At 41.5% G+C, this 106,230-nt stretch overlaps 2 protein-coding genes across 2 annotated transcripts; one reads left to right on the top strand and one right to left on the bottom strand.

Moving 5' to 3' along the window:
* The first annotated feature begins 11,319 nt into the window (after window positions 1-11,319).
* Window positions 11,320-87,597, top strand: CATSPERD (catsper channel auxiliary subunit delta). Its single transcript, XM_078151816.1, has 18 exons — window positions 11,320-11,338; window positions 15,582-15,649; window positions 17,796-17,909; window positions 21,007-21,090; window positions 25,940-26,090; window positions 37,131-37,226; window positions 39,009-39,091; window positions 47,234-47,410; window positions 60,347-60,460; window positions 61,352-61,441; window positions 63,806-63,864; window positions 68,054-68,132; window positions 69,532-69,584; window positions 72,267-72,341; window positions 80,863-80,997; window positions 83,292-83,475; window positions 86,570-86,727; window positions 87,309-87,597. Exons 1-18 carry the CDS (start codon window positions 11,320-11,322, stop codon window positions 87,475-87,477), a joined length of 1,908 nt encoding a protein of 635 aa, XP_078007942.1. The 3' UTR covers window positions 87,478-87,597.
* Window positions 87,598-102,802: 15,205 nt separating this feature from the next.
* PRR22 (proline rich 22) lies at window positions 102,803-105,602 on the bottom strand. The gene is made up of 3 exons (XM_020971421.2): window positions 105,372-105,602; window positions 104,726-104,788; window positions 102,803-104,072 (listed from the first exon to the last, which is right to left on the bottom strand). The coding sequence occupies exons 1-3, from the start codon at window positions 105,493-105,495 to the stop codon at window positions 102,883-102,885; spliced, it is 1,377 nt and encodes a 458-aa protein (XP_020827080.1). The 5' UTR covers window positions 105,496-105,602; the 3' UTR covers window positions 102,803-102,882.
* Between the last annotated feature and the right edge of the window lie 628 nt (window positions 105,603-106,230).

The raw sequence follows: 106,230 nt of genomic DNA, 5'->3' as shown, positions 1-106,230 counted from the left end.
AACACTCCTATGTTGTAATGTCCCACAAAAATACTTTGATTCACCTGTAGGCAGGCTGTGTCCAGGTTCTGTCTTTAATGCCACTTGTTTGCCTCTTCACTATAACTTTTACAAGATTTCCACACACAGTTTCTGTTGTGGAGAATCAGAGACAACGTCTAGTTCTCCATCTTGTTGCTCTTGTGCCTGAAGCTATTGATCTTTTTATTCTGTTTTCTTTGTGGCACCAAAATTGCTGCTCCCCCAAATATGGTTTCCAGTGAGCAAAGGATTATAGACATAGAATTGGGAGGGACCTTAGAGACCCTTTAATCTAATCTCCTCTTTTTACAGATGAGGAAAATTCTACCTCAATGCTCTAATAATTCATATAAGAAAGTCTTTTTCTAGTCAGGTGGGAATCTGGAGATAACTTTTTTGTTGGTAAAATCAATAATAGATAACATTTATATAGCATTTACTATGTGCCAGGCACTGGGCTAAGCACTTTACAATTATTATCTCACTCAATCCTCACAACAACCCTGAGAGGCAGGTGTAATTATTATCATCCCTATTTTACAAATGAGGAAACTGAGTCAAACAGAGGTTAAGTAACTTGTCCAGAGTCCCACAATTAGTCAGTATCTCAGGCCAGACTAGAATTCAGGTCTTCCTGACTCCTGGCCCAACACTCTATCCATTGTACCAATCTAACTGTCCAGGCATTGAAATGGCAGCAAAGTTCAGGGTTGGAGGGATAGGACATATTTCTTACCTTGCACAAAATATGTTATTGACTTAGCCAAGGCACATGGTTTCTTCCCGTCCCATACTATTATCATAATGTTCTCTTGGTGAATTTGAAAGAGTTTGACCAAAATGGTAATGTCAGGGCAAGAAGCTACTGTCCTAAAGTTTTCAGGATTTCACTCAATTTAAAAAAAAAATCCTCTTCTAACCAAATGGTTCCATTAAAACAAAGCCAAACACTGAGTGGTGGTAATGACCAATCTTGGCCACAAAAAAAGAGGTGAAGAAACATGCCCTTCTCCTTTTAGTACAGAAGTGGGAACTGTAGGACAAAATGTCACATACATGGTAAGATGTAGTCACCTCATTGGTTGTGTTTACTTAATTCTCTTTGTTACAGGAAAGGGCTCATTGAGTGGAAGTAGCGGGGAATATTGGCATATTACTGTGATGTGAAAACTAAAAACGTGTTTTAAAAACTCCTCATTATATTTTAAAAGACCAAATAGTTCCTAGTTTTTAAAAAATTAAGTAGTATCTCATTCTAGTATTTCAATTAATGCTGAAAATATCTTGATTTATCTCATTTATTGTTTCTTTCAGAAAGGCTTTGCTTTTAACTAAAGATAATTTTCGTAGCAGCATAATTCCACTTAACATTCCCAAGATGTTTCAGGTAATGTTTTTATTTAATGATCTAGGGGAAAAATTCATAGAGTAGTTTTGAGAAAAAATGCTTTGTAAAATAGAAAACCTATGTCCATGTGAATAGTTATTATTATCATCTTTGTTCTTCCCACTTTTTGTTCAGTTGAATTCAGAAAAAAAATGGTCTTAGGTCAAGTTACTATGCTCTTATTGTTCTTTCATGTTCAATGTGGGTCAGACTATTTTGCATGTGGGTAAAATGATTGATTTTTGTAATTGAATAAAATTATTGGATGTAGGTATTTCTAAGTCTTCACCGAAACAAGTGCCTTCCAGTTAATATCTCATTTGGTCTTCATAACAACTCTAGGAGGTAGGTGCTATTTATTATCTTCATATTAGTGTTGAGGAAATTGAGGCAGACAGGTTAAAAAACTTGCTTAGGGTCACACAGTTAGCAAGTATTTGATGCTGGATTTGAACTTGGGTCTTTCTGAATCCAGGTCCAGCACTCTATCCATTGTACTACCTAGCTGCCTACTTTCTTCAAAAGAGTACATGAGTGGTTCCATACTGTCCTCAGGACTAATTCCACACATGGGGAAAGAGAGAAACACTGTTTCAGGAAACTTCAGATACACAAGGGAAGCTGGATTGTCAATGTTTTCCTGATTGCATGAAATAATGAAGAATGAAATGAGCAGAACCAAGAAAATATTGTATATATTTACAGAAGTATTGTCTTAAGAACAACTTTGAGCAACTAAGTCATTTTGACTATTATAAATACCCAAATTAACTACAAAGGACATATGAAGGAAGACATTATCTGCATCCAGAGAAAGAACTGATAAACAGAAGTACGTATATAATAATTTTACATACATATGTGTGTATATATATACATATATATGTGTGTGTGTGTATATATATATATATATTTATATATATATATATATACACACACATGTGCACACACAAATATTTGTGTCTAATGGTAGCTATCTCTAGGGTGGGATGGGGAGGAAGGAAAAAAGGGGGAAAAAGTTAATGATAACTTTATTATATGTTTAAAATGAATAGCAAGTTGCACATAATAGATTTGCAGTTTCATGTGTAATCATCTTTTTTTTTCTACTATGTTATGGAAATGCTTGTTTTATTTCATAAATTAAAATTAAATTTTTTAAAAAAAGACAAATGCAGAAGGAGAGAATGATTCTTAAACAAAGCCTAAGAGAAAACCACAGCTTGAATACAAACTCAAATAGAATTCCTGGAAGAAATGAAACAGTTTAAAAAAGAGTTCTGAAATGTCATTATAAATGAAATGAGAGTACGTGAAGAAAAAAAAATCTGGAAAAGAAATTAGGGCTATGGACAAAGGACTTAGAAAGGGAATTAATAGATTGGTACAAGAGGTACAAAACCTTCCCCAAGCAACAAATGCCTGAAAATCAGAGTGGCCCAAATAGCCAATGATAACATGAGATAACAAGAAATTTTTTTTCCCACTTTTGTTTTTTTAGGCAATTGGGGTTAAGTGACTTGCCCAAGGTCATACAGCTAGTAAGTGTCAAGTGTTTGGTCTGAGGCCAGATTTGAACTCAGGTCCTCCTGACTTCAGGGCCAGTGCTCTATCTACTGTGCCATCTAGCTGCCCCTACAACAAGAAATATTAAAACAAAGTCAAAAGTCTGGAAAAAAAATAGAAGAAAATTTAAAGTATCTCGTGTAGAAAAAACAACAGACCTGGAAAACACATTGAGAAGGAAAAAAATAAGAATTATTGGACAATCTGAATGCCGAGAGAGAGAGAGAGAGAGAGAGAGAGAGAGAGAGAGAGAGAGGAGAGCGTGCGAGTGCCTAGACATCCTATTTCAAGAAATCTTAAAAGAAAACTGCCCAGATTGCTTAGAACCAGGGGTAAAGTAGAAACAGAAAGAATCCACCACTCACCTCCTGAAAGAAACTCTAAAATGAAAAATCCTAGGAATATCATAGCCAAAATTCAGAGCTTCTTGGTCAAAGGAAAAAAAAATACTGCAAGTGTCCAGAAAGAAAGAATTCAAGAATGACAGAGCCACAGTCAACAATGTGATTTAACAGCTGCTCCTCTAAAGCAATGGGGAACTTGGAATATGATGTTCCAGAATAAAGCAAGAAGGATGGTTACTGAGAAAAGGCCATTAGGATCCATAAGGGATCATTTGTAATTTTGAAGAAGTCAATTTCAGTTAAGTGGTGAAGTTGCAAGCCAGACTGCAGAGAGTTAAAGGAGTGAGGGTCAAAGAAGTGGAGGCATCAATTCTGGATAGCCATCTATAAGAGCTTAGCCACAAAAGGGAGAAGAGAATAGGAATACAACTAGCAGGGATGGATGGATCAAATGAGGATTTGGAGTTGTTTCATTTGTTTGTTTTTGAGAATGAGGGAGACAGGGCTATGTTCGTAAGGAGAAAGGAAGCAGCCAGTAGGCAGGGAGGGACTAAAGATGAATGAGAGCAGGGAGGATAGACAGAAGGGGAAGACAGGAGCTCTTCCTGGGCACAGTCTCTGAAAGCCCAGTTTGGAGGATAGAGCAACATCAGCAGCAGGGCATAAGGTGGTAAGAAAGAGTTTTGCCTGGGGAAGGCGGCCTTTTGTCTTCAGTATGTTCTCAAATCTAGGTCATCATTCATAGACTATAGAACATAGAGCTGAGAGGAATATTAGAGATCAGTTAGTCCTTCCTCCTTATTTTAGACTTATTTAGATATTATTTATTCTTATTCAGATGAGGAAACTGAGGTCCAAATAAAGATAAGTGACTTTTCCAAGGTTATGTAGACAAAAATTATTAGATCCAGTATTTGAACTGAAGTTTTCTTTTCAATTATTATTGACTAAAAAACGTCATGAACATATGTGTCTAGAAATACTGCTTTCATAATTATTAATATGACTAATATGCATTATCTTTATTAGGTTCAAACTGCAAAGGTATCAGGAGCTATTTATTCCTCTTCATGTATATTGTTGATAATAAATGGAAATATCTATGCTTATGATTATGAAGATGGTTCCTGGTCAATTCTTCTAAGTATGTTTTTCACTTTCTTACATTTGTTTGAACTACCCAATTATATAACTATAGGAAGGTTAGTTCATTTTGTAAGGATAAATTACTTTGTTCTTCTTGTTAATAATCTTTATTCTGGATGTAAAACCAGAAAACAAATGAATTAAAAACGAAGTATTAAGCTCCTACAGCACAGAACTGGCTAATTACTAGAGATACAGATATAAAAGCCATTTAGTCCTTGCTTTGTAGGAACTCACATTCCAATAAGGAAGACAGTATGTATAGGTGGGTTCAGCTACAAGGGAGATGGAAAGGCCTAATGACTCTATTGAAAGAACAATACATCTTCTTTAGTGTCATTTCCACCAATAAAACCATATCTGTTTCTGACATTAAACCATTTGACTGTGCTAAGAACTTTCATTGGTAAGAACTTTCTTTTTTGGGTATTTAGTAGCTGTGGTTGTTGATAAGGGAGGGACTAGAGCCACCTGCATTTACCAGGACTTGTCATCCACTACCCTGGATAGTCAGATCGGACTTGAATCTGGTGGTTAGGGGAACCCCAGGTAGTGGTAAATCAGTGATCCAGCAAAAGTGAGGGGTAATAGATAGAAAGCACTATCCCTAAATTGGTGTGCTTCAATATACCAATGGGTCTGTTGTGATCTTATGGATTTGGGTACTCCATCAGGGCAGGTTGCAACCTCTCCATTACTTTTCATTTTATCAATATGCTTCAACAATTCTTTCATCCCCTATGCTTTTTTTACATCTCATGAGTACCAGGGCAACAGTTGGGCTATCCATATGTTATCTCTTACTTTCTTTACACAAAGGAAGTCTACTTCCTTTCCTGATCCTACATATACTCAATGAGATCCTTACATCACTTTAAAAATTTTTAAACATTTCTTTAAAGTTTGAAGTCCAATTTCTCCCTCTCTCAGTCCCTCCCCCACCCATTGAGAAGGCAAGCAATATGATACTCATTATATACCCAGAATATATTTCCATATTAGTGTCACAAGTAAAATTCAACATAGGTAGACTGAGGTACATTCTCTTCTAGCAAGATAACATTTTATTAACAGGGGTGCTCCTTGCTAATAGAATGGGTCAATGGCTTGCCTCAGTTTAGCCAAAAATCCTTAGATGAAGACTTAGCACATTTTTATAAAATTAGGACGAAAACCAGAATAGGGTAGGTGATATTGTGGGGTTTCAGACAACATGGTTGGTTGGAAACCGGGGATGAAGGACTAACAACAACCCTTTCCCCGCAGAAGGGGGCTCCTGTGACTAAGAAACATTCATTGTTTGAGTCCCTCAGCAAGGTTAGAGATGGTGGGCCAGACCTCTTTGGACAGCAAACCAGATGTCCCTGAAGGATAGCTCGGGGGCATAAAGACATTCGGCCAGTATCCCTGACGTCCGCTCACATTCCTCAAGGACAGCAGATTTCCTTGAGACAAGAATGGGACAGTGATTAGCAGGAGAACTGGATTTTTAAACAACTCATTATGCGTCATCTGAAAGTCTACACTAATTTCAGAGAGGAAGAATCATGACTTAGGCAATTACATGACAAAAACAATTAATTGTAAATAGGATCAATAAAAATGATACAGATTCAATTTAATCTCATTAGCCATGTTACAAAAAATACAAGAAAAATAAAGTGAAACAATTGCTTATGCCACTTAAATGTAGATTATCATTGGAAGTATACTGTAGCCTACTTGTGCCAACCAGGATCACTCCATTACACTTGGGATCACCTACATCTTTGATTTTTTGGAGGCTGTGATATCCTAAGATTTGTAGGCATATAGCATACATTACTTAGGAGGATATTTATGTTGGAAATATAGATCTTTGCTCCATGAAGCTCCTTGGGATAATGAAAAGCACTGCGTATATTTTTAAAGGCTTACTGCTATCCTCTTCAATTCCATGCCCAACTCATTGTCTATCTGCAGTGCCTGCCTCTGATATGTGAACCTGCTTGGTGGATTGTCCATCCAACTGTACGTTCTTTTCTGAACATAAGGCATTTTTTATTCATTTCTTTGTTCTATGTGGACTATCAGGATGATGTTCATTGAATAATTATGAATCACATTTAGGAGGCCTTGTAATGGTTTGGGGCTTGATGCACTCGGCACAGTGGCATCTTCAAGCAGGAGCATGTGGAAGATCTTTCCATCTAAAGGAAATTCTTCTACTTGGATCTATGTGACATTAGCAGATACCTCTGAAGACCATGCATCTCCTTGTGTTGTGCCTTGATTAACATGATTAATTAAAGGATCATTGGATGAAGTGATTACATTTGTCAGGGAATCTTATATGATTTTAACACATATATGAGAGATTCTTTGGTGGAAGAGCACCATTAAGGATGCATTTTATTCTCTCAAACATAGGGTTTTCCCCCCCTATCAACAAACAATAAAATATGATCTTATATTTTCTGTACTTTGAAGTCAGTTGTGTGACAGTTAAAGCTATAGTCTCCCATAGGTTTATCATCCTGGAGAATCACATTATTCCAAAAACATTTGTGGGTGAAACTTGCAGGACAACCATAAATAGATATAAAAATAGAAAAAGTCATAAATAATTCTAGTGAGAGAAACAAAAAACATTGCATTTGGACCACCCTCACTTCTCAGTCCCTAGTGTGCTATATGAAGAAGTAGAAAGAGCACTTAGGATTACAAAATTAGTAAGAACAATTCAACTAGACCAAGAATATGTGAAATAAATCCATGCTATATTCACCAAGAATTATTTTACAAGATATCTTGGGGGGAGGGAAGAATATCAAAATGTGAGGGAAAAAACCCACAAGAGACCACCTCGGAGTTCTAGTTTAGCTGGTGGTATGAAGTATTTTCTAGGAACCCAACTCTCCATATATACTCCAGCAAAAATCTTAAAAGAACATTAGACCTAATAATGTTCAAGAAATCCAAAGAGAAACAACAGAAAGCATCCTCAATCAGCCCATAAAGAAACAAACAAAAACGATTACTAAAAGCCTGAAGGACCTTATATCAGGGAAGCTGGCAAGCTCAAGTAAACAAACCAGATGTCTAGCCAGTGCTTTGTCCTTGGAAACTTAAGCATTTTGTTTCTGGAAGCCAAGAAAGTCAGGATTGAGAAGATTCAAGAGGGTCAGAAATCTATAGCACACTGATTGGGAAGCCCCATGGAATCCATAGCACCTTGACCTGAGAGGGTCCAAAGGGCCATGAAGAACAGAGTGGTCTAGATCTGGAGGGGTGCCTAAAACTTATGAGTACAGACAAACCAGGGAAGTGGAAGCCAGAGAAAGGAGCCCAGAAAGTCAAGGTGAGTATCAAATAAGGCCCATCCCAGATTGTAGGATGGGGAAGATCCTGGCCTTGGAACAAAGCCCAAATCAGAAACTAGGGTTGAAGATATGAGTAAACAAAAGAAGACACTGAACACTAATGAAATATTGTGGAGTAAAAAAAATGTTCAAGAGCTAAACCCAAAAGAAGACAGTAACTTCATAACTACAAGCAGAGCCTCAGGAAAAAAAAATTATTTGGCCTCAAGGGCTATCAGAGTACCTGGAAGAAATGAAGGAAGAGGTAAATAAATGAAATTATAAGTGAATAAAGAGCTTTGGAGTAAAGAACTGGAAGGAGAATAACTTAGAACAGAAAGGAGAAAAACTTTACCCAGACTCATGAAAATTGAAACAGATTTAGAAAAGAACTCAATGACTCCATGGCATAAAAGAAATATTAGAACAAGATATAAAAATGGGGGGAAATAGAAAAATGTAAAGCACCTACAATCCAAAGCAACTATCTTAGAAAAGTTAAGGAAGATCCTAGCCTTGGAACAAAATTTAAGAGTCATCAGACTTGCTGACAATCATGACCAAACAATAAACATGGACAAAATGTTTTAAGAAGTTATGAATGGAAACTGACTAGATATGTTAGAACCAGAGGGTAAAGTGAAATTAGAAAGAGTCCACCAGTCACTTCCTGAAACACCCAACCAAAAACTCCCAGAGAATGTTGTCAAAATCCAGAGCCTCTGGGTCAAAGAAAACATACTACAGGATGCTAGAAAGAGCTCAAGAACCAAAAACAAAACAAACAAAAAACACTCCCCAAAAACCCACCCAAAAAAATCCATGGCTAGGATTATATAAAATCTGGAAGTAACTACTTTGTCTTGGAACACAATATTCCAAAAGGCAAGAGACAGAGGCATATAGCCAAAGATAACTTACTCTGTAGATCTGTATAAGGTTGCGGGGTGGGGGTGGGGGGATGGATCTTTGATAGAGGATTTTCAAGCAAGCCTGATGAAAATGACCAGAGCTACATGAAAGCATTGAAATTCAGGTATCCAAGGAAACCTAGAAAGGGAAATATATTTGAACAATTTGAAGGGGCTATATATTGATGAAGGACTAACATTCTAACATATTAAGGAGAGAAGAGCCTAGGGTTCTCTTCAGAATCCTAATGATTTCAAGGATCACAGAAGGAGTTAAATAAGACAATCAATGGGTCTAGGAACAGTTTTATTGTATATTAATGGTCTTAAGAGATGCAAGAAGAGGGAGGGGAAAAGAAATACATTAGGGATATTGGCATGCTAAAGAAAAAGATGGAGAAGAGAAGATGGAGAAGAATGGATGAGAGGAAGCAGACATCACATGAATCTTAATCTTATTTCACTGGACACACATTTCAAAATGTATTAAACTCAACAAGGAAACAGGTGGGGACAGGGAATGGGGAGATATGGATTTAAGAGGGAAGGTAGAATTGGGAAAGTAATAGTCATAAGGAAAAAACAATTTTTCGGAGGAAAATTGTAGAACGGGATTAAAAGGAAAAAAGTTGAGAACTAGTGATTGAAGTCTGAATAGGAGAGGAAGGGCAGTGAAATGGAAGCAGATTGCTTCAATTGCAGATCATTAGTGTTGATCACATTCCTTCTATTTCACAACTTTATTAATTGTAAATGACTTTTTTTTAATGAAGTAACTGTGAACATATAAACGAGTCCGCAGGGGGCACTACAGTACAGCTGAAAAGAAAATAGATAAACTTCCCAATGTGCTTATTATGGGACAATGAAATCCATCATTTTTAAATGCTGACATTGAAATCTGAATAAAACTCCATTGAGCTGTAAAGTTTTGTTGAAAATATTTCTGGACAAAAAATCTGATGTTGGAAATTAAAATTTCAACTTTATTCATTGTAAAGGGAGAGGGAACATAGAAAAAAAGTATAAGAGGATAGATGAAGGGAAATAGATAGTTAACAATAATAACTGTAAATGGGATAAATTTACCCATAAAAAGGAGGAGGATGAGAGAATGGCTTAGGAAACAGAATCCAAGTATATGTTGTTTTCAAGAAACTCATTTGAAACATAAAATTTCATATAAACAAAAATGAGGGGCTGTAGCAAATTTATTATGCTTTAGCATACTTTAGTATATGCTTTAGCAGGAATAGCAATAATCTCAGAAAATGCAACAGTAAATAAGAGCTTTGTTGAAGGAGGTAAATTATAGATATAGAATAAAAATCGTGATACCTGGAGCCTCAATGTGCCCTTTTCAGGCCTAGACAGATCTAACAAAAAGATAAATAAGAATGAAGATAAGAACCTAAAGAGAACTTTTAAAAAGTTATACCTGATAACTATCTGGATATTAATGAATAGGAATAGAAAGGTATATACATATTTCTCAGCTGTACATAGTACCTTTACAAAACTTTTCTATGTGTTAAAGCATTAAAAACCTCATAAACAAATGCAGATAAATTAAATATATCATTTCCTGGCCACAATGCAAGAAAAATTATGTTCAATAAAGTCTTTGAAGAAAGAATTTAGAATTAATTGGAGACTAAATAATTTATTCCTAAATTCGTAAAGTCAACAAGTCAAGTCAAATCAACAAACATTTATTAAGCATTTGCTATGTGCCAGGCATTGTGCTAAGAAGACCTGGAAATACAAAGAAAAGCAAAAGAAAAACAAACCTTTATATCAAGGAACTGAGAGATTAATAGGAGAGACAACATGCAAACAACTATGTTTGAACTAGTTTCTATAGACAGGATAAATTGGAAATAATCAACAGAGGGAAGGAACTAGAATTAAGAGAGATTGGGAAAAGCTGCTTATAGAAGGTGGGATTTTATTTTATTTTATTTTTTTTGTTTTTGCTAGGCAATGGGGTTAAGTGACTTGCCCAGGGTCATGCAGCTAGAAGGTGGGATTTTAGCTGAGACCTGAAGGAAAAGTCAGAAAAGCCAAGAAACAGAGATGTGAGAAATCCAGACATGGGGCACATGCTGGAGTTTTGAGATGAAGCATCTTGTGTAAGAAACAGTAAGGAGGCTGGTGTCAATGAATCAAAAGTACATGAAAGGGAAGAAAATGTAAGAATACTGAAAAGGTAGGAGGTTGGCCATGTTATGAAGGGCTCTCAAAACCAAAGGGTGGATTTTGTATTTAATCCTGGAGGTGATAGGGAACCACTGAAGTTTATTAAGTGTCTGTGGGGGTGTGGTGTGTGACATAGTCAGACTTGCCCTTTAGGAAGATCACTTTGGCGGCTGAAAGGAGGACAGACTGGAGTGAGGAGAGACTAGAGGCAGGGAGACCAACCAGAAAGCTATTGCAATAATCCAGGAGTAAGGTGGCAAAGGTCTGGACCAGAGGGGTGATCAGAGGATAAGAAATATTGTGAAGGCAAACTCGACTGGCACTGGCAACAAATTGATTATGATAGGTGAGAGAGTGAGGAGTCAGGGATGACATCCAGGTTATGAACCTGGGGGCCTGGGAGTATGGTGGTGCCCCTCAAAAGTAATTAGAAGTTAGGAAGAGGGGAGAGCTTAGAGGAAATGATGGTGATTTCAGTTTGGGAATTTCAAATTTAAGATGCTAATAAGACATCCAGTTGAAGATATCTAATGGGTTTTTGGAGATGAGAAGCTGGAGGTCATCAAGTTAGGGCTGGATAAACAGAACTGAGAATTATCTGCATAGACTGGATAATTGAATCTATGAGAGCTGATGAGTTTGCTAAGTGAAATAATATAGAGGGAAAATAAAAGGGGGTCCCAACCAAGTTTGGGGGATACCCATAGTTAGTGAGCATAATCTGGATAAAGATCCAGCAAAGGGGACTGAGAAAGAGTGGTTAGACAAGGAGGAGGAGAACCAGAAAAATCTAGGGGGAGGAAAATATCAAGGAGAAGGGGATTGATAATGTCAAAGGCTGCAGAGAGGTCGAGAAGAAATTAGGATGTAAGCTCCTTGAGGGCAGGAGCTGTCTTTCTTTTTGCTTGTATTTGCATCTGTAGCACTTAGTGCAGCACCTGGCATACAGTAAGTTCTTAATAAATACTTGTTGCCTGCTTGCCCATCTCGACCCCTTGCTCAACCATTTCAACTCAGTGCTGTCCTCTTCTCTTGGGCCACTTGTCCCCCTATCCTCTCACTAATCTAGTTCTCTCAAGCCTCAGCCTTGGATTACTCCCACTATCCTCAACTGATTGCTGCTGAATGAAGCTGGAGAAGACCACAAAAGTCTATGGCTACAGCAAGGACATCTTTTTATACCTCACTAATCTGTTCACTCTCCTACTCACTATCACAGCTTTTCCAAAACTGTGCATTCCTCCTTAAATCTTCCATGGCTCCCCACCTCCCTCAACCCTTTCAATTAAAAACCTTGCCTCATATTTCACAGAAAAAAATGAAGGCCATTCATTTTATCTTCTCATCTCACATCAGCCAGAAGCCTTTTGCTGCTGTCTCCTTCATTCCTATCTCAAATGAAGAGGGGGCTCTTCTTGTCAAGGCCAACCCCTCCATATGCACAAGTGATCCCATTCCATCTTGTCTTCCTTTGTTTGTTTTTTGTTTTTGCTAGGCAATAGGGTTAAGTGACTTGCCCAGGGTCACACAGCTACCAAGTGTTATGTGTCTAAGGCCGGATTTGAACTCAGGTCCTCCTGAATCCAGGGCCAGTGCTCTATCCACTGCGCCACCTAGCTGCCCCTCATCTAGTCTTCCTCTGACAGATTGCCTCCTTGACTATCCCCACTCTCTCACCTATCTTCACTCTCAGTCTACTGACCACTTCCCTACTGCATACAAACATGACCATGTCTCCCGCATCCTCAAAAAACCCTCACTTAATCCTTGCTAGGTTTCTTCTTATATTTCTCCTCCCTTTAATGGCTAAAATCTTTGAGAAGTACATCTACAATTGGTGCTTCCACTTCCTTTCTGGTTATTCATTTAGTACTCTGAAGTCTGCCTTCCAACTTCATCATTCACTGAAATTTCTCCAATGTTGCCTATGATCCCTTAATGGCTTAATAGCTGTGTAGAGAGGCTCAAGATTCTAGTTACAGTATAATGGATTGAGAGGTGGGGGAAGCCTTGAGAAGAAGGAAGGAAACCTCTTTCTACGAAACAGAAGGAGCAAGAGAATGGGTAGAAAGACAAGTATTTTGAGGTAGAGAGAAGGGTGTGAGTAATAATAGCTCACATTTATGTTATATTACCTTGATCCTCACAGCCATTCTGTGAGGGAAGGAATGCCAGCATCATCACAACATTAGAGAAGAAGAAACCAAGACCCAAAAAAGGTTAAGGGACCTAGGGAAGATCAAGAAGCTTGTAAGAGGCAGAAGGAGGAGGCTGAATTGGAGTGTGGCATTTACTTGTTCTTTTGTTGTCCCATGTGTATTAATTTTCTCTTTCCTTAGGTGGATTGTAAACTATTTGAGGGGAAAATATCATGTTTTGTATTGTGTTTCTCTAATATGTCCTTCAACAATGCACCAGGGCAGAGAACACACTGGTTGATTGATTGATTAATCCTTGCTCAAAAGAAAGGAAAGGGTGAAATATCTCATTGGAAAAATAGCTGACCTGGAAAATAGATTCAGGAGAGATAATTTAAAAATTATTGGACTACTTGAAGGCCATGATCCAAAAAAAGAGCCTAGATATCATCTTTTAAGAAATTATCAAGGAAAATTGCCCTAATATTCTAGAACCAGAAGGTAAAATAGAAATTGAAAGAATCCACCAATCACCTCCTGAAAGAGATCCCAAAATGGAAACTCCCAGGAATATTATAGCCAAATTCCAGAGTCAAGGAGAAAATATTGCCAGCAGCCAGAAAGAAACAATTCAAGTATCGTGGAGCCACGATCAGGATGACACAAGATTTAGCAGCTTCTAGCTTAAAGGATCAGAGGGCTTGGTATATGGAGGGCAAAGGAGCTAGGATTACAACCAAGAATCACCTACCCAGCAAAACTGAGTATAATCCATGACAGAGAAAAATGGATATTCAATGAGACAGAGGAATTTCAGGCATTCTTGAAAAAAGACCAAAGCTAAATAGAAAATTTTACTTTCAAATACAAGATTCAAGAGAAGCATAAAGAGATAAACAGGAAAGAGAAATCATAAGGGACTTACTAAAGTTAAACTGTTTACATTCCTATATGGAAAGATGATATTTGTAATTCATTAGGGTAATTAGAAGGAGTATATATAGACAGAGGGCACAGATGTGGGTTGAATATGAAGGGATGATATCTCAAAAATAAAATTAAGGGGTGAGAGAGAAATGTGCTGGGGGAAAGAGAAAGGGAGAGGTAGAATGGGGGTAAATTATCTCACATAAAAGAGGCAAGACAAAGCTTTTACGGTAGAGGGGAAGGGGGAGAGGAAGAGGTAAGAAGGAATGAGTGAACCTCACTGTCATCAGAATTAGCTCAAAGAAGGAATAACATACACACACAGTTTGGGTATAGAAATCTATCTTGCCTTACAGGAAAGTAGGGGGAAAGGGGATAAGAGAAGGAGGATTCTAGAAGGAAGGGCAGATTTGGGGAGGGGATAGTCAGAAGCCAAACACTTTTGAGGAGGGACAGGGTAAAAGGAGAGAGAGAACAGAATAAATGAGGAAATAGGATGGAGGAAAATAGTCTTTCACAACATGACTATTCTGGAAGTGTTTTTCATAACCACACATGTATAACCTATATCAAATTGCTTGCCTTCTCAATGAGGTAGGGGGAGTGGGAAGGGAGGAAGGGAGAGAATTTGGAACTCAAAGTTTTAAAAATGAATGATAAAATTGTTTTTACATGTAACTGGGGAAAAATAAAATACTAAATAAAAACAAAAAAGCAAAAAGGAAAGGAAAGGGAGATAGCTGCTAGGAGCTTGTTCCTTTTCTGTCTGACTTACCTGTCATAAGCACCTTTAAGGTCCAGGTCAAATGCCGCTTTTCGCCTGAGAAAATTTCACTGAAATCTTTTGGTCAGCAGTAACCCCCTAAACTGTGCATAGCCTTGCCTTGGGTCTTTCATGCACTTATCTTAGGCAATGATCATGTATAATTTTTTATCATACGTATTTGTATATGTCACATGCTTCTGTTCTACTGTGAGCACCTTGAGGGTAGGGATTGAATTTTATTTAATCTCATGTGATACCTCCTTGTTAAAGTTGCTTTCTGTTGATTTTTGGGCATATCCAATGCATGACAGAACCCTGTGTGTGATTAACCACTCCTCCCCTCAGCTAAATGGCTGATCTCCAACAAACAAGTGGGTTAACACCCATAAATTAGAGCTTCTAGGTGAAATGCAGAATGATATCTATTTGTGATACTCTATTAAATTATACTATGTTGTTGTTATTTATATTATAGTATTATACTATATACTTTATTATATTATTCTATGCCATATTATAATTATGCTATATTATATTATTATTATACTATATTTATTAAGTTAAACTATACTATATATAAATTATACTATACTATATTATATACTAGCATACCTCCCAAGGATTACAAAGGGTGATAACATCCAAATCTAAGTCAATGGAGCCTGGCAGAAACTGCTTTAATTATAGTTGTGCATATATCTGTTTTGACTTGGCTTCTTGGTTAGAGGTCATTGGTATGACAATGATCAATATAAGAAATATGTTGGTGTTCTGTTTGTAGCTTTAAAAATTTCAGGGCCTTATCCTCATGCTTTATGTCATATTTCCCTTTCAGTTACAGAGGTCTTCATTACAAATATTTATGCAGAATACTGTTGCTATAGCAGTGATTACTCTTGCTCAGTAAGTATAGTGCCTTAATTCTTCATTAATATGAAACTAACCAACTAAATTACCTAGCCGCACACCATTCATTACTTTATTAATCAGGAAACAATTACAAAATATCTCTTTGTTCGAAATGCCAGGATAGAACAAGGATAGAGAGAACACAGGCTCTGTTGTTAAGAATCTTACAGTGGAATAGGAGGGGAAACGTTTGAAGAGATCCCTGTGGGACTCAGGAGAATTCACTAAGAGTGAAGGAAACATCTAGACAAAGAGCCAGAGGAAGTTTGAAGAGAGAGAGACCACAAAACACTATGGGGAATTTGAGGAAAACAAGAGCTCAACTGGGGAGCAGGGTAGAGGTTTCCTCATCATTAAATGGTTTGATGGGATAACCACTGCTTAGTGATATTCTAGATGAGATTCCTATTCAGGCACAGGTTGGACTAGGTGACCTACGAGGTTCCTTCCAACTTGGAGATTCTGTGATGCTGTGGCTACCATTGGAGATGGGAAAGGGACTGACGGAGACTTCCTGAAGGACTTGGACCTTGAAGAAGGGCAGGGACTTTCACTGTCTTGCCTGCCTCCTCTCCCTTCCTATTTCTTCCAGCAGGCCCCTGCTGTTCACTCACCTCCATGGCCATCCCCTTGTTTAGAACCTTGAATGTCACCTGAACTGTGACCCTAACCTGCTTGCAGTCTTTCCTCTCTCTAGTCTTTCCTTTGCACAGCTGACAAGATAGCCTCCCACAGGTTGGACGTCTTGCTCAAAAATCTTCAGTGTCTCCCAGTAGGGTGGCCCCTCTCCAGGCTGCCATCTAAAGCTCTTCACAATCTAGATTCAACTTGACCTTTTGAGGCAGGAGTTAACATTACTCTCCTGCACGCACTCTGTGTTCCAGTCAAGGTGGTCAGTTTGCTAATGTAGTTCCCTAGCCAGGATCTGTGGATAGCTTGAGGGGCCTGGAGTCAGGAAGACCTAAGTTTAAATCCAGCCTCAGACTGGACAACTTTATGTGACCCTGGGCAAGTCACTTAACTTTTTTCTGCCTCAGTTTCCTTAATTGTAAAATGAGAATTAATAACAGGGTTGTTGTAAGGATCAAATGAAATGATATTGATAAAGTGCTTAGCTCGATGGCTGGCACGTAATAGATACTTATAAATGCTTGTATCCACTTCCTTTCCCTCCCTTTTCTATCTATCTCCCACTTCCCTACCTCGTGAGTCTTCCTTCCTCGCTGCTTAGAATCTTTCTCTTACTTCAAGACTCAGGTGCTGGTATCTCTCAAACCCTTTTGTGAAACCTTCATCCCCCAGCTTTTAGTGTTCCTTCCCTCAAATTATCTTGTACACACTTTTCTATGTACAGGTTTTATACTTCAGTAGAAAGCAAGCCCCTTGTGGACAAGACTATCTAGTACTATTCCTGGCACAAAGTAGGTGCTTAATAAATTTTAGGACAAAGATGGAGAAGCCATTCCAGGTATAAGGGATGGAATGAGTATTAGGAGAGGACAAGAAAAGAATGGGGAACTGAGGGTAGTCCAAAGTATAGGAGATAAGCCTGGAAAGTCAGGCATTCAGTAAACTTTTATTAAGCATCAATTTATTAAGCACTAAGCTAAATGCTGAGGGTACAAAGAAAGTTAAAAGACAGTCTCTACCCTCGAGGAGTTCCCAGTCTAATGGGGGAGACAACATGCAAATAACTATGTATAAGTGGAGGCCAGTATCATTGGACCAGAGAGTAGGCAGTGATGGAGAAGGGAGAGATATAAGGTGTAAGAAGACTGGGAAGGTGGGGGGAGGGGCAGGTTATAAAGGGCTTTGAACAAACAGGATTTTCTATTTGATCTTGGAGGTGACAGGGCACTCATGGGGATGAATAGGGAAAGGGACATGGTCAGGCCTATGCTTCGAGACTGATCATGGAAGGCTTCGAATAACAAAATCACAAGTTTATAAATTAGCCAGTAGACAATGGGGAACCCAGGAAACTGAGCAAAAGGATCAGTGACATTAGGAGATTACTTGGGAAGCAGCATGAAGGATGGCTAGAGAGAAGAGATACATAGAGAAATAAAGCAACAGAATGACCCAATATTAATATCATACAATCATATCTTATTTTCCTCCAAATAACTTGTCTTTTCAGTCTATAAGTAATCTTATTTTGGTATATGCCATTGGAGGTCCTGTATCTGACGCTGTCATATATATCTCAAACAGTCTGGGATTTGATTTCGAAGAATTAAGCTTGCCTCAACTGGTATGTTAAATCTGGTGAGAATTCAACTTAGTTTAAAATCCACAAACATTGATTACTTGTTTATTATGTGAAAGGGGCACTGTATTAGGAATTGGGTGTTAAAAAAAAAACAAAACCAAAACAGTCTCTTACCTTAAGGAGCTCACAGCTTAATTGGGAGGAATAGGATATATGCATTATTAAATAATTTTTTTGTTTTCAGTGAACAAAAATCTGTTATTTCTTCCTGGTATCTCTCCTACTCATCGTAGGGAAGGGGGCAAAAAACTTCTGTAACAAATATGCCTGGTGAAGCAAACAAATTCTTGAATTCGTTGTGTCCAAACAGCATATTGCACATCCTTTCACAAAAACAGAGCACGTGTCCCACTGGAAGGGGCCAGACAGAGTAGGTCCAGCTTCATGGGCCATCCTCTAATCTAATATCTGTTACTCTCAGAGGCAGCCAGGTGGCAGAGTAGTTAGAGTGCAAGAGTCTGGAGTCAGGAAGACCCAAGTTTAAATTTGGCCTTTGAGGCATACAAGCAAGTTGGGAGAGAGAGGTGGCCAAAAGTTATGAATGAAGAAGAGCTCCAAGTTCGGCCATTTGGGAGGGTTATCCAAATGTATGAATTGTTAATAAGTTCATAATAGCTCATCAACCCTCCAGGTGACCTCTAGCCACCAAGCTGGAAAGGAGACTGCCTAGCTGGTTAAATTCCCATTAGCTCTATTCCAGCAAGATACAGCTCTAGGGGTCAATTATAGATTTTGTATAAAGAAAAAGTCAAAATCAACATAAAACACAATTTAAGGAAATGTAGGAAAATAAATCATATTAAAAATGCCTAATGATTAAGCATTAAGGATGGGAAAGGTTTAAGTTGGAGAGAATTTCCTCAGATCTTAATGGGTAGTCATCCAACAAGTTTGGTCTGAATTCTTTGATTCCATAAAACAAAAATTTGCTTTGAGGCCAACCTGCCACCCTTAGTCCAAAGTCCTATGACACACTCCACAGAGTATCTGTGGGGCTCAAGCCATCTTTGTCTTTCATGTTTCTTCTCCACTCCATCTCTCTTAGCGTCTTATGGAACATGAGTCTTTAAAAAAACATCTCCTTCCATGCTGCCCTGCTGTTTAACATCCTCAATCATTCTCAGTCTTACCAAGGCAGTGAATGGCTGCTACCAAATGTTTAGCTGGGGCTCAAACTCTTAGCCTTCCCCTTCCCTTGTGAGACAGTTGGTTCTAGGCCTAGTTACCTGCATGTATATGTTAAATGACTGGAGAAGTTAACCATTAATGTGTAAACAAAAGACACCCCTCCCACTCTGGGAGACCAAATGACTCAATTTAAACTACTCCCCACTGGCTCTATGGTTAAGGGAGTTGGATTCATAGCCCACCTCTGACTCTTTATTTGTGAGCTTTAGACAACTCACTTAGCTTCCCTGAAATTCAGTTTCTTCATCTTTGAAAAGTGAGGGTTGGACTAGATGGCTTCCCTTTCAACATTGCTCTGTTTGTCTTTTTCTCCTTATGAACTTCTGCCTTCTTCTGTTTGTTTTTAATTATTTATTGAAGCTCTATCTTCCTTTTTCTTTTTTTCTAGTATTACTATCAGTACACATCCATTCCCAAGTCTCTGCCCCAAACAAGAAAAACCGAAGTTCTCCATTGCAACCAGTAAGAATAATCACACACACACACACACACACAAAAACCCGAATTCACACGTTGTGTCTAAAAATGTAGGCACGATTCTGTACTGTTAGTCCATCATCTCTGCAGTGGTCCAGAATCAAAATTGACCATTGCAATGACCACAGTTTCCAAATCTTTCATAGGTGTCTTTCTTTACAATGTAGCTAGTAGATAAATTGTGCTTCTAGCTTGGGTCTCTTTATGCTCCATCAGTTCATATATGTCCTATGAGTCTCTGAATCCATCCCTTTTGTCATTTCTTATTCTCAGATTCTCAAATGGATCTATGATCTTAGAGATTCAGAAATCCCCTTCAGTGATGTAGATCACAACCCATCTATGGCTGCCCATCCTGTGGGACAGTGTCTTCCTGAAACCAACATAAGGAAAGCTTTCCTTAATTTCTCTGTACGTTGTAAGAATACTGAATTGATCTCCCTGGCTATCCACGTGTTATCCCTTGCTCTGGGCTGTACATGATAATTACTTTATCCACCAAAGTTGTTTTCCTTTACAATATTGTGATCATTGTATAAATTGTTCTCCTGGTCAGGTCACTTCGTACAGTATAGTTCATATAAGTTTATGTAAGTTTTCTCAGGTTCTCTAAATCAGTCCCTTTTGTCATTTCTTTTCTTTTCTTTTTTTTGTTTTTGCTAGGCAATGGGGTTAAGTGACTTGCCCAGGGTCACACAGCTAGTAAGTGTTATGTGTCTGCGGCCAGATTTGAACTCAGGTACTCCTGAATTCAGGGCCAGTGCTCTAACCACTGCGCCACCTAGCTGCCCCACCTTTTGTCATGTCTTACAGCACAATAATATTCCTTGTTCTTTTATATTTGCTTCAGTCTCCTTTAAGACTTGAATAGAAGCTGAATATCGATGTCCCTTTTCTTGATCAACTTAGTCCACTGATACTATACCTAAACTGATATTTCTAATTAAAAAACTTTTTATGCCTATCTAATATTTTTGAGCTATCTTTCTCTTCCAGGACCATATATGTACAGAAGGGTTTTGGGGTCTGGGTTTTTTTTTTATTCTCTCAAATGACAGTGTCATAGTCTTTTTCTCACCTCTCTTATCCCCTTTTTCAGTTTTAGTAAGATAGCTGAAGGCCTTCCCAATCAGTACCAAAATTCTTCACTACCTTACAAATAGTTTTATGTATTCCTTTGCCCTTCAGCAGTTCTGTTGCTGGAGACATTCTATTCTTTCCTTCTATCAATCTCACTTGTTTTAGTTGCTGTATTTTGTGCTTTTATACAAAATGGAGCCTAGAGATGAGATTTTACTTCGTTTTAGCAGATTGGGAAATCTAGAGTTAAATTATAAGTGTTAGTGCATATAATTCATGCTTACGCCCTTATGCAAATACTCTTCAGTCATTTATTCTTTAATTTTTCATTTAGAAACTTCTTGATGGAACCTTTGAAGGTATCTTCTTCTTTCATTCCATGTCCAAGTTTGGAGTGCTCTTGAAGAATGGTGATACGGTGAGTCTCTCTTGATCGGAAAGATTCATTTGAATTGGACTCATTATGTTGCACCTGTACATTTGTTTCATGTTAACTTTTGAAGGATGGAACTTGTTTTGGCCAGATTTAGTATGCCAATATAACCTGTGGCCATGCGCTCCCAGCCTCTGGAATCACATGGGCTGGCCCCAATCTTAGCCCTAAAAGATCACTATTTCTTTAGCTCATTATGTCCCCACCCAGAATTTACTCTTGGAAAATCTCCAAATACAGCTTGGATCTAGTCCTTCAAGGATGTGAGTAAAAAGGGGCCCAGATCCCATGGATGTACTCAAGGTAATAATGTAGATGCAGAGTATAGAATAGCCTTTATTTTGCCTCAAAGACAATGCTCATAGGAGGCCATGAACAATTGTGGAAAACAGGACTTGCTACATGAAAGGGGCTGGAACACAATACAATCATTCTTAGTTCTTGAGTAAGTAGTTCCCATGGTTGACATTTCTTGGACCTGGGAACAGTCTCTCAGGTCTTAAGAGTTGTTGAGCCTTGTGCTTGTTCAGCGAGGTACATAATCAGCGTTAGTGTGGCAGGACCAGGAGTGCAGTATCTGGTTCAGTTCACTTAGTGGTTACACAAGAATTTCCTTATCTTGGGCCTAATTTCCAGGTAGCAGTCAAATAAGGGGAGTAGACTAGAAAAAGTCTCTGGAAAGTAACGATTTTTACATTTGTATTCCCTGTACTTAACCCAGCACCAGACACAAAATAGGCACTTAAATACTTGTTGTTGATTGACTGATTTCAACCTGGAAGACCTGACTCCTCTAAAAGTATTCAGTGTAATTCTTTACTCTTCAGTAAATCCTACTTTCTATTAGGATCCTAAAGTCATTTAGTAAACATCTATTAAATGCCTTCTATGTGCCAGGAGCTGTGCTAAGTACTGGGTATACAAAAAAGGGTAAAAGGTAGTCCCTCCTCCCCAGGAGCTCATAGTCTAATGGGGCAGACAACTTGCAAACAACTCTACAGACAAACTATGTTCAGGGTAAATTGAGTATGATCAACAGAAGGAAGGCACCAGCATTAAGGGAGAACAGGAAGGACTTCCTAGAGAAGATGGAATTTTAACTGGGGCTTAAGGGAAGCTAAGAATGCCAAGAAGGAAGATGAGGATGGAGAGCATTTCATGCTTGGGGGACAGCCAACCAGTGGAAAACATCTGGAGTCAGGAGATGGAGAATCTTGTGTGAGGAACAGCAAAGAGGATGGTGTCACTGAAGAGTGATGGTGGGGAGTGAGGGGGTACCAAGAGGGGTGAAGGCCTAAGAAGACTGGGAAGGTAGAATGGGGCCAGGTTATGAAGGGCTTTGAATAATAAACAGAGGATTTTATTTAATCTGGAGGGTGATAGAGAGACACTAGGGGGTAACGTGGTCTGACCTGTACTTCAGGAAAACCAGTCTAATGGCTGAGTGGATGATGGACTGGAGTGGGGAGATACTTGTGGCAGGCAGACCCACCAGGAGCTATCGCACTATTCCAGGCCTGAGATGATGAGGGCCTGCACCAGGATGGTACCTGCATCAGAGGAGAGAAAGGGTTATATTGGAGGGAGATTTCAAAGGTGAAGTCAACAGGCCTTGGCAACAGATTGGATATGGGTGGTGAGAGAGAGTGAAGAGTCAAGAATGACACCTAGGCTCCAACCTCGGGTGTAATTCTTTATGGATTCCAAAGACATTTGTTGTACAGGTAAAGGTTATAGAAACCTGATTGTACCAAGTGTGGTCTACAATTCACAAAGTAGTACTATGCCTTTGTGTATTTTACTTGGCCATTTATCTGGATCAGGAGTAGGAAGATTTGGTTTTTTTTTAAGAGGATATCAGCTATGTTTATACTGTCGTTATGGGATTCTAGAAGGAGGCCAGAGAGATGCTGTTACCACCATATTTCCCTAGCTCTACTGGTCTAGAATTTCAATGATGAGCTTGTTGAGAAGTGGTCAAGGGAAAGTGGGAAAAACTGGCCCACATTTCCTAAATTCACATGTGACCACTTGACATGGTATGGAGCAGGCCAAAAGGTGGTATGAGGCCCCCTCACTGGTATTCCAAGATGTGGCAAGAGCTGACCAATCACAGGCAATGAATCCAGGAATAGCGCCTAGGCCACTAGTAAGAAGACATAGAGACGATGGCTTTCCAGATGTTGAACAAATACAGAGCCATGACAAAGACTACATTGTATCATGGGAAAGAAATTTCCTTCTATGAGGGAAGTCTATTTGAGAAAACAAATGAAAATTAGAGGATTTCTTGGTTAGCACAGAGGATCAGAATTGAGATAGCCCTGCTTCCTCTAGCACAGTGTGAATGCTCAAGAAGTGATTCATTCATTCATTTATTCATATATTCAAGCAATCTAGTCCAGTTATCCCAAAAGTCAGTGCCAACGGTACGGTAGCCATGCATTGGCCGAGGGTCTGTCCTATTTGTCTACCCACTTGTCTCTAAATTCCCCCATCTGAGTACTACAAGTAGTCCTTTAATCATTACATCAAAAGAATCCTTGTTTCTAGAAGGGCAGAGTAGGAAGATACCAAAGCTACCACCCAGTCCAATGCTATCAGCTGACAGATGAGGAAACAGATGGAAAGTGACTCGCTCAAAGTCATAGTCAGTTGGTGGCAAAGGCAGGACTTGAATCCAGATTTTCTGGCCCCCATTTTAGTGCTGTTTTTATACTGCTGGGTCAGAGGAGGTACATTTCTTTCACACCTCTTATCGTGATGACCAAAGCAGCTCAACAGGGGTGGGTGTTCACCTCCCACTGACATTACCTACCCAGAGCTCAGCTATAGCAATGAAATTATATTTCTTTTTAGCTAAGTTTTGGATCAACTTTGGAGTACTGGTTGGTGAAATACAAATGACAGGAACTTTGAGAGAAAGTGACCATGACATCTTAAGAGTTCTCAGGACCAAGGAGGAGAATGCTGGGCAAATTTCAAGCAGTTCAGAGAAAAGATTGGCCTGGAACCATGGCCAGAGACTGCAAAAGAGAAATGACTCAAGGAGAATAGGAGACTTTCAAAAATGAAATTCTAAGTATTCACAGTGAGGAAGAAAATGGGAAGACATCTAAAGGGAACCAGTGGCTGTATAATGAGATTGTATTTTAAAAGAATGGGCCAAAAATGGAAGGAGATGAATAGAACTAAGGACAAATACAAACACAGTCAGTCAACAGTCATGTATTTAAGACTTTATTATGTACCAGGCATTGTGTTAAGTACCCACAACACAAAGAAACAGTTTCTATCCTCAAAGAACATATGCTCTTTTCTCCCTCCCTCCCTTCCTTCCTTCCTTCTGAATTCCAAATTCTCTCCCTCTCTCCAGACCCTCCCCTAGCAATATGATACCCATTATATATATGGAGTCATCTAAAACACACTTCCATATTAGCCATGTTGCAAAAAGAAAAGAAAAAGTCAAAAAGTGTGCTTCAATCTGCACTCAAAGTTCATCAAGGAACATATATTCTTTTTGGGGATACAATGTGTACATTATTAGGTACATACAAGATATGTGCAGAGTAGATGGAAGGTAATCTGAGAGGGGAAGTAGAAAGTAGAATTTAAGCACGGCCTGGCTCCATCACGTAAAAGAACCTTTCTGAACTTCATTTATCTTCTGCATAAAATGTGGAGGGGAGGAAGCAGTGTGTCACAGTTCAGAGTCATCCTTGGAGCCAGGATGATCTGGCTTCAAATCCTTCCTCTCACGTGTGCTGGTTGTGTGACCTTGGCTAGGTGTGTCAATGAAACGCTCATGAGGTGCTCTAGCCCACAGGTGTCAGACACATGGGCCCACTGCAGGCTGCCCACAATACTCCCAGTGAAATTGGGGAATAGCTATGAGAGCTAATAACTAACATTTATACGGCACTTACCATGTGCCAGGCACTGGGCTAGGGACTTTACAAATGGTATCTCATTTGATCCTCACAGCAACTCTGGGAGGGAGGTGCTATTATTATGACTATTTTACAGTTGAGGAAATTGAAGCAAACAGAGGTCGAGTAACTTGCCCATGGTCACATAGCTAGTAGGTGTCTGAGGCTGGATTTGAACTCAGGCCTTTCTGACTCTAGGCCCAACACTTTATCCACCTTGCCACCTAACTTCCCCCAAAATAAGTAAATGAGAATACAATAAAATAGATAACATTGCACTTTAAAACTAAGTCAATAAGCAGTGGGACTTACCGTCCTCATGCATGGATTAGTGGCCCCTGTTTGACACCACTGCTCTAGGACCAGACATTGTGGAGAAGGTGCTGACCTACCTATATTGGTGAAGAAGTTTCCTTAGGGGGAGCTCCCTCTCACTAATATGTAGCAGGCATCTTCCCTGATTTGCCATAGGTCTCTGCACCATCTCTAAGTAGTTACAATATCCACGTAACAGGGTTATTGGGGTAGGGCAGCCCTTCGTGTAGCAATGACTAGGGGGAGGGGATGAAGGAACTCAGGAAAGCATACTTAGAGAGCTCTTCTCAGTCACTCCATGTCCTCTCCGACTTCTAGTTCACAACGACAAAGATCTACAGGAAATTTTTGGCCTTAGACAATATCGCTCCCTCTCCTTTTATTTCTGCTGGTTAGTCACCTCAGGCTGCCTTAGAAAACTGGGGAATTCCTGGGGAGAGCCTGTGCCTGGGTCAAGTGCTTTCCTGCCAGTAAATGGGTGGGGATGAGCCTACCACATTCTTCCAGGTTGTGTTGACTCTCATTAATGTCACCCAAATTTGATGATTTTCCAAAAACAACCAAGATTCTGTTTTTTTTTCTTTTAGGCAAGGTTTGCTTATATAGAACCCGCAAAAAATGAAACCTGGGGATTGCCTTTTCACATGTCAAGACGTCTTCACATGCTAAATCTTCCAGGTTTAAAAGGGTTTTTGATTTTCTGGCATGAGCATCGCCTGCTGTTCTCGCATAACAGTGGTGAGTACCATAATAATAATCTTTTAAAATTATAGGTTCTTGGTAGTTGCCATGATGACTTTTTTTCTAGAAAGAAAAGAACCCAATGAAATTCAAGAAGAGTCTCTGGTGACATCTCCTAAGCACATTTTTTTTTCTTGACTGACTCAATGGATTGATTTGGTAGGTGATGACACAAGCAAAGAGAACCAGTATCTTCCTAAACCCAAGGATCTGGAATGGCTAAACAATTTCCTTTATGTTGGAAATATTTCAGTTGCTAATGAACAAATGACTTTAGTATGTCAGAGAAATGCAATTCAAATGAACAAGCATTTAATCAGTGCTTCCAATGTGCAAGACTGTTCTGGGCCGTGGAGAAATAAAACAAAAGTAAAACTCTCTGGCAGTGGCACCTTGCCTGGTTGTGTGACCCTATTAATTATTGAGCCCCTGGAGCTGTCACTCTGGACTGCCATTTGTTATGTGCCCCACTGAAAGCTCTAGAATCACAGAATCTGAGAGTCGAGAAGGGCGTGGGCAGCTATCTTGTCCAATCGTGTTTGCATGAAAGTAACACCCACTCTGACGTTATCAGACAGGTGGCCAACCACTCTGTGCTTGAAGAGCTGCCGGGAGGTTGAACCTGCAGTGGTCAGCTAGCAAGACTTCCCATTCCACTTTTGGAGAGCTCTAACTCTTAGGAGGGTCTCCTCATATCCACCTGGAATCTACCTCTTTGATTAGACAGTGAGCTCCTCAAGATCTCACAGGGAATACCTGTTGCCTATCTTTGTGTCCCCAGTGCCTGGCACAGAGTAGGCATTTAATTATTACTGCTGACTGACTGACTTCTGCTGAAGGGGATGTAGAAAAATTGAGACACTAATGCACTGTTGTGAACCAGTCCAACCATTCTGGAGAACAATTTGGAACTACACCCAAAGGACTAGAAAACAATACCACTGCTAGGTCTGTATCCCAAAGAAATCAAAGGAAAGGGAAGGACCTATACATGCAAAAATATTAATAGCAGCTTTTTTTGTGGTGGCAAAGAATTGGAAATTGAGGGGATGGCCATCAATTGAGGAATGGCTGAACGAGTTGTGGTATGTAATTGTGATGTAATAGCATTGAACTATAACAAATAACAAGGGGGATGATTTCAGAAAAACCTGGAAAGATTTCTATGAACTGATGCAAAATGAAGTGAACAGAACGAGGAGAACAATGTACGTAGTAACAGCAGTACTGTAAGAATGAACAACTGTTAAAGCTATTCTGATCAATAGAATGGTCCCCCATGATAAAAAATGCTACCTACCTCCTGAGACAGAACTGATGAACTCTGAAAGCAGATTCAAGCATATTTTTCAAACTTTATGTTTCTTGCTTTTTATTTTTATTTTTTTTTTGCAATATGGCTAATATGGAAATATGTTTTGCATGACTTCACATGTGTAATTGATATCAACATGCTTGCCTTCTCGAGAGATTGGGGAGGGCCAGGAGGAAGAGAATTTGGAATTCAAAAAAAAATGTAAATGAATGTTAAAAATAAAGAAAAAAAATTTAAAAAGGAAAAAAACCATTTTAACTCAAGTTCAAAGCTCATTGGCATGGGACTCTTTCTTTATTAGTGGAGATCAGTGCCCACTTACATGAGGTGTGGGACAGCGTTGTTGGGAGCAGAAGAGATGAGGGAAGTCTGGCTTTTCTCTGGGTATCTTGAGTCTCTTTGGGGCAATTCTGGATTCCATCTTCAAGAGAGATGATGGATGATGCCAATCCCACCTCATGTTGCTGAAGGGAGAAAAGACTCTGGGAAGAAACCAATGTAACAGGAGTTGGCAGACCCCATCATGTCCCTAACCCCAACTTGTGACACTGGAGACCTCAGGGAATTTCCCCCGTGTGTGAGATCAGAGACATTCTTGGTTAAGCTGACTTATATTGCTCCCAGTGAGAGTGCTCCTCCACTCTGTATTGTCTGGTATGTGTTTTCCTATGTATACTTTCTCTGATTTCTGTTTTGCTGTCAACTTGGATAAATAGGCTTCTTTGCTGTTTGTTAAGGGTGTGTTCATTGTGGATCTGGTATTTGGTGAGGAAGGGAGTCAGGGCTTATATAGAGAGTTTGGGGCCCTCCTTTCTCCATTAATGACCAGTGATCAGAAGTTTAGCTGGAACCTGAAAACTACATCTCCTAGACTAGTAATATTTAAGGGAGGTGATAGATATAATTCTAGTTTGGTATCCCCTCTCTGTGAGGAGACTAGAGTGGTTAGCCTCTGCCTTCTACTTCCTGATTCTTCTCCTGGCAGCAATTAAAGTCTACCTTGAAGAATATTTATAGCAGCTGTCTTTGTGGTGGCAAAGAATTGGAAACTCAGAGGATGCCCATCAACTGAAGAATGGCTAAACAAATTGTGGCAAATGAATGTAATGGAATACTATTGTGCTATAAGAAATGATGAACAGGGTGATTTCAGAAAAATCTGGAAAGACTTTAAATGAACTGATGCAAAAAGTGAATGAGTAGAACCAGGAGAACATTATATGCAGTAACAGCAATATTGTACAACGATCACTTATGATCAGCTTAGCTCTTCTCTGCAGTACAGTGATCCAAGACAATTCCAAAGGATCACAGCAAACACACATAGTCCAGCACCACAAATTTCCACATAGGCCATACCCCCAAATTCATACCCCATTGTGGTTCTTAAGTCTGTTACCTCTCTGGCAGGATGTAGGTGGCATGATTCATCTTCAGACCTTTGGATTTATGGCTTTCTAAAGGAGGGAAACAACATGTAGGAAAACATATACATTCAAGATACATGAGAGTAGGTGGAAGGTGACCTTACAGGGGAAGAAGGCAATAGCAATTGGGAGCACAAAGTGCACCAGCAAAGGCTTCCTCTAGAAGGGGACGTCTGAGTTGAGTTTTAAAGGAAGTCTGAGGAGGTGAGGAGTGCATTTGGAGCATGGAGGCAGCCAGTACAAAGGAACGGACACTGGAAGTGGAAGGTTTTTTGTGAGAAACCATGAGGATGATTGTAGAGTGTGTGGAGAAAAAAGTAGGAATTTAGGAAGGGGCCGAAGTCTGGCCAGCTCTCAGTGCCAGACAGTGTTGTATTTGATCCCAGGGGGAAGGGAACAGAGTGAGCGTTTATAGAGGGCCTCCTGTCAAGTGCTTTGGTCAGATATTATCTCATTTGATCCTCGTAACAACCTGGGAGGTGGGGGCTGTTATTATCCCCATTATACAGTTGAGGAAACTGAAGCAAACAGAGATTAAGTGACTTGCCTATGACCGTAGAGCTTGGAAGTTTCTGAGGTCCGATTTGAACTCAGGTTTTCCTGATGTCAGGCCCAGTGTTGTATTGACTTCTTTTTGCATGGTATGTTTTCCCTTCAAGTACCAGAGAATTACTGGGGTACTTGTCTTCTTAGTTAGACTTTGACTTTTATAAATCCCTCAGTAGGAGCATATCAAAATCAGGACTACAGAACCACCTCATGTCTATGACAACCTTTTAAAATGACTTCCCAGTTTTTTGGCTTATGGCCAGGATTCCTTAGCAAATTATTGGCCTTGCAGAAATGCCAAAACCCAATGAACCCTCTATGCACAGGTAGTCTGCAGCATATGGAGGTATTTCCTCTTAATGGAATGTCTTTCTTCTCAGCACGAGCTCCCCACAATATGAAGGCAAGCCCCACCATCCAAATTCTGATTTGGCCAAGATATTATTACATCTGCATATTGCTCCTAATCTTTTTTTTCTCCCTCATGAGAATTGGCTTGGTGTACTTGAACTGTGAGGACGTTATTGAGTGCCTTACTTTGCATGGCCTTTGGCAGAGAAATCTCCTCGAATAGGTGGGGAAAGCCATCTATGTCTGTTCACAGCTCCTTGTAACTGCTCTCCATGCTTGGTGGCAGTGAAACTACTCCCTAGAGTAGAGTCTGCGAGCTTGGTAGGGCTTGTGACATGGGGCCTCCACCTAAGGTGGCAACTTTGCATTTCTAATTTCAGAAAGCTACGTCCATGTAAATACTTGCGTGTGTGTGTGTGTGTGTGTGTGTGTGTGTGAATAAATGGTACAGTGTTTTCCTTCTACAACGAGTCCCATTAAGTTTGCCTAACTTTCCACTAAGATGCCACTTACAGCTGTCACCCAAACCAATAGGTACATTACACGTGAACATCTCAATAGAGCTGCATCTTTGTTCCTTTGGAATTTATTTCAGAGGTCAAACTGGGCTTATCTGAATTGATCTACTTCATGGGGCTGGCCAGCAAATGGTCACCAAAGAGGAAGATGATTAGGACAGGCAATAGGTGAATAACTAGTAGAAGCAGGCTACCACCATGGAGCTTTGGAGCAAAGCCCAGCAAGAGAAGCGCACACTGTCCAGAATACACACACACACAGAGAGGCGGTGTTCAAGAAATGAGACCTCTGACAGTGGCAAAATCAATTGGCTATGGATTCAAGAGGGAGATCACCGACAATCAAGAGTTGGACTACAGAGAGGAGAGGACCTTGGGAATCTCTCTGAAAATTCTTGTGCATCAGGGACTTGCCCTAGAACAAGCTGTGTAGGATTTACTGGCCATTAACGAGAAGCACATTGGTTGGGGCTCACAGACTATAATTTTAGGAGTGGATATTTGCACTTATTCTCCTAGAACCAAAGTCAGCAGCTCCTCTTTGAGTTGCTGGGATTGATGAATGAATAGAAGGTGATAAAATGGAGGCAGAGTATAGACAATCCCTTACTTTTTTTTTTGCTAATGAATGAAAAAGGAGGTATAGTACCATAGAGAATAGAATCTGTAAACTATAGGCCAGTGAACTTGGCTTTGATTCCTGACAAAATCCTAGAACATATGATTAAAGAAATGATTACCAATCACCCCCCAAAAAAGAAGGAGCGCTAACCAAAAGTGGGAAGGACTGCACCGGAAGGTATTAGTCTTCCACTTATTTAAGGTCTTCCACTAGAGGCTGGACAGCCATTTGATGAGCATGTTGTGGAGGGACTTTTGGGAGAGCAGGGTTTGGATAAAACAGCCACAACATCTCTTCCAGCTCTGGAATCCAGTTCTTCTTTGGTAATAGGCTGAGGAGATAGTAAGGTCAAGTGAATTCTCTTAAAGATGGAGATGTGGGTATGTTTTCAGGTTGCACATTGTTTCTAGTTTAAGGTTCCTAAAATAAACTGCTAATCTTTTCCATTTATTCTGCTCAGATTTTAATACTTCATGGATTTTGTGTATGTTTTGTATATACTTAATTTTTTCCCTTGAATTTCTTTTTTTAAGTTTTTTTTATTTTAAGCTTAAATACACAAAATTAAAAAAAAATTGAAACTTAAATACAAAATAAGAAAAGGAAAAAAAAGCATTGCCACGTGCACTGCAGAACATAAGAGAAGATTCAAAATATACAGCAATAAATTTCTATTTCAAGAAAGCCCATATCATTCCCCAGTTAATAAATGGTCAAAGGATATGAACAGGTAGTTTTCAGAGGAAGAAACCAAAGCTATCTATAGTCATATGAAAATGTGTTCTAAAGGGATGAGAGAGGATGATACTCAGAGAAGAAAGGGAGAGATAGAATGGGGTAAATTATCTCACAAAAAAAAAACCCAGAAAAGTCTCTCACAGTGGAGGGGAAACAGGGGAAGGTGAGAGGGAATGAGGGAATCTTATTCTCATAGGATCTGGCTTAAGGAGGGAATAACATACACATTCAATTGGGTATGGAAATCTGTCTTACCCTACAGGAAAATAGGGGGAGAAGGGGACAAGAGAGCAGGGGGGTGATAGAGAGGAGGGCAGATTGGGAAAGGGGTAATGAGAAGTAAATACTTCTGAGGAGGGACAGGGTGAAAAGAAAGAATAGAATAGATAGGAGGGCAGGATAGGATTAAGGGAAATAGAGTTAGTTTTTCACAACATGTCTACTAAGGAAGTGTTTTGCATAACTGCACATGTACAACCTATATTGAGTTGCTTGCCTTTTCAATGAGGGTGGGTGGGGAGGGAGGAAGGGAGAAAATTTGGAACTCAAAGTTTTAAAAACACATGTTTTAAAAAAATGTTTTCACATGCAGCTGGGAAATAAGAAATGCAGGAAATGGGGGTACAGAAGTCTATCCTGCTCTACAGGGAAATAGAAGGGGAAGGGGATAAGAGAAGGGAGGGGGGAGAGATAGAAGAGAAGGCAGACTAGGGGAAGGGGTATTCAGAATGCATGCCATCTTGGGGTGGGGGGAGGGGTGAGAAATTTGTAACTCAAAAACTTGTGGAAGTGAATATTGAAAACTAAAAATAAATAAATTTATATTTAAAAAAACAGAGAAAGAAAAAAAGAAAATGTGTTCTAAATCACTGTTGATTAGAGAAATGCAAATCAAAACAACTCTGAAGTACTACATCACACCTATCAGATTGGTTAACATGACAAAACAGGACAATGATAAATGTTGGAGAAGATGTGGGAAAATTGGGAGAATAACGCATTGTTGGTGGAATTGGGAAGGGATCCAACCATTCTGGAGGACAATTTGGAACTTTGCCCAAAGGGTTATAAAATTGTGTATACCCTTTAACCCAGCAATACTACTTCTGGGTCTGTATCCCAAAGAGATCATAAAAATGGGAAAAGGACCGACATGTCCAAAAATATTTATAACAGCTCTTTTTGTAGTGGCAAAGAATTGGAAATTGAGGGGATGTCCATCAATTGGGGAATGGCTGAACAAGTTGTGGTATGTGAATGTAATGGAATACTATTGTGCTATGAGAAATGATAATGGAACACTATTGTGCTATGAGAAATGATGAGCAGGCAGACTTCAGAAAAATCTGGAAAGACTTATATTAACTGATGCTGAGTGAAATGAGCAGAACCAGGGGGACACCGTTACACAGTAACAGCTACGTTGTGTGATGATTGACTGAGAGACTTAGCTCTTCTCAGCAATGCAAAGATCTAAGACAACTCCAAAAGACTCATGATAGAAAACGCTTTCCCCATCCAGAAAAAGAACCATGGAGTCTGAATGCAGATGGAAGCATACTATTTGCTTTCCTTTTCCTTGTTGTTTTGTTTTATTGCTTCATTCTTATGGTTCCTCCCATTAGTTCTAATTCTTCTACATCATGACTAATGGGAAAATATGCTTAATATGAATGTATAAGTAGAGCCTATATCAGATTGCATTCTGTTTTGGAAGGGGGGGAGAGGAGAGAGAGGGGGAGAAAATTTAAAACTCAAAATCTTAGGGAAGTAAATTTTGAAAACTAAAAATAAATTAATTATTAAAAAAAAGAAAGCCTATATAATAAATACTATGCATTGTGTTCAGAGCTGCCCATCTTTTCTTTGCTTCCTTGTAAGTTTTCTTTTGTCCTTTGCTGTGCATTTTTTACATTGTTCTTTTTCCTCCTTTCTCTTATAATTAGGCACAGATATATTTATATGTACACACATATATACATATACATAAATACACACATATGCACATACCTACATGTATACACATATACACACAAAAATATGTAGACATATATATATATATATACACATCCATACATACACTTACATACTCAGATATTTAAGATATCTATAATCAGATTTATGTTTGTGTGTATCTCTTATTTCCTATCTCTCCTGATTCTTCTACTTTACTTCTACCCTGCTACCTTGCCCTCTTTTTACTTAACCTACCCCGCCCCCCCATCCCTCTCTTGTCCTCCCATTCTTATTGAACACCCTCTGTAGCATCCCTTATCCTATTTCCTCATCCTCCCCTCTAAAAATTCCTCCTTTCTCCTCTCTCCCCTCCCTATCCCCTTAGCCTTTTATCTCTTTCTGAATTTAGAAGACTTTTATACCCATATATATTTTTCCCCTCCCTGGGAAGTCTGGGAAAGAAAGCATGCACTCAAAATGAGTGGAAAATGACATGATAAGACAAGGATGACGAGGACTGTCTTGTATCTAGTACCCTTGAGGTTGGGACTTCCTGGTTGCATATGGGCACGGGAAGAGTGAAAGCTACAGAGACCCAATTGATACTGAGTGGTTTCTTTCATGAAGCAAATTGGCTGTGGCCTGAGGCTTGAGTTCTAAAACAGCAGGACTGCCAAGATCACTCTGGACTGAGAATGGCCAGCTATTGACAGTCTGTTTGGCTGGTAAGGAGGTTAAAAAAACCCCAAAAAACAACGGTGCGTTCTTCCCTGTTATAACACAGAGATACAATCCCTGCATTTATTCCCTTTTAAAAGTCAAGGGTGTGGGCCCAGGAGCTTCCCTTTGCTACCTTAAAGATCTTGGAGGTCAAGAGGAAAGAGGTTTAATAAACAATTGGAGGCAGATGGCTCCATGTAAAGTGCTTTACTTTTTCTTCCCCCCTTCTATTTTGCTATGTTCAATAAACTTTGGGATTATAATAGGCTGAATATGTCAAGTCCTGTGAAAATAGCAGGTCATGACTAGAAAGGGAAGAGCCCAAATAATGGGGAGAATGTGAGACATGTTAAAGTTGTGCATTAGATTTCATAGATTTAATTTTTTTAATTTTATAAAATATGTTTATTTTGTTAAATATTTCCCAACTACATAAAAAACTAACATTCATTTAAAAAAGTTTTTAGTTCCAAATTCTCTCCCTCCCTTCTGCCCCTCCCCCACCCCTTTCCTTCTCAGGCAAGCAATATGATGTTTATTGTACATGTGAAGTCATGCAAAATATACTTCCATATTAGCCATGTTGCAAACGAAAACACAGACAAAAAAAAACACAAGAAAAATAAAATGAAAAAAGTATCTTTCAGTGAATGTTGAAAACTAAAAATAAATTAATTTAAAAAAAAAAGTATGCTTCAATCTGCCCTCTGAGTTCACCAGTTCCCCTCTGTAGGTGGATAGTATTTTTCATCAGGGGTTCCTTGGAATTGTCTTGGATCATTGTCTTGACTAAATGGCTTTCTGTCACAGTTGATCATCCTTACAATATTGCAGTTACTATGTACATTGCTCTCCTGGTTCTGCTCATTTCACTTTGCATCAGTTCACAGAGGTTTTTTCTGAAACCACCCCACTCATCATTTCTTATAATACAATAATACTGGATCACAATTACATACCACGGCTTGTTGAGCCATTCCCCAATTGCTGAGCATCCCCTACATTTCCATTTCTTCACCACCACAAAAAGAGCTGCTATAAATATTTTTGTAGATAAAAGTTCTTTTTCCCTTTTCTTTGATCTCTTTGGGATATAGACCTAGCAATGGTATTGCTGGGTCAAAGGGTACACACAGTTTTATAGCCCCATGAGTATAGTTACAAGTTGTTCTCTATGGTTGGATTGGTTCACAACTCAATCAACAATGCATTAGTGTCCCAATTTTCCATATCCCCTCCAACATTTGTGATTTTCCTTTTCTGTCACATTAGCCAATCTGGTAGGTATGAAGTGGTATCTTAGAATTGTTTTAATTTGCATTTCTCTAATCAGTAATGATTTAGAGCATTTTTTTCATGTGACTATTGATAGTTTTGATTTCTTCTTCTGAAAACTGTTTATTCATATCTTTCAACCATTTAGCATTTGGGGAATGGCTTGTAATTTTATAAATTTGGCTCATTTCCCTATATATTTGAGAAATGAAGCTTTTATCAGAGAAACTTACTGTAAAAATTTTCCCCCAGTTTCCTTCTAATTTTGGCTACATTAGTTTTGTTTGTGCAAAATCAAAATTATTTATTATACTTTGTATGATCCTCTCTATCTCTTCTTTGGTCATAAACTCTTATCTATAGAGTTAACATTCTCCCCTAACTTACTTATGATATCATCTTTTATGTCCAAATCACTTATCCACTTTGATTTTATTTTGGTAAACAGTGTAAGATGTTGGTCTATGCCTAGTTTCTCCAAACTGCTTTGTGGTTTTCCCAGAAGTTTTTGTCAGATGGTGAGTTTTTATCTTAAAAGCCTGGGCCTTTGGGTTTATCAAAAGCTAGATAACTATGGTCATTTGCTACTGTATATTATGTACCTAATCTGTTCCACTGATTGGCCATTCTATTTCTTAGCCAGTACCAGTTTTGATTATTACTGCTTTATAATACAGTTTGTGATCTGGTATGACTGGGCCACCTTCCTTCACATTTTTTTCCCTTGCAAATTCTCTTGATATTCTTGGCCTTTTGTTCTCCCAGATGAATTTTATTATATTTTCTAGTTCTGTAAAACTCACAGATCTCTCTTTTTGACCTGAGTTGTCTTGGGCTGAAACAACATCTCACCCTGACCTTTTGTTGGCTCCGCCACTCCAGAATTCTATTTAAGGCTTTATTTTAAAGTTGTTTGTAGGTTGTTTAAAATTGTTTGAATATTAGGAGAGCTCAGCTCATGATTTCATATATTTTCTATTTTGAGAACTATGTAATTTCCCCCCTCCCCAGCTTAAATTCAAGCCCAGCCAGTATTGATTTGAATTGCTCCGTGCAACAATTTATGACTTTGAGCTGGGGTCATATAGGGAGTGACTTCTGGTGGCGAGAGAGGAAACTTCAACACTTTGAGAGCAAAGGAGAACTGAGGTGTGCACTAGGCTGGTGGCTCAAGGAGAGGACCAAACTTGTGCACAACTCACTGAATAATTAATACAGTGACAGGCTATCATCCAGTAAGTTTAAAAATGGCAGCCTACTGGCTGATTTACTGCAGTGCCCCAGGCATCACATGGCCTTATACCATGCAGACTGTGACCCCAAATTTTTTTTTTCAAAGAAAGCAATCTAATTTACTTAAAACACCACCACCACCACCACCACCACTATTTTCTCTGAATTGCATCATGAATGTATATAGCTCTTTGGAGTTTGTAACTCAGAGCTACCAAAATCAGAGTTTAAAAACTCTGTCTCTTGCTATAGCTTGTCTCTTAAGAAGCACGCTGGCCCTAATATTTGTTTTGTATATATGTGTTTTTCTCTCCCTTTTCCCACTTCCCCCAGGTCAGCTTGTGGAAGATATTCCTATTAAAGAGAAAAAAGCCGTTACGCATGAATCCTTTGGTCTATCTGGAAAAAGCATCTACGCCATTGCTGGCTGTATGTACCTTCCTTCACCCCGTTCTCCACCCCTCTATGGGAATTATAGTCTCTGGAATATAGGCGGTATCTTATCTCTCTGAGTGAGGCACATCTAATTCCTCTCACAGCTTTAATTGTCCTTAAATAACTAGTTACAAGACAACCTGGGAGAGAGTTTTTAGCCACAGGAAAGACGTGGCCTACTTTCCTAAACACCTTTCACTGATGATTTACTCTTGCTCTGGCCTGGAGAAGGTGCCCAGCCGTTGGGCCAGGCTGATTTAGTTTTTGTGTGTTTCTTGTGAGGGCACCACTATCATCCCAGTGACCCAGGTTCGCCATCTTGGAGTAGCCCTCGGCTCTTGGCTCTTCCCTTTCTCTCATCTGTCCCATCCATTCTATTGTCAGATATTGCTCATTCTTCCTCCTCCCTTTCCCTCCTTTACTTCTCTCTGCTCACACAGCTGCCACCCTGGTTCATCACCTCTCCCCTGGTCATTTCCAATCGCCTTTCATGTCCCCCCTGCCTCCAGCCTCTCCTCTTTGTAAACTGTCCACTTGGCTGCCGAGTGGATATCCTTAAAGAATCAGTCTGATCACGTCCCTCCGCTGCCCAAGAAACTCCAGTAGCTCCCTTTACTCCCTTCTGTCTTCTGGAAATTAGAGCCCTTCATGATGCATATCACTCTCCTTTAAGCATTCTGCTTGTCGGTCAAATCAGCCTGACTGTAATTTCCGTTACATGACATACCATCTTCCACAGCCACAGCTTTGCTTCAATTCTCTCTATGGCTAGGATGCACCTTTTCCACACAGAACCCTCAAGTTTATCGTGACAGCTCCCCTCCCCACTCATGGTTGATTATTAGCATTCTATCTGCTGCTGATCTCCAGAAATGACTTTGTAGGTTCTAGGATCATAGAATCATAGACTGAAAGTTTGAGGGGTCTCAAGAGGCCATCTAGTTCTTTAAAATAGTCAAATCTAGTATGTGTTTTATATTTACTTTGCTGTTAACAGTCCTTTTGTCAAGAAGGCATCTTTGCAAAAGGGTCCAAGTCAGCAAAGACCCTGAGAGCTGTATTTCTTTCTAGTGTAGTAAGAGAGGAAGTGAACAGGCCTGGAGGGTGAGGTTTTCTCCCCACAGTGGGAGTCTTTGAGGATCTCTCTAGGAGGGAGGTGACTGGGCTTCCCAGACACGTGGAGCAGCCCGAAGGATATTACCCATTCCTCTTCCTGGTAGAATGGAAAAGCAGAAGCTAAAGTACAAAGGTATAAAACTATGAGATGGGGTGGGGTGTTGTTTGTTGGTTTTACTTTTTTTTTTTTTTGGCTGGGCAGTAGGGTTAAGTGACTTGTGAGGGAAGGCAAGTCATTTTTCCTTTCTGGGTCTGTCTCCTCATCTATAAGATGAGGAAACTGAATTAAATTATCTTCAAAGTGTATTTTAGCATAAATCCTTTGGTTTATGAGTGCTAACCCAAAAAAGTGTCTTTCACATGCCCTTCAAAACTACCTTGTACTACTCCTTCTGCATAAACTTGTGAAAGGGTCCTTGAAAGGGCCAAGATCTAATCACAGAAAAGAAAGCCCTAAAACAAGGTCTTAGTTTACCAACTGCACAGTCAAGTGTTTCCAGACAGTTATTATCAAGAATTTAACAATGTAAGAAACCAGTAGCAAGTAGGAAATCTATCAGAAAAGTCTAGATATGATTATTACCTTTTCATTAGTCCAGGTTAATTTTTATTTTAAGTATTCAAAATTTAAAAATTAACACCTGTATAATTTTTTCCTAGATGAAAATGAATTGGCAGTTTTAACTACAGATTTTCATTTTTATTATGGCACTCTGGGATTGCTATCAACTTCTTTAATTAAAGTAAGTATTATTTGTCCCTAGAGAAAGGAGAATAAGAGACAGCTCTTAGTCTGTTTAAGGACCATTTGCTGATCTGTGGGCATATACAATACTCATTGCCTGTGTGGCCATGGATAAGTCATTTCTTCCTTTGTATTAACTTGTACTTTTTGTTGTTTAGTTATTTCATTCGTGTCTAGCTCTTTTTGACCCCATTTGGGTTTTTCCTAGCAAAGATACTGGAGTGGTTTGCCATTTCCTTCTCCAGCTCATTTCACAGATGAGGAAACTGAAGCAAACAGGGTTAAGTGATTTGCCCAGGATCACACAGCTAGTAAGTATCTGAGGCCAGATTTGAACTCAGGAAGATGAGTCTTCCTGACTTCAGGCCTGGTACTCTCACCACTGTACCACCCAGCTGCCCATCTTTTCAGCTTCCTTTTAAGGCATCTAGGTGGCACCACAGTGCGCAGAGCACTGGTAAAGAAGGTCTTTGTTCAGATCTGTTCATTCAAATTTGTTCAAAATGGGGATTATAATAGTGCCTACCTCACAGAGTTCTTGTGAGGAACAAATGAGATCTTCTTTATAAGATGATCTCACTGTTCCTGGCACCTAGTAGGCATTGTATAAATGTTTATTCCCTTCCCCGTTGTGTTATCTTCACCTATTGGAGTATAAGCTAGTTGAGGGCAGGCACTGTTTTCTTTTTATGGTTAGTGCATAATTCCCAGGTTAGCACAATGCCTGAGGACACATATTGACTAAGTAAGTGCAAGGTTATTATCATTAATTCTGTGGCTCTCTGGAGGCTTGGTCAGCTTATCTTGCGGAGCCGCCTTCTGGAGTCACCTAGTCTTGGGGTCATGCTTCCCACCTCACTCTTGCTTACTTCACATATCCAATCAGTTGCTAAGTGTTATAATTTCTTTTTCCACACCACCTCATGTATACATCCCCTCATCTTTTCTCACAGAAACATCATCCTTTCTCAAACCTGCATCACCTCTTGCTTGGATGTGCAGTAACCTGCTAATTGGTCTACCTGCCTCAAGTCCCTCTAGACCTCAGTCCATCCCCCACATAGCCACCAGTGCACATTTCAGTGAATTCCAGTGTTGCCTTGTTACCTCTAAAATAAAATATAAATTCCTTTGTGTACTTTCTCTTCCTAATCTGGCCCCTTCTTACCTTTCTAGGCTTCTTACTCATGATTCTCCTTCATGGACTATATGATCCAGCTGCACTGGCCTATGTGCTGTTACACACACACACACACACACACACACACACACACAGATATGATGCTCCTGTATGTTCTACATATGTGTGTGTTGTCTCTCTTTTTATGGGAGAAATAGCTGCTCTTTGAGTTCATGTGGTAGGTAACTGATACCAAAATGTATTTACCACAATGCAGAAATTTTAAAAAGGTAAAAGTTTAGGTTTTATTATTATGCTCAAGTATAGGTTCAGGCCTCAGAGAAAACAAATCACCCGAACAATCATTAGGATTCTAACCAGGCGTCTTATAGGCCAAATTATGTCAGAGTGACAGAGGAATAATTCTTTTATATATGGCAATCATTGTACATGCCTCTTAGGTCATAAAAGTTAGAGAAAAGATACATCCAAAAATCCCATGCTTCCTTCAGTGTCATAAAAGTTGAGTTGCCATCTCATATATCCCCTAAGGAAACAAACTTCACAAACTCCAGGGGTAAACTAATTCAGTTATAGATTAAACTACATTTAAAAGGTTCACAAACACAACAATTAAAGGGAAAGATTTGCATGTCCACAAGATAACCAAGAGGATTCAGAGTCTGGGAAATATGTGACTTTCAACAGTTAACTAGGAGAGCTCACAAATAACCAAATACTTTGGCTTCTGTCTCAGGAATGTCAGTGTTCCCTTATTTCATGAGTCCGATTTTAGTCAGGTAGGGTTAATGTTAACAGAAGATAGGCTTTCAGTTAACCAAAAGTTGGAGGACAAATAAAAGGAAATCAAAAATAAAAGATTCCCATTATGCTCTCATGAAGATGTAAGTTCCTCAAAAGTAAGAACTATTCACTTGTGTTTTTATGTTCCTCATCCTACAAGGCAAAGAGTAACTACTTAATAAGTACTGATTGATTGATTGTTTACTGGTAATGAGCATTAAAAAAAGACAATTGTGAAGATAATTACAACTTTGGTGCCAGGTTTTGGTATCAAAGATGAAGAGGTAGAGAAATTCCACAAAGACCTTGACAAGATATTCTAAATCACGTCTACTTCCTGTATGTGTTTAGAATAATAATAATGATATGATAGCACTTATGTAGTGCTTTAAAGTTTGCAAAGCACTTTATAAATGGTATCTTATCTGATCCTCACAACAACCCTGGGAGGTAGGTACTATCATGCCACCTAGTTGCTGTATACATATATGCACATGTACCTGGCCGGTTCCAGTTGAACAACACAACTCCCTTTCTTCCTTCTTTCCTTCCCTTCCCCCTTTCCTTTTTTTTTTAAAAAAAATAATTTATTTACTTTTAGTTTTCAACACTCACTTCCATAAGATTTTGAGTTTTTTTAATTTTCTCCCCCTGCCACTCCTCTCCTCTCCCCAAGACAGTATGCAATCTGATATAGGCTATACTTTATTCATATTAAGCATATTTTCCCATTAGTCATATGTGGGATAGTGACCCCAACCCAAATTAAACTCAGCGACTTCTCAAGGTGGAAAGCAAAGGTTACCTTTATTACAATCTCACGAGATGGAGACCATCATAACAAGGGCCACCTTATAAAAGCAGTTCTCCGCCCACCACGCAAAGTCTCCACCCACTATGCAAACAAGTCTCCACCCACCACTATCCCTTACCCCCTTAACTGGGGGTGGGCTTACATTCTAACTAGGAGGTGGGGCTTACATTCTAGGTGTGAAATTCAAAGACAAGGAAAAAGGCCAGATGCCAAGGGCAAACCGCTCAGGTTGGGGGTGAGGCAGGGCTTATTCTTTCTGTTAAGTGCTTAAAAACAGGGTCTGAGTGGGGGAGGATTTTGAAAGTCGTAATCAAGAATTATTTGACCATTTGAGGAGCCTTCACTTCTGAGAGTTCATTTCTCACACTACCTTCTGAACTCATTACCTTAATTACACTGAGAAGTCTTCACTGGGACATCCCATTCAGTCATAATGTAAAGAAAAATTAGAACCAACAGAAGGAACCATGAGAAAAAAAGAAACAAAACAAAAAAACAAAAGAAAAGGAGAGCAAATAGTATGCTTCCATCTGCATTCAGACTCCATGGTTCTTTTTCTGGATGTGAATGGCATTTTCCATCATGAGTCTTTTGGAGTTGTCTTAGATCTTCCATTGCTGAGAAGAGCTAAGTCTATCAAAGTCAGTCATAGCAAAATGTGACTGTTACTAGTGTCCAATGTTTATGAGGGAGAAAAAAATTAAAAAGCAGCAGAAACCAAGCTTGATAATAATGCCCAAATGAGCTACATTATTCCAAGAATATTCACAGTTGAATTTAGTAGGAAGACAACAAAAAGATGAAAAATAGAGCACAGTTGTTGATTGTGTGTATATGTGTGTTATAGAAATTATTTAAATTAAAGTTAAATTATTGCATTTGGATTTGCCATCTCAGTTCCAGTTGTATTACATAAAGAAATTAAAATGATACCTTTTGTGGGCCAGGCCTACATCACGGTTCAAGCTTAGGAGCAGAATGCAATGAAAATCTTGTGTACCACATAACATCCAATAAAAATGAGTTAATAGTCAAAGAAGGATTTAATAAGGATACAGGACAAATTCAGGTGGATGCTATTCCTCTTAAGTTCTACATTTGTCACAACAGTGGCAGAGTTTAGTCAGAAAGCTGTATGAGGGTTCCATAGAAGCTAAGGATCACCAGCTCCTTACAGATTGGACCTTTTACCCCCAGGGTAACCAGGAAACTCTATCAACAGCTAAATCCCCAGCACTCTAGTCTAGACCAAAGAAATCCAAAGGACAATTCCTTGCCCTTTTAAGGAAAAGAAAATTGCCCTTTCTGCATGAAACAAATAACTTCCTGATTTATGTCCCTGTTTAAGCCCTCCCTTATAACAAAAACATTGTAAGAAAAACTTATCAACAAAATGACCCTATCTCAAAGGGTATGCAGCATATCATCTTTGCAGCCACCCACCTCTCTACTGAGAGAAGGGAAATATGTTTTATTATCTGCTTTCCAGAACCGAGATTGGTCATTGTAATTCAGCTGTCTTTTTTGTTTTTGTAAAAAACAAAACAAAGCAAAAAACCTTTCCTGTTTTGATGTACATTATTGTAATGGCATGTGTTTCCATTCATACAAGTCCTACCATGTTTCTTTGAATTCCTCATAGTCATTTTTTCCTATTGTGAAATAATATTCCATTACATTCATAGAGTACCATTTGTTCAATCATTCCCTAATCTGTTTCCAGTTGTGTTTTTTTGTTTGGTTTTGTTTAGTTTTGGTTTTTTGCTGCCACAAAGAAAATTATCAACAGTTTAGTGAATTTTCTTACTCTCCTGCATATGTTAAAATTATTTGTGCAAGATTTCTTTGTACATCAAACCACAGAGATACCAGTTACCTTCTGATTATTAATAGTAAGTGAGATATGAAATAGGAAAGTGTATACTCACCATAAATGTTTACCATTGCCATGGAAGATGTTCTGTGCAAGGTCCAAATAGAAGGGATATTTCCTATGAATGGCTAAGTCCTCCACATACTTTCTGTTTGGAAGTCTATCAGCTGCCCTGCTCCAGCTCTCTGAATATCATGTCTCTCCCAGGCTAAGCTAATCACCTGAAAGCTCATCCAATGGAAGGTTGATTCAGCTTTGTTATTCAACACCTTCTCAGCACGTTCAATTCGTCTCCCCTCTAATTGGAGGGCTGGAGGGCAAAGCAAAAAACTCCCAAAGCCTTCCTTTACAGAGGGCCCAGAACTTTCCAGCTTAATACATTTCCCATCAGCCCCTTTGCCTGGTTTCGACACCATATGAGAGGGTACCCTCTTGTGGCTTCTCCTCTTCCTAACTTTTCAGCTTCATCTTATGTATTTTTCCCTCATTCGATTATAAGCTTCTTAAGGGCAATAACTATCTTTTCTTTTTCTTATTTGTATCCCCAGCACTTAGCACAGCGCCAGGCACACAGTAGGTGCTTAATAAGTGTTTATTGACTATTGTTTATGGATGATATTTTGTTGATTGCACTAAGCCCTCAAAATTTCTTTAATAAGATCTATGATTACTCATCTTCATCATCATTAGACGTTACATGTATCATCTTCCCATATAAGAATGTAAAAAATTTAACCATATTATTGAGTCACTTTTGAGTTCTCTTTCATTGTTACCTTTTTATGCATACTTGGAATGAATGCTTTTATGAATTTATGAATGCTTGGAAGTCCTCTTATTAAATATCCATTTTTTCCTTGAAGGATTATCTCATTTTTTTCTGGGTGGGTTATTCTTGGTTGTAATCCTAGTTCCTTCGCCCTCCAGAATATAATTTTTCAAGCCCTCTTCTTCTCTAATGTGGAGGCTGCTAAATCTTGTGTGATACTGACTTTGGCTCCACAATATTATAATTATTTCTTTCTGGATGTTTGCAGTATTTCCTCCTTGACCTGGAAGGTCTAGAATTTGGCTATAATATTCCTGTGAGTTTTCATTTTGAGATCTTTTTCAGGAGATGATCAGTGGATTCTTTCAATTTCTATTTTGCCCTGTGGTGCTGAGATATTAGGGCAATTTTCCTTGATGATTTCTTGACATATGATGACTAGGCCCTTTTCTTTTTGAATCATCATGATTTTAGGCAGTGCAATAATTCTCAAATTATCTCTCTTCAATCTAATTTGCAGGTCAATTGTTTTTCCTATAAGATTTTAAAGATTTTCTTCTATTTTTCATTGTTTTGACTTTGCTTTATTTTTTCTTGATGTCTCAAGGTCCACTTGCCCTAATTTTTCTAATTTTTAAGGAATTATTTTCTTCAGTGAGCTTTTGTACCTTTTTTCCATTTGAAAAATTAGGCTTTTTAATTTTCTTCAGTGAATTTTTGTACCTCCTTTTCCATTTGGCCCAGTCTCCTTTTAAAGGAGTTCTTTTCTTCAGTGAATTTTTGTGTCTCTTTTACCATTAGGACAATTCTGGTTTTTTTAAGGTGTTATTTTGTTCAATATTTTTGTGCCTCTTTTGCAAGCTGTTAATTCTCTTTTCATAATTTTCTTGTATCACTCTCATTTCTTTTCCCATTTTTTTCCTCTACCACTCATCTCTTTCTTTAACTCTTCCAGGAATCCTTATTGGGCTTGTGTCCAGTTAGCATTTTTTCTTTTTTTCTTTTTTAGGCAATTGGGGTTAAGTGACTTGCCCAGGGTCACACAGCTAGTAAGTGTCAAGTGTTTGGTCTGAGGCTGGATTTGAACTCAGGTCCTCCTGACTTCAGGGCCGGTGTTCTATCCACTTCACCACCTAGCTGCCACCCAGTTAGCATTTTTTAAGACTTTGGTTGTAACTGTTTTCACATTATTGTATTCTTCTGAGTTTGTGTCTTTGTCTTCCCTGCCACCGTGGTAGCTTTTTATGGCTGAACCTTCCCACCCTCCTACCTTCCCTACTGCTGTAGAGGGCAATATCATCTTCCCCGTCCCTCAGGCGCAGGACCTAGGAGTCATCCTGGATTCTTCACTATCTTTCATCCCCTCATCCAACCTGTCGCCAAGGCCTGTCAATTTCACCTTTGTTTCAACATCTCTCATATACGTCCTCTTCTCTCTTCTGACGCTGCCACCACTCTCGAACCCTCACCGCCTCCCCTCTGGATGATTACATAGTCCACTGGTGGGTCTGCCTGCCTAGAGTCTCTCCCCACTCCAGTCCATCCTCTATTCGGCCACTAAAGTGACTTTTCCTAAAACATAGGTCTGATCATGTCACCCCTCTACTCAATAAACTCCAGTGGCTTCCTGTTGCCTCCTGGAGCAAATACAAAATGCTCTGTTTGACATTCAAACCTACCTTTCTAATCTTCTTACATCTTACTGCTTGATGCATACTCTTTGATCCAGTGACACTAGCCTTCTGGCTATTATTCCATGAACAACACTCCATCTCTCAGTTCTGGGCATTCTTTCTGGCTGTCCCCTCATGCCTGAAATGCTCTCCCTTCTCTGTTCAGACTGCTGATCTCCCTGGTTTCCCTTAAGTTCTAACTAAAATCCTATTTTCCATAGGAAACCTTTCCTTACCCCTGTTTTAATGATTTCCTATTTATTTTGTAAATAGCTTGCACTGTATATGTTTGTTTGCATGTTGTCTCTCCCATTAGACTGTAAGCTCCTTGAGGTCAGGGATGGTCTTTTGTCCCTTTTTGTATCCCCAGCACTTAGCGCAGTGCCTGGTACATAGTAAGTGCTTAATAAATGTTTATTAAATTGAACTGAATTAATAAGAGTTATAATGACAATGATAAAATTCTCATATGGAACATAATAATAACAGTAAAAGAGGATGAGAGAGGTAAAAACTTTTGCTTCTTTCTTCTTTCTCCCTATATTCTAGCCTTTAGGGTTTTAAACTTTCCAAAAACTAAGAAGGGCAAAGATTTCACCTGGTCCTCCAGACCATTCCCTTTGCCTAAGCTACTATTATGTTGTAAATTAGTCACCATGGGAAGTTGTGGCTTAGTTTTCAGGTTATGCTTTATCCTCTTAGAACTTATTCCTAAAGCATCCTCTTTAGCAGTGAATGAAACACTTAATTTTTGGATTTTGGCTTTAAAAGCTTTAGCTGAGGGGCAGCTAGGTGGTGGAGTGGATAGAACACCGGCCCTGAAGTCAGGAGGACCTGAGTTCAAATCCAAACTCAGACCAACCACTAGACACTTACTAGCTGTGTGACCCTGGGCAAGTCACTTAACCCCAATTGCCTAAAAATTTAAAAAAAAAGCTTTAGCTGAGAACTATATTAAGCTAAAAAAGAGTCAATTTATTAACATTTCTAAGTCCCTTCATATCATTTAATCCTCATCTGCAAAGTAACTCCTTAATTTTCAATGTGAAATAGAATTCATTTAATCTTCCAACTGTTTTCCCCTTAGATTACAGAAGAAACTCCCGTGACAAATGGCTCAGCAATAATGTTCGAAAGTATTGGAAATGTTGTGATAGTAACTGCAGTAAAGGATGAAGATGATCCAGCCTATAATTTTGTAGTATGTTGTGTGAATATGCAGTATGTGCTCATGGAACTTGAGATTGGTTTAAAAAGTTGCAAGGTATGGAATAACGTAGTTTGTGTTTGTTGTTTTTAAAATGTGTCCTTAGGTTTCTTATTCCTGCTTATCAGCAATGATTTTGTTTATCCCTTAATGAAGTGTGAGTTCAAATTGGCTGTTGGGAAATGTGAGTTTGTCCCTAATATGATGAATGATGACTAAGGTTTTATGGAATGTAACTTGTTACATTCCATAAAACCTCATATGGCCCCTTAATAGAGGGGCCAGTTTGAATCTATTTTTAAAAGTATTTTTTTTCCAATTACACATAAAGACAATTTTAACATTCATTTTTAATAAAATTTTGAGTTCCAAATTTTTTCCGTCCCTCCCTAAGATGGTAAGCAATTTGATATGTAGGTTATATATGTGCAATCATGTAAAACCTATTTCCCTATTAGTCATGTTGCAAAAGAAGAAATAGTTTGCAAAACAATTACAGTTTGCAAAAGGAAAAAAAAAACATGAAAAAAAATTAAGTGAAAATAGTATGCTTCAGTCTGCATCCAGACTCCATCAGTTCTTCCTCTGGAAGTGGATGGTATTTTCCTTCATTAGTCTTTTGGAATTGTCTTGGATCATTGTATTGCTGAGAAGAACTAAGTCAATCATAATTGATCATTGTGCAGTGTTGCTATTACTGTGTACAATGTTCTCCTGGTTTTGCTCATTTCACTTTGCATCAATTCATGTAAGTCTTTTCAGGTTTTTATGAAAGCTGCCTGCTCATTATTTCTTGTAGCGCAATAGTATTCCATTACATTCATATACCACAACTTGTTCAGCCATTCCCCAATTGATGGGCATCCCCTAAATTTCCAATTCTTTGCCACTGCCTAAAGAGCTGCTACAAATATTTTCGTGTCCGTTTCCCTTTTTATAATCTCTTGGGATACAGACCTAATAGTGGTATTAGGGCCAGTAGAATATAGAAGGTTCAAGGACACTGACACATTAGAACTTGTTATAATTCTGTTTGCCATATGCATAATTTCAGCATGATAGATGTGTCTAGAACACCATCCAGGGAAATTTACATATTCAATCACTTTCCTAGCCATATTGGGTCTTGATTACTTTTCTGATATTAATGAGGTCCAAGATTTGTTCAGACCTTTGATATCTCCCCTTCCTTCAGATACCCTCCCAATGGTGTGACCTCCAGCATGGGTCTAATCCCATTGCTTTTCCTGTGTGCCTTTGTTCTCTTTGGTATTGTTCTCCCTACTGTATAAAAATGTCTAGGACTGAGACATTTGGGTCCAGATGTGGTGTCTCCATTGTCCTTGATAGGAGAAAAAAAAAGTTTATTCTAAAACTCCTTTGTGTCGCTTTTGCATTTTTCTTCTGTTTGTTTCATCCTTTAATGTCCTTGGAATGACTTGGTTAAGATGGGTCTCTCACCAATATTTATTTCTTTTTAAACTTTGGAAAATTTTTTGGCATTTTTTTTTGTTATTCTGAACTTGACAAATACTAATAAACATGAATATGCACAAAGAATAGAAAGAGAATTGTATATGAAACCACAAATCTCTATTACATAGAACTTATTTTTAAAGTACATAATGAATTCAATAGTTTAGTTTCAAAGCTGTCCTGCTTGTCTGTTTCCCTCTGAAACTTTTTCTATTCTCGTCTGTCCATTAAAAATGAGTTGCAATGCTTTCATTTCTTTTCTTAAATTTTTTAAAAATTTTATTAATTTATTTTGATTTATCAACAATCACTTCTATATGCTTTTGAGTTTAAAATTTTTCTCCCCCTTCCTCCCCATCACCCTCCCCAAGACGGTGCACAATTTCATATAGGCTATACATTTACATTCCTATTAAACATATTTTCACATTAGTGAAGTTGTAAGTAAAAATTAAAACCAATAGGAGGAACCATTAGAAAGAGGAAACAAAACTCAACAGAAGAGAAAAAAAAATGATAGCGATTCCGCTTCCATAGTTCTTCATTTGGATGTGGATAGCATTTTCTATCACGAGGCCTCTGGCGATGTCTTAGATCCTTGTATTGCTGAGAAGGGTTAAGTTTATCAATATTAGTCATCACACAATGTGGCTGTTATTGTGTACAATGTTCTCTTGGTTCTGCTCACTTCACTCAGCATCAGACCATATAAGTCTTTCCAGCTTTTTCTGAAGTCAGCCTGTTCAGCATTTCTTATAGCACAATAGTATTCCATTACACTTACATACCACAACTTGCTCAGCCATTCCCCAGCTGATGGGCATCCTCTCAATTTCCAATTCTTTGCCACCACAAAAAGAGCTGCTATGAATATTTTTGTACATGTGGGTCCTTTTCCCACTTGTATGATCTCTTTGGGATATAGCCCTAGAAGTGCTATTGCTGGGTCAAAGGGTATGCACATTTTGATAGCCCTTTGAGCATAGTACTCATTTCTTTTTTTTTTATGCACAACTATCACCAAGCCTTCTTTTTTTTCTCCCAATTGCCCAACAAATTAAAAAAAAAAACCTCTCCCTTATAACAAACAAGCATATTTAAGCAAAAATAGGTCTCATTGGATTAAAAAAAAATCTCTCTCATTTCACACCTCTAGTCCATAACTTCTTTGTCAAGATGTGGCATCTATATTTCATCATTGGTTCTCTGGAGTTGTCATGGATCATTGTATTAATCAGTATTCTTAAGTTTTTCAAAGTTGTTTTTCTTTAAAATATTGTTGTAATTATATAAATTGTATAAATTCTCTTGGTTCTGTTCACTTCATTTCTGCATCAGTTCCTACAAGTCTTTCCAGATGTCTCTGAATCCATCCCTGTTGTCACATCCTTCAGCACAACAAATAATACTCCATTACAGTTATGTGACATAATTTATTAAGTCATTCCCCCTTCTAGTTCCTAGTTCTTTTGCTGCAACAAAAAGAGCTACTCTGAATATTTTTATACATATGTGTCCTTTCCTTCTAAAGTTCTGTTATATCTTTGGAATATATGCCTAGCAGTGGCACCAGTTTCAGCAAAGACTCTGAGAAGGGTTGTGAAGGAAGCATCATGACCAAGATTGGCAATCAATCAATCAACAGGCATACATTAAATGTAACTTTAGTGTCATTCTTGATTCCCCTCTCTCCCTCCTCCCACATGTTCAATCAGTTGCTAAGTCTCATTGATTCTCTCTCCATCCCGTTTCTTGTATCTTGTCTCATACCTTCCATTCAAGTGTCTACCACCCTAAACCAGGCCATCTTTACCTCTCACCTGAACTACTGAAACTCTTAATGTAATCACTCTTCAGATGCTAAAGTGGCATTGCTAAAGCCCAAATCTGATCATATTACTAGTCTGCTCAAAAAAGATCCAGGGGTTCTCTATTGCCACTAGCGAACTTCTTTTGACATCGAAAGTCCCTCATGACTGAGATCCAGTGTCTCTTCCCAGACTTACTCACCTTCCAACACTCTCCATTCTAGCCAACCTGGCCTGCTTTCTGGGCTTCATTCTATCTTTCATCTCTGTACATTTACAGACAGCCCACCATGCCTGGAATGGCCTATTTGCTCATCTCTGACTGTTAGGACTCCTTGGTTTCTGCAAAGCCCAGATCGAGTGTCACCTCTTACACTCAGGTACTTCCTCATTCCCAGAGCTGCTAGGACTTCATCTGCAAATAACCTTGGATTTACTTTTAGATATATATCTTATACTTCCTGTTCCATTTTTGTCTCTGTTTTCCTGGTGCCAAGCGCAGTGTCTCAGTGCTTAATAAATGCTTACTGATTTTAGCACAACAGATTTCAAAGAATTCAGAAGAAAAGCTAAAATTCTTTGGGCGGGAGTCAGCCCAAAAAAGTTGGGGAATTCTTGATCATCAAATCTGGGAGACAAAAATAAATGATTTCAATGAGTAGAAAATAGAAAATGGTTTGAAATTGAGAAGAACAGAGAACTCACCAGCCAATACAGATTTTCAAAAAGTATTTATGGGGATTGTGGTAAAATGATGTGGTAGGATGCAAAAGAGCCCAAATCCCCTGCAAATGCTCCAGTGGGATCTAGAAATGCCCCACTCTGGATAGATATTAAAGAGAATTACCTCTAGACTCCCTTGCACAACTTAGGAATCCACAGGGGGACCCCTGGAGTCCTGCAGAGACCCTGGGATAGATAAGCTAGGGTAGGTTGAGGGCAGAGAGCAGAGGGCAGAGTGCAGGCAGACTGTGGAAGTTTCAGTCAGGTCCAGAATTCCCTGCCTAACCCTAGAAGCTCCCAACCCCAATCCCAGTCTTCCCTGAAGTTCTAGGATGCAGGAATTCAATCAGAGAGAGCAGCCTAAAGGTGTTCTATGAGTCATGCTGCTACTGTCCAGTTGCCAGAAAAAGGTCTTAGGCAAAATCCAGCCTGAGCAGTTCCCTGAGCCTGTGGTAGGAACCCAACATGGATGAGAGAAGCCTCTGACTCCAGCAAGAGAGGGGAGTGGAAACTCAGGGAAAGCCTATGGCTGGGGGAAGTCCATGAGCCTTACAGCAAGAGAGCATTCCCAGGAAGAATCCAATATTAGAGCAGCCCCACCCTGACGCCAGTCCCTTGAAGGAGAGGCCTAGTCTAAACCACTATTCTTGGGATGGGGCAGGTCCAGCCCACACCATTTTGTGAGCTTGGCACAAGCTTGGGGCCCAACCTAGATGCTGAGGTGGATGAGATGAGCAAAACAAGGAAACCTCTGAATACCAAGAGGTAAACCCCAAGGAGGATAGTGACTGCACAAGTCCAGGTAAACTTCAGAGAAAAACATGTTCTGGCCACAAGGACTTCAGGAGTACCTGGAAGAAATGAAATAAGAGATATAGGATAGAAAATCTAGGAAAGAAAGAATGGAAAGGAAAATTGACACTTGAGAAGATCTAAGAATTGAATACCATGAAGATGAGAATGAGCAAGGCAGAAAACAGCCACTCAATAAGACAACAAGAAATATTAAAACATAACCAAAAAATTGAAAAAAAAAACAGAAGAAAATTTAAGAACTATATCAAAAACAACTGACCTATAAGACATGTCAAGGAGAGGTATCTAACAGCCATGAACAACAACAGCAAAATGTCTGGAAACCACACAGGTTGTAAGTTAAAACTGTCCAGAACTCTCAGAATGAGAGAGCACGAGGATCATCTTCTCCTCATTGCTAGCCTTCGATTGATCTAAGTACATCAGACTCCCCCCTTTGTCTTCCTATTCCCCTCCCCCTTCCACTACCCTATTTTGTAATGTAGCCCCACAAAAAATCACTGATTCGTCTGTGGGCAGGATGTCATTAGGTTCCATCTATAATATCCTCTACCTGCCTCTGCTGTTACCTCCAACTGACCTCTATCTTGACCCTTGCTCTTTGTGCACATTCATAAGTCTCTGACTGGTCTCTCCGCTACCATTCTGATGCTGTTGCTGGCCTTGGCTGCTACATTGATTTATCCCTCCCGCATTTCTTTTGTCTGGAGTGTTGAAAAAGCAAATGGTCTCTTCAGTTCTGGTTTTCTTTCTAAGAATGTTTCAAATGCATCTTTATTAGTGAACATCCTTTTTTTTTTAATTTATGGTTAAGCTCAGATTTGCAAGGTAAGTCACTCCTAGTTGCAACCTGAACTCCAATGTGTTCTTCAGAACACATTATTCCATTTCCTCCTAGCATTTTGTGATAGGTACCGAATAGTCTTCTATTATTTAAATTCCTTTTCCTTTGTATCGAAAGTCTTTCTCTTGATTGTTTGCAGAATTTGTTGTTTCTGAATCGAATTATTAAATTTAACCACTATATGTATAAGAGTTTTCAGCCTTGGTGTTTTTTTTTCCTTCTGGAGGTGATCTATGAATTCTTTCAATTGGAATTCCATTTTCTATGTTCAGAAGTTTTGGGCTGTTGTCTTCTATTATTTCCAGCAATATGGTGTTACAGATTTTTACCCTGTCATGTCCTTCTGAAAGACCTATGATCCTTAGGTTGTCTGTCTTCAAAATCAGTATTTTTGCTTGTGTAGAGAGCATGTCTTCTTTTAATATTATTGTTTTTAGCTTCTCTTCTTCTACATTGTCCTTTTGTGTTTTTGCATTCCCAATCAATTGTTCTCTTTTGTTTCTTTGGTGAGACTTGCCATTGCCGATTCAAGTTTTTCTATTCTACTGATTATTTTTGCTACGCAGGCCATAAGTTCTGCTCTCATAATTCTCATTTCTTTTTTAAATCACTCAGAAATAGTGTGTTGTGTTTTCATGTTCTCCTCAGGGTTCTCTATCTATCAAGTGGTGGATCCTTTTCTTTTGGTTTGCATTATTTATTCATAGATGCTTTAACTGGTTTATTAGATCTGGAAACCATATTTCCTTCTGCTGTCAATGTTTTCTTTGTTGATTTATCTGCTTATGTGCAAAGCCTTTGAATTGTATTCTTCCTGAGATCTCTGGTAATTGCAATCTTTTTTCTTCATTTTCCACTATTGCTCACTTTCTGATTCTCTCCCCTCTAATGATGGTTTTCCTGGGGGCTGGATCTCAACGTCCTCACACATTGAATTGCCATTTATGTTTTACCCACCTGGGTATCTGCCCCAAGTGACTTTTGCAGGGACAACATTGGCCTGTATCCTGTGCTTCTTTCCTCAGGTTTAAATGGAGTGCCACACAGCAACTGTTGAGGTTTAGAGGTGCTGGGACCCCAAAATAGTAACATGCAGGTCCTGCCAGAATGAATTCAACCCAAGCCTTCTTTCAGCCAAAGACAAGGTTTATTAAAGATCCGCCATATTGGCCAGACTCTTAAGGAATCTGAACATTTGTATTACTAATGCAAGCGAGCCAGATTGAATCTGAGCCATTGGCCAGACTTTAAGAATCTGAGTACTTGGCTAGACTCTTAAAGAATCCGAGCCTCTTAATGGCAGCCAAAGTGGATCTTATATACAGAAAGACTGGGGAAGGGATCTAAGAGTGGCCAAGTAGTCTGAGGTGACTGGGAGGTAGCAGAGAAGGCCCAGCAATGCCAGGGACTGGGACCACGTGGCCAAGGGAGACTGGGGTCTAGATAGGAACAAGGAGTGGAGGTCTGGGGGGGTGGGGCAGGTGCAAGACCATGAAAGGGCAGTTAATTAACTGGGAAGGCTCGATGCCTCAGGCAAACACAGGAGACTTGACCAAGTCGGGGAATTCAAGGAGTTCAAGGAGGAGGTTTCCAGAGCTGGTGCCCTGTCATTCCTCTCACACAAATGGGACCCAAATTATTTTGGGATAAGGAGCAAAGGTCTCGACTTGGGCGCATACTCCATCAGTTCCCTGGAACCTCCAGGATCAAATACAAAAATCTTCTGTTTGGCATTCAAAATCCTTTATAATTTAGTCTCCCTTCCATACCTTTCCAAACTTATTAAACCTTACACCATACACACACACACACACACACACACACACACACACACACACTTTGAGCCTGTGACACTGCCTCCTTGCTCTTCCTCAAACAAGAAAGACACTCTGCACTCCATCTCTTGGTTCCAGGTATTTTTACTGTCTATGTCCATGCCTGAATGCTTTCCCTCCTCATCTCCACCTCCTGGCTTCTTTGGCAGATAAAATCTCACCTTCCAAAGGAAACCACTCCTGATCTCTCTTCATTTGAGTGCCTACCCTCTGGATTATCTCCAGTTCAACCTGTATTTATCTTGTTGGGACGTGGTTATTTGTATGTGATCTGCCTTATTAAACAGTGAGCTCCTGTCAAGGACTCCAGAGCTGGGACTTTCTTTAACCTTTCTTTGTATGCCACTAGCAGTTACCACAGTACCTAGCACATAGTAGATACTTAATAAATGTTTATTTACTGACTGATTGACTGAATATAAGGAGGAATTTTTTTTTTAAATGTGAGTTGTTGGAACAGCGGAATACACTTGAAAGGTAATGAGTTTTCCATCACTGTAAGTGTTCAGGCATGGGCCAGATGGCCATCTTTAAGAGAGAAAGAGAAGATTACTACCTATGGAGAGAAGATGGACTAAATGATCTTTAAAGTTCCCTCTAGCTCTAAAATTTTACCATTCTACTATTTGTTATCTTGTATTACCTATTTCTGTTAGTGGAGAGGGGAGAGTAACCCCAATCCAATTAGAGTTTGTAATGTAATGGCGTACTCAGGTGACTTTAGGTATCTGCTTTATACTTTAAGAAAAGAGAAAATGTAAATATAGATTTACATTTTTAAGGGGAACTACATGGTGCAGTAGATAGAGTGTTGGTCCTGCAATTAGAAAGACTCCTCTTCCTGAGTTCAAATGTGGGTGGCCTCACTAGTTGTGTGACCCTGGGCAAGTCACTTAACCCTGTTTGCCTCAGTTTCCTCATCTGCAAAATGAGCTGGAGAAGGAAATCTCTGCCAAGAAAACCCCAAATAGAGTCATGAGGAATTGGCAGGACTGAAACTACTCAAGAACAACAAATGTAAATTTGCATAAATTAAAAATGCAAATGGACTCCCCTCTATTTCACCCCAGAATCTGTGGTATATTAGGACTTCTTGTATACTTCTTCACTAGAGACTCACCAATCAATCAACAAGCATTCACGGGTTCTAGGTACAGGGAAGATACAGAGAACAAAGGAAAACCATTGCTGCCTGTAAGGAGCTTACGGTCTAATGGAGTGGGGGAGAGATAACATGTACATATACAATATATAAAAATAGATACACAATATATACAAAATTTCTTTAGGGGAGGGGGGAGGAGCACCAACAGCTTTGGGTGAATGGGAAAGAAAGGCTTCAAGTAGGGGGTGGCACCTGAGCTAAACCTTGAAGAAAATATGGCATCTAAGAGACTGAGGTCAGGAGGCATGGGGGATAGCCAGTTTAAAGGCACAAAGTTGATGGAGATGAGTGAAGTATTGTGTATGAGGAACTGTAAGGTAGCCAGTAGAGTGGAACAGTAAGTAGGATGAAGTAGAAGGTGGGGAGGGGGCTACAGATAATGCATAATAATCTGGAAAGGTAGGTTGGGGCCAGGTTGTGGATGGCTTGAAATGCTCAGTGCTAGAGTTTATATTTGATCCTAGAGGTTATAAGGAATTTACTGAGTAGAGGAATGACATGATCAGACATATACTTTAAGAAACTCCACTGGACAAAGACTTGCAGTGAGGATAGCAGTGGCAGGGAGACTTGAGATGAGGAGATCAACTAAGAAGGTGACTATAAGAGTTCAGGAGCCGATGAGAGACTGAATAAAGGAATGGTCATGTCATAGAGAAAAAAAAGATCGATGTGAATATCACCTTTGCAATATCTCTCATATAGGCTCCCTTTGCTCCTCTGATACTGCTTCCCTCAAGGGCAGGCCTGGATTATATTGCAATAGCTGCTGATGGTTCTGCCTGCCCCAAGTCTCCCTCTGGTGCTAATCCATCCTCCATTCAAACACTAAAGTGATTGTCTTAAAGCATAGGTCTGACCACGGTCAACTTCTTACTCAATAAACTCTAGTAGTTCCCTGTTGCCTCCAGGACTAAATATAAAATGACTCTGCTTGGCATTCAAAGCCCTTTGTAACCAAGTCTCTTCCTACCATACTCCTCAACTCAAGCTCCAATCCACTGATACTAGCTCCTGGCTGTTCCACAAACATGACCCTCGGGGGCAGCTAGGCAGCACAGTGGATAGATCACCCTGGATTCAGAAGGACCTGAGTTCAAATCTGGCCTCAGACACTTGCTAGCTGTGTGACCCTGGGCAAGTCACTTAACCCCATTGCCTAGCCAAAAAAAAAAAAAGACACTCCATAACACTTCTCAACTCAAAGCATTGTCTCTGACTATCCCCCATAACTGTAATACTCTCCCTACTGTGCTCTGACTACTGACTTTCTTGGCTTCCTGTTAGTCCCAAATAAAACCCCACCTTCTGCAGAAAGCTTCCTCTCACTCCTTTTAATTCCAATGCCTTCTCTCCTATTTATCCTGCTTCATGCATATTTGTTTGCATATTGTCTCCCCATTAGATTGTGAGCTCCTTGAGGGCAGGAACTGTCTTCTGCCTCTTTTTGCATCCTCAGCACTTAGCACAGTGCCTGGCACATAGTAGGCACTTAATAAATGTCTACTAATTAATTGATTGATACCCTCAACAGAAATAGAGAAGTTAAGAGTGATGAGTTTTAGGACAAAAGATGATGAATTTTCTTTTGGGCATGTTGAGTTTGAGATGCCTATGGGGCATCCAGTTTGAAAAATGCAGTAAGCATTTGATGATGGGGCCCTGACCTTGAGGCTAGGGCCAAATATATAGATCTGAAAGTAGTCTATGTAAAAATAATTATTACATCCTTGAGAGCTGGTGAGGTCATCAAGAGAGAGAATATAAAGAAAGAATAGAAGAGGGCTCAGAACAGACAGGGTCAATCAACATTTAGAAGGTGGAAAATACATGATGATGAAGCAAAGGAAACTGAGAAGGAGCAGTCAGACAGGCAGAAGAACCAGTGAAGAGTGTCGAGGAGGAGGAAGGAGGGATGACAGCTGAGAAACAACCATAAGATGTGGTGATTAGTCAGGCAGTCCATAAGCATTCATTTATGAAGTTCATGTCATGTCCTCATACTCTGATAAGTAGGAGGGATACATAGAAAAGTAAAAACAAGGCATTCTGGGTGGAGAGAAAAACATGTCAACAGCTGGTATATGCAAGATATGTAGCGAGAACAGGTAGATAGTAGTGTGAAAGAGGAGAAATTACCAGCAAGCAGTGGGAGGAGAGAGGACCTAGAAAGGCCTCCTACAGAAGGTCGGCTTTGAGCTGAGTCTTGAAAAAAGCCGGAGAAATCAAGAGGTAGAAGTGAGAAAGGCAGGGCACTCCAGGCATGAAGACAATCAGTTCAAAGACATGGAGATAGCAATGTAGTGTTGTTTTCGAGAAAATGCAAGTAGGCCAGTGTGTAGAATAACAGAGTGCACAGAGGTAAACGAAACATAAGGAAATTGGAACTGTAGCAAGGGGCCATGCTATGAAGGGCTTTATATGCTAAACAGAAGAATTTCTATCTGATCCTGGAAGTTATAGGAAGCCGCTGGAACTCATTGCGCTTTACATTGTAAACCTGTGCTTCACTAAAGTCACTTTGGCAGACAAGCAGAGGAGGGATCGGGGTAAGGAGAAGCATTAGGAGGCTGTGCAATAGCCCAGGCAAGAGATGAGAAGGGCCGGAATGAGGCTTATCCTAGAAAGGTAAGGCCGGAAGCCAGACTGCCCAGAGCTGAAAAGTGAGACGAAAGGAAACAGACGAGAGAGCAAACGGGTCTGGGTTGGGTTTCTTTTTTCCCTGAGCGTTTGATTATGAAAGGGAGGAAAGACACAGGATGATAGCTTGGGGCGTGGGGAGAAAGGGCAGGTGAGGTACAGTATGGTAAGGCTTTTTTTTTTTTAAGATGAGGGACACCTGAGCGGATTTGTAAGCCCAAGAATGTACGGGGGGGGGGGGACACTAAAGATTAAAGAGAAATGGGTGATGATTGTGGGAGCAATCTTCCAGAAAAGATGTCGTAGAGTAGATCAAAGTACATGTAAAGCGGTTGGCCTTAGCAAGAAGGGTCATCTCTTCATCAGAAACTAGAGTCAAGGAGAGAAATGGAGGACTGATGTCATAGGGCTTTGAGAGATGTAGAGAATGGCAACGGAGAAAGGTCACAGCAAAGGGTCTCAATTTGGTGGCCAGTTCCACATCCTGTAATGACTATCTCTGTTTTGTATAGTCACATCTTGTACTAAAAACTTTTAGGAACCAGTGGAATCCAGAAAACTGCTATATGTTGGGCTCTTTGCTAAAGCCCAGATCCTTCCAGTTGGAGAGGCTATATGGTCATGAGAGGAAGGAAGAGACCCTTTCTTCTTGCTTGCCTATCTAATCTTTCATCTTAAGATAGATGGATAAAGAAAGCACTTCTTAGGCCCTTACACTGGGGACACAGATACGAAAACAAAAAAAAGAGTTTCTGCTTTCAAGGAGTTTCTATTCTAATGGATGAAGTCAACACATCAAAGGAAAGAGTAAAGGGAGGGAGAAGAATGGAGGAGGGTAGGACTAGACTTCTGGGGTACAGGTAGAAAATTCCAAGCAGTGAGTAGTAGAGCTAAGATAAACTGAGAGTCTCATGAAATGGTGGTCCAAGCCAGGGTTCACCAGCCAGAAGAGAGGGCCATAGTGTGGTGGCATGTCCAGGTTGAGAAGAAAGAAGGGAGGAGGTAGAAAAGTCCAGAGATGGGGGAGTGGAGCTGAATACTTTGATTTTTTTTTAATTCAACAAACATTGAAGTTATCAGTAATTATACTCAAGTCCCTGTGCTTACCCTTGAGAGTTCAAAGGTGAAATAGGTCATTGTTCCAGGCTTCAAGGAACTCACAACCTAGTAAGAAGGCTCTGACATGCGTTAATAAGTATAATATGGCAGCTAAGTAGTGCGGCAGATAGAATATGACACTTGGAATCAGGAATACCTGAGTTCAAATCCTGCCTCAGATACTTGCTAGCTGTGTGACACTGGTCCAATTTGTTTTACCTCTTTAGTCTTTAGTCTCACTTTGCTCATCTGCAAAATGGGGTGAGAATCAAATGAAATTCCATGAATAACAGGGAAACATTTTGTAATCTTCAAAGAGCTATTGAAATGGTACCTATACTTATTAGCTATGATTATTACATAGTAGGGAGAATGTGGTGAGGGAGTAAAAGAGACAGATCCAGATAAAGTGGATCCCATTTGTGGTGGGAAAACCACTTTTTCACCTGAAGGATCATGTGCAAACTTCATAGGTGGGGGAAGGTGGCATGTGAACTGAGCTTTGGAAGATGAAAAGGATTTCATTCATTATTCTTTTTCACTTACCAAATCTCTCCTTGTCGGTCTTATGATTACATTTCTAAATAGGCAGAAGTTTTGCGTGGAGATTTTGATAAAAAAATGCACATCCTAGACATGGGTGAAACCTTGGAATTATCTGCTAAGCTGGTGCCTCAGCCATCTCAATTACCAATTCCAATAGTAAGTATATTGTCTTCTTTGTAGAATGAATGTTTCTAACACCAGCACCTCCCTTTCTTAGCCCAGCATCCTCAAATGGATTTGTGTGCTGCCTCTCTCTAGCAGCCCTGGAGCTCCCTGGCATTCTTATTGAAGGATTACCAGGCCTAGAACTCCAAACCACTAAATTAGTTTCTTCATCCCTTGAAGAAGTTACTGCCTGGTTAGGGGCATACGCTAGTCCCTGTTGCCCCCAGGTGATCAGGCCTAGAACTTATCAGACAGGTTGGCTCTGGGCAGGCCTCAGCACATTAGGACGCCTTGTTTTACTTCCCCAAAAGATAAATATAAAATGCCCTTCTGGATTCCAGCTTGTTTTTACTTCTTATATCAGAAAAGCTCCTAGCCTCTTGTTCCTCAACCATTCCCCTTAAACTTCCCCTGTCCCATCTCCATTTCTCCACTGGCCTGCTTTGACAGAATCACCGGCTGCCTTCAACCTCTACCCAGCCTCAGCTCCCATGCCCCTTCACCAGGCCTCAGCTCAGGCCTTGCTCCTACAGAGCCATTCCCAATACCTGCTGGCCAGGCCTGACTCACTGCCAACCTGGCAGGAAAGTCGAACTAGATCACTACCAGTGCTTCATCTTCTCGGAAAACATACCATGCCCTCAGAGGTCCCAGGGGTCTCCAAGTCCTTGTGGCTTTTGCCTAATTCATCTCTAATGAGATGCATAAATAGCCTTAGGGACCTGATAGGCCCTAGTAGGTAAGTAGGAGAGATCAGACAAAGAGAGTTATGAACCGACATACACTCTGATGAAGGAAGATCCTTCTTACCTAAGTGATGTTCTTTACGTCCATTTGTTTTGCATAGTATGTTGTTTTTTGTTTTCTGTTCTTTTTCCAAAGGTCACCGTCAGTAATCCCCATTCTCTTGGATTCCAAGTAAAAATGTATGAAGATGGCTACACCTTTGATGGAAACACAAAATTTACAATAGTAAGCTGATGTCCCATAATGGTATTATAAACCCAGCTATAATTAGAAAATGGGCAACTAGATAGCACAGTTGGTGGAGTGCTGGGCCTAGAGTTAGGAAGACCCTGAGTTCAAATCTGACCTCAGACACTTACTATCTGAGTGACCCTGGGCAAGTCACTTAACTCTATTTGTTGCAGTTTCCTCATCTGAAAACTGAGCTGGAGAAGGAATTGGCAAACCATTCTAGTATCCCTGCCAAGAACACCCCAAATGGGGTCATAGAGAGTTAGACACAACAACAACAACAACAAATAATTAGTAGTCACTCGTATAAAATTTGAGTTTAATAGAATTGTCCCTCTGGGATTCGGAATTTTTATCAGCAGGCACTCCTTTCACTAACACCCATTAGAGCCCCTCAGTGTGTTTAGGAGATGTTCTTCGCATATTGTTCTATATGGCTAAAAGTCCGTTCCCCCGAAGGCCAACCTTTCTGCAGTTAGCCAGGCTTGTCCCTAAACAATAGGTCTGTCAGCAACGCAGTTGGGGAGGTCCTTCCAGGCGTCTGCTCAGCCCCAGTGCTGCCTATGAGAAGGCAAGACATCAGAGCATGACTGCAGTAACAGCAACAGCTCACCCTTGCATACTGCTCAAAGGTTTGCCAAGTGCTTTACACATGTCTCATTCCAAACTCACAACAAACCTCAATGAAAATCCTCAACCTGCAATGTGTCTACTACCAGCCTTTCCAGTCTTGTTTCCTATTACTCCCTAAAATACTATCTCTGTGGTAGTTAACATGGCCTACGAGTTCCTTTCCATCCACATCATTCCACCTCCCATCTCTGTGCCTCTGCATAGGCTCTGCCCTGTGCCCTCCTGCCCTATCAGATAGACCATCTCCAGTTTTGTCTCTTATAATTCCTAACTTTCTTCACACCATGTATCATGTGCCCCATCTCCAGCATGAAGCCTTCCCTGACCACTCCCAATTATTAGAGTTCTGTCCCTCTTGACAACATTGTGTATGAGAGTGTATTGACTTATGTAGGTGTTTGTGGTACTCCCTCCAGCAGAATGTATGTATCCCCACAACCTCTCTCATAGCACAGTGGATGGTGACATTTAAGAAAGGTTTCTTAAATTGTTGACTCTGATGAGAGTTCTTATCAGAGCACCTCGACAGAGAGGTCTTAGCTGAACCTGTCAATGGCCAGCTTATGGGCATGTAACATTTTATATGAAGTGTATGTAACCCTGTACTATATGCTAGATAACTCCATGTCTGTAACTGTATACTATTAGTGTAGTACTGTAACTCTATGTCTGCAACTACATACTATACAACTCTGTCCTGTAAACATCTTAAACTTTCTATGTCCAAAACAGAACTCATTATCTTTCCTCCTACCCCTTCTCCACTCCTTCCTTCCCTATTACGATAGAGGGCAACACCATCCTCCCAGTCCCTCAATTTAGGAACCGTCCTGGATTCCCCACTATCTTTCACCACCCCAACCCCCACATCCAAGGTGGTGCCAAGTCCTGTCAATTTTTACCTGTGCAACATCTCTCATATATTCTCCTTCTCCCCTCTGACAGTGTCAGCTCTCAAGTGCGGGCTCTCAACACTTCACACCTGGACTATTGCAACAGTGGGTATGCCTGCTCAAGCCTCTCCATCCTCATTCAGCCACTAAAGTAGTTTTCCTAAACTGCAGGGCCAATCATGTGACCCCTGCCCCACTCAATAAACTCCAGTGGCTCCCTATTGCCTCCAGGATCAAATACAAAATGCCCTGTTGGACAGTCACAGCTACTACCTTTCTGCACCACGTACATATACATATTCTTTGATCCAGTGACACTGGGCTCCTGGCTATTCCACAAACAGCGCACTCTATCTCTTGACATTTTCCCTGGCTGTATCCCATCCCTGGAGTGATCTCCCTCCTCTACTCTCCTCCCTGGTTTCCTTTAAATCACAACTAAAATCCCACCTTCTACAGGAAGACTCCCCCAACCCCTCTTAATCCCAGTGCTTGCCTTCTATTTATTAATTACTGCCTATTTATCCTGTATGTAGCTTGCTGTGTATATGTTAGTTTGCATGTTGTCTCCCCCATTTGATTACAAGCTCCTTGAGGGCAAAGATTAGCTTTTGCGTCTTTTTGTATCCCCACTGCTTAGCACAGTGCCTGGCACATTCGTTGTGGTTCAGTCATTTTCAGTCATTTCAGACTCCACACACAGTGGGCACTTAATAAACGTTTAGTGATTTATTGCTTGTCTGTAACTCTATACTGTACAATATATAAAGGGTCTGTAACACTTTCTAATCAGAGTTCTCTCTCTTTTTCTCTCTCTGTCTCTCTTTCACAGAACATCACCCTGATGCAGCAGCATACCTCAGGCAGAGCTCATGAGAGCTTCATTTCCGAGTATGGCCTTTCTTTAGCCCTTTTGTATTTGTAGATTTGGGATCAGGCTTGTGATGCCATTGGTGAAGGGAGCAGTGAGGGAGGAAGCAGAGGAGCCCCTGCTTGGCAACTTAGAGTCTAAGAGAGCTGCCTGAAACACTGAAAAGCTCAGTGTCTACCCGTGGTCGTGCAGCCGGTGTTTGGCGGAGGAGGGGCTTGGACCTAAGTTCCTGACACCAAGTAGAGCTCTAGCCACTTAACTAAGCTACGCCCAAGATGGTTGTGAGTGAAGACTTGAGTTCCTCTTCTGACAATATCTGAAACAGGACAAATGGCACATTGTCGTTTATGACTTACATAACAACATGTAATTACAGGCTCTCTCCTTAGGGACTGGCCTCTTACTGTGGGCCATTACATTACTGGAATCAATGATGGACTCCTTTCAGAATCCCCACAGCAAACTGGGAAATAGGGCCATGAATGAGGCTTGTTTACTTTGAGTAAGAGGGACCGACAAGTCTGCTGCCTAGCACAGCATCCCACTCTAAGGAGGGGGAACCTACTCCCTCTGGAGCCACCCCTTCCCACTATGGGGAGCAGCGTCAAGCCAAAATTTGCTTCTTGGAAATTCCTACCCATTGCTCCTAGAGACCTTTGGAGCCAAGCAAAACAAGCTGAAGTCTGTAACGATCCTATTGTTACTGCTCTTCTTCACTCTGTTCACTTCACTTTGCCTTATCAGTTCATACGAGTCTTCCTGGGTTTCTCTGAAACCCCCCCCTCCCTCATTTCTTAAAGCACAATAGCCTTCTACCACATAAATATTCCATAACTTGTTCAGCTATTCCCTATGTATACTTCCCTATTATAGGGTTCCACCTGGGTTCCAGCCACCCAGGCCTAGAAACTTGGTGTCATCCTTAATTCTTCACTGTCATTCAGCCCACATATTCAAATTCTCTCCAGGCTAAACATTTCCAGTTTTTTCAACTTGACTCCTTAAATCCAGTCAGTTAGTCTATAAGCATTTATTACAAGCTTTTACTGTGTGCTAAGTACTGGCAGTACAAATAAGTGGAGAAGGGGAGAGGAACCCAGTGCTTGCCCTTAAGGCCAATGTATTCTAACAAGGATGAAACATGTCAATATCTAGATACCTGAAACATATTTCCAGAGAATGTGAAAGCAGCCTGGGAGCAAGGCACTGGCAGCTGGGCGACTAGGAAAGGATGCCTGCCAAAGGCTGAACTTGAGCTGAGCCTTGAAGAAAACCATGGATGTCCAGAACTGGAGGTGAGAGGCTAGAGCATTTCCACCACGAGGGATAGCCTGTGCAGAGACATGGAGATGGCATGAGGTGTGCTGTGTGGGAGGAACTGCAGTCACTATCCCAGGTGCTCTGTGGCTTTAAAAGGTAGTGCCTAGACCTAGACATGGCAGGACAGGTATAGTGAAACCATGGCCAACCACAGTAAAACTTTCACATCCTTTGTCCTAAAATATTCAATGAAGAAATTGAGACTTATGGAACTCTTTGACTTGCCAAGATCTTTGAGCCAGTGCCCCTCCCGAATATTCTTGCTGCTTCTTATACTGGAAGCCCCTCTTTGGGCCCACGTGTTCCAGGGAGCAGAGACCACACGTTCCCCTGCAGCCTCTCCTGGGGATCATGCACCCTTATGGGCACCAGTTAATGGAGATGCTCAGCACTGATGTTGGCAGGGCAGACAAGAGAGATCAGGAGTGATTCCTTCATTCCTCTCTGGGCTCCACTCCTTACTCTCTGAATTGTTTTCTCCACTTTTATGGCCTTCTCTCCCTGGAAGATCACTCTGCCTCTGAGGCCCCTTCCTCTGATTGGTCAGTTCCTCCATTTTTAAGGAAAGTGCTCATGCTGGTCATATTGCTCCTTTTTTCTTCTCTGGGTTCCTCTTCTTACTTACTGGACTTCTGCCTCCACCATCCCCAGAAGCCTTCTCAGACTGAACTGTCATTCCACTCCTGTGACCATTTCACTCTGCCCCTGCAGCTTCTTCCTCTGATTGATCAGTTCCTCTCAGAAGCTCCATCTTAAAAGGAAAGTGCCCTGGCCAGTTATATTCCCTCCTTCATTCCTTTTTAAGCTCCTCTCTTGACTCTCCGGGATGTCTTTCTCTACTCACTGCCTTCTCTCTTCTTCTTCTGTCAACCCGCCTCCCACTTTTCAGCTTCCTCATACATGTTGTTTTCCTCAATTAGAATGTAAGTTCCTTGAGGCCAAGGAATGGCATTCTTTTTGCTTGTATTTGCATTCCCAGTGCTTCACACAGTAGCTGGCACATATTAGTTGATTTGTTGACCACCATGAGGTTGGAGACATGTCATGCAGCTGCAGTGAATCCAGGGTACTGATGTACACACAGTTGGCAGATTAGGGACATCTGATCAAGTTGATGGTGACACTCTGATTACCCTTCTGTCGAATGAAAGGGTTAGACCAGATGACCGCTGAGGTCTCTCCTCACTTCATAGCCATAGTCTTTTAGAGTAGAGGGACTGGAGGAACGTGTTTCCATTTTCTAGACAATCTGGAAAGAAGTGTTCCTTAAAAAAAATGGAAAGGGAGCTTTTATGTGAATCTGAGGCAGAGAGGAATCCTGACTTGTATCAGCAAGGTGGACGGGATGAAAATGTCACACTGAGGGGAAAAGGAAGACTGAAGAATTAGAGCCAGGAAGCAAAAATGAAGAGGAGAGAAACAAACTCCCAAGATGGAACAGTTGTTTGGGCTCTAAGGGATGATAATACAAATCCAGAGCTGCAGCCAGTCAAGATGTCATCCAGGAGAAGGTGAAGCAGAAGAAGAGGAGGTGAGAGCAGTGTTTGGTGACCCTCTGCTGAAGGGACGGAGGCCACAATTGGTCCAGTTGACTTCCCTGAGAATGTAGCCAAGACATGACAGAAAGCATCCCAAGACTTGTCAGGCAGGATGACTAACCCCTCCCACTCATCTACCCCACTTCTGGTGATCCTGGTGGGTACCGATAGTGCCAGAAGGAACTGAGAAAACATGGCCAAAGATGCTAGTCTTACACAGAAAAATGAAGGCCTTGGTGCTCAGGTAATGTTTTCAACACTACTTCCCTTGGAAAGCAACAGGTTCAGAAACGAAAGGCATATTTAGGAAATGAGCACCTAGGAAGATTGTGACCAAGAATGGAATTTGACTCAATTTCCTCATCTGAAAAATAGCATGAGTGGACTAAAAAAACATCTTATGTCTCTTCCAACTCCAAACATATGATCTTCTGATCTTATAAATACGTGTAAAGTAACTTAAGGACAGAGTACTAACAGGATATTCAGAAAAGGCTTCCTGGAAGAAGAGATACTTGAGATAAGCCTTGAAATGGGATGTACTGTGCTAAATGCCTGGTGAATTTATTTGAACTGCTTCTAAATTTTTGCTAAGACCCACTTTGCTAACCTCAAAGCATGGTGGGGCGGGGATGAGAGGGGACAGCCTGTGCAAAAGTAGAGACAGAAGATGGTATGTTGCTTGGGGAAAAGCAAACAGGCCTGTTTGGCTAAAACACAGGGTATTCCTTCACCTCCGAGATACTATGGTTCTGTGAGTATAATTTTCACACAAAGTCAGAGTGCAGGAAAGCGAAATAGGACTCCAGAAATGCTGCCAACTAAGCCATAGCCAAGCAGTAACCTCCACTCCATCAGCTCCAACAGGTGGTCTTGTGGTTTCTTTCTTTTTCAAAATAAATGAGAAAGGTGGGGGGAATAAGAAGAGAAGTCAGGCTGTGCCTCAGTATTTGAGGGGGCATAAAACTTACAGAGGCTAAAACTGTCTTGGGGGAAAGGGGCCATGTTTCCATGGTCCCCTTTTACATGGTGTTAACAGAAGATAAAAAATCTGGGGCATAATCTAGTTCCTGCCTTCAATGAGCTGTGTGACTCTGGACAAGTCACCTCTCATCTCTGGGCTAGAAAACACAAGGGTGCTCTCAGATGCTAAATTGTCATAGAAAATGCACAATATAATTTCCCTTACCATCCTAGTCCCCCTCCCCCAACACACACACACACACAAACACACACATACACACACAGATACTTGCACACATGCTCTTTGGAATGTACTAGTTTGTCAATGTCCTTTCTAAAATGTGGTACAGCAAAGGCAACGAAGCTAAAGCTTTCTTTTCCACTGTAGCATAAAGATTCCCAGTTTATCCACCATCACTCTGGATTTAATTGAGAGAGGAATGTCCTGTATTGACTTACAACCTCCGGTATGTATGAAACATTCATTGCCTTCTTTCTGCTTCCCTCATTTGCATTAAGGATTAAAATCAGAACACCAAGACAAATGGACATTTTTCTTTGGAAAACCAATGAATTGGAGCAGCTATATGACACCGTAGATACAGACCAGCCCTGGAGTCAGGAGGACCTGAGTTCAAATCTGGCCTCAGACACTTACTAGCTCTGTGACCCAGCGCAAGTCACTTAATCCCGATTACCTCCAAAAAGAAAGAAAAAAAGAAAACCAGTGAATCAGCAAAGTTCCATAGTAGGAAGCAGGGCTTTGCTGAGTTTGGGCAGTCAGAGATATCGGTCTAGCATTCTCTACTGATATTGATCATGGCTAGTTCATCTGTTGCTGGAGGGGTTGGGGGTGGGGGGAGAGATCTTTGTAACAAATATGAATAGTCAAGCAAAACTAATTCTAATATTGGCCATGTTTTAAAAAAAAGTCTCAATCTGAGCTCTGATCAGGTTCATCACCTCTCTGTCTCAGCAAGTGGGTAGTATGTTTTATTGTGGGTCCTCTGGAATCATAGGATAGACTACTTTCAACTACATTTGACAAATTAGGAGGCCTTTACCTGTTGTTTCGTGAAGACTTTACAGTTGTTTTGTGAAGTGAGGTCTGGTTCCAAAAATATTTCTGTAAGTTTTGTACCTGTATATCATGTCTTCTGAGAATATCAGTCCTTTTCCTCTTTTTTGGTGAGGAAGTATTCATCTTTATCATTTTTATTATCATCAGCCCCATAATCATTTACTATGATTAGGGACCAAGGATTTCATCATTGTAGCCAGATTCAACTTAAAAATCTTAAAGCTGTGGGCAGCTAGGTGGCGCAGTGGATAGAGCACTGGCCCTGGATTCTGGAGGACCTGAGTTCAAATCTGGATTCAGACACATAACACTAGCTGTGTGACCCTGGGCAAGTCACTTAACCCCATTGCCTAGCCAAAAACCAAAAAAACCCAAAAAACAAAAGAAAAGAAAAATCTTCAAGCTGAATTCCTTGGCCATGGTCCCAAAGCAAATTTGTATCTGAAGTGAGATCTGGAATCAATTCTTCCCAATTCCAAGGCTGGCTTTCTATCTACTTGTATTACCCTGTCTCCAAGTATAACCATCATTATCAATAATACAATAATAGGGTGGGGCCTGATGAGTAATCATCAACTAAAACCATGGTGATCCTCTTTGTCAGGGAACATACAGAACTACCTTTCAGAACCCTATAAGCTCAGTGGAACCATTTCAGAACCGTTGCTTTAGGCAAGGGAAGACAGAATTGGGTTGTCTTTGATCTTTGCCATTGTCCAAAAGGGGCAGCTGGGGATAGTTCCATCCAGGGGTGTGCTAGTAACTTTGTCTTTCTTTGTCTATAGTCAGGCCTCATTTCCATTGGTTGTAACTGGAAAAAAAAGATCATAGTCCGAAGGTAGGTTTGTATTTACTATTATTATCTGATTATTCCTTCATTAACTAATTAATCACAGAGGAGTAGAATCTAATCATTGAAAGGAACTGCAAAGACATTTTTGGCTCTGTATCCCTCGGAAGCTAACCCAGTACCTACCAGATGCTTAACAAATACTTGTTAATTGATTGAATCAGGTCAGAACAAAAGTCCCCTCTAAAACATTCCCCACCAAAGATCCTCCAGCCTTTGCTCAAAGACCCCCAAGAAAGTTGATTGTTGATTGTTGAAAGTTGATTATCCTCTTCCAAAGAAACTCCTTCTAGTTTGGGATAGTCTCATCCTGAGAAAACGGTCCCTGATCTCAGCCCTAAATTTACTTCTTTGCTCTTTTCACCCATCACTCAAACAGGACAAATCTAATTCCTTTCTCCTTTGACAAGAGCAGCTTTCACATTAGCATCTCTGTTCCCAGATAGTTGTGAAGATAAAATGAGATTATGTTTGTGGTGTGCATTGCAAACCTTAAAATTGCTATATAAATGTATTATTGTTGCTGTTATCAGTTTGTCTTAAGGGAGGTGGTTAGTGCATTGCAAGCTCAATACACATCAACTGAGCTCAGTGCACATCCCTCCTAAATCTTCTTTTCTTTGGGCTAAACATCCTGAGTTCCTTCACCTCCAGTTTGGGTCAGGACGTCAAGTCCTTTCACACCCCCACTTGCCTTCCTCTGACCACTGTCCATTTCTCACGTCTCACCAGCTTATCAGTGTTTCTCACCTGGACTTGAGCACAGTACTCCGGCTGTTCTCCAGCAAGGGCAGCATCATCACATCAGCTCCATTGCTCTGGTTGCCTTGCTTCTCAACACAGCCCAAGATCACATTCGGTTTTTGGTTGCCTTATCACACTATTGGCGTGAGATTTTTTCATATACGTTACTAAAATTTAGGCGACCCATGTTGACAGCATTCCTCTGATATAATAGCCCTGTCCAGAGGAGAAATGGCAGGACAGTGTCCCTGGGGAACCACCTCACTGCCTCCCATGTTGTGGCTTGCAGCTAGCTACCCAGTCATTGGTATCACTGCGTGTCTGCTGGTGAATTGTCTGGCGACCTCCTCTAGCTCTGGTGACCTTTCTGCTCAGCAAGCCTTTCAGAAGGCTCATCCTTAGCTCTCTCTCTCTCCTGGGCCAGATTCTTCAGGGCTTCTATAGCTCTTTGCTGTCATCTACTGGTCTTCTATGGGATTGCAGCTGCTATGGGGAAGTTTCCCCACAGGTTATTGTTAGGGGAAGACTGAACTCTTAGTCATTAACTTTGAGTTATTTCAGCTCTTTTTGGGAGTTTAGGTCCACAACCATGTACAACAGCCAGAAGAAGTTTTCAAGGTCATGGAAATATATATTTAGAAGTGGGAGGGCCATCTACTCCAATCTCCTCATTTTACAACTGAGGAAACTGATGCCCAGAGATTAAGTAACTTGCAGGGGCTCACCCAACTAATAAGTGTCTGAGGCATGATTTGAACTCTTGTCTTCCTGACTCCAAGTCTGGCACCCTATCCACAACGCTTTTTGTACTTTTTTTTCTGCCTCAGATTCATTCTTGTTGAATTCTGTGTATTCTTTAAAACTTTATTTTTAAATGTTTATTCAAAGTTTTAAAGAATCATGGTGAGAGAAACAGAAGAAAGATCCTTGGCCCTAGAGTCAAGGACCTCGCTGAGATATGCTTCCTATGGGAGTGACTTTCACAACACTCAATTTTCATATATCTTGTCTTCAACAAACTGTCATTGACTATCTGGGTTTCAGGATTTGTGACTTTTTTTTTTTTAATCACTCTCTCCATGTCAAGATCCTTTGGCTCTCCCATGAAAGGGAAGGAAGAGAGCAAGGAACAGAAGAGGCTAGGTAGAGCTTTACAGGCAGCTGGGTGGCGCTGCAGTGGATAGAGCACCACACTTGGAGTCAGGAAGACTCCTCTTTCTGAGTTCAAATCTGACCTCAGACGATTACTAGCTCTGTGACCCTGGGCAAGTCACTTAACCCTGCTTGGCTCAGTTTCCTCATCTATGAAATGAGCTGGAGAAGGGAATGGTAAACCCCTCCAGTATCTTTGCCCAAAAAAAAACCCAAATAGGGTCATGAGGAGTCAGACACAATTGAAATGACCCAGCAGCAGCAGCAGAGCCACACAGGAGGGCATCTTTTGAGACCTCAATCTTTTGTTCCAAATTCCTACCTTTATTATATCTATGTGGTAAGAAGCTCTCGGACATTTTAGGAAGGCCATCAACAAGCTGGAGCCTCCAGAGGATGGCCAGAGTAGTGAGGGGAAGAGACATCACGCCAACCAAAGAGACTAAGGATGCTCAGCTTGGGGAGGAAATTCAAAGGGCACATGATAGCTGTATCTTCAAGCGTTTGAAAGGTGGCTGTGTGGAAGGAAGCTGGGTCAGCCCCAGGGGGCAGAACTAGGAACCATGCAGAGAAACTGCAACGTTCCTGCAATTGGAGCTATCCCAAAGTACAGCTTCCACTTTGGGCAAGTAGTGAGCTCCTCAGCAGCAGAGGTCTTCCAGCCAAGGCTGGATAAGCACTTATTTAGATTATTTTGGAAGGGATCTCTATATACACAAAGGTTAAACTAATCCCCTTCGAGATGGTGTGATTCTGACACTTCAATCTCCACAGGGATCTAACTGCATGTATGAAAAAGTTCCTGGAACCCATAGAACTGGAGAACAATTATACCTACATCATTGAAAAGTAAGTAGGAGACCATTTAGATTGATTATACTTGCTTTCTATTGTTTGCCTTTATTCAAATGTCAGAAATTGTCCCCAGATGCCCAGGACTCCAGGATCTAACTTTATCAGAGGCCTACGGCTCCTTCCTGAGACAGTGTTTACTTCTAAATCGCCTAGCATTTATTAAATGCCTACTGTGTACAAGGCACAGAGAGAAACCCTGTTTAAGGAGCCCCTGTCTCATAGGCTAGAATTCTGACAAAGAAGGATATTGCTTAGTGGGCTACTGTCAGGAATGCCTTGACTATCAGGGTATTAGAATATAGAGGAACCGTGACTCAGAGAGCCTGGTTTCTTGCTATTGGGTGCTGAACCTGGAGTCAGGGAGACCTGAGTTAAAATCCTTCCTCAAGACCCTGGCTAAGTCCCTTCACCTCTGTCTGCCTCAGGTTCCTTATCTGCAAAATGGGGATAACAATAGCACCAAACTCTCAAGGTTTGTGTGAGAATCAAGTGAGATAATATGTTCAAGGCACTTTGCATAGTACCAGGCACATAGTAGGTGTTTAATAAAGGCCAACTGGTGTTGTTACTAATTTGGATAAGTCATTTTAACCTCTCCAAGCCTTAGTTTCCTACTCCAAAATTTTAGAGGATGGGGGTGTGGTTTAATAGTTTGTGTTTCCATTATAATAAACTCCTAAGGGCTCTCCCAGGCTCTACCCACCCTTTCATAGCTCCCAGATTAATCTCTCTGAAACATAGCTTTTGTCATGCCATCCTCTTGTTCTAAAGTCATATATGGTTCTCTACTGTCTTCCAGACAAAGTCCAAAGCCTGTCATTCATGGCCCTCTAAAAGCCAGTCCCAGCCCACAGCCTAATCTTCCAGGCTCCTCCAGCGTGACTCCTATGTTCCAAACACACTAATCTGCTATCTGTACTTTCCAAAGGATTCCTGCTTTCCTGCCTCTATATTTTTCTCACATTGTTCCCTATCCCCTCAACTTCTCAAACTCTTATTTGACCTTCTAGGCCCAGCTCAATTCCCACTCCCATGAAGCTTTCAGAGGGCACAGTCCAACTCCCTTTCTTTCTTTCTTTCTTTCTTTTTTAAAAATTAATATATTTATTTTTAGTTTTCAACAATCACTTCCATAAGCTTTTGAGTTTTAAATTTTCTCCCCTTCCTCAAGACTGTGTGCAATCTGATATAGGCTCTACATATACATTCCTGTTAAACATATTTTCACATTAATCATTTTGTAAAGAAGAATTAGAACCAATAGGAAGAACCACAAGAAAGAAGAAACAAAACAAAACAACAAAAGAAAAGGAGAGCAAATACTATGCTTCAATCTGCATTCAGACTCCATAGTTCTTTCTCTGGATGTGGATAGCATCTTCCATCATGAGTCTTTTGGAGTTGTCTTGGGATCCTTGCATTGCTGAGAAGAGCTAAGTCTATCAAAGGTAGTCATCACGCAAGGTGGCTGTTACTGTGTACAATGTTCTCCTGGCAACCCGCTTTCTTTTTTTCTTTCCTTCCTTTTTTTTTTCCACTCAAAATATTCTTATTTGAAAAAGAAATCAATGTATATACAATTTTAAGCACATGCCCTCTGTGTAAAGTGAAGTACATAAGTTATCATATAAAAGGAATACTTAAAAGTTCAAAGGCAAAAAGGACTAAAATGCCCATGAAATCATCAAAAGTAAATACGATTGGGGCAGCTAGGTGGCGTGGTGGACAGAGCACTGGCCCTGGATTCAGGAGGACCTCAGTTCAAATCCGACTTCAGACACATAACGCTTACTAGCTGTGTGACCTTGGGCAAGTCACTTAACCCCATTGCCTAGCCCAAAAAAAAAAATTTCAATATGATTATGGTATAAGTTAATAATTATCATACAGCTTCAGTTTTCCTTCAGCTTGGTTTTAAATGGGAATTCAGAGAAGCTTGAGCCTATAGATTTAAGATTAAGCATATAACCATGTGCCAAAGCTTTTGCTAACTTGACTATCACCTTTTGTGTTCCAGTTTAGCATTTTTTTCTTATTCTTGAAACTTTAAAAATTCTATACTATACTGCTATGTGATTATTGGTGGTTTGAGCAGTCATCCTTAAAAAGGATCTCAGCCGAGACGCACACAACTTTAATCAAGTATTGCGGATGTTCAACACAGATTAAGCCTGAAACAAAATTGGTCTAACAAAAACTTCAATAACAAAGATGCCAGGAATAAGAAGCATTGCTAAGAGTAGGTTAACAATCTCCTTTCTTTCAATGATGAATTCAGAATTTAATAGCTTGGGGCTTCCCATCTCCCTGACAACCCCTAAATGCTCTCTACTATAATCAAGCCAGCATTTATTGAGTGAAGCACTTATATGCGTGCCACGGTGCTACGCACCAGAGATACAGAGAAAAGAGTCTGTGCTCTCAAGCATCTCATAGTCTAATGCTGGAAACAACACGGAAGCAACTATGTACAGACAAGATACAGCCTCTAGGAGAAGTTGGAGATTATCTCAGAGGGAAGGCAATAGGATGAAAGAGGACTGGGAAAGGGGAATTACCGAAGGTGGGACTTCAGCAGAGGTGTTCATTAGGGAGTTAACTGGGGACTGCATTGATTCGTATTCTTCATTGATATTGGATTCTTACATTGTTGTTCTTACAGTTGTTCTGACTTTCTTGATGTGTTTATTTCTTGTTTCCCCAGGAGAAAAGGGAAGGCAAGGGTGGCATAGTGTGAAGAAGTCAGGAAACTGGGGCTCTGGTCCTAGGTCTACCAGTGACCAGCTCTGTGCCCTTGGGTAAATCATCTAGTGTCTTCTAACCTCAACTTCCCCATCTGTAAAATGGGAATACTTACAATTTCATTATCTACGTCACAGAGCTGTTATGAGGATTAAAGTGAGGGAATCGAGAGGATTAGGACAACAAGTACTTAATTATGGGAACTGGAGGACCTAAGTTCAAATCCAGCTTCAGACACTTGATACTTACTAGCTGTGTGACCCTGGGCAGGTCACTTAACCCCAATTGCCTCACCAAAAAGCAATAAATAAATAAATTGATATGTTCAGAACATCAAACCTTTGTTTCCTTAGTCATTTCATTTTTCACCTGCCAAAAAAGGAAATGATGTGTGTAAAACCCTAGGCAAACCTCTATATAGATCCTTTTCTAATGTTTTATTATTTCTCACCTAGACTGTGAGCTCTTGGAGCACAAGAACCTCATATTTCAGGAAACTTTCCATTGGCAGGGTCCTGCCTAGGATTGTGGGCTATATGGGCATGCCCAAGAGGTACAGCAGAAGATGTCCAGTTGCCTCATCATACCTCTTCAGTACATCCCAGGGACAACATCAAGAGACAAAACTCTGCCTAGAACCACACCTCTTGGGAAGAAGGAGAGGAAGCATTTTGTGTGTTGGATTCTATATGACCCTTCAACCCGTGCTTTACCTCTCCCTGGTTCTCCTTCAGAATTTTCTTGCCACTAAGACTCACCCTCCAATCCTCCAACTGTAAATGAAGACTTTGTTCCAGAGGTGTTGGAGGGTCTCCATGCAATCTTGCAGGATCCAGGGCTTCATGAGTTTATTTTTAAAAGCCTTACCTGACGAGTATCTCAGAGGGTAGTTTTTTGGGTGGTTATTATTAAGAAGTTTTTAATAGACCACCACAGTCAACTAGGAACCAAGCTGAACTCTTCCAGGGTCTTCTGTGGCATATCTTTCCTGGCTTTGGAGAGCAGGCTTTGTCTTCTGCCTTTCTTTGTACCCTCTGCCCCTGCACCCTTGCCTTATCCATCCTTTCCACATAACTATTACTAGTTCAGAAAAACTCACCAAAGGAACAAGTCCAACACCATATGCAGTGTTCCACCCCCTACGGTCCCTCACCTGTGTAAAGAAGGAAGAGAGTAGCATCCTCGTATTGCATGGTCATCATCATTGCCCAGCATTTCTGTTATTGTCGTTGCCATTTCCACTGCAGTCATTGTGAAAGTTGTTTTCCTGGTTCTGCTGACTTCACCTGGCAGCAGTTCAAGTCTTCTCATGCTCCTCTGTACTCATCTTGTTCATCTATATTCATCAAGTCTTTAATCTCTGGTACAAAGTGAAGGGAAGGGGGAAGGAGGAAGGAAGAATTTAAAAAAATAAAAAGGTTAGGCAGAGCCACTGTTAGACATCACACACTCTCCCATGTTCCAACTCTTACCTTTCTTATGTGTATATAGCCAATGAACCTCCCTGGATTTGAACAGTTCTTTACACAGAACAATCGTATGTAACACCCTCTTGGCTAGTGTCCTGACAGGCAGCCCTGTGCCTCAAAGAAGCTATGTGTGAAGAAGATGACATGATCTGTGAATCCCATCTGTATATTTATATATTTAGATAGCTCTACTCCAAATATACATATATAATATATATGTATGATATATATATATATACTCACCTTATTTATTTTTAACATTTTTTTATTTTGAGATCCAAATAGTCACCTTCCCTCTACCCCCTTCCCCACCCATTGAGAAGTCAAGCTCTATTATTTCAATTATACATGTGAAATTATGCAAAACATTTCCATATTAGCCATGTCACCAAAAAAAAGGCAAGAAAAATACAAGTAAAAAAAAATTATACTTCATTTTGCACTCAGAGTTTTCTCAGTTCTCTCTCTGTAGGTGGATAGCATTTTTCATCATGAGTCTTTCAGAATTGTCTTGGATGATTACATTGATCAGAGTAACAGTTGATCATTACCACAAGGCATGTGAAATATGCAAATTTAGGGACATCCTCCTCTCAACTGGTCACAAAGATGATTTGTGCCCAACCTGTGGTAGAGCCTTCCTAGGTCATATTGGTACAATCAGCCTTGGGTGGACACATTGTACATCGACTTTGACATCGTGATGTCATTTTGGTCCTCTTGGAGCCCAAAGAACAAAGGAGAACCAGAACAACATGTTGCAACATTACTGTTAACTGTGTACTATGATCTTCTCGTTCCACTTGCTTTACTCTGCGTTAATTCCCATAGGTCATTCTCCTCATCATATCTTCTGAAAACTGCCAGGCTTAAACACATCAAGTCAATAGTACAAGTTATCTCCACTTATAGATGAGGAAACTGAGGTTCGAGGATGTTAAGTGACTTTTCCACTGTCACACAGCTAGCAAATGTGGCAGCTGAGATTCCAGCACAGGTTCTCCTGACTCTATATCCACTGGGGCCCTTCGACAATACCATACTACTTCCTATGTTAAGGTAGGGCTGTGCACCACCACACCAGGAACTCTGCATGGTTATCAGGAAATATTAAATTATTAAACAGATAGAGCCTGGGCCTATGATTTCATTGGTATCAAGAATTCCTAGCTGAGAAAATTTCCTCTGCCAGTGCAGCTCTCCACCTTTTCTACAACTAGTCTTAGAGTTGCTCAGAGAGGTTCAGTGACATATCCAGAGTTATAAAGTTAGGCAAGAATTGAACCCAGGTCTTCTAGATCCAAAGCTGGCTCTCTATCTATATGTCATTCTTTTTTTATTTTTAAAGATTATTTTTAGTTTTCAACATTCACTTCCACAAGATTTTGAGTCTAAATTTTCTCCCCATCTCATCCCCCCCACCCCAAGATGGCATGCATTCTGAATACCCCTTTTCCTAATCTGCCCTCCCTTCTATCCACCCCCCCCACTTCTCTTATCCCCTTCCCCTTCTATTTTCCTATAGGGCAGGATAGATTTCTATACCCCATAGCCTGTATATCTTATTTCCCAGTTACATGTGAAAACAATTTTTAACATTTGTTTTTAAAACTTTGGGTTCCAAATTTTCTCCCTCCCTTCCCACCCACCCTCCTTGAGAAGGCAAGCAACTTAATACAGGTTATACATGTGTAGTCATGCAAAACACTTCCATAGTGGTCATGTTGTGAAAAACTAAGTATATTTCCCTTTATCCTATCCTGTCTCCCATTTATTCTATTCTCTCTTTTGACCCTGTCCCTCCCTAGAAGTATTTGCTTCTGATTACTCCCTCCCTCAATCTGCCCTCCCCTCTATCATTCCCCTATTCTCTTATCCCCTTTCCCCCTATATTCCTGTAGGGTAAGATACCCAGTTGAGTGTGTATGTTATTCCCTTCTTAAGCCAAATCCTATGAGAATAAGATTCACTTATTCCCTCTCACCTTCCCCCATTTCCCCTTCATTGTAAAAGTCTTTTCCTGTCTGTTTTATGTGAGATAATTTACACATGCTACCTCTCCCTTTCTCCTTCTCCCAGTATAATCCTCTCTCACCCCTTAATTTTATTTTCCAGATATCACCCCTACATCTTCAACTCACCCTGTGCCCTCTATCTATACATACATATAATTTTTTCCCTTCAACTACCTTAATACTGACAAAGGTCTCATGAGTTACAAATATCATCTTTCCATGTAGAAATGTAAACAGTTCAACCTTAATAAGTCTCTTATGATTTCTCTTTCCTGTTTACCTCTTCATGCTTCTTTTGAGTCTTGCATTTGAAAGTCAAATTTTCTATTCAGCTTTGGTCTTTTCATTAAGAATGCTTGAAAGTCCTCTATTTCACTGAGTGTTAATTTTTTACCCTGAAGGATTATATGCAGTTTTGCTGGGTAGGTGATTCTTGGTTGTAATCCTGTCTCCTTTGACCTCCAGAATATTATATTCCAAGCCCTCCAGTCCCTTAATGTAGCAGCTGCTAAATCTTGTGTTATCCTGATTGTATTTCCACAATACTTGAATTGTTTCTTTCCGGCTGCTTGCAATATTTTCTTCTTGACCTGGGAACTGTGGAATTTGACTACAATATTCCTAGGAGTTTTCCCGTGGGGATCTCTTTCAGGAAGTGATGGTGGATTCTTTCATTTCTATTTTGCCCTCTGGTTCTAAATATCAGGGCAGTTTTCCTTGATAATTTCTTGAAAGATGATGTCTAGGCTCTTTTTTTTAATCATGGCTTTCAGATAGTCCAATAATTTTTAAAGGGTCTCTCCTGAATCTGTTTTCCAGGTCAGTTGTCTTTCCAGTGAGATATTTCACATTCTCTTCTATTTTTTCATTCTTTTGGTTTTGTTGTACAGTGTCTTGATTTTTCATGAAGTCACTAGCTTCCAATTGCCATTCTAATTTTTAAGGAAGTATTTTCTTCAGTGGGCTTTTGGACTTCCTTTTCCAATTGACCAATTCTGTTTTTTAAGGCATTTTCCTCCTCACTGGCTTTTTGGACCTCTTTTGCCATTTGGGTTAGGCTAATTTTTAAGGTGTTATTTTCTTCAGTATTTTTTTGGGTCTCCTTTAGCAAGCTGTTGACTTGTTTTTCATGATTTTCTTGTATCACTCTCATTTCTCTTCCCAGTTTTTCCTCTACTTCTCTTCCTTACTTCCCAAAATCCTTTTTGAGCTTTTCCATGGCCTGGGACCAATTCATATTTTTCTTGGAGGCTTTGGATGTAGGAACTTTGACTTTGTTGTCTTCTTCTGGTTGTATATTTTGATCTTCTTTGTCACCAAAGAAAGATTCTATGGTCTTTGCTCATGATCCCACCCAATTACTTGAGTTTTAAACTCTTTGTTAAGGTAGTGGTCTGCTTCCAGTGTGGAGAATGTAGTGTCCCAAGCTTTGGGGGTTTTTTGTGCAGCTGTTTTCAGAGATACTTCTAGGGACTTGTAAATTTTCAGTTCTTCCAGGGTAGTATGATCAAGAGTGATACGTTTACTCCTTTCCTGGCCTATGCTCTGGTCTATGAGTGACCACAAGCACTCCTTTCTGCCTTGAAACTGTGAGGAGGATTTTTTCTACCCCACCATTACAAGCTCCACTACGTTAGCACTCCTCCTCACCCCAGGACTGCCACCCAGAACTGTGACCCAGATCCAAGCAAGAGAATTCTGTCTCAGCACCACCAAAGAAATCCCTGCAATCCTCCTCTCATTAGCCACTTGATTCTCCCTCCGCCTGTGGGCCAGAAGCTCTAGAAGCAGCTGCCACCTGGAGGTTACAGCCAGGACTGGGGCTGGGACGGAGCTTCTCTCTCACCACGGTCACAGACTTTTCCTACTGACTTTCTAAGTTGTCTTTGGTGTTTGTGGGTTGAGAAGTCTGGAAACCACAACAGCTGCCCGTGATTTAGTCCTCTGAGGCCTGCTCCAGGTTCGCTGAGGCCTGTTTTTCCTGCACACCCATGCTGAACTGCATTCCTCTCCCAGCCTGGCATGATAGACCTTTCCAATCAACCATTCAGGTTTTTGGGTTGGAAATTTGTTTCACTCTGTCTTTTTGTGGGTTCTGCTGCTTTAGAATCTGTTTAGAGCCATTTTTCACAGGTATTTAGAGGGGCTAAGGGGAGAGCTCAAGCAAGTCACTGCTTTTACTCTGCCATCTTGACTCCGCCTCTGTATGTCATTCTTCCTCTCAAAATAACAGTAGCACAATTAATTGTATGCCACTAACAAAGTATTATTCTTGTTTTCCTTGTATAGGGGATCATATGACCCTAACTACCATTCCCGACCCCAGGAAAATAATGTGGACCTGACTATAATGTATGATTATGAGGAATTGGGATGTCCAGGCCTTGTCTATTACAACAGTCCGTGGAAACCAGTGATTGAACTGTAAGACATCATTGGATCATTTTATAATAGGCAACATGCACACTCTCTACCACCAGTTTTCTTTTGTGGTCACTTTTAGTTTATTACAGATCATTACAAGGAAATAGAAATTGAGAGCTAGCTCAGAAACTTGAGTTCATAAAAATGTCGTAAGATTTTATGTATTTATTTATTTAAATTTATTCAATAGGTCTCAGAATATCACCTAGGAAGAATCACAGACTCTATGCAGATCACTATATGAGGCTACCCTATAAAGGGCATATACCTTCCACTCCACTATAACCAGGACAACTCACTACTCAGAAAACCTTGTTTCATGTTTGTGCTCAGTAGAGGAGAAATGTGAAATATCTGGTCAGCAGATTTGTAAAACTGTACTATGTCTTAATGAAGCTTACTACCAGCTTTGTAACAGATTGTAATATGACTATAATATAAATTGAGCTTCTGAATTCTGTTTAAATCATTCTGTTAATGAACATGGGATTTTATGTTTATCATTGCTTTAAGTGTAGGAATAAGATGGCTCTTCTACACCACCTTGTAGCTGAAGACCTGCCTCTGATGCACACTAGCTGGGTGATCCTGGGCAAGCCATTTAATTTCTCAGTGCTCTAGACCACTCTCTTAAGACAGAGGTTCTTAATCTGGAGTCTATGAACTTGTTTTTAAAAAACATTTTGATAATTGTATTTCAGCATAATCAGGAGAAGCTAGGTGGCACAGTGGGTAGAATATAGGCCCTGAAGTTAGGAAGACTCGTCTTCCTGATTTCCAATCTAGCCTCAGATCCTTACTAGTTGTATGACTCTGGGCAAGTCACTTAACCCTGTTAATCTGTTTCCTCCTCTGTAAAATGAGCTGGGGAAGGAAATGGCAAATCATTTGAGTATCTTTGCCAAGAAAATTTCAAATGGTGTCATGAGGAGTCAGAAACAACTGAAATGACTGAATAACAACAATTTCAAGAGAATTGCTTTTTGCTGTAATCCCATGTACATTATTTAATGCATTAATAACATTTTTTTCTGGGAAGGGGTCCACAGGCTTCACCAGTATGCCAAAGGGATCCATGACCCCCCCAGAAATTAAGGACTCCTGCTTTCAGACTATATTTTGTAGAAAAAAGTGATGACCTTCATTGGTAGAGACAGTTTCTTCAATGGGCCTATCTTATGCCAATGAAACCACAGTGCAACACATATTCCTGTCCTTCCTAGCAGCCAGCAGCAAAAGGGAGCCCTTCATATTAAAGAGTGATACACAGAGAGGGAGGGAAATGTTTCTTTTCATTTCCAAGTAAGACTTTAAGCCTAAGGCGGGGGAGGGGGGCTCAAGATGCCAAAGAACATAACTGTGAGTCACAGCAGCTGAGATATGTTAGAGCTGAGAAAAAGGCGAACCAGGACAGAGAAGGAAGATCAAGCCCTCATACAGACTCCCTTCAACTATTTAAATGAAGAAGCTTTTTTCCTCCTCATCCCCCAACCCCACCTCCTTTATGATCTGGGACTTCCTTAGGGAAGCATGGCTGGGATAAGGAATTCCTTAAGGAACAAGAGGCATGGTAGCTGATCTTCACCTCCCATACTCAATAACAGGTAAAAGGAGGAAATCTTACTGTCTAAGGGAATGATCAGTTGAAGATCAAACAAGTGTGGACCCACTCCTCTGCAGAAGTGGGAAGTCCACGGGGTAGAACGTTACATATCTTTTCAGACTTTTCCCAACGTACTGACTGGCTTTACTAATTTGTTTTCTCTTCTTCCTTTTCTTTTTTCTTTAAAAAATACGCTTTGTCATATGGGATAGCTCTCTGGAAGGGAGAAGGGGGAAGATGCTGAGAGAAATTCTGATCATGCGAAAGCCAAAAGTTATCAATAAAAATGATATTTAAGAAGTATTGTGGGAATCCCCTTTGGTATTTATAAAAGCTGCCAGTTTGCCTTGTTTTGTTTCTTTAAAACATTTGGTACCACCTGATTTGGAATCAGCATTAATTTCATTTTTTCATCCTTTCTCCACAACTTCATTGTTTGGTCTAATTGGCACCAGAAAGAAGTTAATGAAAAAAACAAATCCTTCAGGAATAGCTAAAATAAAAATCCTAATTGATTTACTGACTTCCTCCACACTTTGATCCTTGCAAGTGTTTGTAATTTCCCCAGCCAAAGATCTCAGAAGCCACAGACTCACACTTGGGGATTATATCTCAGTCATCCCGACCTAACACTGTATTTGCATATTCCACTAATTTGCACATACTTTCTCCTTGTGTCTGTACTCCACAGCTGGGAAGAAACACGACGTGTGGAAGTTGTTAAAGCGGAATTTGTCCTAATAGAAATACATGGATTATATACTTACAATTATTCCATGACCGTTGGCGAGGCTTCCTGCGTATCACAGGCTCAGAACTGGTCTTCAGTGATAGATGCCTCTACTATCAAAGGTGTGCACGCCTGGGATAGACAGGTAATACTCATCCTTAAGTTAACGGCCTTAAAAAGAAAGTGCAAAAGGGTAACCAAGGGTCTTTTACATCCTATATTAAAAGCTTGAGGCAGCTAGGTGATGTAGTGGATAGAGCACCCAGAGCACTGGAGTCAGAAAGACCTAAGTTCAAATCCAGCCTTGGACATTTCCTAGCTGTGTCACCCTGGGCAAGTCGCTTAATCCTGTTTGCCTCAGTTTCCTCATCTGTAAAATGAGCTGGGGAAGGAAATGGCAAACCACTCCAGTATCTTTGCCAAGAGAACCCCAGTGGAATCGTGGAGAGTCAGATACATATGAAAAAGTGACTAAACAACATTAAAAGCTTATTCTTTCAAAAAATATTTGACGTGTACTCAGTCTCCATGCTTCCTTTCCATAGCCCAGTTAGTTCATGATGTGATACAGAATAGAGTATATTCATATTTCTATCACCTCTACATTGAAAAGTATTGGACTAGGAGTCAGGAGACCCATGTTTTAGTTCTGGCTGTACCACCAATTAGCTATGTGATTTGGGCAAGCCATTTTCCATCTCTGGGTCATAGTCTTGCCTCATCAGCAAAATAAAGAAATTAAACCTAATCCTCTTTCCATAGCCTAGTATATGGTGCTATGGAAAATCCAAAGGACACCCATGCCTCTATGAGCACAGACAAGGCGTGAGCTTCTTTGTCCAAAACCTTCATTACCAGTATTTTTAAAATGATTGATATCTTATCCTAGGACATCAGAAAAAGGGGTATCCGAAATTCCAGAGAGCAGGCCCATGAGTTCCATTGAGAGAAAGTTTGTAATGAGAGGTGCCAGCACCCACACCAAATCCATACATTTTACTGTCTTTGTGAGTCTTCATCTCACTTACAAAATCACTGGTGACTTTGGAGCTAGGTGGCATAGTAGATAGAGCACCAGGCCTGGAATCAAGAAGACTCATCTCTGTGAGTTCAAATCTGGCCACAGACACTTACTAGCTCTGTGTCCCTGGGCAAGTCACTGTTTGCCTCAGTTTCCTCATCTATAAAATACTTGGAGAAGGAAATGGTAAACCACTGTAGTATCTTTGCCAAGAAAACCTCAAATGGGGTCACAAAGAGTTGGACACAACTGAAATGACTGAACAATAATAACTTCGGAGAGAGAAGTCTCGGTGAAATGATGAGGTCAGAACCCCGAATGTAAAGGGTTAAGAAGTGAGTAAACAGAGGCACCTAGTATACAGTCTTTTCAAGGAGTATAGCAGAAGAAGTATATGATGATAATTAGTGGGGGTAGAAGAATCAAGTGAGAGTTTTTTCAGGATACAGGAGGCATGAACATGTTTGTAGGCAGCAGGGAATGAGCCAGTAGGCAGAGAGCTATTGAAAATAAGTGAAAGAGTAAGGACACATCAATTGGGGAATGGCTGAACAAGGTGTAGTATATGATTGTAATGGAATATTACTGTGATAGAAGAAATGCCGAGCAGTGGATTTCAGAAAAACCTGGAAAGACTTATATGAACTGATGTAAAGTGAAGTGATCAGAAGCAGAACACTGTACACAGTAACCACAGTATTGTATGATGATCAACTGTGAATGACTCAGCTATTCTCAGCAATGTAATGATCCAAGACAATTCCAAAGAACTCATGATGAAAAATGCTATCCACTTCCACAGAAAAAACTGGTGGAGTCTGAATGCAGATCGAAACATACCATTTTTCATTTCCTGTATTTTTTTCATGTTTGTTTCCCCCTTTGGGTTTGTGTCTTCTTACACAACATGACGAATGTGGTAATGTTTTGTGTGATTGAACACGTATAACCTATATCAAATTGCTTATTTTCTCAGGGATGAGAAAAATATTTTTAAATGAATGTTAAAAATTGTCCTTACATGTAACTGGGGGAAAAAACTTTAAAAAAAAGAGTAAGGATCACAGACTGAGCGATCTGTTGGAGAAGACCAGATGTAATAGAATTGCTTAAACAAATAGATATGGATGAAGGAGGAGATAGTGGCAGAAGGCATCTGAGTGATAAGAGATGAGGCAGAAGGGAAAAGACATAGTTCACAGTGAATGACCTCAATTTTTTTTTCTATAAAATAGGAGGCAAGGTTCTCAGCTGAGAGGATGGAGGAAAAGAGAGTCATGAGAGGTTTGAGGAGGGATGAAAAGGTTTGGAAGAGCTGTGGTGGAGTTGATAAGGGAGGTATAATAGGATTGCCTAGCAGCAATGAGGGCCCAGTCAAGGTGATATGACATAATTTTATAGTGGATCCAGTTAGAATGGTTCCATGATTTTCTCCACCTTTGTTCAGCAACCTATGTATAGGATTAAAGGTGGCAGATGGTGGGAGTTTTCCAAGGCTGAGGCTTGGTAGGGTACAATTGGTAATGTGATAAGGGGGTCAAGGACTCAAGAAAAAGAATACGGAACAGAGTTGAACTGGTTCACCATGGGGTCAAGATGGGAAAAAGAAGAGAGTGGCTAATACAGAGGAGATGACCTGGGAGAGAACAGAGGGGTCATAGGATTGGAGGTCATGGTGCAGATGAAGAAGAGGGTTTTTGTACATAAGATAAGGCAGACAGAGAGGTGGAAAGTTCATAGATTATGGGCAGAGATTTCTGAATTCTCGAATGTGGTGGTACATTTGTGGATGATGCCGAGATCTAGGGTACGACCATTTTTTGAGTATTGCTGAGGTAGGGTAGAGGAGGGCTCATGATAAATAGGCAGGTTGAGGAGCTGCATGTTGAGGGTGTTTGAGGGAGAGTCAACATGTATGTTGAAGTGCTCTAATGTGAGGGCAGGAGTTGCAGAGGGGAGAACTATGAACCAGGTGTTGAATTTATTGAGGAAAGAAAGGAAGTTACCCCAGGGGTCTATAAACAACAGCTATCAGGATTTTGATTAGGTGGTAGAGACGAACCTCAAAGGTGGAGAGGTTACTGAGCGATGAAGGTAGGGAGAGAACCATGTTGGTGGCAAGCAAAACAAGGAGTATTTCAACTCTCCAGCCTCAACCAGTGAGCCAAGGGGAATGATGGGCCCCTTACTAATTCAAAACTTTTCTCATCTTTCTTAGAATTATCTCAGCTGCCACGAAAACCATGAAAGTGCTCCACTGTTATGGCCTAATGTTGAATACCAGGTTCTTGGGGGCTCGACAAAAAATAGTATCATTTTTGATGAAAGAAATGGGATTTATGTTTTTTTAGTACGTGTTGTGGATCCCTTTTACAGGTCAGTTGAAGTATGAAAGAGTTCACTGGGGAGATTAATCTTTTTCTAGGGCAACAGGTTAGGAGGTTATTGTGAGGGGAATGACACACAGATATTGGCAACCCCTCCCCACTCTTCCCCTCCACTATTCATGTTGAATGTTTGACCAAAGACCAGGAGCTTTCCAGACTGGAATGGCAGGCAGCAGCATCTCATACTTCTTCCCTCTATCCAGGGCCGAGGGAGGAGTCCAGCCTGGAAATTCTCCCTTCTTTGCCTTTTCCTTTAATTCTGCAGCTAGTTGGAGTCTAATATCGTGGGTGGGCGTGAGGATGCCGTTTGGGTATAGAGAGAAGGGAAGGAAAGAGGGTTATGACTGTCTTCAATTCTCATAAAATCTTGAACCTTTCTTCTCGAGGGTTATCCCTGCTGGCTTGGGGTTCCTGTCAAGAGGAAAAGTTCTGGTCTCTCTCATATTCCGTGCTTTCCCAACCCATCCCACCCGCATCTCACAGAGCGGGCAAAAGCGCTTCCAAACAGTGGCTTTGAGATTGAGCTGTGAATCACCAGGACTCACCTACGTCATTTCTTTTCTCTTGTAGCTACTGTGATTTGACCACCACATTCAGCATATATGTCTACGGCGCTTTCCCAAAACAGACGCTGCCTGATCGCTTAGTGTTCATGAGTATGTTGGGTCTCATGTTGATTTTGCTCTGGCTTGGGTACGTCATTCCAAAACTGTCGAAATCAGAGCGTGGAAAAAAATGAAAATCATTTCCTGAGAATTTCTTGCACAAGAACAAAAAAGAAAAAGTGAAATTTGATTTGCCAAAGTCCAATAAGTAAGGCATTAGAAGGTATGGTTATTATTTGTTATTAAAATATTATAGGGAAATGTTGTTACAATAAAATAACTATGAGTTTTCTTTTTTTTAAATTGAATTTTCTCTTTATTCCAATTAACAAGCAACCATTCTCTCTCCCTCCCACCTTCCTCCCCCACTGGAGAGTTGGGGGGGGAGGGGACAAGAAAAACAAGAACTCTGCGACAGGGATATAGATCAAGTGAAAACAATCCCCACACAGGCCACCTCGCGAAATGGATGACCCTGCGCATGGAGTCCATCACCCTTCTGTCAAGGGGTGGGCGGGGTTCCAGATCATTCATCTTCTGGAATCACGGTCAGTCTTTGTGCTGATCACAGCCTTTCAGAACTGTTCAGTTTTACACCATTATATCATAAATCGTTCCCCTCATTCTACTCACTTCATTCAACATCAGTTCAAAGCAAGGTTCAAATGACACTGCTTTGTTCACCTGTTCCTTGTTTAAATAGACTCCTAGTTGTATCTAGATTCTGTGACATACGTTCTCTCCCCTATTTCTCCCCTTTTGTTTCCAAATATCATCTCCACTCTCCTTTCTTATTTTAAGATCATCATAACATGAATAAACAGTTTTCAGAGGAAGAAATCAAAGCTATCAATAGCCATATCAAAAAAAATGCCCTAAATCACTAATAATTAGAGAAATGCAAATTAAAATAACTCAAGTATCACCTCACATGCATCAGATTGGCTGAAGTAACAGAAAGGAAAATGACAAATGCTAGAGGACATGTGTACACTAAAGCACTGTAGGTGGAGCTACGAACTAGTTCAGCCATTCTAAAATACAATTGGGAACTATGCCCAAAAAGCTATCAAATGGTGTGTATCCTTGGACCCAGCAAATACTAGGTCTAAACCTCAAAGAGATCAAAGAAAGAGGAAAAGGACCCATATGTACAAAAATATGTATAGCTGCCCTTCTTTGTGCTGGCTAAGAATTGAAAACTGAAGGGATGCAGAAGAGGGAATATGAAACTGAAAAGCTTCTGCACAGACAACATTAATGCACCTAGAATAAAAGAGGAAGTGGTTGATTGGGGGGGGAAATCATTATCAAATTTCTCTGATACAAGTTCAATATTCAAGATACATAAACAAATATATTTTAAAATATATAAATGTACACATACATGTATATATGTGCATTGATATATGTGTGTGTATACATGTAATACACATGCATGTGTGTTGTTATGTGTATGCACACATATACACATACGTGTGTGCATGTGTATATATACCTATACACACATGTGTATGTAACTGATAACCATTCCCCAATAGATGAATGGTCAAAGGATATGAACAATTTTCAAAAGAGGAACAGATAGGTGTTCACAATCATATGAAATAATGCTCCAAATCGCTAATAATAAAGAGAAATGCACATCAAAACAACTCTGAATTTTCACATCACATCTTGCAAATTGGTAAAAATAACAAAAAAAAAAAATCCCAATAGTCAGTGTTGGAAAGGTTATAGAAAGACAATCATGCTGATACGTTGTTGGTGGAGCCATGAAATGGTGCACCATTTTGGAAGCAACTTGGAATTTAGGCAAATAAAGTGACTAAAATTTCCATAGCCTTTAAACCAGAGACTTCATTACTGAGTTTATACATCAAAGAAGCCATTAATAGGAAAATAATCTTCATGTACTCCAAAATATGAATAGCAGGACTTTATGTGATAGCCAAGAATTGGAAACAAAGTAGATGCCCACCCACTGGGGAATGGCTAAACAAATTGTGGTACGTGAATGTCATGGAATATGACTGTGTTGTAAGCAATGTGTGTGATGAATATAGAGAAGCATGGAAAGATTTATATGAACTGACGCAGAGTGAAGTAAGTGGAGCCAAGGAAATAATATATACAGTAACTATAACAATGTAAATGGAAGGAAAAACCCTCAAAAGTAAATGTGATAAAATTATAAGGATCAAACAGGACTTGAATGAAGAGAGATGAGAAGATATCTCCAATCTACCCCTTCTTGGAGGGAAGAGGCCTAGAGGTTTTACGTAGAACACATTTTCAGACTTTTTCTATGTATTGATCAGGCCCATGGGTGTTACACATTGCACATTTTCCGACTTTTTTTATGTATTGATCAGTTGTGCTAAATTTCATTCCTCTTTTAAAAAACACTATTTGTCATATGGAATGGCTCTGAGGGAGGGCAAAAGGAGAGATGTATGTGGGTAATACTATAGTGATGTAAGAAATGGAGAATATCAATAAATATCAATAAAAACTTACTTTAAAAAACTTTTGAAAAAACTGGAAAGCAGTCTGGCAGAAATTAGGCATAGACCAATACCTTACACCATATTCCACAATGCATTCTAAATGGAATATGTGACTTTAAAGATCTTATTTTCACAGTATTAGAAGAGAAACATCATATACCTCTCACAATTGTGGGTAAGAGATATATTCTCCACCAAACGAGATAGAAGCAACTACAAAAGATAAAAATAGATAACGTTGGTTACTTAAAACTGAAAAACTGCATTACAAACAAAATTAATGCACTTAGGACAAGGGAAGTGGTTGAATGGGGGAAAATCTTTGTATCAAATTTCTCAGATAAGAGTTTGGTATCCATGATATGTAAACAATGAACAAATATATGACTAATAGCTATTCCCTGATAGATAAGTGGTAAAAGGGATATGAACAAACAGTTCTCAAAAGAATTATAAAGTATTCCCAATCACATGAAACAATGCTCCAAATCCCTAATCATAAGAGAAATGCAAATCAAAACAACCCTGAAGTTTTACCTCACTTCTTGAAAACTGGCAAAAACGAACAAAATGGGTAATAATAAATGTTGGAGGGGTTGTAGAGTGATAAACATACTAATTGCTGATGGAGCTGTAAAATGGTCTAATCATTTTGGAAAGCAATTTGGAATTATGTAAATAAAGAGACTCAAATATCCATTCCCTTTAAGCCAGAGACTCCAGGAAGCCATCAACAAATTTTTTTTTTAATTTAAAAAATTTTTTAAATCCCCATATATACCAAAATATTCATAACAGCACTTTATGTGATAGCTAAGAATTGGAAAAGATAGATGTCCATCAATTGGGGACTGGCTAAACAAATTGTGGTACATGAATAATTACTGTGCTGTAAGTAATAATGTGTACAGTGAATACCGAGAAGTCCCTTGGCCTCTCAGTGCCCTAGGAAACTTTACATAGACTGTGTTACATGGCCCACCTCCTCAGCTGGGAACTCTCTATGGAAATGAAATCATGGGTAGAGTTCCTATCCCTATCCCTACAAAGGATGGGTTATTGGGCAGGGCATGGGGAAGGTATATATTCAGAAATAAAGTTGATGTGTTAATATAATATCAATTTTTAAAGCTTAATGCTTTGTATTTATCAGAGACTAGCTGTGTGACCCTGGGCAAGTCACTTAGCCCTGTTTGCCTCAATTTCCTCCTCTGTAAAATGAGCTGGAGAAGGAAATGGCAGACCACTTCAGTATCTCTGCCAAGAAAACCCCAAATGGGGTCATGATGGGTCAGACATGACTGAAATGACTGAACAACAATAACAACAGCAAATGAGAGGGACCCCAGTACCTCCAGGAGCAGCTCTTTGGATAGCTCTAATCGTTAGAACTTCTTCCTGTTACCCTCAAGGTAAAGTCTACCTCTCTAACTTCCTGCCCTTTGAGACCAAATAGAACTAGTTTAAATTTCCCTTACTCCTGGTAACAGGATTTTATTGATCCAGTCTCTAACCTGAGAATGAGTAAACAGCAGGCCAGAGGCAAAGTGCCACTAATCAGGTAGCTGTTTAATTAATTAGTTTCATATGAAGAACAGATTTGCAAATCGAGAATTCTCCTGATCAGAATTCCACTTTGTCAAAGTGAAGACAGAGATTATATACATAAATTACAGGTGAGAAGGGGGTCGGGGGAGAGAAGGTGGATTACAAACAATGTTTTCCAGGGCTTGAGTGCCATGACAAACCCACAAATGGAAGACAACACAACAATTCTGGAGTCCTTTGGGAGCGATACTGCTCAAGTCCTTGGAGGTCATTACATGGTGGGTCACAGGACTGTGATGGGAACAAGGCTGTACAGTCTTGGATTCACTTCCCTTCAGGTACACAGGCACAAGGATGCCAGTGACTACAGGAACATCAAGGTTTGGTTGATCAGTTCAAGCTGCATTGTAAGTCTGATTCACAAGAGAGGCAGTTCTTAAAAATCTAATCTATTAGTATATTCATTACCTATATCATATCGATTATTTTAAAAATCAGAATTACCTCCACATCCACAATGTCCCTTAAAACACTTGAAGACAGTTATCACATCCTCCTCATAGTCCATTCCAAAGTCTTCCCCTCTCCAGGCTAACCATCTTCATTTCCTTTCATTGATCCTCATATGGAATGATTCCAAGGCCCTGACCATCCTGGCTGCCTCTACTTATCAAGGTCCTTCTTAAAATGAAGTACCCAAATAAGCAAAGATACAAACTAAAGAGTTAAACTTGGAAGGGCTGTGAGAAGGCACATTAAGATACAGTTGGTGGGATTATGAGATTGGTCTGACCATTCTAGAAAGCAATTTAGAATCATACCCAAAAAGGGATTGAAATGTCCATACCTTTGACTTACAAATCCCAGTGTGAGGTATACACTCCCACAGCAATCAGAGTTAGAAAGGTCCCACAGGAGCCAAAATATTCATAGAAATATTTGTTTTTTTCAGTCAATAGTCAATAAACATTAAGCAGCTACTATGTGCTGGGCACAGTGCTAAGTGCTAGGGCCACAAAGAAAAGTAGAAGTCTCTGTTCTTAAGGAATTCACAACCTAATTGGGGGAAGGAGGAACAGGAAGACAACTCATAAAAGAAGCTGAAAGGGAAGGGAAGGGAAGGCTACCTGGTGAGGGATCATGATGAAGTCCTATAACTGGGATAGGAAATGATCTTAGGAGGTATGGGTTTCAGAGCTGATTTTATCTTGCAGAATGACGAGTTTTTGGATATCCTGAAACCCAGGAAGTCAGATGGGTGGGAAATCATGATGTGACTTTCTTGAGTGCCTTTCTTAAATGTTAGAAGATGAGGGAGGAGCTCCACAATATCCAATCTCCTCCCACTCCAATCAGAGGGAGGGAAGGGTCCCAAAGGCAAGGGGTACTAGACATGTGAGTTTCAGGGTTGATTTCATCCTGAAGAATGATGAGTTTTTGGAGATCCTAAAATCCAGGCAGCCAGTGGATGGTTTTTTGTTTTTTGTTTTTTTGGGGGGGTTGTTGTTTTGTTTTGTTTTGCTTTTGGCTGTGGTAGCAAAATGGATGGTCACTGAGTATGGAATGGCAAGACATATTATGCGAATGTAATGTTACTGGGATATAATAAATATGGAGAATCATGGGAAGACAGACGAGCTGATGCAGAATGAAGTAAGCAGTTGCAAGAAAATTATCTATGCAATGACCTCAACCATGTAAACAAAAAGAATGCTGTATAATTTTAATGACCAAGCTTGACCCTAGAGAACTGAGGAAAATGCACCTCCCTTCCTTCTTTGCAAAGATGAGGGGATAGAGTGTACACTATCAGACATGGCAGAGAGTGAATCGACTGGCTTTATTCAACTCCTTTCTGTTGTCTTTCTTTGTTACAAGGGATCTCATTGGGAAGGGAAGAGAGAGGGGTAGATTTGGAGAAAGAGGTGTTGTAAGAACATGAAGTGTCAAGAAAAACTAAAGAAACTAAGCATTTCTTTATTAAGTGGTAGGGCAGCTAGGTGGCGCTGTGGTGGATAGAGCATTGGACTTTGGAATCAGGAAGGTTTATCATGCTGAGTTCAAATCCAGCCCCAGACACTTCCTAGCTGTGAGACCCTGGGCAAGTAACTTAACCTTGTTTGCCTCAGTTTCTTCATCTGTCAAATGAGCTGGAGAAGGAAATGGCAAACCATTCCAATATCTTTGCCAAGAAAATCCCAAATGAGGTCATAAAGAGTAAGGCATAGCTGAAAAGACCGAACAACAACAAGGATACATTGACCAAAACAAACAAAGAATGAAACAAAAAAAAAAAACAAAACAAAACAGAGAAATAGCCCATGCTCTGAAGGAGCTAACATTCTACTGGGAAAATAAAAACATTCATACTGTTGACTCCACACTCGATAGAACATGGCTCCTGGAAGGGAGGGACTATTTCCTTTCTGTCTTTGTATTTGCAGTTCCTGGCACAGTAGGTACTTTTAATGTTTGTTGAATTAGTATTGAGCTTGTGGTCCATTAAAACCCCTTGATCTTTTCCAAAAAACTATCTAGGATGATTTCACCTGCCTTGTACCTGTGAAGTTGGTAGGTTTACCTAAATTAAATGAGATCTTACTAGATTTGCTCCCTATCCCCACTTTAGAGATCTATAAACTGCCACTCAGAGATGAAGGGTGACTTTCTCAGTTACACACAGTGCATTAATCACAGAGCCCAATCTTCTAAGTCCTTCAGGGCTGGGCAGATGATAGTCAGGAAAGGGCCCCTTTACAGGAGTTTGGGAGAAGCCAAAAGACCAAGTCTTGGGGATTCTATGGCCCCAGCCATCACAGAACAAGAAGGAAGTCAAGGTCACCAGTCCTATTGTTTTCACCAAAACTGACCATTACTTACCTGGGCAAGACAATTCCCTCTCTGGGCCTCGGTCTTCCTGCCTTTAAAATGGAAGAATCTGGACTAGTGTCAATCTCAGACCCCTTTTGATTCTGACTTTCCGTACTTGGGCTACCCAGATAAGATTTTGCCTTTTTGGTTTGACTGTGTTCCAGTCTCAGCTGGGAAGAAGATACTAATCTTACCCACTGACACCTGGGGCAACACCCACCACCTTCCCCAGCTTAATTGGGCAGGCCAGAAAAGGGCTGAGAAGGCAGTGCGATTGGGAGGTGAGGCAGTCACGTGAATAGGATGGATCCTCTGCCCTGGCCCAGGGTCTAGGTTAGTGTAAAGGGTTTTCTGTGTCCCCTTTGCCACACCTGCAGGGTGTACCTAGCTGACAAGGCTGCTTGGAGATGGGGAGAATGGTAGATGCCTCATTCCAGCTACCTGAGTGACCATGCCCCCTTCCCCAGGCATACTGTCTCTGAGCCAACAGCTCCTAGGGGTGAGGGGGAAGAAGGGAAGAGTAAGGCAGCTATGGTGCTCTCTGGGAGTCAGAATGTTAGGAAGGGGAGATTACATGAGAAAATTAAGCCCCAGGGAGGGGAAGGGCTTTGTGGTTACACAGCAAGGCGATGAAAAGAACAGAGACTGAAGTCCAGGCATTCCGGCTCCACCTCTGGGCTCTCTCCATACTCTTCTCCTGACTGAGCTCCTCTCTTCTTCTCCAGCTCCCCTTCCAGGTGCGGTGTCATGGCCTCTGCAGGGCCCCAACTCTGCCCAAGGCCCCAGCCTCCCTCCCGCTACAACAAGGGCTGCTCCACTGGGCCCCAGGGCATCGGCTACACCCTGCAACCTCCACAGCAGCTCAGGCCTGGGGACAAGGCCCTCGAAGGGTGAGTGTTCTGGCTCTGCCTGTAGGCTCTTACATTAGGGGTGGAGGGGATTGCCTGTCCTTCCCTCCCTCCCTGAGGGTGGATCCCCTTCCCCCAGGGGCAGGTCTTGTGAACGATGGAAGAGAGGTTTGATTCAGGCTACCTCTGACCCGGGCAACCTAGTGTAGGACAGAAAGCTAATGTGGGAGTTAGGAAGACCCAGGTTCAAGTCTGCTTCGTGGAGTGTTTGCTCTGTGGTGCTGGACCGGGCACTTGACCAGTCCCCTAGGCAGTTCTCTAAGATTAAGATATTCATCTGTGTCAGCAGAATTCATCTGTTCTCTAGAACTCCCCACACGATCCTCCATCCTGTGCTCCTCTCTGGTTCTCCTTTCTCTATGATGCGTCTCTCGTGCTCCGTGTATATATGTGTGTGTGTGTGTGTGTGTGTGTGTGTGTGTGTGTGTGTGTCCCCGTCTCCCTGTCCCTCCCTCTCTGTCTCTCTCTCTCTCTCTCTCTCTCTCTCTTTCTCTCTCCCCATCCCTTTCCCCCTCCCTCCCCATCTGTCTCTGTCTCTCTCTCTTCCTCTCTCTCCCTCCCCTTCCATCTCCCTCACCTCCCTCTTCTCTACCTGCTCGTCTGTCCCTGTCTCTGTCCGCCCATCTGTGTGTCTGTCTCTGTCACTCTCTGGCCTGAAATTCTAATAGGTAGCATTCATGTAGTGATTTAAGATCTGCAAAGCACTTCATAAATGTTATCTCACTTGATTCCTAGGATAACCGTAAAAGGGGCTGTGTTTATTCCCATCCTAAAGATAAGAACATTGAGGCTGATAAAGGTTAAGTTAGTTACCCTGGGTCACCCAGCTAGTAAGATAATTGGGCAGCATTGAAATCTGGGCTTCTTGCTTTTCAAGTCCATTGCTGTCAGTTTCACTACCTAACTGCCTCATGGTAGAAATCTAGCCTTCCCCCTGGGCCTACAAGCCCAACCCGATTCTGAAGCCCCTTGGAAGGGGCTAACTGGCTGCTGGCAAAGTCACAGAATGAAGACTGCTCTGGTGCCCTCACTGCCACCATCAAGGCTAGCCATGTGCTTAGTATCTCAGTCAATAAGCATTTATTAAGCTACTGCTATGTGCGAGGCCTTCAGGAATCACCGGCATGATCTCGACTAGGCCCTTCACTCCTGTTTTCTCCCCCTACTTTCCAGGAGCTGTAAGATGGATGACTTACTGGTGGCAGAGGCCCTGATCTGGCCCAGTGGGGTTCCTGACCCCCAGCTGGTGAAGAACATCACAGCCCAAGTGGAGGCCTACTTCTCCAACGAGAATCTGGCCCAGGATGCCTTCCTCCTGAAGCACGTGCAGAAGAGCAAGCTGGGCTTTGTCAGCATCAAGCTGCTTACCTCCTTCAAAAAGGTCCCTCCCTCCTTTTTTTCTCCCCAACTCCTTCTGGCCAGGGCTGGTGGGACTGTAGGCCAAGCTCTCTGGTAGGGGATGGGGATACAAAAAGATACCAGTCCCTGCCCTCAAGGAGCCTATATTTTGAGGGCAAAAAAAATCTCCCAATAAGTAAATATAAACTCTGGGTGAATAATCAGAGGGAGAGGGGGGGAGGGCACTGAGAAAGGGGCAGGGGAGAGGAGAGTGAAGATTGGCTTTAAGAGGCCCTACTTGAGCTGAGCTTTATAAGGAATCGAGGATTTTAATAGATCGCGGGGAAAGCCTTCCAGGCATGGGAACAGGCTGGACAGAGAGGTGAGACCACAGTCTTATGTTTGAGGAGCACAGCAAGCTGGAAGGTGAAAGATGGCAGGAGGAGTAGTGTTCATAAACCAAGTGTTTAAAGTCTAAGCAGAGGAGGGTGTATTTTATCCTAGAGGCCAAAGGCAGAGCTTCTCAAGGGCTTCTTAGAGTGGCTTTAGGCACCTTGAGTCAGCAGCCCAGATCGCCTCTGTCCCTTTCTGAATACCACAGGTGCTGAGCCAGGGGCTCTGGCCTAAATCCCATCCTTTCTCGATGTCGTGGGTGAGGCCCTCTAGTATAGACAGTGAGGGCTGGGGTGCTGGGGAAGGGGTGGAATTGTTGGGGGAGGCTTTATTCAGACTTCAAAGGAAGGCCCTGCCAGTCTGGAAAACCCCCTGCTTTGGAGTGGGAGAGGGAAGAGGAATACTCTTTCCCTTGGTCTCATCTCCGGGCCTTAGTCTGGCCTTGGGGATCAGACCTGAATCCTGTCTGCATAAGTTGGTGTCCCGTCAGCACAGATCCCGTGTCCTTGCTTCCCCAGGTGAAGCATCTAACTCGTGATTGGCGCCTAACATGCTATGCCCTGCGCTCCTCAGCCCTGCTGGAGGTGAATGAGGAAGGCACCAAAGTGCGTCGGAGGATCCCCGTCCCCGACTGGCTCTTGGGTCTGTCACACACCAAGTTGCTTTTGGTGTGGGAGAAGCCAGAGCCCGGGTTCCTCAAGGAGGCTCATGTACCAGGAGCCTCCCTTGCCACAGCTCAGCCTGCAGGCTTCCTGGCAGCTGTTAGCAGTCTCTTTGGCCCCTGTGGGGCCCTCACCTCCATTCGTGTCCTGCGGCCAGGCAAGAAGCTCCCCCCAGATGTGCTGGCCTATACAGCCTGCTATCCTGAGCTTCTCCATCATCCCTGTGCCCTGGTCCAGTTTGAGAGTGTGGAGGCTGCTGGCCAGGCCTTTACCACTTTGCAGGCACACCCCAGGGGCTTCCATGTGGTGAGGCTGGCCAAAAAAAGCCATTACCGGAATGGGACTGGAGTGGAGGGAGGCAGCACCACTCTGGCTGCCTGTACTAGCTCAGAGGCTAAGGGGCCCAAACCATCTCTCTCACTTCCTAACCTTCTGGGCCCCTTACCCACTATGGCATCCTCCTGGCCTTGGGGTCCCAACCCTGTTCTGCCCCTGCCCAGGCTTGGTGTGAGTCGCCTACCCTATGGCCCTGATGGCACAAGAGGTTTTCACCACCCCGTTGGACGTGGGCTACGGCCCTGAGCCCCCAGAGTAGATCAGAACCCAGTAAGAAGGAAGGAGCATGGGGAAGGAACTGGCAGTAGTAGGGTAAAGTCTGCTCAGAGTGCTCATTTTTGTGACTATCTCCAATAAACGATGCCTCCGTTTCTGACTCAGTCCCTGCCCCTAAGTTTAGGGAGTCGGGTGTGCTTGCGTCTCTGTGTACTCGCATCACAACCCTGACTTGGGGTTGGTATCTTTGGCTATAAGGGGGAAGAAGGATGAAGGCTGAGAAGCTGGAGCCAGGACTGAGCCTTTGCTCAGTGGTTCCTTGGGAGAATGGATCTGGGGTGCTAGAAAGGACCATGGGCTGGGATCCAGCATACTTGGGCTCAAGTCCCAGCACTGTCACTGATCAAAGTCCCTTCCCTCCATTTCCACTTCTGTTCTCTGCTCCAATCAACTAAGGGAGCTCCACCTCGGAGAAACAATCCTTCCATTTTCCTAGGGTTAGCAAATTCCCATCACTTGCTCTTGAGAGATACTTCTGTTCAAGTATTTACAGAAGCAGGGACTTTCTTCCCCCCCCCCCTTGGTGCTTATTAGAATTTAGTGATTAATGCTTGTTGACTAGACCCTAGGCCAGAGAGACAATGGATGGTTCCAGATAGAACCTCCTTTAGGTGCCACACCCCCTTCCCCCCCTTCCCCCACCTCTCCTATTCTCAGCCCTAATCTTCGGTTTCTGTCCTGTTTCTCCCTTCTGGTGCCCACCATTGTTAAAACTCACCTTTGTCCTAGAGTTATTGAGCTGCTACCTCTGTTTTCCTTATTTTTTAACCCCAGCTCCTCTCACAGCTTTCCCTTTCTTCCTCCTACCACTAACATCAGGTTAAGAGGACTGAGCATGGTCCTTTCGAGAACCTTCCCCCTACCTCACTGCTATCACCTACTTAGTTGAGCCCCCCACACCCTGATTTGAGATTCAGTTCATCTGTTTGGATACCAACCTATCCACATCAAAGTTCAGGACCTGCCTTGTAATCTTCCTTTTCAACCCAAACCCTGCCCTCATCCTTGATGATTTCAGTATTCATCTGGCCTAAAGCCCTAACATTCCAGTTCATGGACCTTTATCTCCACTCTACCTCAGCTACACTCAGAGGTGGATCCTTTTTAGATCTTTCCAAGATTTTGAACTTGGAAAATCTCCCTGATAGCAATCCTCTGTCATTCCACTTCTATTCCCTCATTCCTCTTTAAACCTGCTTTGTTCTCAAAAACAAAGCTCTGTTTGCCCTGCTTCTGAGCAAAATTAGGAGCAAGGATTACAGAGAGCTAGATTTAGGTTCAATATCAAGAGAAACTTCCTAAGACATTGAGTCATCTAAAGATAGAATGAATTATCTCAGTAGAGACTGGGTTACCCCTTAAGCAGTGGAATTGTGGATGACTGCTTTTAGGGAACATTTTAGAAGGGATTCTTGGTCAAGTGTGGGCTGGACTAGAGGACCTTAGTACTTCAATCCCTTCAAGATAGTGCAATCCATCACCTCTGCTCTGACCTCATTTTCCTCTCCCTTCACAGTATTGATCCTATAGTTATCCAGTACTGTCTTCCCCACCCCCCAGAATCCCTTGGTTTCTTATTCTGTCCATAGCCTGCTAATCCTCAGTGTCATGACATCTGCCTTCTCCAGTTCTGTGCTACTGAAGCAGGGACATCACAGAATTGTGCTTGCTAGATCCACTATAAATTCATGTTATGTGTTTGGGTTCTCCCTGGTGCACAAGCCATCTCTTCATTAAACAAGAATTATCTGTAGCTACTAGTCCAATGGTTCTCTTCTCATTGGACTTTGTAATGAGATCATGAGTTCCCTTCTCTTCCCTCCCCTTCAAAATCTCTAGGCTTTCATTCATCTCCTTTGAAGCAGAGATGGTCCTCTGGGCCAAAGTTAGCCCTCCATTTATGCCCTTGAATATATCCTTTCCCAGCTCTGAGGGGGTCATCCCATCAGTTAATCTTTCCTCTTCCTTTGGTTCCTTCCCTGTTGGGTACAAATAAGCCCAGTTCTCCTCCACAATACCACCATAAAATACCTTCCTTTGATTTTTGCCATCTCATCAATCCAGTATCTGTTTAAAAAAATCAAAAACTACTCTATACTCTGCCTTCATTTTATTCACCTCAATTCCCTGCAATTTAGCTTCTGGCCCCACTCTTCTCAAACTTCTCCTGGAGGTCAAAAATGATCTTTTAGTTACTAAGTCTAATGGCTTTTCCTCAGACCTCATTTTCCTCGACCCCTGCAACTTTCAACGCTGTTGTCCATCTGTCATTCTGGCCTCCATGACCCAGCTCTAGCCTGTTCATTTTCATGTTTGACTATTCCTTCTAAGACTTTCACTGGTACATCTTCAGTACGAGTCTCTCACAAGTGTCTCCTGCCCTCCTCTTCCTTAATCTCATCCACTCCCACAGATTCAATGGTCACTTCTACAGGGATGATTCCTCATTCTACAGATCACCAGCACTGTCCTCTTCCCCTGTGTCCCTGTCGTCAACCAACCACTTCTGCTTGGATCTTTTGGAAATTTAAATGGAATTTATCTTCCATCACAAACCTGCCCCTTCCTCCAATTTCTCTATTTCTGTTGAGCCCGGGCTCAAGAGGATTAACATCTCAAAGACATCATTGGCTCTTCTTGACTTCACATCCAGTTAATTTGCCCAATCTCACTTCTAGAACATTTCTTGTAGCTGTCACCGAGTCACCGTCTTAGTTCAGGCTCTTAGAAACTCCCTAGACTGTTGTAATTGCTTTCTATTCTCCCTGCCAGTGTCTCCAAAGCATTGTTCACATAGCTGTTAACATAATTCGCTTGCCAAGTCCTGTACATTCTACTGCTACGATGCTGGCTTTCCCATTTGTTGCCCTCTCTCAGCTCACATGGCCACCAGCCTAATTCATGCTCTCATTTTCTCTCACCTGGCCTATTGCAACAGCCTCCTAATTGGGCTCCCAACCTCCAGTCTCTCCCCTTGTCAACGGATCCTTCACGTGGCTGCCAAAGTGATGTTCTTGATGCAGAGGGCCTGGCCAATCTGCTAAATAAGTTCCAGGAGCCCTGTTATCTCCAAGATCAAATGTAAACTTCTCAGTTTGGCATGTAAAACCCTTCACAACTGCCTCCAATCAACTTTTCCACAAGCTTATTATAAATAACCCTCCTTTATGCACTCTGCATCCAGCCAAGTTGTGAGCTCCTAACACTCATACCACCCACTATGCCTTTGTACAGGCTGTCCCCCATGGCTGGATGCAGACCTCTGACTCTGGCTCCCAGATGCCTCCAAGTTTCCTCAAAAGTTGAGTTCCAGCACCACCTACAAGAGGCTTTTCCTTATCCCTGCCCCCCATATGCCAGCATCCCACCTCACCATAAAATCACCATGGGTTTTTGGTTGTTTTTTGTTTTGTTTTGTTTATACCTACTCATTTACACATCGTCTCTCCCAATATCTCCATGAAGGCGTGCATTCATGTGCCCAGAGCCTGACGTAGTGGGCACCTGATAAATGCCGGTTGCTCATGCGATTTCCACTTCCCTTCTCAACAACCATCGTTGGCTCCCTCCTTCCTCTAAGACACAGTACAGACTTTTCAGCCTAGCTTCGTGCTTAAGGCACTTGGCCATCTAGTGCCAACCCCCCACTCATCAGAATGGACCACTAATTGTTCCTAGAGCTTGGTGGGTGGTCTCTCCCTGACGTTCTTTCATTCACAGCAATGGGGACATCCCCTACACCTGGGCTGCTCTCCTTTCTCACCTCCCCCTCTTACTTTCCTTCCTTCGGCACAGGTGCATCCCCTTCGATGAATCCTCATCCCCTCTCAGCTTAGCTCCCCCTCCTTACACTTGCCCAGAGTGCCTTGTCTGATCTTGTGGTGAAGAGCTCACGTCAATCCACTGAAGGCAGGGAGCGTGGACAGCAGCTTGCCCATAGGCAGTTAGCTGAATTTGCTCAGTTGTCTGCACCTCCCGGGATTGCTTTGTATCGATTTACTACACATATGTTCTTTCTGTCCAGTAGAACCTAAGGTTCTGGAGGGCAGAGATTACTTCATTTTTGGCCCAGGTGATCCCCAACACCAAGCCCAGGGGCTGGCACATGGGAGGTGCTTAATAATGCTTGTAGAATTGAATCGATCTTTAAAACAAAGGGGTTGGTGTAGACAGACAGTCATGTCAGTCGGATGACATTCTGTGATATAAGCTGTTCTCTTCTCCACAGGCTTAGAGCATTCTCAATCTATAGGGATTTACTCCCCTTTCTGCTCGGGGTGTTTTACAGGGAGTGGGGAAAGGGCTGCTAAAAGAGCCCAGGAGTTTGAAACAGGAGTTCTGGTTCCAGCTCAGCCACCACCTCACTGTATCACCTTGGGCCAGTCCTTCCCCTGTCTATGAGCCCCTTCCCTTATCTGTAAAATGAAGGAAGGTTTGGGATTAGATCACCTCTGAGGTCCTTTCCATCTCAAGGACTTTATGACTCAGCCCATCCCTGCCCCTAGGACTCATGGGGTTCTGGCCCCCCCTGCCCATGGGAGCCCCCATCCTCAGGTCTTGTGTAGGGGGCAGGCAGGATGGACCAGAGCTATATCAGATACACTTTAATAGAATTTTGGGAACGGACTGGCCGTCCACATGCATTAGGCTCCCCCCTCCCCCCAGGTCCCCTCTATTTCCTTAGCCCAAGGGGCTGGTCAAGGGTCTGGCCTGGGCCCCAGGCCCTTCTGTCCTCCCTCAACTAGACCAGCAGCCAGCTTAGACTTGACTCCAGGCTTTGCCTTCTTGGAGGCAGCACCTGATTTCTTCTTCCCAGGGGGGTCAAGCCGTGGAGTCAGGGGTGTTCCCCCACCTGGGCAGGGCTTGGGGGTGGGTGGGACAATTGTCAGGTCCCACTTGATCTCCTCATCCAAGGCTTTGAAGTTGTAGAAACAGTCCATGTTAGAAACCGTGTCTAAGATCTCGGGAACACTGTAGTCAAAGGAGAGCAGCTCGTCGGGCAGGTTGAGGGATCGGATGTCACTGGATGAATCGTCACAGGTCCCTGGTGGCGGTGGAGGGCCAGGGCCATCCCTGGGCAGGCCCAGGCCCTCCTGGGGGGACCCCTCAAGCTCCATGTTGGCAGGGGAGCAGTCAAACAGCTTCATGGCATCCTCTAGTAACACCTTCTCAGGCAGGACAAAAGGCTTGGGAGCCTCCAGGGTCTTGTTGTCCTCCAGCGGGGGGGACTCCTCAGCCTCCTGGGGGGCCTGGGCTGGCACTGACTCCATGGCTGCTGGGGGAGGCTGTTCCCCAGAGCAGCAAGGAGTTGGTGGGAAGATAAGGCTGGCCACAGCCCCTGCACCACCACCATCCTTCAGCTCCTTGGACTTGTCTGCATAGGTGGGAAAGCTCAGTGGCTCAGGGCCTTGCAGCTGGCTTAGTCGGCCCTTGAGGTGACCATAGGTCCCAGGCTGAAGCAGCGGTTCACCAGGCAACGTGATGAGCAGTTGAGGAAGCTTGTTCTCCTTGGCAGCTGGGGGGCCCAGCCCATCTTTCTGTAGGTGTGGGGGTAGCTCCAGGAAAGAGGGGGGCACCTCACTCAGTGGTCCTGCCACAAAGCCCAAGGGCTCGGGGGCTGGGGCCTGAGCAGGCCCCTCAGGTGGGAAGTATGGCACCAAGTACTGGGGTGTGCCAGGCACAGACTGGAAGTGGGGGTACGGTGTGGGCTGCACCAGTGCCTTGGGGTAGCGCTGAGGGTCCAAGAGGTAGCTGCCTGGGGACCCAGCCCCATTGCCCCCACCAGCAGCCAGCTTGTACAAAGATGACTGCCCGAAATCTGTGGTGGCCCACTCGATCCGGTAGATGCGAGGGTCAAAGAAACAGCCGCAGGGCGCCATCTGGAAACCTGGGGCCACAGGACACAGGGTTGTGAGTGGGGAGGAGATATCTCCAGCTCCCAGGACCCTCCCTTACCCTCTTCTAACTTGACCAGCGTTTGGTTCCCCAGGACCTATGGGAGTTTCCTCTGTCCCTGGAAGGATGCTGCCCCTCGGCCTCTTAAGGTCCCATGGTCCCCCAAGGTTATGGGCCCATGCAGGCAATCCTAATGGACCAGGGTAGACAAAGAGCCCTCCCACCCTGTAGCTGTAGTTGGCTATTCCCATCCTGGAAACCCCCAAGCTCAGGCCCCTAATTGGTTGATGTGCAGTTGAAGTCATGGGACCAGGTAGAAAAAGAGAACTGATGGAAGGGAAGTATTGAAGCTGGCCCGGCAAGAGGACAGGCTGAGGCAGAATATGGTGGAGTCTCTCAGAAGGAGCAGACTGTACTGTGTCTCTCCCCTGCCTAGGGAGGAGTGCCTGGGGGGCCCAAGCCTTTACTGGCCTCTTAGGAGGAGTTAGGACAGCAATACTAGACCTTGGCAATGAGAGTCACCAGCCTCGGGGGGCTAGGATCAGGGCTGAGAGACTGCACTCGGGGGAAGGCAAAAAGGGGATGGGCCAGGAGCTCCTATCCTTGACTGCCTCCTAGCTGCTGGACCCTGGGCACAGAAGGTACCTGCTGGCGGAGACGGGAACACTTCTTTCTCTTGATTTTGGGGATGGTATAGACTGGATGATGCTGAGAGGCGGGAGCAGGAGGAAGGCGAGGTAAAGGGTAGAGAAAGAAGGGGAGAGAGGGCTCTTAGGCAGGAAGGCCAGAGGCGAGAAGGACATGCAGCTAAGCTCTAGGGAACTCTGTGATCCAGGATTGCCAAGGACAGGAGGCCGGGGGTGCTGCTGGGCTCCCAAAAGGAAGGCTCTCAGCAGGACTTGCCTTGAGCTCGGCCTTGGACCCCACCAAGTGACAGGTTCAGGCCGAACTGCTCCTAGCACATTACTGAGCCATCCAAGGGTGGCTCTGAGACTCTCATTCCCAGCCTTATTCCTCTCTCTGGGAACAGAGCCCTACGATGGTGACTTGGAGGAGGAAGGGGAAATAGCAATGGGACCTCAGATTCTCCACATCCCAGGATCTGAACTCTAGGATCCAGGCTTTGGAGGACCTGGTCTCCCTCTCTCCATTCCCTTTAGGATTCTGTCAATCCCCCAGTCAACTTTTGAGTCTACCTCAACTCAAAGTCCCTGAGGCCCCTGTGGGGCTTCTGCTCCCGGCTAGACCTGCTGTAGAATGGATGACTGATGGGGACAGGAAGAAAACTTACCGACAGAGGGGAGGGGCTCAGGGAAGGCCTGGACAGGCCGGCTAGCCGGGCTCTCTGGCTTGTCCAAGGGCCGGGGGCTGTAGGTCTCATGGGCTGCTGCGTAGAACGCTTTTGAGTGCTGCATGACTGAGGTGCCTCCTGGGCAGGAGGCCGAGCCCTCGCCCAGCCCGTGGGCAAGGTGGGTGGGGAGAATGGGGTCGGAGTGTTACAGGGGGCAGGCAGGTTCTGTTTGCATGGTTACTCCAGAAGGGGTTCCGGGTGAGTCTTGGAGGTTCCGAGATGCCCAGTCACGGTCTGGGAAGCATGGGAGTGAAGGTGGAGGATCTGGTCCTAGCCTTGTGACCTGGTCACCACTTCACGATGGGCCCAGAGCTAAGATGTGCCCCTCTTCTATCCTCCAGGGATGAACTCCCTGGTGCTTTGAGATCAGCCAAGGGGAACTGCAAGGAAAGGTAGTCATTTTTGTTCCTAAGGCTGGAAAGGGAAGGAAGGGGAGGCTTCAGGGGACAGAGCGGTTTTACTAATCAGGACTGTTCATAAAAGCATCCTGGAAGTGTGGGGATGATGAGTAAAGGGAACAGGGGTGATGAGGGGAGAGGGTGGACAGCTGGTGTGTATCCGCTGTGTTATGTGTATTATATGTATGGGATTAAGTGGCAGAGTGGAAAGGACACTGACTGAACAGTCAGGAAACCTGGGTTTGGGTCCTGCTTCCACTTACTAGTTAAGTGTGGGCAAATCATTGCATTGGAGTCTGTTTTCTCATCTGTAAAATGGGATATTATTACCTTCATTTTACAGATGAGGAAACTGAGGCTAAAAGAGTTAAATAACTTGCCCATGGCCACCCAGCTAGTAA

Source organism: Phascolarctos cinereus, unplaced genomic scaffold, assembly GCF_003287225.1.
Source record: "Phascolarctos cinereus isolate Bilbo 61053 unplaced genomic scaffold, phaCin_HiC Scaffold_4;HRSCAF=312, whole genome shotgun sequence".
Taxonomy (NCBI): Eukaryota; Metazoa; Chordata; class Mammalia; order Diprotodontia; family Phascolarctidae; genus Phascolarctos; species Phascolarctos cinereus.
The sequence above is the reverse complement of the archived record's forward strand: the minus strand, read 5'-3'. Positions and strand labels throughout refer to the sequence as shown.

What these genes read in the sequence shown, in the direction of transcription:
- CATSPERD (XM_078151816.1), top strand. An exon ending in CATCTACGCCATTGCTGGCT is followed by an intron (nt 37,227 to 39,008) that starts GTATGTACCTTC and finishes ATTTTTTCCTAG; the next exon opens with ATGAAAATGAATTGGCAGTT. An exon ending in CTCAATTACCAATTCCAATA is followed by an intron (nt 60,461 to 61,351) that starts GTAAGTATATTG and finishes CTTTTTCCAAAG; the next exon opens with GTCACCGTCAGTAATCCCCA.
- PRR22 (XM_020971421.2), bottom strand. Translation starts at nt 105,495, where the DNA reads ATGCAGCACTCAAAAGCGTTCTACGCAGCAGCCCATGAGACCTACAGC. An exon ending in TGAGCCCCTCCCCTCTGTCG is followed by an intron (nt 104,789 to 105,371) that starts GTAAGTTTTCTT and finishes CCCGCCTCTCAG; the next exon opens with CATCATCCAGTCTATACCAT. An exon ending in GTTCCCGTCTCCGCCAGCAG is followed by an intron (nt 104,073 to 104,725) that starts GTACCTTCTGTG and finishes CTGTGGCCCCAG; the next exon opens with GTTTCCAGATGGCGCCCTGC.